At 38.9% G+C, this 144,179-nt stretch overlaps 1 protein-coding gene across 1 annotated transcript; it reads left to right on the top strand.

The window, feature by feature from the left end:
* The first annotated feature begins 68,454 nt into the window (after nucleotides 1-68,454).
* Dcx (doublecortin) lies at nucleotides 68,455-138,130 on the top strand. Its single transcript, XM_051141598.1, has 7 exons — nucleotides 68,455-68,595; nucleotides 70,188-70,573; nucleotides 76,848-77,188; nucleotides 118,672-118,774; nucleotides 119,954-120,091; nucleotides 127,674-127,768; nucleotides 135,540-138,130. Exons 2-7 carry the CDS (start codon nucleotides 70,210-70,212, stop codon nucleotides 135,594-135,596), a joined length of 1,098 nt encoding a protein of 365 aa, XP_050997555.1. The 5' UTR covers nucleotides 68,455-68,595; nucleotides 70,188-70,209; the 3' UTR covers nucleotides 135,597-138,130.
* The last annotated feature ends 6,049 nt before the right edge of the window (nucleotides 138,131-144,179 follow it).

Here is a 144,179-nt window from a genome sequence, read left to right as displayed (position 1 = left end):
GTTTCTACATCATGAGAATAGTTTGTTCAGTCCTGTTTGTTGGTTTGTTTTGTTTTGCCCAGAGGATTAAGAGGTGATTTTCTGACTGTACAAGACAGTTCAGTTTTCCTCAAGGTCATTCTTAAAAGGCAATTCTTAGTGGTATTAGCCTCACATGATATGTTATGCTCTACAGGGAGTGACATCTGTCTGTTACTATTACCAGAGACAGACAAATTTGATGTGGTAAAACATCTTAGAAATGTACTAAACTTGTAAAGTCTCAACAAAACTTAAATTTTTGGGGGGTCTTATTCCTGTCGAATGGTATTTTCCATATACAACTTCCCTTAAAAAGTAGTTTTCTGCATGGTGGTGATGGGGCATGCCTTTAATCCCAGCATTTAGGAGGCAGAGGCAGGCCTTTTTGAGTTTGAGGCCAGCCTTGTCTACAGAGCAAGTTCCAGGACAGCCAAAGCTACACATGAAAACCCTGTCTCAAAAACAAACAAACAAACAAACAAACAAACAACAAAAACAACAACAAAACTCACAAAAGTTTCCTATTTATTTTTTCTTTTTTATTTTTTTAATATATTTTATTAATTTATTCATATTATATCTCAATGGTTATCTCATTCATCCCTTGTATGCTCCCGTTCCTCCCTCCCTCCCATTTTCCCCTTACTCCCCTCCCCTATGACAGTGACTGAGGGGGCCCTCCTCCCCCTGTATATGCTCATAGGGTATCAAGTCTCTTCTTGGTAGCCTGCTATTCTTCCTCTGAGTGCCACCAGGTCTCCCAATCAAGGGGGTGTGGTCAAATATGGGGCACCAGAGTTTGTGTGAAAGTCAGTCCCACTCTCTACTTAACTGTGGAGAATGTCCAGTCCAGGGGTCCTGCTCAAACTATGGCACCAGCCAAGGACAATATTTATTTTCTTTTATTAAAGTAATCTCCCTCTTTCCTTATCTCTATAAAGACACCTGCTCCAGCTGAGACAGGACCTTCTCTTTCTAGGAGATCTTTCTACAATATTCATCTCCTGGGTATACCCCCAGAGGCAGATGGGCCACAGTATCTTTTCACTACATGATAGATGATCTCTTATACAGCAGTCACATGGGTCCTTCTATCTAACCCTTAGCATCACCTCATCTGGGGATCACCAACAAAGCCAGCATGGTCTCTAACAGCCTAAAACCGTCATAGTTCATAACAGCCCAAAGCCTGTTTCAATTATTCTTGTGGTCATTGTTTCCAGGTTTCTGTATGTAAGCCTTGTGGTTCAATGGACATGGGTCACAGTGCATTTTGAGATATTAGGAATGTGACAGCTCAATCTCATCCATTCTGATGGGTCTTCCCACTTGGCTCCCACAGTTGCTCTTACTTATCTAGTGGCCATGATACGACCTGCTTTTAACTAGCTTTATGGGCCTAGAGTAATAGCTAGCTTCTCCTAACTTGGTTTTTCAACCACAAAGAAGTATGGATGATCTAGATCAGTTTCATATCGCACAATGATTATAACAACAAATAATGTCTCAAAATACCCACATATAAGTCAAATTTGTTACTTAAAAAAACAGCATAGAAAGAAAAAAAAAATGAATGTAAAGGTCCATTATATTCTGCAAATGGCATTCCTTGCCACTGCTCTTTAAATTGCGAGTCTACCTTTTTTATATAACAATGCCCTCTGCTGTTCTCTGGTATAATCTACTTCAGACCAAACAGTACTTGGTGTGTGTCTATTCTGTCCAGGTTCAGTACTAGGGTTGGAATGACATTTGGAGATTACCTATTCTCATTTTAATGACGAATCAGAAAAGTGTGTGCATAGTAAGAAAGTACTGAAATAGGTCACACCACAAGCAGACCTCAGACTGCTTGAATACGAGGTTGATCTTTAGTCAGAATGCCAGTACAGAATGAAAATATACTTGAGGGGCTGCATGCCTGTAATCAATGAACTTAGGAGGACAGAAGAGGAGAATCATGAATCCCTGAGAAATCTGGACTGTGTAGCAAATTTCAGGCTAGCCTTGTTTACATAAAGAGGCCTTCTCTCAACAAAACCGTTAAGCCAAATAAAACCTACTTTTGAGTTTGGTTTAAGTGTCTAAACAAACTTGATTATTTGTTTTTTTAAAAAAGTTATTTATTTATTTATTATGTATTTACAGTGCTCTGCCTGCAAGTACACCTTCAGGTCAGAGGAGGGCATCAGATCACACTATAGATGGTTGTGTGGCACCATGTGGTTGCTGGGAATTGAACTCAGGACCTCTGGAGGAGCAGTCAGTGCCTTTAACCTCTGAGCCATCTCTCCAGTCCCCAAACTTGATTATTTAGACTGACACTTGTTCTCTCTGCTACCCAGTCACCAACACAGAAATCCAAAGTCACCTTTTACTTTCTACTTTCCCAAAAAAATAAATTTTGCTGTGTGTGCTCAATCAATCTCATCTTCTAAGCATTTTATCCAATTTTCCCATTGTGAATGTCCTCATTTGAGCCTTCTTTTTTTTTTTTCTTTCAAGACAGGGTCTTCCTGTGTAGCCTTGGCTGTCCTAGACTTGCTTTGTAGACCAGGCTGGCCTCGAACTCACAGCGGTCTGCCTGCCTCTGCCTTCTGAGTGTTGGGATTAAATGCATGGGCCACTACCGCCCAGCTGAGCATTCATCATTTTTAGCCTGTGAAATTTCAGTAGTTTTCTAAATGTTTCAGCATGTTCTGGGTTCATTCAATCTTCTGCCTTCCATCAAAAAATTCTCACCCCAATGAAAAAAATCAGAAAATCCTCACCATATCAAACAAAGTAAGTCTAGCATTGCATGGGTTTCCCTCAAACATGGAACCTAAAATAATCCTAAAAACAAAGGAAGGGTGTTTAACAAATAGGAAGGGAGGAGGGTCATTCTCCTTTAGAAGGAAAAAGTGCAGGTGGTTCAAAACTGTCAAAGGTCTTATAAACATGTATGAAATTATCATAATGAAATACTATAACTGTATTCTGTAATTAAGACACACAAATAAAAATGCACTTCAAAAATCCTTACAATATTTCAGGTAGCATAGTAGAGATCAACATTTAAAAGATGTGTTCTCAAGGGCATCAACGTCCAGTGGAAAGAAATAAGTATGAAAATATAGGGCAGGCTGGTATTAAATGTCTATAATCCCAGACTGCAGAAGCATGGGCAGAAAGATAGTGCATTTGAGGCCAACTATAAAACAAGATACTATCTGAAATAAACAGACAAATGAATGAATGAATGAAAAAATCTGGTTCTGCCTTCTTCTGTTCTTCTGTTCTTTCTTTCTTTTTAGATTCTATATATCAGAGAAAACATGTGATAGTTGTTTTTCTGAGTCAACAAAGTTTTAATAGTATTCCCAAACCAGTAAGCGTTAGTTGGGACTATTCAAGCAATTTTGAAATATACTTTAAGACACGTCCTTCAATCTGAAGAAGGCTTGGTTACAACTGCTGTCATGATTTCAGATTGGAGAACCCAGCAATTGAGGCTATCAAACAGTGCTTGGAGTATAACTTATTGGATAATAATAAATCTGTTGATTCTTTAAGTTTCTGGGATGAACAATAGAATTTACTTGTACTTTCACCTTTCTAGGCAGAAATTTGCTGGGATAATAGAGTGATGGTAATGAAGACAATGAAACAGTAATGTGTTGGATAGTTTTGTATCCATCTTAGCAGGAGGTAGGATATTTTAAAGAGAGACACTTGTACTCTTCCTTTGGGCAGGAGACCATTAAAACAATGGTACCCAGGGAATTGGGATTTCAATCTCATTCTAGGAGGGAAAAAGCAAAAGCCTATTGCCAGTCAAAGGAGAAACTTGCCTTGCATGAAGAGATCTCATACATTATTCTGACAATAGGCTTGCAGAATAGACTGGAGTCCAGGCAATGGTGGTTCCATGATGGGGAACAGATGACCACATATTGACCAGTATTGCTTAATTATGCACACCTCTTGCCCTCCATTGAGAAACCCAAATCTCAGTTCAGGATTCTGAAAATGGGGGATAGGATTTCTATCACAGAACTTTTTTATTAGTTGCTCTTTCTAACGTGGTCATATTTGAACACATTTCCCCCTTCCTCTTCACTGATCCACATGTCAAAGCCTATGTCCTTAGGGCTGTGAGGCAGCAGGCTTTGATCATAACAGGTTTCATTCTCATAGGTAACTACAAAAGGATATGCTAATCACATGTGTGAAGGAGGATGTGGTCAACGATCTCTGCAACAGAGTGTGGAGAATAAGAAACGACTTTGGGGCAGAAGCTCTCTCTGACCCTGTTGCCTGCCTTTGGATCCCTTTTCCTTAACTGTGCTGCTTTGTCTAGCCTCAATAGAAGAAGATGTGCCTAGTTCCACCTCAACTTGATATGCCAAGGCAGGCTGATATCCATGGGAGACCTCACCTTCTCTGAGGAGAAAAAGGGGAATCTGGGAAGGAGAGGGGAGAGGGAGGGGAAGCTATGATCTGGATGTAAACTTACTTATTTACTTACTTAATTAATGAAATATAAAACAAAAATAAGAGAAGATTTTACCCTTAAACTGTGTCTTAAAATGTGAATAATAGTCCATACTCAGATACATTGCATCTGTTTAAGCATTTCTCACTTGACCGACATTCATGTTGCTGTTTCCACTTTGGGACTATTATGAATAATGCTGTTGTGAACATTTATACACTCAGTGTTTGAGAACACATCTTTTCATTTCTCTTTGGTACATAGGAGGGAAATTCCTGGCTCACACGGAGACTCCATGTAGTATTTCTGAGGAACGGCCAAACTATTTTCCAAAGAGACTGAATCATTTTACATTTCAGCCAGCAATGTGTAAAGGGTAAGGTTTCTCCATGCTCTTGTGAAGGTTTATTATTTTCCACTATAAATCTATTTGTTGGACTAGGGAGATCCTAGGGAACTGAAGTGATTTTTCCCTGTGACTTTTATTTGCATCTTCCTGACAATTAGTGCTGTGAACAGATTTCATTTGACTTACATTGTGTATCTTTAGAGAAGTGCTTTTGTTTGTTGTGTATTCGAGACGAGGTTTCTCTGTGTAGCCTTGGCTGTCCTGGACTCGCTTTGTAGACCAGGCTGGCCTCGAACTCACAGAGATCTGCCTACCTCTGCCTCCCAGAATGCTGGGATTATAGGTGTGCACCACTGCACCCAGAAACTGCTTTTATTTTTAAAATAAAATAAAACTTTGACTACTTAAATTTAATTACTCTTTGTTTTCTAATTTGATTTATCCTTGTACATGCATATATTGTATTTTGACAATGGTCACCCTCATTACCTTTTCTTGTTGCCCTTCTTTGGTTGAATTTTCTTTATAACTAGTTTTCCTTCTACTTTGGTGTTATTGTTGATATGCTACGTTTAGAGTTGTGTCCATGTGTCATTTCCCAGAGCAGAAGGATTATTTGTTTCTGATTGTTGAGTTTTTTTCAAGCTCATGACTTTGGATATATGTCCCATCACCTTCTTTTATTTCGAATCAGGTTCTCACCGTGTAGCCCAGATTGAACTTGAACTCATGATCCTCCTGTTACCACCTGTCACCATGCCGAACTGTGGCGGGGGGGTGGGGGAGTGGGAGTCCCTTTACCAAACACATGATTTTCAAACATCTTCTTGATTCTGTGGCATGTCTTTTCACTTTCATGATGATTTCCTTCAAAACCTAAAAGGTAAGTTCTATTTTAATTGAGATTGAAAGTCACACAATATAAAATTGACCTTCATTAATGGAAACATTCAGTAGGTTTTAGCATATTTAAAAATGTTGCACAATGCCAACCACTATCTAGTTCCAAAATATTTTCTTTATCCCCGAAGGAAACTCAGTGCTCATTAAATAGCTGCTCCCTCTTCTGTCCTTCCTCTAACCCCTGGTAACCAGACTTGTGTGCTGTCCCAGTGGATGGACCATTCTCAGTATTTGGAATAAATGGAACCGCTTTCTTTCAGTTTGCTTTTTTTTTTCCCGTTGCTATCATGTTTTCAAGGCACTTCCACACTGTAGCATGAACCAGTATTTCATTCTCTTGGTAGCTGAATAAATGGAAAGTGTGAGTTCTCCAACTTTATTCTTCAAGATGGTTTTTTACTACCTCAGGCTTCATGCATTTATTTCAGAAATGACATGTCCATTCCTACAAAAAGTGACAGTACAATGTTTTGTTTATAAGAATTTCATGCATGAGCACTGCACCCTCCCTCTCCTCCTCTAACCTCCCCCACATCCACTCTTTCTCAAATTCATGACTGTTTTTCCCCCCTAAGTGTTGCATAGGCTTGCACTGGGCAGTATCACAATTATAACAGCATTGGGTCTTTTGATCTTTGAAAGTAGAATTTCATTCTATTTTATTTAATCTCCCTTAATTTCTCCCAGCAATGTTTTCTAGTTTTCAATGTAAGAAATATTCCAAATATCTGATTAAATTTATTCCTATATACTTAATTATTTTTGGTTTTGTGTTTTATGTTTTACTGTTACTACTTTTGAAATAGGATTACATATAGCTGGGGCTAGGTAGCTGAGGCCAATTTTGAACTTCTGATGTTTATGCAGTTCTTGCACTGAAAATGAGACTTTGTGCATAATGAGTCACATCCCAGTCTAGGGTAGTATTGAAAATAAAATTATTGTTTTAACTTCCTTTGGGGGAGATTTCATTGCTTGTATATAGACACAAGAGTGAGTTGACTTTGCCAAACTGCCTTTCTTATCTCAGTTAGAATCATGTGGACTTATATTCATCCCTAATGTTGATGTACTATATTATTGCTATTCATTTAATGCCAATCCATCATTGCATTAATGGGATAAATTCCACTTGCTTAGTATGTAATTCTAGGTAGCATGACTTTGGATTTGGCTTGCTATTATTTTTGTTGAGAATATTTGCATTTGTATTTACATAAGATATTCATCTACAGTTTTGTTATCTATTATTATGACTTTTGTTTCAGTGTACAACTGACATCATATGACATTGGATATATTTCCTTTTCTATTCTTATCTTTCTGGAAGAACTTGAGAAAGATTGCTTTAATTCTACTTTAAAAATTCTGTAAAATACCACCAGTAAATGGTGGTCCTGGAAGTTTCTTTGTTGGAAAGTTACTTAATTGACAATTTAACCCTTTCATTAAATAAATTTCTGTGGACTTAATATTCTATTTCTTCTTGAGCCAGTTTGAGGTATTTGTAGTTGTAGGAATTTGTTCATTTTGTCTAGATTATCTTATTCACTGGTATAAAATTTTTGATAAATTTATCTTCTAAAAAGTTTTCTACTCATTTATTGCTTATATTTTTATTGTCTTTTTAAGAAGAGTTTGCCTAAACTCAAGATACTTTTCTTCTCATCTTCTTCTTCTTCTCTTCCCTCTTGCTCCTCCACCTCTTATTTTGCTTTTTGTTGTGAAATGTATATCTTTTGCTCCGACATTGATATCTACAATCTTCTTGACCCACTAAAATTTTATAACAAGTGACATAATTGTTAGGGGTCATTATTTGTCTATTGATACATATGGACATTCAATTATTCTTTTGTCATTTTTTATGATAAAATGGCTTGATGGTCACTAGTTCCCATACTTGGTGTAGAATTTTAACACCAGTGCCTGGGTGTTTCAGGGAAATTATCAATTTTATATCATTTGTCATATGTCATATGCTCACAGCAAAGCACATATCTTGTTCTCTTCTCTCATGCCATTTCTCTCAAGACTCTCCCTTCAGCTTTCCAAAATTGCTTCCTATAGTTTGGGATATCTGTATGTGGTGGCGGTGGTAAACAGGAAGAAGGGATGGATGAGACAGAAATGTGTACTTGTCAGGAATGAGGAAGAGGAAGTAGGAAAACCAAAAATGAGTTAGGAATGAACAAGAAGGACCTCTAAAGCAGCTTCAGCTTTAGAACTTTGCTGAGAACAGAGAAAGAGATGAACTTTAGGAGAGCAACAGTTGCCCATGAGCCCATTCGAGTTGAAGAAAAATCAGAGGAGCTGGCGAAGAAATCTTTCATTTCAATGTAGATAAAATTCAAAAGTACAGGCATAGGTGGGGAACAGTTTCTTCTCATGGAAACATCGCTCTCACACACTGTTGGTCTCGATGGAAGATGAAAGACACCCAGATAGACTTGTCTCAGTGTAGCAGATTATGAAAGGGTAAATTACCCTTGTCCAGATGACAGTTTATCAGGAGCTGTGACCAGCCTATGAAAGAAAACAGGATGGGGGCGGGGGGTGGGGGGTGGTGGGGGAAAGGATGCGTTCCAGTTGCATCATCCAGAGTTGACTCTAGGGGGCAGTGTTGAAGGGTTGCTGGTCCAAATCTTTTTGGTTCTGCCTTACACCCACATTTCTATGTATAGGTATCTTGAGTATGTGAGAAAATATGTATAGAAACAACAGTGAAGTGAAATATATTAAATTAATAATCATGTTTACCTTTTAGTGGAGTGTAATGAATAACTTTCCTTTTGTTAAGATACAATAACATGCCATTCATTCCCACTGTTCAGCTCTTCGTACAGATGCCACTTCGTCTTAAATCTGTGGCCTCTTCCTTAATTGACATTGATATGTATATAACATTTTATTGAGTCTTTGTGAATTTCATGCACCCTAATTTCACTCATCTCCTCATCCCTTCATATCCACTCTCTGACCTTGCAACCTCCAACCACTGCCAATAAAATAAAACAAGAACAAAACAAGACAAAACATAAACCCATCTCTTCATGGAAGCTGTAGTGTGTCACAGTGTGTCCCACAGTATAGCTTTTGCCCACATATTTTTACTTGTAAATGTTCATTGCAATGAGTCTGATTTGAGGCCTCTGGCTTCTGCTATACCATCAATACTGGATCCTCACCAGGACTCCTCTCAGATATCCTGTTGTTGTCCTGTGTCGTGGAGATCCTGCAGCTTTGGGTCTGCAGGACGGGCTCCTTCATGCACTCTAGCAGTTCATAGATGGGATAGATGTTGGGGTGGGTCAACTCAAAGCCCTGAGTCTGGGCCTGGGTGGTAGCTGAGTTGGTCAGCCTAGCAGCTCTCCTGCACCCATACCGCCAAGGTGTGCTCTTTCTTCATCACTGACCCAGCTAGCTCTCTGAATGCTGGAGGCAGCAAGGGGCAGGACCCACTCTGTTCCTTCTCACCAGGTCCAACTCTAGTGTGCTGCAGACGTTTAGTGCAGGACCCACTCTCTTGAGTGCTGCATCTGGCGAGGTCAAAGCAGGGGGCATCGATCCCTTGCCCATGCTACTGCATGGCAGATGTGGAGTGGGGCCAACTCTCCTGCATTATTACATATCTGTGTACACATAAATATATCAATACAATCCACTGTTCAGTGCTGACCACTTGATATTGGAGAGCCAATTAGGGGCCTCCTTCTTGGAAGGAAAGAGTTTGTTTTTACTCCGTATAACATTACTTTTATAAAGAAAAATAAAAATTTAGCTAAATAATAATTCTTAAGACGCCCCAAATGAATATTCTACAGTGACAAGAGTTATATAGAACTAAACGTGACAATATGAATGCATTTTAAAAGCACACTGTTGAGCAAAATGAGTGAGAGGCAGAAAGAATACATAGCAAATAAACAAATTTTACGAAGTCCAAAAGAAAGCAAAGCTAATTTATACTATTAGTGATTGAAATAATGGTAGGTTTTTCGGGGAAGGCAGGCATTAACTCTTAGAGCTGGCTTCTTTTGCTCACCATTATCTTTGCAAAATTCATTATGTGTGTGTGGAGTAAATAGTGATTGAAAAGGGCATGAGTGGCCCCCAGGACACGGCTATGATAGGTGTACTCCCTTTGTGAAATTTATTGCTCTTCTGAGTGTATTTCTTTCTATATGAATGTTATATTTCAATACAAATTTAAAATATGACAGAGCTGCATATGTTGGTGCACAGTTTTATTCAGCATTCAGAAGATAGAGACAAGTGGATCTCTGTGAGTTTAGGGCCAGCCTGATCTACATAGCAAGTTCAAGGCCATAGAGAGACCCTGTCTAGACACACACACACACACACACACACACACACACACACACACACCAATCATGATAGATAGATGATACATGTGCATGTGTATACATATACATTTATATTACTTTTCTTTGGTTTTATATGTTGTAAAAATTACGTTATTTGCTGTGTATTCTTTCTTATCTGGCTCCTTTTTCTCAACACTGTGCTTGGGAAATCCACTCCTAGGGTCACATGTAGCTGTAGATGACTCTTATCATTGTACAGTACTCACTTTGGGCCTCTTGAAAATTATTATACAATTAAATTTTATTTTCTACTATAAAAGTAATGTGTGTAATATTGTACCAAAATGAAAATGATCATTGTTGCCCTTGTCTGAGTCTTTAGTACAAAGGGAATTTTTTTTTTTGCCACAAGATGGCAGCATTAGTTGCTGTTTTAGTTTGCCTTGTATTGCTGTGATAAATATGGTGTTTCAGCAAACACTGTTTTAAGTATCGAATATTTAGCATATTGTCTCAGAAAAGAACTTAGTGGTGTTTGTAATCAGAACTCTTTAAATTTTCAAGTGAAGAAACAATAATGTCATGAAATCAGGATTTGCCTGAGAATTCCTTGCCAATTAGAAGACAACCTAGGCTGACAACTCAGGTTCCTGAGCCATCAGCTTGTCCTTTCTTACTTAAAAATACTCTTCTTTTCTGCTCCAGTCCCATCCTAGCCACTTAGAAGAGGGCATTTCCCAGTTATAAGCACTCCTCCTTAATTCTAGCAAAGAAGAATCTCAATTGGAATAGAAAATGCATAGAATTGGCCGGAACAACAAGCTGCAGGATGGTATTTCCTTATATGGGCTTTTATAAATATCACATGGCAGTTGTTCTGGAGCTGGCTTAGATTTTCTACTTCCTTTTATGTGACAGATAAACCAGATTTCATCACTCTCTCTAACATGTACTTGCTTCCCCTCCCTTTATCACTTTCTTTTTCTCATTGGTACCCCCATACACCTTACTGTCATTTTCCTCCCCCTCCTCTTCTCTGTCCCACTTCCCTTGTTTATTTATTGTTTTCCCAACAATAAGCATTTAAGCCTGTTAGTTAAAAATTGAGACTAGCACAGCATAGACTCACAAAGGAGAAAATGGAGTGTCTCAGGGAGGTGAGTGAGGGGGATCAAACAGAATTATGTTCCATCATCTCTGTTTTCTTTCTAAATGATGATGCAGGCATGTGAATCTGAGTCTCTTCAGAAGAACTACTCAGTATTTCTTGGCATCATTCACTGTCTTTAAATGACCATGGTCACTTCTGACACCTAAGAATACAGGTTTGTCAGCTTGCCTTGCAACTCCCTGACTCCAGGCTCTAGCTGCCTTTACTGTTACTCGTGGTCCTTCTTCTTGTCACCACCAAGTATAAAAGACACAAGTGCAGTTGTTTATCAGAGGGAAACCAAGACACATGGTGACCGAGAGACATGCTCTGATTGATATATGTTTCTAGGTAAAAGGGAAAACCATTGTTTCAAACCTTACAGCTGAAAATGACCCTCCCTTTTTCCTTCCTTCCTTCCATCACCTCCACCATACTGTGAGATGTAGTATGTCGTACTCACATTGGCCGTAACTCATTCAGTAGCCAAAAACAATCTAGAAGTTATGATCACCCTGCCTTCACTTCCTGAATACTGGGATTACAGGTGTACAAACCCAAGGCTCGTCATAGGTGGGACATGACCCAGGGCTTCCTTCATGCTAGGCAAACATTTTTCTAAGCCACATCAGCCAGCCTTTAAAACATATTTCCACCATGCGTTTTTATGTTAGAAAGCAAGACAAACTATAGAACATGTTCAGCGCAGACGTTTTCTTCATGTAAGTTATCATTTTGCTTATCAAAAATCATATTTCACAATGAGAGTGATGGGGGTAGTCCAGTGTTTCATTTTACAAGTGAGAGAGCAGAAACCTTGCGGGAGAAAGTAAGTCTGTAAGGGCCTTAGGTCACAGAAGTGGGACACTATATAGATCCAGCTTCTATGTGAGCTTCTATCTTCTAAATATGGGAAGAAAAATAGTCTTGCTTAATTTGAAAGTCCTGGATAGTGTAAACAGAAGGCACGAGTTACCCTGTTCATCAGTTTCTCAAAGTCCTCACCAGAACTTCTCTGACAAACTAAACGATTGAAGCAATGTTCTGAATCATTTGAGCTAAAAACCCCATTGCATAGCGATAGCCTTTAAATATATGTGCTGTGGCTATAAAGCGATGTGACCAGTTTCCACAAACCACACAAGAAAACTGGGCATGCTATTATATATTCATACTGAGTGCTCCATGAATGCTCTGAATTTTCCATGAATACAGGGGACAGGAAATCCCAAAATAACCTGCAAACTTGTTTTGAAACTAATTTCTACCTCCACCTTCAACAAATCTTTTGCAAAGGGCCAGTAAAAAGAAGCCAAATTGATGCATCCATGCTATCACATTTCTTCTTATCTCTTCTCTTGAGCCTGCTGATTTCATTGTCTATTGATGCTAATGCTAAGGGAAATTACAAAATAAAAAGACCAAAAGGAAAGGGGGATTATAAAGTGATAACAAATGAAAAATGGTCTTCTCATGGAGTAAGAGAAGCAAATAACAGACCACTGGTCACCATGACTACACAGCAAGCAGAAGACAAGTTTGTTGATTTCTCTCCTTGTTCATGGCACAACAGCTTTGCTTCTCAATGTGGTGTCCAAGCCTCAGCAGCACTGGCATGACCTTGAGTATGTGTGACAGATAAGTAGCATCCAAGGGCATCATGACACACCTTAATGAAAGAGGAAGTAACCCATAAATGCACACAAAAGAAAAGTTGAATGAGATAGCATGGTCAGTATTTGCATATGAAATGCTCCCTGAAAAAGGCTCATGGAGCCTTAAAGGTTTGGAGGCCAGCTTGTGCTGCTACTGAGAAGTGTTCCAACGTGAGGGTATTACTACAGCAATGCATTACTCCATTGATGAATTCATAACTGAATGGGTTATTAGGAAGTAAGGCCTGGTGGGAGAAAATAAATCACTGTGGGTATGTCTTTGAAAGATGTATCTTATCCATAGTCCCTGTCTGTCTCCATCTCTGCTTCTTGGCTACATGAGGTGATCAGTTTTCTTCTGGAATATCATTCCACCATATGTCTGTCTGGCTACAGCCCTAAAAGCAATGGAGTTAGCCAACAATGAAGTGAAAATTCTGAAACCATGGGCCCAAATAAATCTTGAAGAGTCATATGTTTAATTTTACTAAAGTCTAGAATTTTAAGGGATAAAGATCCTCAGAAGCCTACTAGTCTAATCACTATTTTTTAACTCATAAAAGGACTGGATCTCAGAAAGGGGGAGTGACTTGTAAAGTTTATTAAACTAGCAAGTTCAAAAAGCATGGAGAGAAACTTGGTTTTCCAACTTGTAATCTAGAGTTAAACTCAGAATACTCTATATAAGTGACACACACACACACACACACACACACACACACACACACAGGGCAGTGTGTATGCAAATGACTTTGGGATCTTTTGCAAGAATCCACTAAGGATAAGAAACATTGACTAATGAGATAGCTTCTCATTGATGTCACAAAATACCTGAAAAAGCACCTTAAGGGGAAAGAAATAACTCTATTTCCATTATCTTAGGTTATAAATGAAAACAAGGTGATAGGACTTTTCTTCCTCTGTCAGTTTGTCTCAACCTCAATCACCCTCTGCAATCTTCTGAGATGTGTGGCTATAATAGTCAACACTCTCAAGGCCTCAGAGTGAGTGCATGTGAGGCAACAAGAGAAGGCAGCTATGCTGGTGATGAAGAGGAAACAGCATCTGCAGCTACGTCTCCTGGTCACTTCTCTGGATAAGGAGAAATAAGAACAATCTCAGAAGTAGATCCTAGGCCACCTGGCACTTCTACTTTGCAAAGCCACTAGGAGGTACCAATTTTACTCCTAGTGTTTATTTTCCTCTTTCTGTTCTTCCCTTTCTAGGATCAGGTCAACTTTGCCTTACTACCTTACTGTTTGGCCATAGTCTCAGTTTTGAAAGTGAGTTGAAATGAGACAAAAGAGAGGCATTACTGGAAAACCAAGGTATGTTCTATAAGAATATATTATTGATATGGCATCTTGTGTCTCTGTCTTAAATGATATGTAGGGGGGGGTGCGAAAACCCACAAAGTGTTTGCCTACTTTCTCAACACTTCACCCCTGATTACCAAATTTATATAGGGACTCCTCTCTGTCATTAACCACTTCTCCAGTGGACACCAACTGGGTGTCTCAATCTTTAGCTCAATTATGACATTATCTACCTGAGTATAGTATCAGACTGTACAAGTTGATGTCTCAGTGTAACAAGACTACACCCTCAGGTGTCAATCACAAGTAATTTGTTATCCCCTGTACTTTGACTATTAGTTAGGGGGTTTCTACCTACATGATACAGTGGTGCAACAGTGGCACAAACACTATGGGAGTAACTATCACTAGCTTATTAGATTTAACTCCAAAGAGATGGAACCCCTGTCTGTTACTGCTCTGTTGGCCAAGAACCTGAGACCAGATTAGACATGGGCAAGGGGAAACCCCAATACTATTATTCTGCCTAAGGACCACAGCAATAAAATGACTCCTAACACTCTGCTATACTCATAGATCAGTGACTTGTTCAGCCATCATCAGAGTAGCTTCCTCTCATAGCAGATGGGAACCAACACAGAGACCAACAAGTGGACAGTGTACAGAGAGTGAGAAACTTTGGACCAGTCAGTCCTAAATAGACATAGAATGTTTTCATCAACTCCCTTCCCCTAGGGCTTAGAGAGCTCTGTGGAAGAGAAGGAAAAAAAGTTTGTTAAGATATATAGAGAGAGCTAGGTGCAGTGGCACATTCCTGCAATCCCAGTCCTGGAGAGACAAAGGCAGGCAGATCTCTGTGAGGTTGAGGCCAGCCTGCTCTACAAAGCGAGTCCAGGACAGCCAAGGATACACAGAGAAACCCTGTCTCAAAAAACCAAAAACCGAAACCCCACACAACAACAATAACAAAAACAAAAAACTCCTAGAAAACACGGTGGGGTGGAGGATGGAAGACACCAAGAAAACAGTGTATTGCAGACACATCAGGACTGATGCACATATGAATTTACAGAAACTGGCAACATGCACAGAGCATGAATATGTTCATGTCAGTCAGAATCTGAGTGCTGAAAATGGGAAGTAGGCACAATTGCCTATTCCTAACCAAGAAGCTATATCCAATTGACAACTACTTGCAATGGTAAAATCAGTTTCCTCCAATGGAGTCTGATTGCGTATATAAACCACACTTAAGGGTAGACCTCCATGCCTAGCAATAGATGATCAACACAAAACAAGCTCTGTGGTGTTTTGTGGACTTTTTTTGTCTTTTATTGCTTTAGTTGGGATTAAAAAAAATAGATTACTGCTCTCTTGGTTATTCTAATTTTGTGGGATTCTTTGTTGTTGTTCTTTTTGTTTTTCTCAAGACAGAGTTTCTCTGTGTAGCCTTGGCTGCCCTGGAACTCACTTTGTAGACCAGGTTGGCCTCAAGCCCACAGAAATCTGCCTGCCTCTGCCTCCCTCAGTGCTGGGATTACCGTGCCTGGTTCAATATTATGTTTTTAATGGATTTTGTTTCTCTCTCTCTTTATCTTTCTGTTTTCTGTGTTTTCTCACTTTTCAAAATATTATTTTTCTGGTTTGTTTGTTTTTTATATGCCTGTTTCTTTCTAGAGAGAGAATGAAAGCATAAAATTGGATGGTTGGGGATGTAGGGCTGATCTAGGAGGAGATGAAGGAGGGCTAAACCATGGTCAAAGTATACTGTAGTAATAATTACCAGAAAAAAATAAAATAGGAGGTCCTATTACTCTTTTCTCAGGTTGTTCCTAAGCTAGAAAAGTCAGTAGAATCAGGGAGGGTCAGTGAGATGCCTCAGTGGGTAAAGGCACTTGCTGCCAAGCTTTATTAACTATATGAAATCCTTAAGACCCACAAGGCACAGGGAGAAGTGTGACTTTTTCAGGTCATTCTCTGACTACTACACAGGTGCCATGGCGTGCCCATATACACACATTTACAAAGCAACACACACACACACACACACACACACGTGCGTGTGCGCGCACACACACACACACACACACACACTGAAAATTGACACTCAACGCTATTCTCTGACTTCCACATACATGAGCCTATACGCTCACAGAGAAGTGTACACATCATATACACATTAACGTACACACATATACAAAGATTAAAAATCTGGGGGCTATCAAGTCTCTTCTTGGCAACCTGCTGTCCTTCCTCTGAGTGCCACCAGGTCTCCCCCTCCAGGGGACATGGTCAAATGTGAGGCACCAGAGTACATGAGAAAGTCATATCACACTCTCCACTCAACTGTGGAGAATATTCTGACCATTGGCTAGATTTGGGAAGGGGTTTAAAGTTTACCTCCTGTATTGTCCTTGGCTGGTGTCTTAGTTTGAGCGGGACCCCTGGGCCCAACTCTGCCTATCATATCGTTCTACTTGTAGGTTTCTAGGACCCTCTGTATCCTTTTATTTTGCTATTCTCCCATGCAGGGCAGGTAATCCCCCTCAGGAACAGTCATAGGGGAGGGGAATAAGGGGAAAATGGGGGGGGGGGAGGAATGGGAGGATACAAGGGATGGGATAAACATTGAGATGTAACAAGAATAAATTAATAAAAAAATCTGGGGGCTTTAGAGATGGCTCACAGGTAAGAGGACTTGTTATTTTTGTAGAGGATGTGGGTTCAGTTTGCAGCACCCACATGACAAGTCACAATTTTTTGTAACTCTAGTCCCAGTGGATTCTATGCCTTCTTCTGACCTCTGAGGGTACTAAGCACACACACACACACACACACACACACACACACACACACACACACACACACTGCACACACACACTGCACACACACACACTGCACATATGTACTAGCAGGCATAATACTCATATACCTAAAATAAATAAATATGTAAAAATATATAAAAGAAAGGCTACAGATGAACAGCCAGGTGAAAAAGAACATAGCACAAGGCTAAGAAATGTCTCAAAACTTCTGTCTTCATTGAGTTGGTATGTCTTTGCCAACTGGGAAACTCTGAGTTTTGCCTTTGTGTATGTGTAGACTTTATTACACGGACACAATTGATTACACCATTGTCATTGATCAACTCAGCCTTCAGCTCTTCTTCCCTCTTGGGAGACTGAAAGATGAGCTTATGTTTTAATCCTCTCATCATGTGATTGGTTTCCCCTGGCAACCAGGCTCTTTCACCACCAGTCATCTTGCTAAAAGATAATTATCTCTTTGGAGATGCCAAGGACTTTTGGAGTTATATGCTAGGAGCCTGGGACATACTTTTATTATTTCAGAATTTCACATCATTAAATCTTCTAGAAATGTCTGTAAAACCTTCATGAGTTATAGTGCCAACATAATAAGCCACTGCAACCAGAGATTTTAAAGACCAGAAATTTATTTCGAGCTTTGGTGATTGATCCTTTTGTTCATATGGTGTAAACTGAGTTATTTAAGTGTACTTAGTGATGGAGAGGTTGGTATGGAGAATTCAAGATGGTATCACTGTATTCCCATGTCGGGTGCCTTTGTGGAGATGGCTATAAGTCTGGATTTACCTGAAATACTATTCTTAGAACAATTAAGCTTCTTACATGGAAATTGGCTTCCTTCACATGGATTATCTTAGAAGTCGGTAGAAGCTAGATAGCTTTTTATAACCTAACAATGGAAGTCATGAACTATACTTACTGCCATAGTATGCTGGTTGAATTAGTTACAAACTGACCTTGATAGCAGGGGAGAGAATGTAGACCTTGTTTCTGAATGCAAGGAATCATAATAAATTTAAGGCTATCTTATAAAACTTTACAGTGTCTAATAGCTATACAGTACTGTGGAAACCTTAAAACAGCTATACTGCCAAAGATCTCTCTTTCTAATCTAGCTTGGAGTCCAAAGAAAACCACAGGCTCTCAAGTTGTTGTAACCTTGGCCTACCTAATTACATGCATGCTTAGTGGCAGAAACAGCTTTGGGTTGGAGGAGGTTACACCTAGGAACCTGGTGTATAGAGCAAGGTTATTCAAGGATGCTCAGGGGATATGACAGACTGTGTTTACTCATTGATTTAGTCAGATAAACCAACCAACAAAATTGATTATATTATACCATTTATCTCATTTTGGAAGTTCACCCTAAATAATTTCACAATTATATTGCTACATTGCTATTTTTTTAAACCAAGAAATGAGGCTACATAAACATAATACACACAAACTGAGAATCCACTTTAGTTCTTTTCCTATTTTGTGAGAAAGAAACTTGTAATGTAGCATAGACTGACCTCAAACTTACCGTCCTTTAGCCTCAGTCTGTTATCACTTTTTTTGAATGTATCAAAATAAATATTTATTAACATTTACTGCTGATGTACACCTGTAATAGCAAACATGCAAAAATGGACTTAAAACCATTACCCTCAAAGTAAGCATAAACAAATATTCAGTCAGTAGTGTCACCATTAGAATAAAACTCACCACCTGTACCTGTACGCACACCTTATTTTGGCTTAAAAGGAGTTGAAGGAAGACACAGAAAAAGGTGTATTTATCATTGGCTAGATCTGGATAGGGGGTCTAGGTTTACTGCATGCATTGTTCTTGGTTGGTATAGTAATTTGAGCTGACCTGCCTGGGTCCAGATCAGTCAGCCTTAATGGTCTTCTTGTAGGTTTCTAGGACCCTCTGGATCCTTCTGTTTCCCCATTCTTCCTTACCTCTCTCACCTAGAGTCCCAGTAGGAAATCCCAGTATCTATCCCAGTCTCTGGCTAAATGAAGACTTTCAGGGTACATCTCTATTGGGCTAGTGTCCAATTATAAGTGAGTATATACCATATGTATCTTTCTGGGTCTGGGTCAACTCACTCAGGATGATCATTTCTAGTTCCATTCATTTGCCTGGAAATTGCAGGATTTCCTTGTTTTTCATAGCTGAGTAGTATTCCATAGTGTAAATGTACCACAGTTTCTTTATCTATTCTTCTACTGAGGGACATCTAGGTTGTTTCCAGGTTCTGGCTAGAACAGGGACTGACTCAGATATGAACTCTGGTACCCCCTATTTGACCACTTCCCTTTGGTGAAGATAACTGATGGCATACAAAGGAAGAGGAAGCAGGCTACCAGCAAGAGACCTGATAGGCTGTGATCATATGGTGGGGGAGGAAGTCCCCTTCTGTCACAGGCCTAGGGGAGGGGAATAAGGTGAAAGAGGGAGGGAGGGGGAATGGGTAGATACAAGTGAAGGGATAACAATTGAGATGTCATCTGAATAAATTACTTAATAATTTTTTTAAAAGCTGTGCTTAATCTCTCTCTTTCCTGCCTCCCAGCCTCCTCCTTTTGTAGCACATATACGTGGGCAGTCTTGGTTCCCCTGGTTCTACTCAGACTTCCAGGAGATGTGGGATAGTTTCTTACTGTTCTAGGTCCCTGGGATCAAAAAGGATGAAAAGAATATACCATGCAGAAAAAGGAGAGCGAAGAGAGCCAAGAGAAAACAGTCTGGTTATTAGTTTGCCTTAGGACTATATTTTCTATGCTTCACTCTAGTAGAGTGGTCTAATTGTGTGGTTCCAGAATGTCATGTATGCCAGTTTGGACTCGAATTCACTATTTATAGGAGGAAGACTGTGAACTGCGGAACCTCCTGTCTTTACCTCTTAAAGTTCTGAGGTTAGAGGCCTGTGCCACTATGCTCAGTTTATGCAGTGGTATGGATCAAACCCAGTGCTTGGTGGATAAGCACTCTATCAACTAAACCACATCCCTGGCCCCTCAATTTCATTGTTTTAAAAAATAAAACTTCTCACATGTTTACAAAACAATTTATTATGGACATTGATTAATTTTTTCGAGGAGGAGTATTTGTGTGCACCACAACATACCAGGTAGAGGCCAGAGGACAACGTTCAGAGACAGTTCTTCTGTTTCATCATCAGGATTGAATTCAGGTTGATGTACACTAGACCATGTACTCTCTAAGCAGATGAGGGACTTTGATAGTTTTTACTTCCTTACGTTCACAGTGTTCACCACTTGCTTTTCTCACTGATTACTGACTTTGTGCGAGGCATTGTGCCATACATAATTATCCTACTTAAGACCTGTAAGAACTGTATGAGCTACATGGTATTGTCTCTAATTTACAGGAGAGAAATCCAAGGCTCACTAAGGTTCAATAACTTGTAGTTTACATTGTGATCATACAGCAAAAATTAGTTTGGAACTCAGGTAATCTGACTCTTAAAGCCTCAGGTGGTAATATCTGTGTGTTTTTCATCTGAGCAAGATAGACAAGAGTAATCATAAAGTTATAAGGACAATGCATTTATCATCAGTAAAACCGTTACTTAGGGGCTATGTGCAAGCAACTGCTATAAATGGCCAATATTAATAAAACCAGATTAAGTACTTGTAGGTAGTAAGTAAATATAATGATGATAGTTAGCATTTCCAGAACTTTATAGTGTACTAAAAATAATGAATCATTTTACTTATATTGATTTATTAATTACTCACAACAACCTGGATAACAGATAGCATTATGATCACAGTTTACAACTGAGGAAAATGAGGTATACAGAACATAATTAAGACAGTCATTGTCAAATGCCAAGTAGCAGTCTCAGCAAATATTTGAATGCAAGAAGTTTAACTAGGTAATCCATGTTCATAACCATTATATGGCAAAACCTCTTTAAACTGTATCCATCTTTGGAAGCTTAAATTAAAGACAGTGTTAGTTTTTTTTTTTTTTTTTTTTTTTTTTTGAAAAGGTGAAAATTTCATAGCTTTCTGTAGATGAGCAAGTTGTTTTCATTCTGGTCAAATTTGTTAAGAATGAACAGTGATTACAATCCAGTTGTAATTTGAGTAAATAATAATAATAATAATAAAAGAAAAAAGAATAAACACCCCATCATGACCCCCCACTGCCTCAAAAAAAAAAAAGAAAAGAAAAGAAAAGAAAAGAATCCTTGGTGAATGAGGAGGCTGTGTGCTAAGCATGCAGGATAGAAATGAAAAAAAAAAAAAAACAATACTCAAAAGATCACACCATATTATTTCTTATATATATGTAGCATTTTCCCTTTCACCTTTAAAGATTACCTTTCTATACCTGATCCCTTAACCCTAGAGCTCTTAGAGTATTATAAGTTAGTGTCATAGTTGCCCTCAGCTGTCAACTTGACATTACTAAGAGTCACCTGGGAAGAGAGAACCTTGTTATGTAGCAAAACTTTTCCTGGAGAGGTTCAACACACACACACACACACACACACACACACACACACACACACACACACACACACACATCTACTCACCCGAGATAGGGAACCCACAACAGATCAAAGTACGGATACCATTAAAGTCTTACTTGGTGTTTTATTGAGTTTTATTGGTGTTACAGGAATATGGGGTGAGGGGTTACTTCTAGAAACAGAAATGACTCAAAGACAGTGGCATCACCAAGGCATGCCTCATCATGAGTGACAGCTCACAAAAGCTGGGAAGCTAGGAGCACAGTGCACAGCCTCAGGCAGCTCAACATTTTGGAGTGCCTTTCCCAAATGGCTCTGGAGCAAACTTCTTCCAGGCAGCTGACTGATTTCTGCTTCTTCCAGGCAGCTTGTTTGATCTCAAAGTCTTCTATTTAGTTTGTCTTGTCTGATAGTCTTCTATACGGCTTTATATTGTGAGTTGGAGGGGCCTAATGAATCTGGTCAGTTTCTGAGATACCCTGAAGCTAATTTTGAGTTGTTTACCTTCCTGCTGAAAAAACTTCCCTGCCAGATGCAATGTTTCAGTCTCCAAGGAAACTGTAAACACAACACATATCAACCCAAGACTTGTTGAAATCAGATGGGCCTGTGGCTATGTCTGTGAAGCATTTTCTACGTCAAGTCTGATGTAGGAGGGCTCAGCCCACTATGGGTGGTGCCATTCCTATGTAGGTGGGCCTTGGTTCTATAAGTAAGGTATCTGAGCAAAGCAGAGGAAGTGAGCCAATAAGCAGCATTCCTCCATGATAGATCAAGGTCCAGGTACCTGCCTTGAACTCCTGTCCTGGCTTCCCTTGATTATGGAATTGTATCCTGTAAACGGAATGAAATTTGCTCTTCCCAAAGTGGGTTTTAGTCACTGTTTTAACCCAGCAAGTAAGAGGAAACTAAAAGTCAGTCTTGCTTCCAACTTGAACCACTTCTCTAGAAATGATACCTCACACAGAGATGGGTGCCTGCTTTGCCAGACACTACTTACCGTGCAGCTGCCAGTAACTCTGGTCGAAAACCATTATTGCTGTAATAGCTTAGCTTTTTATCCATGTGATCCCAAGAAATGCCAATTAATTTGATTACAGTTTACATACAAACTTATAAACTAATCAATTTCAATGTTTTCTACATCTGTCACCACCCACACCTAATCTCCCCATCTCCTTCTTCTTATAAAGACGTCTGGGCAAACAGATGTCTACGCCCAGAAATTATACAACATTCATTTGTATCTCTATATGCTTTTATTTTCACTTACTTGTGTGTTGCTTCTTCTATTACTGTTAGAAATCCTAACCAACCTAACACACTTCTATTATTGTGACAGGCTTTTGATATTTCCACGTATCATCTTGGTTTCCATAATATATAGTGAATATCTTTAAAGTTCATAGTATCTTGCTATAACTCTCTTTGTTCTCTTACATCAGTGATTGATATTTTCTACTGTCCTCTCATGCTAGCTTTCCATGTAAAGTTAGACAATTTCTCAAGTCAAAATGGCTAGGTTTACCATACCTTAATTCTAAGGAGACTATCATATAAGATAAAAATATATCTGCATCATCAGAGAACGAGCCACAATATCTCTATGAAAGAATTGCTCCACAGAAAAGTATAGTATTTCTTAATACTATACAAAACAGAGCACCACCATAGACATTACAGATATCAAGGGATAGTAAGGAAATACTATGACCTCCATACATAGCAATTGGCCATTTAGAATAAATGGATCACTTTCCTGAAAAATATAAAGTACCATGGGGAGGTTATAGCCTCAAAGTACATTATAGACCTGCATGAAAATATCCCTCTGTTGTATAATGAATGCATATTGATCAAATATATCTATTAAAAATAAAATACCAAAATTGACCTAATACAAAACAGGTATTTGGGCTATCCCTGTGACTAGTAAGGAAAATAAATTAAAACATTTTTAAAAAATCCTCTAAGGACAGAATTCTATACCTCAACCAATGGAAGCTATTCAAGAATAAAAGTAATTATATTGAAAAATATAAAAACCAATAGCTTTGCTTTTTTAACTTCTATTTTTCCCTATGTAATTTAAAATGTAAAAATTAAGTAATGATTATAAGTTTATATAGAGAAATCTTACTCTTTGAACATGGCTGCTCTGATCACATCCAAAGACCTTTTAGGTCTGTGTGATCTGGCTGGAATGCAGACATGCCCTTGGTACACACCTTTAATCCCAAACACAGATGTTTGAAAATGATGTCTAATTGAGAGACAGACAAGTGACAAATTGGAGAAAGATTTGACAGAATGAGTCAGAGATAGAGTAGGGATACACCAACTTTCACAAAAAGAAAGAAGATAGAGGAAAAAGCAATTATGTGAGAGAGAGTGCACATTGTCGGGGCGGGGGCAGTTTTACTGGGAGAGTTTTACAGAAACAGGCTGAAGAGAGAACAAGCTAGACACAGGTGAAGACAGAATGCGCCAAAGAATGAGAAGGTGCTAGGAGATTAGAACAGGTTGCTGGAGTTAGTTTTAAGCCAAGCAAAGCAATTCGGACAGAGGCAGAGAAGCCAGACTGACTCATATAGCTTGGAGAGGGGTTTGAGCCACAACAGCTGAGTTGAATCAGCCAGCCAGAATTCAGAAAGAGCTAGAAAGTCTCAGAGGCTGAAAACATTCTAGGCCTAGTTCAGGAGGCTAGAAGCTTCCAGGACTTGGCCTAGGTTAGTAGATGGAGGCAGTAAGCCTTGGAGATGAGAATTAAATCAGGCGAATAAAAGTTACTTTACAATTTTATATCACGCACATGTAGAGATGCAGGTTGTATTTGTGTTATGTGTGCAGATTAGTGTAGAGTCATGTGTCTCTTTTTCTTTTCCTCTCTACCTCCCCAGGATTTTCTGAAATTATTTAAATAGTCTCCCCTCACAAAAGCAGTGACTTCAGGCCACTTCACTCCTATCTGCATTTAGATCTTCCATTTCCTCTGCAGAGGCTACCGCGTGCTTCGCAAGGATCAAAGGCATACCTTAGGGCTAGGATCTGGGACTGGATTGCAGGTTTTCACTGGCGGACAACACCAAGAGGATTTGGGACATTAGTGGTGGGGGGTACAAGAGCCTTAACTCCATCTCTCATAAAACACACAATAGCAGAACTTGGTAAATGAGAGCAAGGCTTGTGGGATTTGGTGATGTTTTTATTTTACACCCATACATTCAGCATTAAAAGAGAATCCGAAATAATCTGCATTCCTTTTCCTTTCTAGAAATGCTGATTCCTGTCTTTTAAGGAATTGGTACTCCTCTCATTCCTAAATGAGAAGGCAAATCTCTGTAGTCCATTTTAAAGACTTGCCTTTTATTATTAAAATGCTTTCACTTAGCTGTTCATACCTGCTACTGAAAGCATGTGGTATGTGTCAGGGTTTTTTTAATTAATTCATCTATTTATTTATTCTACATCTCTGTAGGAAGCTTCTCTCTTGTCTCTCCTTCCAATCCCCCTCTCTCACCTCTCCTCCTCTCCTCGGAGTCAAGCAACAGCTATTGGCTTGGATTCTTGAGAGAGTGTCATTTTTGTTTGTTTGTGTGTTTTGTAGTTTTGTAGGAGAGAATTTGATTACATTTTCTAGCATTCTGTTACAAAATTTCAAGAAAAGTTGAAATTTTTATCTTACCAATCATACTTATCACATGGATTTTGCAATTTACATTTTACTGAACTTGCTTTATCATACCCCTATGCATTTATTCAGTCCTTTGATATCTTTGTAGACATCAGTACACTTCCTTCTGACCACATTGTGATGCATGGTTGACTATGGCTCTTTTAAAATTTGACGTTAAATTGCATACACAAATGTGCAAATCTTCCATGATACTTTGACTAAGTTTGTTTTTTAGTTTAATTTTTATTGTGTGTGTGTGTGTGTGTGTGTGCACGCACGCATAAAGGCACATGTGTGGAGGTCAGAGGATAAGCTTCAGAAGATGTTTCTTTCTACCATGGATTCCAGGATGTAACTTAGGTTGTCAGGCTTGTTTAGTAAACAAATTACCTGCTGAGCTATCTTGCCAGTTCCTAATAAATTCTTTTTTGTAAATATTTGCCATACTTGGCTTCCACTATCAACTTGACACACTTGGGAAGAAGGAATTTTTGTTTTGTTTTGTTTGTTTATCTAGACAGCGTTTCTCTGTGTAGCTATGGCTGGCCAGATCAGGCTGGCCTGGAACTCACAAAGATCTGCCTTCCTCTGCTTCCCGAGTGCTGGGATTAAAGGCATGTGCCACCATGCCCTGCTGGAAGAAGGAATCTTAACTGAAGAATTGCCTACATTGCATTGGCATGAGGCATTTTTTTCTTTTATTTCTCTCTCATAATTACATCCTGACTGCAGTATTCCCTCCCTCCCCTCTTCCCAGTCCTCAGCCATGCTTCCTCTCTCCCCCAGGTCCACCCCTCCTCTATTTCCATTCAAAAAAGGGCAGGCTTCCCAGGGATATCAGCTGCACCTGGCATATCAAGATGTAATAAAACTAAGGGCAATCCCTCATATCAAGGCTGAATAACTCATTGGGAAGACAAGGGTCCCAAGAGCAAGTGAAAGAGTCAGAGACATCACCCCGCCACTCCCACTGTTAGGAGTCCCACAATGCCTAGCTACACAACCATAATATACATAATATATACAGAGAACCTAGCTCAGAGCCATATAGGGTCAATGATTGTCTATTCAGGCCCTGTGGTTTCCTATGAGCCCTGCTTAGTTGATTCTGTGGACTGTGTTCTTGTGCTGTCCCCCATCATGAGGCATTTCTTTTTCTTTCTTTCTTTCTTTCTTTCTTTCTTTCTTTCTTTCTTTCTTTCTTTCTTTCTTTCTTTTTGAGACAGGGTTTCTCTGTGTAGCTTTGGCTGTCCTGGACTCACTCTGTAGACAAGACTGGCCTCGAACTTTTCTGAGTGCTGGGATTAAAGACGTGAACCTCCACTCCTGGCTAAGAGGGATTTTCTCAATTGCTAATTGATGAAGGAGGGCCCAGCCCCCTGTGAGTGGTGCCACAGCTCAGTAGTTGGGCCTGGGCTATATAAAAGCAGTAGATAAACAGGAGCCTGGAAGAAAGCCCTTAAGCAAAAGTCCTCCTAGGTGTCCTCTTCAATTCCTGGCTCCAGGTTCCAGCTCTGACTTTCCTCAGAAATGTAAGATTAAGTAAAACCTTTCCTACTACAAGTTTGGTTTTGATCATGGTGTTCATCATAACAACACAAAGCAAACTAGGATAACATTCATTGTATATATTGGTTGGCTTTATAAAGACATTTTCATCTCTATTAACTTGAAACACCTATCTTGATCTAAAAACATCTTTAGCCCTAACCAACTAAGCTTATTGTAAGACTAAACTATCTGCTCTTTAACCCCATTAGAGACTTGAGAAGGAATAAAACTTAAATACCAGAGTGAACAGGAAGTACAGGTTAGCAGCTTCCAAAATGAAAAAATGACTGAGACAGTTTACTGCCTGAAAAGTCACCCAACACTCTTTATAATGTTTATAACTCTTTATAAGCTTAGTTTGTTAGGAGTTAAGATGTTTTTAGATCAAGATAGATGTTTTAAGTTAATAGAGATGAGCTATGATAGATACTGATTTTCATTCAGAAATTTAGACCCAACAAGATAGGAAAGATGTTTATTTCAAGTTTGTCAAATACATATAACCAAATCACTATGAATGTAACATTTATATAATTCCTGATTGTCTCATAGTTCTTCTTGCTGTATATAGTTTATTTTACTCATGTGTAATAATATAAATGTATGTGTTAAGGATAGCAGGCTACCAAGAAGAGACTTGATACCCTATGAGCATATACAGGAGGAGGAGGTCCCCCTCAGTCACAGTCATAGGGGAGGGGAGTAAGGAGAAAATGGGAGGGAGGGAAGAATGGGAGGATACAAGGGATGGGATAACCATTGAGATGTAATATGAATAAATTAATAAAATAAAATAAATTAAAAAAAGAAACATAAAAAATGGAAAAAAAAAAAAAGAAACCACCTATTTAAAAAACGACATTTTCATGCAAGTATATCACGTGCTTTGACTGTATGGAGTATTTTAGGCTGGAAAGAACGGAAAATCTACAAAAATGACAATGTCTGGCTCTTCCTGGCCCCTCTCACCCTGCATCATATACCCCTTTCTGTTCCATCAGGGTTTGACACAGCTATTCATTTCATCCGACTTCACACGAAATAGGCAGTTTTTCTTGGTTCTTTGAGTTTTCACTGCTGGAGACTCCTATGTCAGGTAAAATGTGTTAAAGGAAGTTGTGTATTTTTCTCTTGTTATTCTGACAAGGGCCCTACAGGTGTTGCCTCATCTATTGCAGCAACATCACTCATTCTGGAGTACTGAAGCTGATCTTTTAACTTATCTTTAATATTAAACCAAGTTACTACACTGATCAACACTGGGATTCTTTCTGTTACAGCGTAATATTCTATCAGGTAGAAGCAGCACATTTTGTTCATATATCACATATTGAAGTATATTTATATATTTCTGATTTTAGGAGATTACAAATATTGTTTTTTAATTTTTATTTAAGCAATTTATTCAGATTACATCTCAACTGTTATCCCCTTACTTGTATCTTCCCGTTCCCCCTCCCTCTTTCATCCTATTCCCCTCCCCTAGGTCTGTGACAGAAGAGGACCTTGTCCCCCACTATAATATCACAGCCTATCATGTCTCTTCCTGGTAGCCTGCTTACTCTCCCTCTAAGTGTCACTGGGCCTCCCCACTAAGGGGGCACCAGAGTTCATGTCCAAGTCAGTCCCTGCTCTCTACACAGTTGTGGAGAATGCACTGTCCATTGGCTAGATCTGGATAGGGGGTCTAGGTTTACTGCATGCATTAACCTTGGTTGGTACAGTAGTTTGAGCTGAACTCCCTGGGTCCAGATCTGCCAGCCTTAATGGTCTTCTTGTAGGTTTCTAGGACCCTCTGGATCCTTCTATTTCCCAATTCTTCCTTAACCCTCTCACCTAGAGTCCCAGTATGAAGTCCCAGTATCTATCCCAATCTCTGGCTAAGTGAAGACTTTCAGGGGACATCTCTGTTGGTCTAGTGTCCAATTATAAGTGAGTATATGCCATGTACAACCACTTTGGAAATCAACCTGGTGCTTTCTCAGAAAACTGTAAATAGGGATACCTCAAGACCCAGCTATTCCACTCCTTGGAATATACCCAAGTGATGCTCCACCACACAAGGACATATGCTCAACCATGTTCATAGCAGCTTTGTTTGTAATAGCCAGAATCTGGAAACAACCTATATGTCCCTCAGTCGAAGAATGGATAAAGAAACTGTGGTACCAGTTTAGATGCAGGCAGAGTCGACAGCTGCACTCTGCCAAGACAGGGTAAGCAAGTCCAAAATATTTCTGGCCCTGCGAATAAAACTGGAAGAGATATTGGGCCAGAAAGCCGAAGATGAAACTCCAATGTTATAGAGAGTGTTGGGTGACTGTTCAGGCAGTAAACCGTCCAAGCCAATTTGTACATTTTGGAAGCTGCTAACTTGCACTATTGCTTAACTCAGGAATTTTAAGTTTTATTCCTTCTCAAATCTCTGAGGGGCATTGAAGGCCAGATAGTATAGTTTTACAGTCAAGTTTAGTTGGTTACGGGATAAGATCATTTTAGATCAAGATAAAGAAGTTAAGTTATTAGAGTGGAGATAGTATAGATATTGAATTTCATTCAGAAATTTAGACACAACAAGACCGGAAAGATGTTTACTTCAAGCTGGACAAATACAAATTGCCAAACCACATGAATGTAACACTTATAGAACTCATGATTGTCACATGGTTCTCCTTGCTGTATGTAGTTTGTTTTATACATGTGTAATAAAATGAATGTATTTAAAAAGAAAACAAGAAACCGGCATATTCACACTATGGAATACTACTCAGCTATTACAAACAAGAAAATCCTGAAATTTGCAGGCAAATGGATGGAACTAGAAATGATCATCTGGGCGATTACAAATATTGTTATAAACACAGAGGGATAGCCTTTAAATAATTATAATATATTTTGGTCATTTTTACTTCCATTTCTCTCTCATTCCCTGAACTCCTCTTCCCAAAAAATCCCCACCTATTTCTTGTCTCTTTGTTTTCTTCTTCTTCTTCTTCTTCTTTTTTTTTTTTTTTGGTGACTCGCTGAGTTTAATTAAGGATGCCTATGGTAGCATGGTTATTTATTGAAGCAGGGCAAATTTAACAATGCTGGATCACTAAAGAAAATGACTCACTGTTCCTTAGCAACCAATATCTGCTCAAGAAGGAACAGAGGCACATGAAGCCCACGCTCTTATACATGACGGCATGCTGATGTGTCCAATCTTCAGCAGGTAACCACAGATTATTGTGAGTTCATGAGTGCAAAGACCATTTCATGTCCAGAAGAGAACATTTCATAGCACTTCACCTGAGGGTTTCTCCTGTATTGTTTTTCTGTATCTATCTTATTTTTAACACTTCAAGTTATTTAAATACATAGTTGCTTATGTTTATTCACATATCAAGTTCTTTTATGTGGCAAATTGGCTTTCTTAAGATGGAGGCCGTCATAGTTACCATTTTATGATATTGTCACTCCCATATTAAGAGGTACTTTTTTTTGAGACCAGGTCTCTCTATGTAGCCCTGGCTGTCCTGGAACTTGCTATGTATGTAGACCAGGCTGACCTAGAATACAGAGATCTGCCTCCTGACCAGTGCTGTCCACAACTGCAATCCCAGCACTTTGGAAGCAAAGACAGGCAAAATTCTGTGAGTTTGAGACCAGCCTGGTGTACAAAGCGAGTTCCAGGACAGACAGGGCTACACAGAGGAATCCTGTCTCAAAACAAACAAGCAAGCAAACAAACAAAGTACTTCTTTCCATATTGAAATTTGGATGCTTTATTAATCAATAGAGTGTGGTGGGAGCAGACTTTTTTGTTCAGAGATTCAGATATGGATGATAATACATTTTTTTTTTTACCTGGTTCTCTTGGCAAACTTGATCTCCAGATTTACCCAAGGAAGGGCCAATTGCAGATGCATATATTAGTCATTTTTTTCATCCTTTGGACAATGACAGAAACAACTTAAGGAAAAAGAGATTTATTTTTGCCCTTAATTGCAGAACATACAATCCATTATGGCTGGACAGGCATAAATGACTCTCTAGTGAGAGCCTATAGCTTCTTCTTATTATATCTTTGACAATCAGCAAGCAGATCTTGGGACTCTAAGTCCACAAAATGGTTAGGGTTACAAACCTAAAATGGACCATTCAAAGAAATCTACTTCTATCAGTTATACCCCATAACCCAAAACTTTCACAACTTCCCAAATGGTGCATTCATCCATCTGGGGACCAAGTTTTCAAACAAATGAGCCTATAGGAGAAATTTCACATTCAAATCACAGCAGAGCTAGGATCAGTAATCTTCATTTAACTGTCTTTGTATTATCCCAGCTTACACAGGACAGAAGCATCCAGGTGCTAGGATATTTTATACACTTGAGTCATCTCTAACACTTTATGATATTCCAGGAGAGGCCTCATGCATAAAGCAGAGACCAGTCCTACTTACGGCATACACAGGCTTTTCTGTAGAGCTAAATTTTCATTTGTCAACTCTATTGATTATGTAGACACATAAAACTAAACAGAGTTTCAACAAGTTGAGTTTAAATATAGTGTTTTTAAATTAGCAACCCAAAAACCAGCCAAGAAGCTATCTATGCAATAGCAAGGCTCTTCATAGAGCTCGCTTTAGTACAGAACACCATAATCCTAGTGCTTATGAGGCAGAGACAGGCAGATCAATAGTCCAAGGCAAGCTTGAGCCACACAGTTAAGTTCCAGCTTAGCCTGCCATAGTAATAGGTTTTTAAGAAAAAACACTGCTCCAACAAGCTTGGCAGATTGGCAGATCATTTAGGAAATAGCACAGTCCACAAAGCAGATTTATTAACATAAGTGAGTTGATGTAATGTTTCTTATGGGATTAAACAGAGGAACCTTCAAATTCATTGTGGTGAATGTCCTGTTTTTTAAAAATATATTTTATTAATTTACTCGTATTACATCTCAATTGTTATCCCATCCCTTGTATCCTCCCATTCCTCCCTCCCTCCCATTTTCCCCTTACTCCCCTCCCTTATGACTGTGACTGAGGGGGACCTCCTCCCCCTGTATATGCTCATAGGGTATCAAGGAAGAGACTTGATACCCTATGTCCTGTTTTTTTTTTTTTAAACAGTCCAATTAAGTTCAGTTTGACTATGTTGCATCTACCATGAGTAACTTCATTTTGGCCTGTTTGGATTAGTATAAGAGTCCTGTCTCCCTTAAATTTTATTTAACTGGTGGAATTACACAGCTATATGACAAGTGCGTGTTTAATTTAATCAATTTATTGTTCATTTCCTTTGAAAGTTCATTGTATATATTCAGTGTACATGCCTCTATGTACATAAAGTTATTTTCATGAAAGTATCTATTGGTGAGCAAATTCCTCCTGTTATTATTAGTTTTTTTTTTTTTTTGAGACAGGATCTTGGTGTATTCATGCTGTCATTAAACTTGTGATTCTTCTGTCTCAGTCTCCCATGTCCAGCTTTTAACTTTATAAGAAACCGAAGAACTGTTTTCCAGAGATGTACAGTATCCACTATTACACTTCCACCAGTAACGTATGAGTACTTCTTACCAGTGTATGTTTGTTATTGTTACTCAAAGTACTGGGGATCCAACCCATGGCCTCATGCACATTACACAAGTGCTATCCTCAGAGCTCCAACTGTTCTCAATCTTCAGCAGCATTTAGGATGCCCTTCCCCTCCCCTCCCCTGCCCTCCCCTGCCCTTCCCTCCCCTCCCCTCCCCCTCCCCTTCCCTCCTCTCTTCTTCTTCTTCTCCTTCTTCTTCTTCTTCTTCTTCTTCTTCTTCTTCTTCTTCTTCTTCTTCTTCTTCTTCTTCTTCTTCTCTCTCTCTCTCTCTCTCTCTCTCTCTCTCTCTCTCTTATTATTTTAGCCATTATGATAAGCATGTAGTGATATCATTGTAGTTTACATTTCCCTAATTGAAAATAAGAGTGAATACATTTCCATGTAACTAATTGCTATCCATATATGTTGTTTAAAGCACTCATTAAAGTTTATTTAGTGGTTGTATGTGTTTGTGTTACCCTTTGCCTGTGGAGGGCAGAGGACAATCTTTATGATGAGTTAGTTCTGTTGAACTTAGGTCATTGGGATGACATAGCAATTACTTTTACCCATTGAACCATCTTGCTCCCATTTTTTTTGCTCCCATGTTTTACTTTTTTAAAAAATAAAATATAATCACATCATTTCCCCCATTACCTTTTCCTTCCTCCAACTCTTCCCATGACACTTTCTATTTTTTTTCACGGCCTCTGCTTCTTTTTTTCCTTTTTTTATTTAATTAAATTGTTCAGATTACAACTCAATTGTTACTCCATCACTTGTATCCTCATGTTTCTCCCTCCCTCCCACTTTCACCCCATTCCCTTCCCCTAAGTCTGTGACCGAGGCCAACCTCTTCCCCTACTATATGGTCATAGGCTATCAAGTCTCATATTGATAGCCTTCTTATTCTTTCTTTGAGTGCCACCAGGCCTCCCCACCAAGGGGAGGTAGTCAAATATGGGGCACCAGAGTTTGTGTCAGAATCAGTCCTGGCTCTCCACATAACTGTGGAGAATGTCCTGTCCATTGGGTAGATCAGAGTAGGGGTTTGATGTTTTCTACTTGTATTGTCCTTGGTTAGTGCAATATTTGAGTAGATACCCCTGGGCCCCGATCCACCAGTCACGATGTTCTTTGTGTAGGTTTCTAGGCTCCTCTGGGTCCTTCTATTTCCCAATCTCCTATATTTCTCTGACCTATAGTCCCAGTAGGATGTCCTCACATCTATCCCAATCTCCTGGTAAGTAAATACTTTTGTGGGACATGCCTTTTGGGCTAGTGCCCAATTATAAGTGAGTATATACCATTTGAGTCTTTCTGCTTCTGGGTTAACTCACTCATTATGATCATTTATAGTTCCATCCATTTGTCCACAAATTTCTGGATTTCCTTGTTTTTAATAGCTGAGTAGTATTCCATAGTGTAAATGTATCACAAGTTTCTTTATCCATTCTTCAACTAAGGGACATATAGGTTGTTTCCAGGTTCTGGCTATTATGAATAAGGCTGCTATGAACATGGTTGAGCATATGTCCTTGTTGTATGGTGCAGCATTCTCTGAATATATTCCAAAGAGTGGAATAGCTAGGTCTTGAGGAAGCCCTATTCCCAGTTTTCTAAGAAAGCACCAGATAGATTTCCAAAGTGGTTGTACAAGTTTGCTTTCCCACCAGCAATGAAGAAGTGTTCCTCTTTCTCCACACTTTTCTTTCAAACTCCTGATCATTTCTTCCTTGTTATTGTTTTACACACACACACACACACACACACACACATACACACACATATGCATGTACGCATGCATGCACACACATACATACACACACACACAGAGAAAGAGAGGGGGGCAACCTACTGAGTCCTTTCAGTGTTGTATGTTCATGATTTTAGGTTCACCACTTAATACTGGATACTAATTAGAAACCCCTCTATGGGAGATGACTACTCCTACTCTCAGAATTCCTTGGCTGCCTATAGTTCTTTGGCTAAGAATGGAGCCCTATGAATTTTCACCCTTCCACCTTAGTATGTCTATTTCTGTTGTCTTTGTTCAGGTTTTGTTTAGGCAGACATATTTTTGAGATATCATGAGTAAAGCTTTTCTATAATTTCTAAGATATATAATCTCACAGTAGAAACCCTAGTCCCCTGTCTCTTACAGGATTCCCATGCCATCTTCTACAATGTTTTCTGAGTCTTAGGTGTAGAAGTTGTGTTATAAATGTAGCCACTATCAGTTGCTCTTTGCGTTTTGACCAGCTGTGGTTTTCTGTAATGGTCTGTGCAAAGATAAGCTTTTTTTTGGTGAGGATTGGGAGTTACACTTATCTTTGAGTAGAATGCTGAGTATTTGAATGCAGTTAGAAATTATACTGGTTTAGGAAAAGTAGATTCTCCAAGATCCATGGCCTCACAGCCTAGCTTATGAAGTTGGCAAAGTTTATTGTACCAGCATGTTTCCCCCTCATGTTTAGTGGGCCTTGAGTCTAATTAGACAGTCTTTAATTACAGCTAAGATATAAGTGCCGCTATTGCACCTTTAGGAATATCTTACCCTACTAGTCACTGTTGTGGTTCATAGGTGTCATAGATGTGTATGACTGTTGATTGCTTTCCTTCCTACATATTGCATTTCAGTACTATGAAGGCTAGGCATTGGGGATGAGACTTTTGGGTCAGTCTAAATAAAATTCTCTGAGTCCTACGTGCAAAATATGTGGAAAGAGAAGGAATAAAACCCACCAAAGACACTTGAAAAAGACACAAGGAATAATTATTTTATGTTTACCTAAAATTACATATAATAGTTATAAATGTATACATATATACATGTATATTTCATTTCTTTTTAGTCCTAAGTAATATTTCATTCTGTAAGTAAAAAAAAAAAAAAAAAAAAAAAAAGTCTATCTATTCCTCTATTGATAGACCCCTGGGATATTTCCAGTTTTAACAACTGTGAATAAATTTCTTTGAATAAGCATATATAATCTTTTTCTATATATATATTTGTCATTTATCTTGGATAAAAACCCGGTGGCTGAATTTATGTATCATAAGATAGTTATAGGTACAATATTATAAGAAAGTGTCGCACTTTTCCAAAGTATCAAGAAATAATTATGTCGTCCAAGATGCCTTAGGAATCTCTGACTCATTCATTAGAAGCGCTCTTTAGTCTGGAAACTGTGTCGGTGGCATGATGTCCACCCCCTCCTGGATCAGAATTGATTTAGGAATATATGTGGCTCTCTTAGCAGCTCTGCTCACACAGCTGTCAGCCCTGGTCAGAGGGAGGTGGGAGGTTTAATTATAATGCTTCTGACAGTTCTGAGCAGAGATCTCGGTGCCTACTGCAGCAACAGCTGAGCCCAGCCTGAAGCTGCCATGTGGAAGGCCCACCTCACAGTTATTTGACTCCTCTCATAGCAGCTTGCTTAATGGACCAAGAGTTTCCTGTTTCCACATGCTCAGCCCTGTTCAGTTGCAGGTGGCAGCCACACTCCAGCTTAAAAGGCCTTATATCCTTTCCCTCAGCTTACCCAAGTTTTAGTAGCAAGATATTCGCAATGAGACCACTGCAAAGGGAGTTCTCAGCACAACCCATATTTTAGATTTCCTTTCTTTTGAATATACATTTTCTGGTTGTCTTTGCCAAGGTCCCTCTGTGATCCATTAATGTACCCAACTTTCTTTCCTCATGGCTGATTAGAAGAGCAGGGGCCCCAGGAGAACAGGGCTTCTTGGCTCTCTCCTTCCATATATTCTCTATACTTCTTATGCCATTTGAGCTGTAATATTTTTATGCTTTAAAAAATTATTTTCAGATGAATTTTGCATCTTAGCTTGGCCTTGTATCCCAGGATGGCCTTGATCTTGTAGATAACCCCCCTTCTTCTACCTCTCGAGCGATAGGATTGCAGTTGTGCCCCACCACACCCACCCTCTTAGCTGCACCTGTTTTGTGGAAGTGAATATTTTCTACTTTGCATTATTAGCATCTGAAGTGGCTCTCTTCATATACTATTTAAAACCATAAATATAAGGATGAATTAGATGTAAAAGAATACTATAAATTTCAAGTGAAATGAAAGAAAAGCAAGGATGGGGATATATAATGAATCCAGCAATGCTATTTTTACACATTTATTATTAGTCCCACTGAGATCTAATTAACATACTATAAAATTCATCGATTTAAGTATAAAGTTCAACAATAGAGCTATACAATTATCATCACAGAACACATTTGTTTATTGTTGTTGTTGTTATTATTATTATTATTATTATTATTATTATTATTATTATCCAAAGAAGTCCAGTATCACTTAGCAGTTACTCTCCATTTTCCCGTGCACACAGCCTCTGACTACCATGAATCTATTTTCTGCCTATTCTGGATATTTCGTAAAACTGGACTCCTACAATATTGTCATCCATATTTTTCACATAATATAATGTTTTGGTCATTCATGTTAGGACATTTATCAGTACTGGATTTTCTTTGATTTGTGCATAATATTCCATTATATGATTATATCACATTTGGTTATTCATTTACTGATGGAAATTTGGATTACTTGCATTTTTGACTATTTTGAACAATGCTGTATGCATACACACACACACACACACACACACACACACACACACACATATGTTGTATATTTCCTTGGTGTATGCCTAGGAGCAAAATTGCTGGATCATATGGTAACTCTATTTTTAATTGCTTGGGGCACTATTTGCTAAACTGTTTTCCAAAGTGAATGCACTATTCTAACTACCATGGCATGAGGGCTCCAGTTTCTCTACAGTTTTGTCAATACTTGAATAAAATGTTTTTCAAATTTATTGTTTGAATATTCCATACACATCTGCCATGTCTTTTGATGAAATCTACTCCAGTATTTCTGGGACTCTCCTAAGTCTTCTCCGTTCCAAACTCATGTCTTCTTTTTTTTTTTTTATTACTCCTATTACTAATAACTCTCTGAATCAAATTAATACTAGCAATATATGCACAGGATGGGACTATCCACTGGGGGGCATGGGCAACCTACCAGTAGCCATCTACAAAAAGAAAAGTCACTCTCCTTTTCTTCAGCAGCTGTCAACTATGAACAGTCTCCTCTCCCAAAGGGTTGGCCTTCATATACCACTCTTCAATCCATGCTGAAATCTTGTCTGACTTGATCCTGTACGCAGTGGTTCTTGACCAGTGGGTTGTGACCCCCACAGGGATCACATATCAGCTAACCTGCATATCAGATATTTACATTACAGTTCATAACAGTAGCAAAGTTACAGTTATAAAGTCACAATGAAGATAATTTTATGGTTGGGGGGTCACCACACCCTGTGGAACTGTATTAAAGGGTCACAGTATTAGGAAGGTTGACAACCAGTGCTGTAAAGGTTTTATGCAGGCAACCATAATTTGTATAAGCAGTATCATGCCCAGAAGACAGCTCTCCTTCCCATTCCTGGCTCTTACGTTAAATTTACTCCTTCTTTAGTGATGGTCCCTCATCCTTGACTGGGAGGAGCTTTATAGAGATATCTTGTTTAGGTGTTCACTCATAGTCACTTTTCAGCACTTTGACAAGTTATGAAACTCTGCATTAACCACTACCCACTGCAAAAAGAAACTTCTCTGACCAAGGTCAAGAGCAGCACAGATCTACAAGATATAAACATAAATGCTAGAAGACAATTTGATAGCATAAACATTTAGTGAAACATCACCAATAGCTCTTCACTAGGACCCAGGAGCACTCCAGTCATGGGCTTTTCATCAGGGTTACAGTACCAGACATGAAATCTCTCAGGTGGAGCCTCAAATCCAAGGAAAAAGTTATTGATTGTCCCATAACCACCATATCACTATTGCACCAGTGAGCAAAACTTGCCTGGCATTTTAACAATGTAAAATGCAGGGTTTAGTACTGGATGAAATCACTGATGCCTTTTCTCTCCCAGTAAACTGCTATAGCACATTCCAGCACTGTGGACATCATCCAGTAGGGAGAGTTGACTGACTGGTAAATTGGGAAGGATTTCTCCATGCCTTGCATTCCAGGTGGTAGTATCTTCAACATTTTGGCCTTGTCATCTAGTTTTGATGTGCAAACAGGAGCAGTGTGTTATTCTGTGTTGCTTTGGATGCCCCTGATATCTCCCTGACCAGATCACTTACAGAGAGGTATACCATTCCTGGAACTGAGATTAGCAACCCATGTCTTCTGGGAGAAGTATTGTCCACACATATAGGGTAAGGAAGCTTTGTGGAAATCCACTAGTTTGTGATCTAATTAAAAATTCATAATATAAAAAAGAGTTTATCATTGGTACCCCAGCAGTACCTTTTATTATGTCTCTTTTTTGGTTCAGTCTTCCTAGTGAGTATGAAGTGGAATCACATTTTGTTTGGATTTCTCTAATGACTAGTTATAGTAAATATGTCATCATGTGCTTATTAGCCATTTGTGTATTTCATTGGAGAAATGTCTGATCAGAGTCTTTACTTATTTTACAATTTCAGATCTCTCTCTCTCTCTCTCTCTCTCTCTCTCTCTCTCTCTCTCTCTCTCTCTCTCTCTCTCTCTCTCTCTCTCTCTCGTATATGTGTATGACCGTGGAGTCCAAGAGTTGCTGTGAGGATATCTTTTTTTATGTCACACCCCATCTTATTTATTTTACTTATTTTCATGTTTATATGTGTATCAGTACTCACACCATATGCATGTAGAGATCAGATGACCGTTTGTAGGAGTAGGTTTACTCCTTCTACCATGTGGGTCCTGGATATAAAATTATGGTCATTAGGATTAACAGCAAATGACACTGTCTCACTGTCTCACTGTCTTCTACCTTATTTATTATATATTTATTTGGAGATTCTATTTTAATTACAATATGTATCACTTCTTTTTCTTTCCTTGAAATCCTTCCATATACACCTCCCCACTCTTTTTCAAACCCTCAGCCTCCCTTTTAATAAATTGTTATTGTGTGCATAGATGTATTTGTATATACATATATATTCCTATATATGTATATACATGTATTCCTAGTTGAGTCCATACAATGTTGCATGTATATATGTTTGCAGGGCTGACTGTTAGTCACTAGACCACTAATTGGTGTTCTCCTCCCTGGGAAGGGTCACCTCTCCCACTCCCAGCTTTATACATTTGCCTGCAATTCTTTGTATAGGGTTGAGACCTATGGGAACTTCCCCATCCAGTTTGGCATGGCCATTGGTTTCATCTTTGTTTCACTCAAATTTAGGTAGTCATGTGTGAGACTTGATGAGTGTAGCTTCATTCATGCCTTGGTGGTAACCAATTCCTCTATAATTGGATCCTCTTTGCAGGAGGGAGGCACTGCCTGGTACTGGAAACCTAGCTAACTACTCAGTGCTGGGGAAGCCATGGATTATGGAGGAGAATCTACAAGAACTAACTTACTCAACCAGCTGTCTTAGTCACTGTTCTATTGCTGTGAAGAGACGCCACAACCAGGGCAACTCTTATAAGAGAATTCATTTATTTGGGGCTGGCTTACAGTTTCAGAGGGTCAGTCCATGAGTGTCATAAGAGGAAGTGTGGCAGCAAGCAGATAGATGTGGGGCTGATATTAAGGCAGCAGGTAGAGAGAGAAGGAAGATAAGAGGGATGGAGAGGGTAGATGTGGGGTTGATATTAAGGCAGCAGGCAGAGAGAGAAGGAAGGAGAGGGAGAGGAGGTTGGAGAGGGAGATGAAGGAGAGGGAAAGAATGGATATGGCATGGAGTTTTGAAACCTCAAAGCCTTCTCCCAGTGACATACTTTCTCCAACAAGGCCACATCTACTCCAACACAGCCACGCCTTCTCATCCTTCTCAAGCAGTTCCACTAACTGAGAACCAAGCATTCAAACATATGAGCTTATGAGGACCATTCTCACTTAAACCACCATGCCAGCACAATCCCTAACAACAGTCTATCAACATCTGCCCTTATACCTACAGATAAGTGTAGTCTTCCTCCCTCATCAGTGAAATGTCTCTTGGAATAAATGGAGACCACTATAGGAAACTGTAACCATTAAAAATGTAGGGTTGTGGAGCACAGCCTCAATGGATCTATTCACATGACATTCTCACATTTAAGGCTGAGGGAACATTGTGGAAGAGGGAGATGGAAAGACTGTAAGAGCCAACAGATCAGGGAATATACTGTGAGAGTGTCTTCTAGCAACAACAGAAGCTACACCATAAAGTGTCATCAACATGATCTACCTTATTTTTTTTTAAACAAGAATTTCTCACTGAACCTAAAACTTGCTGTTTCAGTTAGAGTGGTTGGCTAGCAAGCCCTTAGGATCTGTCTGTTTCTGCACACACATACACCTGCCTCTGGCACTGATGTTATAGATAGGCAATCATGCTAAAGCATTTATGTGGCTCTTATGGATCTGAATTCAGAGTCCTACACTTGATCAGTAAGTACTTGTCCACTGAATCATCTCCCCTGTTCCATGGTTTTTGTTTTATACGTGCAAGTGCTTTTATCCTTTGAAGCATATCCCAGCTCATGGCTTTGTATTTTATACTTACCAGGATTCTAAATACAAGTCTTTTATCAGCTATCTAGTTTTGTCATACTTGCCTCATTCTGTATGTTATCTTTTTGGCTTCATATCACTTGTAGTACAGGTGTTTTCAATCGATGAAGTTCAAGCTGCCATTTTTTTTCATTTGCCTCATGTGCTTTTTACTCTGTGATTAAGAAAGTGTTTAAGCTGAGGTTATGAAGATTTCTCAGCCATTTTCTCACAGAATGGATAGACTCACATTTTACAACAGCTACCATTGGTTGAACACTTGCATTCTGCTTGACACTTTGATCTACAGTTTTCAGAGGAAGCAATGATAGCACCTAATCTAATGTACATGGGTGATATTCTTCAAATATTACAACAAATAGTTGAGGTAAATATTAATGTTTCCACCCTACACACAGGAGGGAAGGACTGGAGATATTGCCTGCATGGTATCAAAGTCCTGGAGTTGGGTGTTCTATTCAGGAAGTTGTCTCCTGTGCCAATGTGTTCCACGTAGACACCCAGTTAGACCAACACCATTTGTTGAAGATACTATCCTTTTTCCATTGAATGGATTTAGCTTCTTTGTCAAAAATCAAGTGACCATATGTATGTGGATTCATATCTGGGTCTTCGATTCGATTCCATGATCAACCAGCCTATAGCTGTGCCAGTACTATGCTGTTTTAATTACTGTTGCTTTATAATACAGCTTGAGATCAGGTATGGAGATTCCTCTGGAGGATCTTTTATTGTACAAGATTGTTTTAGCTATTCTGGGTTTTTTGTTTTTTCATATGAAGTTGAGAATTGAACTTTTAATGTCTTTTAAAAATTGTGTAGGTATTTTGATAGGGATTGCACTGAATCTGTAAGTTGCTTTTGGTAAAATGGCCATATTTACTATGTTAATTCTCCCGATCCATGAACAAGGGAGGAATAATTCCATCTTCTCATGTCATCTTCAAGCTCTTTCTTCAGAGTTTTGAAATTTTTTTTCAAACAAGTCCTTCACTTGCTTGGTTAGAGTAACTCCTAGATATTTTATATTGCCTGAGGCTAAAGTGAAGGGTGTAGTTTTCCTAATTTCTTCCTCTGCATGACTGTCATTTGTATATAGGAAGGCTACTGACTTTTCTGAGTTAATTTTGTATCCGCCCTATTTGCTGAAGGTGTTTATCATCTGTAGGAGTTCTTAAGGTCAACAATTAATTAATGGGACCTCATGAGGCTAAGAAGCTTTTGTAAGGCAGGAAACACTGTCAACAGGACAAAGCGACAGCCTACAGACTGGGAAAGGATCTTCACCAACCCTACATCTGACAAAGGTCTAATATCCAAAATATATAAAGAACTCAAGAAATTAAATACCACCAAACCAAATAACCCAATTGAGAAATGGGGCTCAGAACTAAACAGAGAAACCTCAGCAGAAGAATATTGAATGGCTGAGAAACACTTAAAGAAATACTCAACGGCCTTAGTCATCAGGGAAATGCAAATCAAACTGACTCTGAGATTCCATCTTACACCCATCAGAATGGCTAAGATAAAAAATTCAAGTGACACCACATGCTGGTGAGGATGTGGAGAAAGAGGAACACTCCTTCATTGCTGGTGGGAATGCAAACTCATACAGCCACTTTGGAAATCTATCTGGCACTATATCAGAAAGCTGGGAATAGGGCTTCCTCAAGACCCAGCTATTCTACTCCTTGGAATATACCCAGAAGGTGCTCCAGCACACAACAAGAAAATTTGCTCAACCATGTTCATAACAGCCTTATTCATAATAGCCAGAACCTGGAAACAACCTAAGTGTCCCTCAGTAGAAGAGTGGATAAAAAAACTGTGGTACATTTACACTGTGGAATACTACTCAGCTATTAAACACAAGGAAATTCCAAAATCTGTGGACAAATGGATTAAACTAGAAATGATCATAATGAGTGAGTTCACCCAGAAGCAGAAAGACACAAATGGTATATACTCACTTATATCTGGACACTAGCCCAAGGGGCATGTCCCATGAAAGTCTTCACTTACCAGGAAAGTGGGACAGAGGGGAGGACATCCTTTTGGGACTCTAGGTGAGAGAAGCACAGGAGAATGGGGAAATAGAAGGATCCAGAGGGTCCTAGAACCTTACCAGAAGAACATTATGATGGGCAGATCTGGGCCCAGGGGTCCTGCTCAAACTATGGTGCCAGACAAGGACAATACGTGCAGTAAGATTCGAACTCCTACCCAGATCTAGCCAATGGACAGGACATTCTTCACAGTTGAGTGAAGAGTGGGCACTGACATTTACACAAACTCTGGTGCCCCATATTGGACCACATCTCCTGGATGGGGAGGCCTGGTGGCACTCAAAGGAAGCGTAGCAGGCTACCAAGAAGAGACTTGATACCCTATGATCATTTACAGGGGGAGGAGGTCCCCCTCAGTCACAGTCACAGGGGAAGAGAGTAGGGGGAAAGCGGGAGGGAGGGAGGAATGGGAGGATACAAGGGATGGGATAACAATTGAGATGTAATGTGAATAAATTAATAAAGTATATATTAAAAAGTCCTGGAATTGTAGCAATATTCAAGCTGTAAAATAAACATGGAGGTTAAGTTGGAAAATGTGGAAAGGACTAGTTATCAAATTAAAAATCAAAATAACATTAATGCCTAACGTATTGAGAACTTTACAAGACTTATGACTCTTAATGACATCACTCAGTTCTTTGCAGAAAAAATGTATTATGGTGGCTCATACTATGAGTCTCAGAGACATTCATTACTGTCTCTCACCTTGTTAGGTCCTTCCATTTTGTCTATCTTGGGAATACCCAAGTTTTCATCTTCCTGTGATCAACAATTATTTTCGTGTGAGGCCAATCTGTCTCCCGTTTTGTGGATGTGAATTACAATTAGTTTGAGTCAATCAGTGGTTACATTCCTCATGCAAGTATAGGTTTGGGTCACTTTTGATTAAAACTGTCAGTGTATGATACATAGAGCATGTATAACTCTGTGGCTCATTTGAACAGATATTGCTAATTAATCAAGGAGAACATAGAAGTTTATGAAAACTACTGGAGTCCTTCAGTTTTTTTCTGAGGGCCAATGACTTTGAAGAGCATTACATGGTAATAAGAGTGCTAAATGCCTTGTTCTTTAGGTACAGGGAGCTCTGCCATGTGTTCCTTTTGACCTTATATATCTGGATTATATGAGTGGTCATATTTTACAACTTTACTACAACACTATAGCCTATATGTTCATTTCTTTTACTTTAAAAATTAGAGTACACATTAATAGGTTTTGTTATGACATCTTCACATGTGTACATCATATACTTTTCGCATATTTCCCCGCATTACCTTCTCAATCACCTCCCCCCTCCCTGCTGGTCTCCTTTCTCCCCACAAATTGTCCCATTCAACTTCTATGTCATCTATCTCTCTATCTCTCTATCTATGTATTTATCTATCTTCCTGTCTATCATATGTGATCTACATATAAATCTAAATTCTCTATATTAAAAGAAACATGAGGCCAGGCATGGCGGCACATGCCTTTAATTCTAGCTCCTGGGAGGCAGAGGCAGGTAGATCACTGTGAGTTCGAGGCCAGCCTGGTCTACAAAGTGAGTCCAGGACAACCAAGATAACAGAGAGACCCTGTCTCAAAAAAAAAAAAAAAAAAAAAAAAAAAAAAAAAAAAACAAAGAAAAAAAAAAAAAAGAAAGAGAAAAAAAGAAACATGATACTTGTCTCTCAGTTCAATTTTCATTTGTTTGACATGAAGGCTTCTAGTTCTACTTGTGTTTATATAAATGAAAATTTTTTTTCAGTTTGGAAAAACAATAATCCATTATGTATATTTATCACATTTTCTTTATTCATTCATCTGTTGATGGACCTCTAGATTGATGTTCTTCCTACTAAATGGAATAATTTATGGTTTACTTCTTTGAATCTCAACAAGGCCTTGACTACTGCTCCAATCGATTAAGTGAAGCAAGAGGGTGCCACATTATTTTAGAATTTAAGTATTTAAAAACAAACACACCTTCTCTAGATGAAGATATTTGAGTTCCTGAAACCACTCACCTATCTAAAATACAAGGCCTCCCAAGGGAGCTCATTAGTTATAAATCCCTTTCTAGAAGCAATGATATGTTGCCAGAGGTGTGAAGTTCCCAGAGGTGTGAAGTTCCCAGAGGTGTGAAGTTCCCAGAGGTGTGAAGAAGGCTCCACACTCAAGCAAACACAACCAACCAATCATATCTCCCACAAATTTCCTACAGGCCAATTCATGTATCCAAAGAGTTATTTCATTTGTTTCTGAATACTATTTTTCCTTTCGTTATAAAATTCATTTGTTCATTACTTCTACTTCTCCCCTTTCTCCACTAAGCTAGCTATTGCATAAATCCTAAACTGTATCCCCCCTCTGCAGTAATCTCTATGACGTGCCATGTGCATGTGCATAACTAAGCTTAATTTTTCCCTTTTTGCTCATCAGCTTTTTATTTTCAGTTTAGTTTTCAGGCCTCAAACATATAAGCAATAGAGAAATAGTTTTCCTCCCCAACACCAGCTATCACACTATGAGAAATATGAAACAAATCCAAGCAGAGACTCTACAAGAAAAAGACTCAGTATGAACAACTGAGGCCCCCAACTCACAACCAGATGTTTGCGTGAACGAACCTAGAGGAGATTTCAGCATTCTCCCTTAGGGATAAAAGTTACCAAGCAGGTATAAACCACTCACACCATGCCCTGTTCGAATTCCTAAACCCCAGAATCTATGAGAGTAATAAATTGTTGCTTTATGATTTTGAAATAATAAGGTAATTTTAAGAATTAACATGCACACAGAACTTCAAAGACATTTGTAGAGGGTAATTTTTTAATACTCCTCTATGAAGCATGACTGTTATTTAGATTTACTAACTATGAGCCTTGAACTTTACAGTCACTATTTCATTTACTTTTTGCAAATTACATCCAGGCATGCTATACTATCTATACTATGTAGCTGAGTAAACTGAAACTATCTGAGAATAACATGCTTGGGGCTAGACAGTTAAAGTGTGTATACTTTTCCCAATGCCCCATGGTTTACTTAGGAAGACTATATTTTATACGAAACAAAAGATAGCAGTCTAGGATGTGATTCCAGAAATCTGTCTCCATTTCCATTTCTTCTCCCCATCAGCTGTTATAAAGCCACCTTCACTAAATAACTGTGATTAATATGCTAATTAGCTTCTGGTTACCTCCCATGCTTTTAAGATACTTAATGTGCAATGATTTTTAATTGCTACATTTTACTTATTTGTATTATGTGTGGGGTGCCACTGTGTGAGCATGGAAGTCAGGGGCCAGTTTGTGGGAGACTGTTCTTTCTTCTACAATACAGAGCTAGAGGATGGAACAAAGTTCACAAGGTTTTGGATGTATTTCCTTTACCTACTGATTCACCTATCTCACCATGGTTCAGAATTTTTTAAATGATAATTCCTCCTATCTGGGAGTGAATCTGGCCAATGTAAAGACAGTGAGAGGAATTGCATATAAATTCCACTTGAACAAAAGCTGAAAAATGTTCTCAACCTATGTCAACAATGAATTTATGAGTGATTATGCCTTCCCAAACATTTACAAAAATGTGAGGGATATATGTGACCATGGGCTTATGCCAAATCTCAGGAAAAAAAAATCCAGGGAGCACATGCTCAACTATAGGCAGCTCCAGTTAGCAAGGCTGGTTAAAAATATCCTCAGAGGCAGAAAGGATGGGCCAGTGGGCAAAAATCTCTTGCCACATAAGCCTTGTGACCTGAGTTCAATCTCCACAATCCATGTAAAGGTGGAAAGAGAAAACTGACTTCACACAGTTGTCCTCTCATCTCTGCACTTATGCTGTGGCATGTGTACCTACCTGCACACAGCCATCAGGCGCACACAGGCACATACACAACCACAGTGAGCAACTACTTAAAAAAATGTTCTTTAAAGTAAAAATATCTGTGTATAATTCAGGAAGTGAAAAAAGAAGAACTCTATTTTTTTTTATTAATTTATTCTTGTTACATCTCAATGTTTATCCCATCCCTTGTATCCTCCCATTCCCTCCCCCATTATCCCATTATTCCCCTCCCCTATGACTGTTCCTGAGGGGGAGGAGTTTTCATCCCAACATCTATTTCTGAGCATGTTCTCTGTGCTAGGGTTTGTACTAGCACTTATGGATAAAGTGACTAAGAAAAAGGAAAGAAGTGACAGGCACTGCTTACAGAGTTGATGGCATTCTTCTCAATGAATCTTTTGGAAATGAATGAAGCTACTATCTCAAGGCCATGGGAGAGTGACAAGTCTAAACTACTGATGATGCTCCAGGACGATTATTGACCTAGTTTTATGTTTGTCTGGAAAGTATCTTTTCCCCCTTTTATTAAAAACAGCCCTCCTCCTTCACACAATATGTCCTAATTGCAGTTTCTCCTCTTTATATTTCTCCCAGTTCCTCCCCATGTCTCCTCCTATCCAGATCCACCCTTTTTCTGTCTCTCACTAGAAAACAAACAGACTTCTAAGGAGTAATAATAAAACAAAACAATAGAATAAGATAGAATAAAAACTAATATGTTGGAATAGAACAAAAGAACCAAACAGGAAAAGAGCACAAGAAAGGGCACATGAAGCAGACATAGACCCAGAGACCCACTTGTTTGCATACCTGGGAATCTCATAAAAACACTAAGCTGAAAACCATAATATACACACAAAGGACTCTCTTTTTACCTCCTCTTCAGCAATGTTCTCTGAGGCCTGAAGAGAGGGATTTGATGGAGACATCCACTTTAGGGCTGAGTGTTCCAAGCTCTCCCATTCTCTGCATAATGTCTGGCTGTGGGTCTCTATGTTTCTTCCCATGTGGTGCCTCTCTGACAATGACTGAGCAGGGCACTGATCTATGCATATAGCCGAATGTCATTAAGAGTAATTTTATTACTTTGTTCATTTATTTATCTATAGAACAGTAGTATTTGGTTTTGTGTTAGGTCCCTGGGCTATCTAGTATCAGGTTCTTGGTCACTCAAGCAGTGTTAACTATGGGTTCCATCTCATGGAATGGGCCTTAACGTTAAACCAAATATTAGTTGGTTACCCCCATAAGCCCTGTGCCATTATTTCAGTAATATTTATTGCAGGAAGGATTTATGGGTGGGTTGGTACTTAAATTTTTCCTTTAGTAGCCTGCAGAGTACCTTCCTGTACCAAAGATGCTAGGATGTAGAGTTGAAGTATTTATGTAGGTACCAGCTGGACTTCTCCATGTTCATGAGTTGTGTAGGTACAATGGGGAGAATAACCCTTAGTTGTGGCAACAGTCTGGATTATTTGGGGATTCCCATGGGACCCCGTTGGGCAACAACTCAATTAGATGTAACCCAATCCCTGGTATTGGAAACTTCATTTGGTGACATGAGATCTATCTTTTCAATGTTTCATCCACATTATTCTTTTTAAATTATAAATTAGCATTCAATTACAATATTAGAGTAACAAAGCCTGAAACAGAAATGAGATTTATAGCTGCAAATTATGAGTAATTATTGTGCAGAAGCCTCTATTGGCAGCAGTGCAAATGAAATGCTTTGCAGTTTAAATCTAGAAAATAATCTCACACATGTTTACTTAGTCTTTACCTCATATTTTCCTGAAATAATAGAATATAGTACCTATACAATAATTAGGGAAAACTAAGAAGGTTATTCATTCTTGAATAAGAAATTGCATGAGATAAACCCTATGAGCCAGAGTGCCTTATTTGGGGCATTTCCATATGTTCCACTTGGCACAGAGGTAGCTTTGATGAATGAATAATGAGAGGTAGAGATAAACTATTATAGCTACGTGTGAGACTTGAATTTGTGTAGGAAATGGGCTGCATAAGGACACCTTTGCATTGTAGCATGGCTTTTCAACAAGATCCACATTCTGTCTGACCCAGGTGACCCCATGTAAGCTCTTCAGATAGCAGACTTGCAGAATATGAATCCAGCATTAAGGCAGCGGAGGTGGATGCTAATGTTATTAAGTAGCCACAGGGGAGAGATTTCAATGAGGTACCAGGCAGAAAGAATAAGGGCTAATTCCCTCACTAGAAGTATGCCTGTGTGCAAAGAACAAAGATGCAAGATCTTACACAACAAATGATGAGAGCAGGGGGATCAATTTAGCTTCTTCTAAAGGAATATCTTAAGAAATTTTTATAAGAAGACAATATCTAGATTTTCTGAAATTTATCATTAAAAAATTTTAGCACCAGTAAAAGAGCTCACTATTTTTATCAGTAATATTATCAATAATCAAAATAAAACAGTCCATTAATAAACAAGTGAAAATTCAATAATTAATTGAGTACTCAGGTACATATCAATAGCTATTACTAGAAATACATTTTGCACTAAAGAGAATATTATTGTGCTAATAAGACACAAAGGAAATTATCAATAATGGATATTATAAAAATAAGAAGTCCAATATACACAAAGAAAAACTGGTTGCCAAGGTTTGGTATCAGATTTTAGGTATCAGGGAGAAAAGCAGACATGATAAGAAATTATCTAGCATCAAATTTAAGAAGTAAATTATATAAGCTATTAACGATACAGTGTAAAATTAAGCTGTGCAAACATCTGTACAAACAACATTTCAGGATGAGTTAAAAAAAAAAAGAAAAAGAAAAGAAAAACACATTGAAAAATAATTGCCAATTTTTCAAATTTTAATATAAATTTCAACATAAATATTTCTTTTTATTCTTTTTGCTTCTGGATTTTATTACCTATTTTAGCTACATGAATGTATGAGTATTTCTAATGCCATATATAAGTCTTAGAAAACTTAAATAGCAGGGTTTTTTTCTCATTACAGAGGCTGTATGCTGAAAGTTGCCGACTTAGCATATTCAAAGAATAAATGAGAAAAAAATGATAAAATGCCTCATGAATCCATTGATTAACAGTAAGACCTGCTACCATATTTTCTTGCAGGTTTTTAAAAATTATTTTTCTTTTTTACATATACATTTATATTATTACACATATATGCAATATACTACCTACAGCAAAAGAACCATAAATCAGGAATTATATAAATATTACATTCATAGTGTTTTGACTATTTGTATTTGGCAACATTGAAGAAAACATATTGGTAAATCTTGGTAAATCTAAAATTCTGAATGTAAATAAGTATCTATCATATCTCATCTCAATCAACTTAAAACATCTACCTATCCCTAAAAACATATTAACCCCTGAACAACTAAGCTTAATTGTAAAACTAAACTATCTGGTCTTCAACCCCATCAGAGACTTGAGAAGGAGGAATATAATTAATTACCTGAGTAAACAGGAAGTGGGATTAGCAGCTTCCAAAGTGAAAAAAATTATCTAGACAGTTTGCTGCCTGAGCAGTCACCCAAAATGCTCTGTGTGGGACAGTCTGAATTGCTGGACCAATTGGCATTGGAAGCTTTCTCTGAAGCTGTCCTGTTCTGATGGGGAACAGCAACTGAAGCATTTGGTGCTGAAACATGAAGGATGCAGGATATTAGTGTCCAGCGTGCTGAGAGGAATGAATTCTGTCAGGTCTGATCTGGCGTCAATGTCTGGTTCTTTTGTTCTGAAAACAAGCATTATACAGACCTAAAATTATAAATATATGAGGTGCGCATGATGCACTGAACAATTAAGGTTGGTTCTCTGCTCTTTCTATGAACAGAAGAAAGACATCTGAAAAACTTCATTCATGCTACACGAAGAATGGCATCTAGTAATAAATCACAGGGATTGTGTAACCAATGCATAGACATTCATGTCTCAGCCAGTCTCAGAGCTATTCCCATACAGTGGGATCAGGAATATAAATTACCTGCTTGTTCTGCAGTTTGAATTCTTCACATCCTGATTGTAGCCAACTCCCTCATTGCCTCCTGATCCCCCTTCCCGCCCTCATCCCCTCTCCCTCCTCCCCTAGAAAGGGGAGCCCTCCTCCCCTAACATCTGACCTCAGCCTTTCAAGTCTCATCTGTACTACCTGTATCCTCTTCCACCGTGGCCTGGCAAGGCTGCCCTGCCAGGAGGAAGTGATCAATGCTGGGGTGCCAGAGTCCATGTAAGAAGTAGGTCCCTACTCCCCATATTGTTGCCCACAATAGTCTAATGTTTATGTTATTGCCTCTTTAGGTGAAAAGGCTTGGACCTTCCTAATTCTCCACTTGCTGATGTCATGGACTCATTCCTTTAACGTATCTGCGTCTATATGAGTTTTGTGTACGCAAAATGGAGTTGGGATTTGATTTTACATTTACTCTGATAGTGTCTATCCTTATTGTACATAAACCATTTACATCCTAAGTGAATGTAGTTATAATCATATCTACCATATTTGTAACTGTCCACCCATTGTCCTCAAATTTATGATTATTTTGCATCAGTTTTCCAAGTACTAAAATTATAGGTATGTCTCACTACACCCAGATTCTGGGCTTGTTTATTTATTCTTACTTAAAATTTATTCATTTAGTATTGTTGTGCATGTCCACAATGCAGGGTGTCATTGTAGAAGTCAGAGGACAATTTTGTGGAGAATGTTCTCTTCATTCATCTTTATGTGGCTTCTGGGCATCAAACTCTGGTGGCTAGGTTTATACAGAAAACATCTTTACAACTCCTGGCTTCCAATATTCCAAACATCTCATTTTCTTCTTCCTAGTTATCTAACAATTAGCTTACTGTTATGTTTGAGTCTCTGTACCACTTTAAATCAACAGTTTTAGGATATTGCTCTACTTGTTCCCACATCTAGTGTTGCTAATGTCAGAAGGATTCTTTTTTTTTTAAGATTTACTTATTTATTAAGTATACACAGTATTTTGTCTGCAAGTGCACCTGCATGCTAGAAGAGAGCACCAGATCTCATTATAGATGGCTGGGAATTGAACTCAGGACCTCTGAAAGAGCAGTCAGTGCTCTTATCCACTGAGCCATTTCTCTAGCGTGTCAGAAGGATTCTTATTCCATTGTTGGTGGTGTTTGTTTTTTTCTCTCTGAAGTTCTGTACTATTTTCATATAGTCTTGACAGTCTAAAGTTCCACTGAGGTGTGCGTATTTTTGTCTTTCTTTTTCTTGGAAAATAACAATTGTTGAATAAAGAAGAGAAATAAATAACCTGACTTTAATTTATGGAGTGTGTGTATGTATGTGTGTGTGTGTATCTGTGTATGTGTGTTTGTGTGTGTGTATCTGTGTTCAATCTAGCCTTTACAACCTAGCTAAAAGACAATTAACTATGATTCTGGCATTAAAAACAGCAAAGAAGTAAATATTGCCCATTAAGAATTCAAAGACACTGGAAGCTTTGCTCTGTTGAAACAAGGAAGCAAATGAATGAAGAAGACACAGGATTCAGGAAGAAGGGATCCAATAAGGAAGAACTATGAAGGGGTGTACCAGGACAAGGGCTGTTTATCGGGTCTGTAGATTATATACTTGGAGTCTTTGGGAGAATGCTGTTAGGTTTGGGAAATATGCATATTGACTTGAGAAAAGAAGCATGATTTTTTAATACATGCACATGAGGATGATTTTTTTAAAATAAAAAAACCAGACACTTGCTAACTACAATAAAAACAATTTAATAAATTAAGAAATGTTTATGTACTATGTTAATGGTAAATATATACTAGAATAATTGGACATGTCTGAGTCTAAAGAGTAATACTTTGAGCAAACAGTATGCTACTTATATAAATAAAATTTATTTATATTTTAAAAGCTATATATACCCATATGTTTGATTTAACATATTTAAATAAAAATAGAAATAAAGTACCAATATTCCATTCAGTGGTGGAAATGTTGCTATAAATTCACTGTAATTTTTACATAATTTTATTGTCATATTAATTACATATACTGTGTTCATTATATTTTCACATATGTATATAATGCACTTTGATCATATTCATTCCCAGTATCTTCTCTGCTCTTCCTCTCACTATTGTAGATCTACTTGTTCTGCACAATTAGATCTTCTTTTTGTGTGTGTATCCCATGAGTTTTATTAAGATTGGTTAATAGGAGCATGGCCAAGGGCTTCTATATAGGCACATAGGCAATTTATTAATGGCTACATCACTGAAGAAAATGTTTCCCCCTCCCCTAACAACCAGTAACTGTCTGTAGATCTTTAAAAAGGGATAAGATCTAATGAACTCCTCTTTATTAGCATCTGTAGGAAGGCATTGGGCCCTCCCCCTCAACTTTTGGTTACCTATATAAATCCTCAAGCAGCAGTTGAGTCCCACCTCCTAGTATCTGTTAACTGGCTATAGCTCTTCAGGGAACTGTGGGGCTTCATGAGCCTCTATCCCCTTCCTCCCAGCATTTCTTAACTGCCCATAAATCCTCAGGGAAAGAAGGGCCTCCTGAATTATATTAGCTTACAACTGAGGACATCTTCCATCCCCATGGGAAAGACAAGGCAATAAGAGCTTGGAGCAGCTGGTCACATCACACCTATAGTCAAGAAACAAAGAGAAACGAATGTATGCTCCTGCCTGATTCCCTTCCTCTGTTCAATCAACCCAGTATCCTAACCAGAGAGTGGTGTCACCCAAAATGGGAGGATCTTTCCAAGTCAGCTAGTGTGATGAAGGTAATCCTCACAGGCATGCCCATACAGGCCCATCTCCTAGGTGAGTCTTAGTTCTTTTAAGTTGATGACACTGGCCTGTAAATGTCTTATATATGGTATGGAAAACTCAGTTTAGTAAATCTTTCATATAGGCTTGGTAAAGGTCTTATAAAATGTGAGAATTTTTGTATTATTATAATACATGTATGGAAAATCAGAAGACCAATAACAGCTAAAATAATTTTGAAAGTTAAAATGAAAACGATCAGTCACTTGATTTCCAGACAGTGAACAGACACTGTAATCAAAACTGTATGATAGTGGTGAAGGCATATGCTAACAGAATAGAGAAACCAGAAATAAACCTACACCAAAACACATGAGTTGACACATAGCAATTATATTTATTTATTGGATATGGTATATTATTTAATCCATACATAATGCATATTGATCTAATCTGGATATTAGCATTTCTACTGCCTCAAAGATTTATCAATTTTATGGGGAGCTGGTTACCATAACATTGCCTTTTAGTTATTTAAAAGTTTATATGAACTTGTTGAGCCTGTAAGATGTCTCTGCAAGTAAAATAGTAAAAATGCTGCCAAACAAGACTAGCTGAGTTCAATTCCTGCAATTCACTTAGTAGAAGAAAAGAAGCACCTCCTCTGACCTCCAGATGCTTTCGCGCGCGCGTGCGCGCGCGCACACACACACACACACACACACACACACACACACACACACGAAAAGGAGCAAGCCACACAAATTAACAGTGAGGAGGAAGAAGGGAGTAAAGAGATTATACAAAATGTCAAGGAAACAAATGAGATGACAGGGAGAAGTTCTTGGTCATTTATTAATAATAACCTTGAAAGAAAACATGCTAACTTGAAAAAAAAACTAGGGCCAGGATGCTCTTGTATTATCAAAACTATAATCTGAATAACCCTTTTTTCTTTATCTTACTTGAATGTGTTTTTTTAAAAAAAAATCATCAAATATATTCTGCTTATGAGAAACATACTGCACTGGTAAGAATATTCAGGCTAAAAGTGAAGGGATGGAAAAAGATATTTCATACAAATGGAAAACAAAAGTAAGTAGGAACACTTGCCAAAGTAAGTATCAAGTACTCGTATCAGATAAAATAGACTTTAAGCCATATGCTGTAAAAAGAGAAAATATATGACAAAAGCAGCGATTCAGCAAGAGGACATTACAAGCATAAATATATCATGTCCAAACCAGACCACCCAAGCACATAACACAAATACTGTAAGAGCCAAGAGAGATAGATTCTAGTACAATAACAGCTCAAGACTTCTACTCTGCAATTCAATAATGGGCAGATTATCTAGCTAAAAAGAAAAGAAAAGAAAAGAAAACAGAGTTAAATTATACTATAGGCCAAGTGGATTGAACGCACATGTATTGAACATTTTTCACAAGAACTATAAAGTGAACCCTACTAATCAGCACAAGAAATACTTGTTTGGTTTATATCTTTGAAAAGTCATAGGCTGGGCCAAAAGAGAACTCTCACGAATTTCAAAATATCCTAATTGTCTTAGGCGTTGTTCTATTGCTATGAAGAGACACCATGAAACAGTAGCTGAAAGCTTTACATCCTCATTCACAGGCAGCAAGCAGGCAGGGAGCGGGGAGAGAAATGGTGAGGAGAGAGAGACAGAGAAACATAGAGAGAGGGAGAGAGAGAGAGACAGAGACAGAGAGACAAAGACAGACAGAGAGACAGAGAGAGGGAGAAAGTCTGGCTTGGTCTTTTGAAACCTCAAATCCCACCCCCTCCCCAGTGATATATATCCTTCAAAAAGGCCACATCTACTCCAATGAGACCACACCTGCTAATTCTTTCCAAGCAGTTCTACTAACTGGAGGCCAAGCACTCAAACACACAAACCTATGGGGACCCTCGTCCTTCAAACCATCACACTAATCGTGTTCCGTATCTTCCTTGATTACAAGATAGAAAACAGAATATCAATTACAAAAGGAACTTTAGAAATTGAACAAGTATAAGGAAACAACATATTGTGGAATGACCCATGGGGTGGTAAGAAATTAAAAGGGAAATACGAGAAATTCTTGACAAATGAAAGTGTTAGTACAACCTACCAAACCTTATATATGACTCGAATCTGTTCTCCAGGGCCTGTGGAAGTCAGGCCATCAGTGTGGGGAGAACATGAAGAGGTGGAACTTTAGAAAGTGACGCTTGCTACAGGGTGATTAGGTCATTGGATATGCTATCCTCAGGAAAGGTTAGCATTAGTCATGGAATTAATTTATTCTCATGGAAGTGGGTTATAAAAAGAGCAAGTTGGGCTCTTGAATCCCTCTCACACTTGTGTGTTGTCATGTAACCGCTTTCCCTTCTGCACTTACTTTAAGATGCCATCCACCAGGCTGTGCTTTATAAAGCTGGATGCCTCACTAGGGCCAAGATGCTCTTGTATTATCAAAACTATATTCTGAATATCCCTTTTTTTCTTTATACATATCAAGGGTCAGGTATCTTATTAATAACAAAGTGGACTAATGTAGTTTGAAATATAGCAAAAGCAGTACCAAAGAAGGAAATTAATATTAATAAATTTCTACATAAAACTAGATTGCAAAAATAATATAGCAATAACTTAAGGGCCCAAATTTAGCAGAAGAAATGAAGTAACAAAAGAAAGCAAATTTAAATAGAATTGAACCTAAAAATACAAAATGCCAGCAAAACAGCAAGTTGTTTGTTTGCAACGATGTGCAAACTTAAGAAATTCTTGGTTAGATTAAGAAAACAAGAGAAAAACCTCAAGTAAATAGAACAGAAGCTGAACAAGGAGATGGAAAACAAGTACTACAAAATTACAAAAGATGACTATGAGCAAATATTTTCCAGTGAATGGAAAATATAGAAGAAAGAATAAACCCCTGAATACATTTATCCCACAAAGATTGAATCATGAAGAAATAGAAACTCTGACCCATAACAAATAACAAAACTGAATCACTAATAAAAAGTTTCCCAAGAAAGAAAAGCCCAATATTGAATGTCTTCACAACTGTGAGAGAAAAATCACTACCAATTCTCTTTTATTTTGAACTAATAAAAGTAAATTCTTCTGAGTTTATTCTAGATGGCCAGCATTATTCAATTACTAAAACCAGAGAAAGAGACACACACCGCCACACATGCACGCACACGGACACATGGGTATATGATAAGGTAGGGATTACAGAACTTATTGGACACAGATATAAAATACTTCAACAAAATACTAGCAAACCAAATCCAGTTGTACATATGAAATATTTCGTGGCATGAGAATGGAAGGGTGGTCCAGCACGTATGAATCAATAAGCACAATACATCACATCAACATAAAGAAAAACACAAACCACAAGATCATCTCAACAGGTATAGGAAAGCATTTAATAAGATCAATACTTCTTTGTGATTTAAAAACCTCACAAATTAAGTATAGAAAGACCTCACCCACAGTCAGTATCATACTGGAGGAGAAAAACCAAACTATTTTATCTAAGATCTAGAAAGAGAGAAGATGTCTTCTGTAACTTGTATTTAACATTGTATGGGAAGTCCTAGCCATCTGAGCCATAGCAATTATGCAGGAGAAAGAAATAAAAGGTATTCCAATTATAAGGGAAGAAGCTAAACGTGTCCTCTGTTTTCAGATGCCATAACATTTGCATAGAAAAACCTAATGCTACAAACAATAGAAATAAATGATAAACAAGCAGAGCAGAGCTTCAGAATATAAGATCAGCACAACGACTTTATATTAATACTTTGTGGAGGAATAAGTGAGAAACAGTCCCATTCGTCACAACTTCAAAGACACCTGGGGAAATATTAACTAAAGTGGTAAATGATCACTACAATTTGAAAAGTATAAAATATTTTTCTTTAGAAGAGAAGGTGTAAAGGGCTAAGAAGTACAGATGTGCCTTGTTATATCCTGCTTCCTGTCACTGCTCTTAGCAGATATTGCAATGTTTACGAGTTGAAGTTTCATGACTACTTTGCACTGAAAAATCTGTCAATGTCATTGTCCAACAGCACTTGCTTCCTTTTGTGTCTTTGGGTCACATTTCAGTGATAATCCTAATTTTTCAAAGAATTTTTTTGTTATATCTTTTATGGTGATCTGTGACTGGGAAATGTTGCTGTTTATATTTCAAATGTTCTGGAAGACCCACAAAACTGTGCCTGTCTAAGAGAGTGATGTTAACTGATGAACATTGACTGTGTTCGTATTGTCCCATCGACTACCTGTTCACATACCATTCTGCCTTTCCTCTGGCCTTCCTATTCTCAAAGATATTGACCCTAGGTCAATTATCACACAATGTAATTATCATACAATGGCCTCTAAGTGCTCAAGCAAAAAAAGATACTTCTATATAAGTCAGTTCCTTTACTAACATTTTCATTTGGTAAATTTAGAACCACTAAGTACTAATGAGTGTGTTGTGTGTGTAGTCAATTTTTATAATTGGGTCAATGTATGTATGCGTTTCATATAATTTTCTCTGTACCACAGCCTGTGTTGCTATGGTAACTTTGACCACCTACTCCTTTGTTGAGTCACAAAGCCTAAGTGGCAAGCTGACCTGAAGCAGGTGGGCCTGGTCAGTACTGTGCCTCCTTCAGTGGGGTGCAGACTGATGAACCTGCCAAGAAAGTTATGGTAGCTAGATTCATCATTGATGTACTTCTGAACTAATAGGTAAGAGCTTATTGATTAAGGGATAAAGAAACGTGTTGTATGAACAAAACGGGCCACTGATAATCCGTACAAATAATGAAATCTTGTTGTTTGTACTAACAGTGAGATGGGACCAGAAGAGATTAGGTTAAATGAAATATTTCAGGGACAGAAGGATATATATTGCATGGTGTTATTGATGTGTAAAAATTAGAATTTCATTTCCCAGAAGAATAGAGTACCACAAGCTCAGAGGTGTGTGTGTGTGTGTGTGTGTGCCCCCGCACGCACGCGCGTGTGCTGGGGGTTGTGGAGGCAGATGGGAATAGAGAGATGCTAGCTAATGGATTCAAGTGTATTTGGATATTTGTTCTACAGCACTATGATAGTTAAAGTTGACAAAATTAATTACATACTTTTAAAAAAGAAGTAGAATTTTGAATGTCTCCTACACAAAGCAGTAATAAATGTTTAAGGTTGTGAATATGCCATTTACCCTGACCTGATGTCCCCTTCCCTCCAAGCCTCTCTCAGTCTTACCCCCTACAACCTACTTATTTGCCATCCTGTCTCTCTCTTCCCTTTTGCTCTCCCCACCCCCTTCCGCTGCCACCTCCTATTCTCCCCTCCTCCTCTTCCACTCTTCCTTTCTTTATTCTCCTCTTGCCCTCCCTTCACTTCTGCCCCTCCATCCCGTCTACCCTACTTTCCTCCCCTCCCTTTTCCTCTCTACTAACTTCTCACCACACCTCCTCCTTACCTTCTCCCTTCCCCTTCTTCATCTTGCCTTCCCCCTTCTCCCTCATCTTCTCCATTCCTCCCCTTCCCTTCCCTTTTACTCTCTTCTTTTCCTTCCAACATCTCCCCTCTCCCATTTTCATACCTTCTTTCCTTCCCTCCCCTTTCCTCTTCTTCCCTCTTCCTCTTACTTTCCCCCTTTCCCCTCAGCTCCTCTTACTTTCTCTCTTCTTTCCATTCCCTCCTCCACTTTCTTTCTTTCCCTTCTATATTTCCTGCACACCTCTCTTCCCTTCTCTTCATCTTCTGCTCCCTTCACTCTCCCCTCTTCCCCTCTCCCTCCCATTCTTCCCTCTCTACCTCTTCTCCCCCCTCTTCCCCTCTTCTCCCTTATTCTATTCCCTCCTCTCTTTCTCTTCTCCCTTCTTCCTAAACTTCTTTTCTTCCCTTCCTTCCCTCCACTTCCACTCCCCTTCTTTCTTCTTTGCATTCTTACTTTCTCCTCCTGTGCTCCTCTTTCCACTGCCTTACCCTCCTTTCATTCTCTTTCTTTCATCATCTCCTCCTCCCATATCCCCTCCCCTCTTCCTTTTCCCTCCACTTCCTTTGCTACTCACTTCATGCCCTCATCCCATCCTCCCTTTCCCTCTTCCTCGTTCCTACACTCTTCCCTTTCTTTCCCACTGCTCTCTCCCTCTTTTCCCTCCTCCCATCCCTCCTTTCCTCTCTCTTCCCCTTCCTCCTCTCTTCCCTTTCTTCCCTCTTCCCCCTCTCTTCCTCCTCTCCTCCTTCCTCCCCTCCATCCTCTTCCTCCTCTTCTCTCTCCTCCCCTCAGTCCTCTTGCCCCTCCTCTTTTCCCTCTTCCCCTACCTTCTTCCTTTCCTCCTCTTCTCTCTCTTCCCCTCCCTCCTCTCTTCCCTCCACCCTTTCCCCTTGCCCTGCCTCCTCCCCTTCTTCCTCCCTTCCTTTTCCTTCCTCCCCTCCCTCTTTTCCCCCTCTACTATCTCCTTTATTTCCTCCTCCCCTTCTCCTCCCTCCCTCCTCTCTCCTCTCCTCCCCTTCATCCTTCGCTCCATCCCCCTCCATCCTCTCTTTTCTCTTCTCCTCTTTTCTCCCCTCCCTCCTTTCTTCCCTCCTCTCCTCTCTTCCCTGTTCCCTTTCTTCCTCTCCCTTCTTCCTCCTCCTCTCTTTCCTCTTCCCTTTCCTCTTTTCCTCTTTTTCTTCTTTCTCTCTCCCTTTCCCTCCTCCCCATTCCCCTTTTCACTCTTCAGTTACTCTCCTTCCTATTGCCATGTCTCTACTTGTCTTCACTCCCTTCTCTGTTACTCCCCTCCTTCTTTCTCCTCCTCCTCCTCTTGTCCCCTCCTTCCCTAACCTCCTCTACTACTATTAACCTCCACTCCTCTCCTTCCTCCCACTATCTTCATTCCTGCGTCTCCTTTCCTTCCCCCTATTGGTACTTGCAATCATCTGTACCACAGCCTGGGTTGCTATAGATACCACTGCTTTGTTGAGTTATAAGGCCTAGTGGAAAAGACTTGAACTAGCCAGGTCCTGTTATACTGTAGCTGCTGTGAAGGTATACAGATCAAGGTCTCCTGGAAGACATTATGATAGAGATCCAGAGCTTCTGAAATAGGAGGGTAAGAGTGTGTTGGTGAGAGAAGGGTATACTTAGGGTGTAGAGTGACCATAAATGAATAAAATTAAGTTATTTGACATTTCTAGCTGCTGAGATAAAGGCTCTAAGTGTATATCACGTTCTAGGAATTGTGTTTATTTCTTGTAGCAACATTTGAATATATACTTGACAAACAGTGCTGAGATCTCAGCCTTGTTATAAGTCTGGAGACATTAGGCTAGTGAAAGAGGAAATGAAGAGAACTAACATCTATTTATACAACATCTGCTTTGATAAACTTATTACCTTGTGTTTTATCAAGGTAAAACCAACTTCATCAGATATGAGAAGGGGCTGAATCGACTAGAAAGAACAGCTCAGGTCACCCAGTTTTGTCCAAATACATACAAGTGTCCTCACTTTAATTCATGCAGTCTCACCAATACCTCAGTGGAAAAGTGTTCTCATTCTTACAAAAAGAGGAAAAAAAGCTTACATACTAAAATAGTAGTAGGGTTTTATGTGAATATTTGGGTAGAAAGCTAAGTACTGTATGAATGAATACAGTCTAAGTAATAGTGGATCATAATTTTAGGTTGACAAAACGGTATGTGTCTGCTTACCATCTAACTTCCTAATATTGACATGAGTTTTTATTTCCCTTTTATTTTTTTATTCTTTAAAATTAGCCAACAAAGGATCAAGTTTTGTTGTTATTATTGTTGTTTGTTTTTTGTTTTGTTTTTTGTTTTTGTTTTGTTTTTTGCAATGGACATCTTTAATTGTAAACCTGACATAACCAAATCTGGGAAGATTTTTACATAAGAGTGGCTTGCGGGCATGTCTGTGGGCAATTGTTTTTTTTTTTGTTTGTTTGTTTGTTTGGTTGGTTGGTTGGTTGGTTTTTCGAGACAGGGTTTCTCTGTGTAGCCTTGGCTGTCCTAGACTCGCTTTGTAGACCAGGCTGGCCTCGAACTCACAGCGATCTGCCTGCCTCTGCCTCCCGAGTGCTGGGATTAAAGGCGTGCGCCACCACCGCCCGGCTTTTTACTTTTTTGGGGGGGGCGCAATTGTTTTAAGTAAATTAATTGATACTAACTTAAACTCCAGCCAAGTATATTCAGTACTACTCATTAGGCAGGGTTCCTGAACCATAGAAGTACTGAAAAATCAAGCATACAAGCAAGTGGGCATGTCTACATTCTGTATGTTTCTTTATCTCAGGGTGTTTGATCAGAGTAACAGATATGAAATAAGTATAGTTTCCAAACCTCAACTACTAAACTACTACCTAAGTTACAAAATATCTTCCCATGTATTTTTGCTTCTCTCTTTTTTTAATTTTATTTTTAATATATTTTATTAATTTATTCATATTACATCTCAATTGTTATCCCATCCTTTGTATCCACCCATTTCTCTATCCCTCCCATTTCCCCCTTATTCCCCTCCCCTATGACTGTGACTGAGGGGTACCTCCTCCCCCTGTATATGCTCATAGGCTATCAAGTCTCTTCTTGGTAGCCTGCTATCCTTCCTCTGAGTGCCACCAGGCCTCCCCATCCAGGGGACATGCTCAAATATGGGGCACCAGAGTTCATGTGAAAGTCATACCCCACTCTCCACTCAACTGTGGAGAATGTCCTGTCCATTGGGCAGATCTGGGTAGGGGTTTGAAGTTTACTGGACATATTGTCCTTGGCTGGTGCCATGGTTTGAGCAGGACCCCTGGGCTCAGATCTATCCATCATAATGTTCTTCTTGTAGGTTTCTAGGACCCTCTGGATCCTTCTATTTCCCCATTCTCCCATGCTTCTCTCACCTAGAGTCCCAGTAGGATGTCCTCCCCTCTGTCCCACTTTCCCGCTGAGTGAAGACTTTCATGGGACCTGCCCCTTGGGCTAGTGCCCAATTATAAGTGAGTATATACCATTTGAGTCTTTCTGCTTCTGGGTGAACTCACTCATTATGATCATTTCTAGTTCAATCCATTTGTCCACAAATTTCGGGAATTCCTTGTTTTTAATAGCTGAGTAGTATTCCAAGTGTAAACGTACCACAATTTCTTTATCCATTCTTCTACTGAGGGACACTTAAGCTGTTTCCATGTTCTGGCTATTATGAATAAGGCTGCTATGAACATGGCTGAGCAAATGTTCTTGTTGTGTGCTGGAGCATCTTCTGGGTATATTCCAAGGAGTGGAATAGCTGGGTCTTGCGGAAGCCCTATTCCCAGTTTTCTGATATAGCGCCAGATAGATTTCCAAAGTGGCTGTACTAGTTTGCATTCCCACCAGCAATGAAGGAGTGTTCCCCTTTCTCCACATCCTCGCCAGCATGTGGTGTTGCTTGAATTTTTGATCTTAACCATTCTGATGGGTGTAAAATGGAATCTCAGAGTTGTTTTGATTTGCATTTCCCTGATGACTAAGGAAGTTGAGCATTTCTTTAAGTGTTTCTCAGCCATTCAATATTCCTCTGTTGAGAATAATCTGTCTAATTCTGAGCCCTATTTCTCAATTGGGTTATTTGGTTTGGTGGTGTTTAAATTCTTGAGTTCTTTGTATATTTTGGATATTAGACAAGTAGATCATAGACCTCGACATAAAACCAGAGACACTAAATCAGTTAGAAGAAAAAGTGGGGAAGAGCCTGGAACACATTGGCACAGGAGACAACTTCCTGAACAGAACACCAACAGCCCAGGCCTTAAGGTCAACAATTAATAAATAGGAACTCATGAGGTTGAGAAGCTTCTGTAAGGCAGGAGACACTGTCAGCAGAACAAAGCCACAGCCTACAGACTGGGGAAAAATCTTCACCAACCCTACATCTGACAAGGATCAGGGTTTCTTAAGAAATTTCCATAAACATCCTCCCTGTTTTTGGTTGACAACCCCCCCCCCCCCCCCCCCGAGCCTCTCATGGCCATCTTCCTGCTTCATTACTCCCTTCTACTGCTTCCACTCCTGGTATTCATTTCCCCTCTCCTTTCCTTAAAACCCATGTTCCTTACGGGCTCCTTTGTAGTTTCATGACCACCACACAAACACATGCACATGCACAGGTGCGCATGCGCATGAACGCGCGCGCACGCGTACACACACAGACGCACACACACAGACACACACACTATAAGCTATGAGTTACATATGAGAGAAAACAAATACCTTTGTCTCTCTCTCTGCTTAGGACACCTCACTCAGTATAATATTTTCAGTTTATCTACTTTCTTATAAATCTCATTTCACCTTTTAACCTATAGATTTCTAGAGTTGTGTATATGCATTGCATTTTCATTAAGTCATTGGTTGATAGACATCTAAACTGATTCCACTTCTTTGCTTTGTGAAAAGGGCAGCAATAAAATAGAGGTGCAAAATCTCTATAGTATAGTATAGTTTCTTTTGGATATATTCCCAGGAGTGGAATCGATTAGACATATAGTAGTTTGATTTTGTGTGTGTGTGTGTGTGTGTGTGTGTGTGTGTGTGTGTGTGTGTGTGTGTGTGTGTTTTTTCAGGCATAGATGAATCAAGTTCTATAGCATCTACATCAGATTATACTGCCAACATCAGTATATAGGATTCCCCTATCCCTACATTCTCATGAGCATTTGCCTGTTTTCTTGGTGATAATTATTCTAACAGAAGTTCTGATGAAATCTTACAGTAGTTTTTAAAATATATTTTATTAATTTATTCATATTATATCTCAGTGGTTATCCCATCCCTTGTATCCTCCCATTCCTCCCTCCCTCCCATTTTCCCCTTACTCCCCTCCCCTATGACTGTGACTGAGGGGGACCTTCTCCCCCTGTGTATGCTCATAGGGTATCAAGTCTCTTCTTGGTAGCCTGCTATCCTTCCTCTGAGTGCCACCAGGCCTCCCCATCCAGGGGACATGCTCAAATATGGGGCACCATTCATGTGAAAGTCAGACCCTACTCTCCACTCAACTGTGGAGAATGCCCTGTCCATTGGAGTTCGAAGTTTACTGCACGTATTGTCCTTGGCTGGTGCCATGGTTTGAGCAGGACCCCTGGGCTCAGATCTACTATCCATCATAATGTTCTTCTTGTAGGTTTCTAGGACCCTCTGGATCCTTCTATTTCCCCATTCTCCCATGCTTCTCTCACCTAGAGTCCTCCCCTCTGTCCCACTTTCCTGCTGAGTGAAGACTTTCATGGGACATGCCCCTTGGGCTAGTGCCCAATTATAAGTGAGTATATACCATTTGAGTCTTTCTGCTTCTGGGTGAACTCACTCATTATGATCATTTCTAGTTCAATCCATTTGTCCACAAATTTCGGGAATTCCTTGTTTTTAATAGCTGAGTAGTATTCCAAGTGTAAATGTACCACAATTTCTTTATCCATTTTTCTACTGAGGGACACTTAAGCTGTTTCCATGCTCTGGCTATTATGAATAAGGCTGCTATGAACATGGCTGAGCAAATGTTCTTGTTGTGTGCTGGAGCATCTTCTGGGTATATTCCAAGGAGTGGAATAGCTGGGTCTTGCGGAAGCCCTATTCCCAGTTTTCTGATATAGCACCAGACAGATTTCCAAAGTGGCTGTACTAGTTTGCATTCCCACCAGCAATGAAGGAGTGTTCCCCTTTCTCCACATCCTCGCCAGCATGTGGTGTTGCTTGAATTTTTTATCTTAGCCATTCTGATGGGTGTAAAATGGAATCTCAGAGTTGTTTCAATTTGCATTTCTTTGATGACTAAGGAGGTTGAGCATTTCTTTTAGTGTTTCTCAGCCATTTTATATTCCTCTGTTGAGAATTCTCTGTTTAGTTCTGAGCCCCATTTTTCAATTGGGCTATTTGGTTTGGTGGTGTTTAATTTCTTGAGTTCTTTATATAGTTTGGATATTAAGATCTTTTCCTAGTCTGTAGGCTGTCACTTTGTTTTGTTGACAGTGTCTCCTGCCTTACAGAAGCTTCTCAGCCTCGTGAGGTCATATATATTAATTGGTATCTCATATTGGAAAAAAAATCAGATTAGTATACTAACTGTTGGTATTTGGGTTGCTTTCAGTTATTTCACTATTTGAAAGAATATTTTAATGGATATAGTTGTAGCTATTCCTTCAACACGTGTGTGAAAGGTTTCTTGGACAGTTGCTCAGTCTGTCATTGCTACTATCACAAAATATAACAGAATGAGTAATTTGGAAATCACAGAAATTCCTTTTTATGGTTCTAATGAGAAGGGAATACAAGATATAGATACCTATGGACTTAGTAGATGGATTAAAAAAATACTGTGTAGCTCCCTTCAATATATTTTGTAAGAGCACTCATTTCAGTTAGGAGTGGTGGTTGATACCTCTAATTTCAGCATTTGGGAGACTGAGGCAGGAAAATCATAGTCTTGTGGCTAGCTCAGATTATTATAGTGAGTTTCAGGTCAGCCAGGGCTAAAGAACAAAATCTTATCTCAAAAAAGTGAAAAGGTAGAGACTTAATTTCATTCAAGTGGAGAATACTCAAGACCCTATCACTTCATCAAAGGACTCACATCTTAATGTTTTTACCTAAGGCTACCACCTAAAAATTAGTAGAATCAGAATTTGAAGCCAGGTAGTCTGGGTCCAAAGCCCTTATTCTCACCATTACACTTTCATATTCTAAGTTCCTATTGATGCTCGTATCTGTTTGGTTCCCAAGATCTGTTTTCCAAACAAATGCTATAACTATACAATGGTCATTTCCCCATAGTTTTATAACAAATCTTGGTAGGCTAAATCATGATTTAGAATCAATCTCTCTCAGTTTAAGCTATTCTTCAAGCTTTGTATTCCTTCATGACAATTTTAACATCTTTTTTGGATTTCAGAACAATTCTTTTATTGGACTTTTCTTGAAATTGATATTCGTATGGCATATCTTTGTTTCTTACTGTGAGCATAATGTGAGTCCTTTTCTCACAGCAAACATTAACTTCCAAAAACTCCTATCCTCCCCCCCCCCCCGATAATGGTATGTTGAGGTCCTGATCTTATATTGGTCTTGCTCAGTTAACAACAGCTACTCTGAGTTCATGAGTGCCATGTCTGGAAAAAGAAACCTCTTTATCTTACTCCAGCTTTAACATTCTTTCATCATCCATCCCGCTCCCCGCCCATGCTTCAATAATGTATCTGAACCTTAGAGGGAATGATAAAATGTCCCATTTTTGGCTAAGCACTCAACAGTCACTTATTCTCAGCACATAGGCCAGTTATGAATTTCTGTGTCAACTGTTGACACTGCAAACAGGAATTTCTTTGACTATGACTAAACAGCCCTAATCTTCAATTAATCTTTAATCTCTTAGATGGAAATACAAACACTTGGAAGGCAGTTTGACACCATGTCCATTGAACAAAACAATAAAATAATAGCCTATAACTTCCACAGACATAATAGGCTTTTGACCAGTTTTAAAGAAGCAGATAATTCCATTCTATGGACTAAACCTCAATCTCCATCCCTTAAAACCCATTTCTCTTCTTATTGTCTCAGTGAAGTTTTATGACTTCTACACACACACACACACACACACACACACACACACACACACACACAGAGTTAGAGTCACATGTGAGACCATACAAATCCTTTTGCCTCTCTCAGTCTAGGATACCTGACTCAGTATAACATTTACAGTTACACACAATTTCTTGCAAATCTCATAATTTCACCTTTTACCTATGTATGATTAAAATTGTGCATATATCTTGTATTTTCATTACCCATTCATCTGTTCATGGATGTCTGGTCTGTTTCCGTTTTCTGGCTTTTATGAACAGAGCAGCAATAAACACGGATATGCAAGTGTCTCTATGGTAGGGTTTAGTCTCCTTTGGGTATATGCCCAGGAGTGGGTAGGTGAAATATTAACCAATACTTTACATCAGCCTAACATGTTTTGGAGAGATACAGGGCTTGGTGTCAACTTTTAATAATCAGGAAGCAAAACAGAATCCAAAATTATAGCATGTTAGAGGCCAGCCTGGGCTACATGGTGAGTTCCAGGTCAACAATGACTACAATGCCGGACCCTGTCTCAATAAAACAACTGAACAAACACTGGGAGGCGTGCCACTTTTCAAGTCTGGCCTTCTTGATTTCTGCAACTATTTTCCTTTGTATTGTCCATTTCCTATCCCTGCTAACTTCACTTAGAAAACAGTGTTGGAGGGACGAGCTCAAATGTTAAAGAATTTACAGATTTTATTTTCTTTGAAGAATGTGAAAGGAAGACAGCCATAATTTCTAAGAAACTTGTTTTGGTTTGCTGAGTCCAGCCGTTAGGCAGATTAGGCCAAGGTTTTAGCCAAGTAAAATTGCCAATTTTCTAAGAGAAAGGGCTAGCACATTGCTCATTAAAGCTTTCTGAGCTTGCCTGTGCAATCTTTTTTTTTTTTTTTTCCTACCCTGCAATTTCCTGTGGGTTATAAATGAAACCTTTCTAGCTGTTAATGCAGGCTGTGAATCGAAGAAAAAAAGCATGTAATTAATCATAGGAGGTTGGGGGGTGTTTGCTAAGCTTGAGTTACAGGGGAGAAGCTGGACAAGGCACTAGGACCTAGAAGGCAGCTATCCACCCTGGCAGGAATTTCTTGCTTGGAGCTCAGACAACAAAGGCATAGAGAGATTGGTTTTCTTTCTCTCAGCATCTCCACCCAACCAGCAGAAAACCGGTGAGTGGAGCTTTCGAGTGATTTTCAAGCAGAATGTAACAGATGTCAAACGGGGAAAGCACAGGCACACAGCTCTTTTTCTCTTGTGTGTCTCTCTTTCTTCTTCTCTTTTATTTGCCTTATTCTATAGGAATTTGATCCTCTAAGATTCTACCTGGGATTTTCCTTTGGAAAAGTGAGTTTGTTCTTTTGTTTTCACTAGGATGTTAATTCAGAATAATAGCATTTCTGATTCTAAAGCATAGCTTTATTTGCTCAGCTTGCCTGAGGGAAATGCTTGTCGCTTGTCTTGAGGAGGTGGGGTCTTACTACTGCAGGTTGTCTGACAGAGACAATGCTGAGCTCAGCATAGGTCATGGTGACACTGGGGGAAAAAAGGGGGAACTGAGCTTGGCAAATACACCAGCTACCAGTTCCCCCTTTATCTCCTGTCTTCCTGGGTCCTTGCAAATCTTTATGTGGCAGTATGTAGCAGCTGAGCCCTCTTGCTTTGTGAGTCTTTTTCCCCCATCTGTGAGATGAATGTTAATAGTTTGGTTTCTTGGATGTCACATTACCTTTGTAAGCGGTCAGGGCTTCGGTTGTGCTATTTGGTTGCATGTTTTTATTGTTTTGGGGTTTTTTTCTTCTGCTGGGGAGGGGTTCAACTGATGGGGGTGTGTGAAATTGAAGCTTGACAAATGACTTTTTTTTTTTTTTGGCCTCCCTGAATGCATTTAGGCAATAGACAAATTTGGAGTGAATTGTCTGCTGTAAGGGCAAAATTTCCTTCCGTTGGGGGAGAACCCCAGAACAATGAAAGGTGTACTTGCTTGTAAAGGTCCCATACGTTATTCAGGGATGCATGTGGGAATCTTTCCACAATTAAATTATTTCATTAAGAGGTGTCACTGCATTGGTGGTGGTGGGGGTGGGGTGGGGAATGAAACACCTGAAAGGAGAAAAAGGATTCTGTGACCAAACAGAAAACAAGAGAAAAACCTAGCTAATGAATAGCTTGCTAAATAACTGATTTTCCGACATCCCCACCCCTTTTAGACCCCAGCTTATTTCTTATGGATGCTGTATAGCAGCACCAGCTTGATGGGGAGAGGGTTTGATGAATAGCACAAAGACACTGGGTATTCCCTGGAGGCTGTCCCTTTAAAAGAGAATCCTAGTTTATTCTGGGGGAGGGGATACACATATTAGAGTAGGAAAAAAGGATTTGGAATAAAATTAACACACCCCTCTTCGCAGTCATTGTACTAAGATGCAAAGACTGCTTCCTAAGCTGGAGATGGTAACCTTGGCTAGTTCCCTGTTTTGTCAGGCTATGGGTTCATTTACAGCTGTTAGTCATGTGGCCATGTGTGAAGTAGCAGATGCCAGTTTTAATGTATTTTGCCCCAAGTTACAATTTGATAGGAGCCACTGTCAATAAGTTCCAGGTTTTTAAGCTATTTCAACAATCCCTTTCAAATTTGGAACAGTGCCAAAAGTGCCACCCCCTTTTTTTTTATCTCTTGCTCCTTTCCCCCTCCCCACCATCCAGTCCTCAGCCTAGTGCCCAGCCCCCTCCTTCTTCTCTATTAAGATCAATATTCCTGCAGGTCAGGGACAAGCAGCAGATGGGTCACAGGCTTTTTTTCAACCAGTTCTTTTCACAGGCAGCAGATTACAGCTCTGGATCTGGCTAATATTTTAATTCTTTTTTTTTTCTCTCTCTCTCTTACCCTTCCTTATTCTTTGCCTCTCCTTTTCCCCACCCCTTTCTCTAACAATCAGGTTGCTGTGGTTCCACAAGAATATGGAACTCGATTTTGGACATTTTGATGAAAGAGACAAAACAGCTAGAAACATGAGAGGGTCACGAATGAATGGGCTACCAAGCCCTACTCATAGTGCCCACTGTAGTTTCTATAGAACCAGAACCTTGCAGGCACTAAGTAATGAGAAGAAAGCCAAGAAGGTACGTTTTTACCGCAATGGGGACAGGTACTTCAAGGGGATTGTGTACGCTGTCTCTTCTGACCGTTTCCGTAGTTTTGACGCATTGCTGGCTGACCTGACCCGATCCTTGTCCGACAACATCAATCTGCCTCAGGGAGTGCGCTATATCTACACCATTGACGGATCCAGGAAGATTGGAAGCATGGATGAACTAGAAGAAGGTAATTCAAGTAGTGGGTGGTGGCTCCTGGAGAGAAAGGGCATCCTTGCTTAGAGTTACATTTTTAGTCTACCTTGAAAGAAACTAGGCTATTTGTTTGCCAAAATATCAGGTTGACTCATGCTCAGGCTTCTTATTCCAAAGTCACCAACAGGACCCTTAATTCTTCATGGGGTTCCAGACTCCACTGAGGTTGAAATAGAGATGGGTTTGCTAAAGCTAAATGCGCCTATCTGCCTGGGTATACAAAGGAAAATCTCAATTGTGGCATTCACTCCAAACCTTGTTTATAGTTAACTCTGTTGGAATACCATGTAGGCCATGAAATCACTAGGGAAAGGAAGACTGGTTGGTTTAACAGATACGAAATTGTGCCCACATTCCCTATGAACTACTGAGAAATCATTTGGGAATTACCATTCATTAGGAATTCGTGCCCCAATGCAGGACTTCTTGGGTATGTTCACAGAGGATTAGACTTTTAGGTAAGTGGTTGCTGGTCAGCTGTTGCTTTTAAAAAGCTCGCTTCAGGGTGTGTCCATGAGGCTGAGATCATTGGGAGAAATATGAAAGAAAGCTGTAGGTCTGTCTGGTATTTAAGGAACACCATTTCTATTAGAGTAGGGATGAGTCAATCTACCCACATCTTTTCAGATCCTCTCTGGATTTTGGAATTGCAACTGATTTTTTGAGTTGATTGCTGAAAACCTTGACAACCTGTATATCCATGGGACAATAGAAAAAACCCCAGACCCTTTTTTTATGGATATTTAGAAAATAGATCAAACTGTAAAGATAGCCTCAGGGAATAGTGATAATGAAAATGTTCTTCCAGCATCTCTTATGTTATTCAGAGCTCCTTCCCTCCCTCCTTCCCTCCCTCCCTCCCTCCCTCCCCCCTCCTCACTGCCTGCAATCTCTGAGCAAAGGTGAATTCAGTGCAAACAGACCTCTAGGGAATCCAGATTATAAGTAGCCAGCAAGGAAAGAGAAAGAGCACATTTGGTGACCTAGTAGGAGTACCGCAGCTTGGAGGTTTCCTATGTTCCTAGACAAAGGACCATGAAAGGTTCCTTTATGCAAGGTCTTATTTTCCTCATGTAGTTGTGGTTTTCAAAGTATCTATGAAAGGTGCTTTGGGCAAGCAACTAAGAAGAGACAATGTCCACATAGTGCCTCTATCTGAGTCTCAGGATTCGAACTGAAGAGTTTTCCTCATAGCTGGCCTTGAAAATCCGTGTGGAGAAGGCCTAGATGATTTGATTATATACGGAGTGGATAGGCAAACATTAATCCTAGCCTTATCAGATCATTAAAGGGTTAATCATTTTAGTGCATATCTTAAAATAAAAGGAGGCCAGCTGGGGTCAACTCCAAACCTTGATGGCTCAGTTGAGGGAGCTGTCCAACAAAGTGGTCAATAATATGGTATGTGTCTTCAGCTGCCGTAGAATACAGATTTTACAGCATCTTAGTTGAGGGATTTCTCTGCAATATCTTTCACAAACAAAGCACACTGACTCTCCCAGTTTGCCTTAATTCCCATCACCTGTGAACATCTGAAGCCCACAATACATGATAGGTCAGAATTCTGAACCAATTGGCATAGTTTTCTGTGTTGAGAGTGAAAATGTTATATTTACTAACTGTTTTTCATATATTTCTCTCATTTTTTCAAACTTACCCCCATCCATGTGTATATGTGTGTCTGTATATGTGTGTATTGAGAAAAAGATGATGATAAACCATCTCAATTTAATCTGCATAGGTGATCAGTGTGGATTTTAAAAACAGATCTGAGCTTTATTCTCATCTGTGTTCTTTTATTTCCTGCTAAATTGGACCTATCTACCATTTCCTGGGGCAATGGTCTTTTCTGATATGTTCCTGAACAGTACAGAATATGGACGGGGATCAATTAAATGTACCCACATTGTCTTCTACAAGCCCAAGTGACTGTGGGTGCCAATGCTTTTTCAGTTGTATGTTGAGAAAAACCAGAGGTATTCCTGGGAGAGCATTGATAATGTGATAATTTTCCCCTCTGTCATAGAGCTAAGTGGGAAAGGGCACTGGGGCAAGAAACATAAAGAAAGGATTTTCTTCTATCTCATTTTGTTAGTTGGAACTACTTATCTAGGAACAGGGTCAGAAATCCCTTTATTTTGTTTACTTCCAGAAGATAAAAAATTATTAATGCACAGCTTCCTTTTAATCTCAAAATTGAGGATGTTAGGAAAGATTCCTGGTGAATAATCAGTTCACAGGATTACAGGAGCAGATTACAATGGGAAATAAAATATTAGGAATAAGATTTGTTTCAAATTACCATCTGTTAGCATCTAGCCTATAGAAACTTGAGGAAATTAGAAAAAAAACCAAGCTTCAGTTTTTTTGAGTCTATGAAATGAAAACAATTATATTGAGAATTAATAATATGAAGTGCTTTCTCGAACACATCTCAGGTCAACTGAGGCTGGACTTCCAAGTTTAGGGCCTCTACATTTATTTTTACAGTCTGTATTGATACTTTTTTGAGTATTAACACCTGGAGAGTATTAGATGAAGTAATTTTGATGAGTCCCTCCCATTAGCAACTGTGATGCAGAGAGTTCTTAGCTGTAGGAACCCTCATTTCTGTCCCCTTTCCCTTTGTAGATCTCAGAGGAACGAATCATACAACCCACTATGTTTCCAAATGATCAGAATAGTAAATACTTAGCCTAAAATTAGATAAAGTAAAAAGAAACTGCTAATCACTCCAGCCTTATGGCACTGATGGCACTCCTTTTGTCTGGTGACTCTAGTCAACTGTCTGCTGCTAGATTAGGACGGCATCAAGGGAAACATTTTGAATCGAAATCTCATTTTTCATGTCAGCCTTTCCACAGCTTCTTGCATGCACCAAGGGTCTTGGCAAAACCACAGAGGATGTGGCCCTCATTAACTGTATCCCCAGCTGGTCAATGAAGGAGATCCATTGGTGGGATTTCCTTTTGTCTTGCCTTTTCCTTTATCTTTCATTAGAGCACCACTCTCCATTTTCTTCATATTTAATCATTCCCTCACCTTCATGTTTATGAACACTCATCAATTTAAGGAGCATATTTGTGACTAGCCAGCTTTTGTGTATTAAGACAATTTTAAGCACTATTAATTGTCCAGAACATTGGAAGAATACTTAAACATTGGACAAACTTGTATAATCTGAGCTATATAGTGACACTGTGTTATCCTTTACTATTGCTCACTTGTTCCAATGAGATGAAACCATCTTTTCACTGACTTATTCTCTAATCACTAAAACAAGTGCATCATCCATACCAGTGGTCTTAAAATACTCTGGAGTGATGCATTGATGGGTATGATAATACAACGTTAATATTTTAATGTAATAATGCAATAAAGTATCATTCAATGTTTTCTTTCTTGAGTTAGGAATCCCCAGAAAAGAAGAGAAAGCCCAGGAAAAAGTGTTTCTTCATTAAGAGATTATAAATGTAAACAATTCTTTGAAAAAATGGGGCCTTCTTAAAGGTGAAAAGGGATACAGATTGGATCATTTTGAACCTAATGGCTTCTCTTTCTGCCATTTTAGTTGTGTTTCCACCATTTCATTTCTCTCACCCCTCATCCCAAAGCAGGTTTATTCCAGCAAATTGTCACCTTGCCTGGCTGAGAAACAGCTTTCTTTCTAGGTTCCCAGAGGGTGGAAAATAGCCTTTGGTGGCTGTGACAGGGTGGAGACTCAGCCGTGGAAAGCGGCAATATGCCTCACCAAGCCCAAAGTGCTAGGTAACTGCTTGGCTAGAAAGCACCAGGCTCTGAAAATAGACATGGGAAATGTTTGCAACATCAGAACAAGGAAACCTTATGTACTCCTCACCCTATATCCTCTCTCTCTCTCAGCTTTTACTTCTTCCCCTTTCTCTTTACAGTTTTCCCCTAGTTATCTGTTCCTTCAGATGAGGGGCTTAAAGATAATAATGAAAACTTAGGAAGTGCTTAGTATGCCCCAGCCTTTGTGCTCAGCACTTCATCACTGGACTTGTGCCCCACAGTGACCCTATAAGGTAGGGCTTATTATTAACACCCCTACTTTGCAGACTAGTGACTGCTGCCAAGGAAGTCAGGTAATTTGCCAAAGGTCGTGAAACTAGAAAGTGTTAGGGATAGCAATCTGACTGACATCATACCAGCTGTTCTTTTTCCACTGCTATGTATTCAGGCCAAGAGTAGAGAGAGGAGTGATTAAAATGTACCTTCAGAAGGTACTCAACATAGATTTGGCTGAGGGCTGAGCCCTGTGGAAAGTTCTCGGGTGTCATATGATACTCTAATTATTTGCCATCGTATTCATTTTCATCTGGGGGTAGTTAATGATACTTGTACTTCAGAGGCTTAGAGGTTTAAGAGGGGGCAGTAAAAAAAGGTCCAGAGCCCTAATAGAGCTACACAGCTGACTCTTCCGAAGAGCCTGTGGATGAGTGAAATCATAAATAAATATAAGCCCTGAATGTTTCTACTCCACCAGTTGTCTGACAGAGTTGAAAGTGTATGGCAAATTATGAAAAACATCTTGGGGAGATGTCCATGAATGTGATAAAGTGCAGAAGCAAGAGGCCATTTCTAGTGTGGGGGGCTTGGCTAGGAATAGACCCCTTCATTTGAGTCAGGATCTCTTTTAGCTTGTGTTCCCAACATCTGGACATGTGTGCACCAAGTAGGGGCAGGGCCAATGCTTTCCTATGATCCATCTCTTGGGTTGTCTATTGCATCAGACCATTATGAGATTAAGCTGTCTTGTGTGCTACCCTCCCACTACACAAACATACTTGTCCCCTCAAAGCTATCCTGGAGATTCCCACTGAATCTTAGCACTGACTGAGAAATTGCCAATTCAAATGACTTAAAGGATTTGGTACAATCAATATTTGCAAAGAGAATGAGTTGCCAGTTTGTTGTTTCTGGATGTCTCTGTGTAGTTATCCTGCTGAGACCAAAGGCAGCAGATGAGCCATGAGACTTTGATTATGTTTAATTTTTCTCTCATTGGCTAGGGATTATACATTTGTCTATGTACTTAGTTTTATCACTGGTGACCGAAAGCTTGATCAAATCGCTGATTTTTGCAGCTCAACCTCTGGATGAACTTCTGTATACCTTGAGGCTAATGTGCTTTACTCAGCAAATTCAGCTCGTGCTCCCTCCCTCCACCCTTCTCTCTCTAATATACTTCTCCCTCAGGCTGAGCATAACTCTCTTCCAAGTTTCTTCAGTTTCTACTACTAGGCATCTAATGTCCTCCTTTTGCCTCTGGCCGCTCTATTTCTTCCACCATATTAGTCATTTCCCCCAGCCCACAGTAAATGTAAAACTTATATTAGACCTTTTCAATTCAATCAGGCTGCAGAATGCAGCCATCTCCCACTCATTAATGGGGGCAGCTGAAAGCAATTGATGGCAGTGGCGCCAAATACACAGATGTAGTGTGCAATATTTAGGAGAATGGAGAAAATGTAAAGAAGGTAGTCGAAAAAGCAACCTATTTTCCAATGCTTTGAGTGTGTGTGTATGTATGTGTGTGTATGTTATTAAGATACTTTCTTCATTTAGATGAGATACACAGTAGATAACACAATTATACATACATTTAGACATTCAACTTATGAGCACACACTCAAACACATACCCATAACCTTTCAATTCTACCAATAGCTCAATAGTCTGTGCAAAGAATGGGTTGTTTTTTGATCAAGTGTCTACTGAATGCCTGTTATGAAAGGGCTTTTTCGTTGTGTTATTTTTGTTCACCTCATTTTGAAATAAAAATAAAGTAAAAATAAATTAACTTTCCCTTGGTTCATACTATAACAGAAAAATGAGACAATGAGTGCAAACATAGCACAGGAACATTAGGAAATGGAGACAAGTTGAACATGTTCAAGTTTACATTCCAATAGCATCATATTGATTGTGGGAATGCCACTTATTGAATCATGCATAGAAGCGTTTTTTAATAACCCTTAGATTTACACAGTTCTTCAGCTAGCTCTGCCATTGTATTGAAGAATGTTTAGGTGCTTTTTTTTGAATTTGAATGAGTCAAGTTGTCAGAGGACTCATTCAGGAACTGAATGTAAGGTTGGTTATTATCTCAACCCTTCATCAAAAACCTTATTTCAGTATGAGTATACTATTTCCTGTAGTAGGTTGATCTGCATCTGCACATCTACTACTGAACTAATCTCCTAACCATTTACTTCTTTCCCTAGGGGAGAGCTATGTCTGTTCTTCAGACAACTTCTTTAAAAAGGTTGAGTACACCAAGAACGTCAATCCCAATTGGTCAGTCAACGTAAAGACATCTGCCAACATGAAAGCCCCTCAGTCCCTGGCTAGTAGCAACAGTGCTCAGGCCAGAGAGAACAAGGACTTTGTTCGCCCCAAACTTGTGACCATCATCCGCAGTGGGGTGAAGCCTCGGAAAGCAGTGCGTGTGCTTCTTAACAAGAAAACAGCTCACTCTTTCGAGCAGGTCCTCACTGACATCACAGAAGCGATCAAGCTGGAAACCGGAGTCGTCAAAAAACTTTATACCCTCGATGGAAAGCAGGTCAGTGTCCATACGTCTTTCATTTTCCCAACTGATAGTCATCTTATACCTAAGCCATTACTCATGGTTGAGGGTCTTTCCCTCTATAGCCCTTCATCCTTAACTATTTAACTCATTTGGAAAGATCTGAAGGACAAAGGAATAAACCAGAAGTTGGTTGCTTTGGAATTCATTCTACTTTTGATTGATCAGGCATAGTGGTCAGTTAGCCCTCAAGTTCTTTACTTGCTAAGAAAAAAATTATTTTAAAACTAAATTTTACAAATTGATATGAATTTATATGCATTATGATGCAACCTTTATTATTCAATCCATAAGACTAAAGATGTGGTTTGTCCCCCTCATTTTTAAAGGATACTCCCAAGTTGTTGCTGTTTTACTTCCATTTGGATGAAAGGAAGTTAAAGTGACCTTAATATTTATATAAAAGAAGGCAAACAAGGGGAAAGCACTGATACTTCTGGTTCATTGTCTTTGCCTTACACTATATATATATATCCCTTTTCCATGTGACATAGCTGTTTTAATTTGGTTCCATGGATGGTTTGTGTGAGAAAAGAACTATTTCAGGATTCTAAAATTAGCCCAAGAAAGATGCTACCATCTGTTCCACTCCAAATCAGGTTCTTCATGTCATTGGTTACACTACTGAAGTGCCACCTATATTAGTATCTGGGAAGGAATGCAGCCAGGCGTCTCCATAGAACAGATGAACCATTCTCTTGAGCATAGAGATGTGTAAATATGTAACAAAAATGTTCCAAGGGAGTTGGAACACTGGCTGGTTCTACTGGCTCAAAAGATCATTTTGGTCACCCATCTACAAGACAAGTGCGGATTTTTTTCAGTCCATAATCCTACCTCTTAAAGTATCTTTGAACTGAACTGTAGATTTCTGTACATCAAAATGACTGATGGGTGTTTAAAAACAGAAGTATGCCTATATTGCAGCCTATATTGCAGGCTGCAGGATTTCAAGTTTCATGAAAGGTTACTGATATGCTATGCACTTGGCAATTTTGATAAATCTGTCTTCTTTCTACTTATATTTCTTCTGTCTTAAGGGACTAGACAGAGAGTGGCAGAGCAGCACACCTATTGTCCTATTTTCCACTCAAGCATGGTCACATAAATCACATGCATCACATCACAGACACATAGCACAAACATTCACACACACACACACACACACACACACACATGCACACACACCATACAAACATTCATACATACAAAACCTACATCCCACAACCATTCACACAGAACACCATAATAATCACACAAATATTACAAGGATTCCCTCACACCACAAGTATTCACATATGCACAAGCCACACTCACAAGTATTCACACATATCACAAGCACACACACACACACACACACACACATACACACTATTAAAAACAAAGCTTAGCCCTTCACATTGGCAGCCAGTTCATAATTAAATAAATTTATTGGTAGTCACATACCTCTTAATAAGCATTAGTGCTCTTACTCTACCTCTACTATTCTTAGTATGGGTTTCCAGTGCTGTGTGAAAATGAATCATTCCTTGGCATTTTTGATTGTTCCTGATAATATGTAAAAGGTAATGTACAACTCTTAAGTAAGCAACCATCTGTCCAATGATGAGTAGATTTTCACCTCTGCAGGCCAGTTCTTTAGGGAAGATGCAACAAAATACCAGGGTATGACAATAGTATGTAAGTACAGAAACATGAGTGAGGCACAATGGACAGTAATAGAGTCAGAAATCAGTCAAATCAATCAAAAGATTAGGAGAGGTATTCTAATCTCCCATAGTGACAAATAACTTTCTGACATCCATCAACTGGAAAGAAGCCTAGACAGGAATTCAAAGACTCAAATTCTAGCTTTTCACTTTTCACTATGTGGCATGGAGCCAATCATGTCACTTTTCTGGGCCTCAGGTTTTGTTTTTTGGCTTGTTTTGTTTTTTCGAAACAGTATCTCTCTATGTAGTCCTGGAGGTTAAACTGGACTTGAGCCTCACAGGGATCCTCCTGCCCCTGCCTCCTGAGTGTTGCGATTAAAGGTGAGCACCCCCTTAGTGGATCTGCTGTTCTGTAAGATGGTCTCTAGATGATATTCGCACTGATCTTACACTAACCTCCTTCTTGCTATCTGAAATGGCATGATAAAAGGCAATTTTCAAACTTGTAATTTTTATTTGTCTTCACTAAGGAGTAGAAAGAAGATTTACAGACAAAAGCAAGGGAACAGGCAGACTATTAGACTGGTGGTAGTGCTGCAGAGGCATGGTGCTGGGCAAGCATGATCAATATACGTGGGTGGTTAGTGTCTGAGACAGCGTCACTATTTTTTTATTTTTGAAAACACTTATGGGTGTTCTTCTTTGTTGTACAAGAGATGTGTTTCACAACGACATTTTTGTGCCTGTATATCTTTGCAGTTTGACCACCTTCACCACCACCACACCACCTTACTACCTTTCCCTTTCCTTTTCATGAATATCTGATTTTTCCAGTACCAATTGTTGAGAAGAAAAAGCAGAATTGGTATGTCTATCTGCATTAAGGAGGTTAGCTTGCAGTCTTCTCTTTGTTGCATCTTTATGTGGTTTTGCCATAAAGGCAATATTAGCTTTATGAAAAGAGCCGTCTCATTCCTTCCTTTTCTAATGAACGTCATGGTTTCTGAAACATTGTTGTTCTTTCTTTAAAGGTCTAGTGGACCAAGGTCTGGGTCTGACATTTTTTATTTGTTTATTTTTAACTTTGGAGATTTTTAATTGTTGTTTCAATCTTGTTGCTTGTTATAGATATGTTTAAAAATGGTAGGTTATATGTAGGCAGAAAAACACTTTTGTTAGTTTTTTAAGGTATAACCTAATTATTTTCTAGATTTCATTGTTATGATAGTTCTGTGTTGACTGTGATTTTATTAATTTGGTTTTTTCTCCTTTTTTGTTACTTTGCCTGAGGGTTTGTCCAGTTCCTTTGCTTCACCGACTTAGTGTTTTCATATTTCTATCTCATTAATTTCTGCCCTGATATTATTTCCTCTTTGATTAATGAAATGTCAACTAATTAGTAATCTTAATAAAACCATAAAAATGTTTTGTCACGTAACACCAAATGATGACATCTGTCCACACTGGTAATTCGAAAAAAGGAAATTATGCAAAGGTAAGCATCACTGACGTGGTCATTCTTAGAATTTTTTTATCATTGGTGAAGTAGAAAGAAGAGAGCTCAGTGGTAACTCGAAGGTAACTGGGCAGAAATAGCCACAATTGTGTGAGACTGTAAGACACCGGGTTTCCTGGCAACACCTTATGCTGTGGGTTCATCAAAACTTATCTGTCCACTGTTCTATAGTTCCTCTTCCTGTTCTTCTGGTATATGTAGTTGGTTGCTGAAACACCATTCCTATATACCTCGTGCCCTATATTCACTTTAACATGAAAAGCTAGCCCTTAGTCCAGCTGTAGTTTTGATCTATATTATCAATTAATGCCCTACCGCTGCATGTATCAGACTCTTCTTTGGTCTTATTTTTTCAAGCCCTTGATTTCAGCACACTGATTTAGTCAGTAAGTCTCTAACAATTTAACTTTTAACAAAAGATCAGCACTGACCAATTTAGATGACATTTTAAAATTGTTATATGCAATATTAGTTAGAGTGTTCTATAGTCAAATAAAGTAGCATTGCATAGTATATTATTTTATTATATAAAGATTCAAAGAAAATCTTTAAAGAGACCTACTTGATTTTGTTTAGGCCAGTATTCTTCAAACTACTTTGAACAATAATGCCTAAAAATAGGTGACAATATGGTAGAATGCATATGGGGAATCACTGATCTCTGTGCTAGGTATTTATATTTGCATTTTAATTGGAATATCATGAAAAGAAGAACCTTAGGCCCAGAGAAATAATTACATGGAAAGGAAACAGCACGAGTGCATTTTGGCAGGGTTTAAAATCTAGAGCAAGAAGGCTTTCTTAGCTAGAACACTGATAATCACAGAGGTAAAAGCTACCGTCCCAACCAGGCGTAGCGGTGCATGCTTGTAACCCCAGTACTCTGGGAGGCAGAAGCAGGTGGATCTCTGTGAGTTTGAGGACAGCCTGGTCTTCAAAGCAAACCCAGGACAGCCAGGGCTACAACAGAGAAACCCTGTCTTGAAAAACCAAAACAAACAAACAAACAAACAAACAAAAAACCAAAAAACCAAAAACAAAACAAAACAAAAGGAAAGAAAAGAAAAAACCAGAAAAACCATCCATAGACCAGAAAAAGCTTGAGAGCACTCATCCTTGACACAGCATCTAGAAGCATAAAGAGAGACTAAACAAAGGGGATAGTTTTTCCAGATGATATCTTGAAAGCCCTCTAAAGTCAAAAGACATTAAGAGAATCCTTTGGTCCTGGGCCTCAAAGTTGGGCTTCTCTAGGCACAGTGGTAAAGAGGTAGTAATGCCAATTGCTAGGTTTTGAACTTCCACATTAGATTTAGTTCTATACAGACCCCCTTCTATAAGCCCATGTGCAGCTTGTGAGGAAGTCAAATAGGCTTAATAGTGATAACTTCCATAGGTGGTGCTATTTAACTAGACTGCAGTTCCCTTGCCCCCAGTCCAGATTTCTCCAGGTGGCAACAGTTTGGGAAACTGTACAAGTCTGAACCATTTGCCCAGCAAGGTAACAATTTTTTTACAAGGCTTAGGGCCAGAGACCAGTACCCTGTGAAGTCAGTCTGTGTCTATATGTCCTTAAAAAAAAAAACAAAAAAAAAACCAGATTTATTATGTATAAAATGCTCTGCCTGCATGTATGCCTTCCTGCCAGAAGAGGGCAAGATCTCATCATAGATGGTTGTGAGCCACCATGTGGTTGCTGGAACTTGAACTCAGGACTTCTGGAATAGCAGCCAGTGCTCTTAACCTCTGAGCCATCTCCCCAGCCATCTCACCAGCCTGCCCTGTTTCTTTTAAATGTTGGCTGCCTCATCCAATGATCTCAAATGTAAATATTTGTAGGTCTAGACAGTTTTGATCTTATTCGCCTAAGTCATTCCAGCCTTGCTTGATGAGCTAAAATATCTGCCTTCACAGTTTATGTACTATCGCAGTTGATAGGTGAGCTTCCTCTCACTTTCCCAAGGTTTCCCATACTAGATAAGCACTCTACCAACTAAGCTGTAGCCTCAGTCTTCATCTGTTTCTAATCTGAAAAGAAATCAGATATATAAAAATATCATGAACCCCAGGCACCATGCTGTTCCTAATGGATAATTAGCTCCAGGCTAGGTGATGCCTAGATTCATATTGTGATCTCACTTGCACTATGTAGCGAGTGAGAATTCTGACCTGAAAAATCAATAAAAAATAGTGGTAGCTTCTTGGATCTACCAATTGGTAAGTAAGAATTAGCAAGAAAGACTGTTCTCTTTCTCCAGTTCTAACATATTTTACCCAGTGTACAAATCATGGTAAGATGTCATTGCTAGTAGGCATTTTCTATGGCTTGTTTGACTCAAGGTAGGGAATAGAGATCTGTTTCCTCAGCATCTTCCACAAAAGGCTTCTGGGACTGATGGATGGCACTATCCATTTCCAGGCTAGAATTGCTTCTGTCATTTAGGCTGCAGTTCTGGACAAGACATCTCTGAAGGTGGGAGTGAAAGTTGATTAGCAATAAGACGATTATAGCAGCTTATCCAGAGAGAAGTGGATGGGTTATTATATTTTTTTCTCATGTCTGTATTTAGTGGCAATTAATGTGCTTTAATCTCAACTCCAACCATAAATTTCCTGAGCAGCAGCCACCCAGCCTTGTATGAGATTCTGAATGCTACATGGCTGTTATGTTGTCTAAAGAGTTTTTTGGCTTTATTTATTTACCAATAAACCCCATCTGGAAGCTGGTGGAAATTGAGGTTGGGGATGAACTAATATGGGAAATAAGAATTTAAATGGGATTCTCTGATGGGAATTTGCTTTACATAGCCATACTTGATTTAAATTTTTCCTTAATCAGGACTCTAAAGGAAATTGCTATAATCTAGCAGGAAAAAAAAAAGTCACACACCCACCTTCAACCAGCTTAGCAGCCCTGGCTCTGGTTCAGTTCAATGAGTAGTATCGACTTAGGCTATTCTACAGGGACCTTGTTGGAGACCTTGAGGTCAGACAGCAATCACCCCCTCCCTTCTTGTAGAGCAAAAAATCCGTTTAAATCAATAGGCTCCTATTCCCCCAGCTGAATGTGGCTTTTAGGAATGACAGCATCTGTTCCATATTGCCCTTGCCCTTGTCAAACCCCAGCATGAAATAGAACAGAATGATACGGAGTAGCTGGGTTTGTGTATGTAATACATACAGCATAAGTGTAAAGGATATGGGCCCTGGAAGTCTTCATATAAAAGGTTGAGCTAGTGGGAATATAAAACGAGAGTAATTATACTGAATATAATTAGAAATAATTAAGGTTGAGCAGAATTTGCAGTCTCTAAGAAATGTCTCTTTGGAATATATAGAAGGACTTGACTTTTTCATTATTCAAAATACAGTATATTAGAGGTCATTGGATGCTAGATTTTAAAAGAAAGTGATAGAAAATATGTGATCGAGACCATGCATCACTGCAAAATCAAAATTTTTATTGTTACATTATTGTATGTATTTATGGTGTAAAACATTTTGCCATGTGTGTACATTGTGCAGTGATCAAAACATTTTGATATGTGTACATTGTACAGTGATCAAATTGTGGGTGATGAGTGTTCCTATCAACCGAAGCAGTTTGGATTCGCTTTGTGCTGAGTATACTCAAAGTCCTCATGTAGCACTTTGGAAGTAGTTACAATGCACTATTGTTAGCTACAGAGCCACAGAACTTAATCTTCCTCTCCAACATGTTTATTACATTAACTGTGTTAATCAGAGTTCTATAGAGGAGCAGACTCCATAGGCTACATTGATATGCAGACATTTTATTTTATAGAATTGGATCATGTGGTTAGGGAGACTAATAAGGTTGAAATGAGTAGAGCAAGCTGGCAGGCTAGAGATCCAGAGAAGAATTTTCAGCTTGGAGTCTAAAGCCACAGATAGTGCCTGACAGATAACATGGGCCAGCACTTAAAGTTCAGTATGAAATAGCAAAAAGGGCTCTAGAGAAGGGACCCAGAGATGCTTGTTCTGCAACCAAAGAGCTGGACTAAATGTAAACCAATCTACTGCCACTCACTTCACCTTCATCTGTTTCTGTCTATAAAATAGACTCCCCAAACTTCCTTCCACAATGGAATAATTCTACACATTCAATTCCCTGTACACTTAAAGTTCTGTGATTCCAAACCTCAGCTTTGGAAGAATAGCAAAGAGTCCAGCTGAATGTACCTCCTGGCAATGTCTAGAGGTAACGACATGCTCATAACAGTTCTGACAATCAATCAATTTTAATTATCTTTAACTAAGGAATAAGCAAAATGCCTCATTTTCCCAATTTGTTCATGTCGTTCTCAGTAGTAGACTTCATTAATGAGAACTGCCTCTGACAGTTCTTCATGACTGCTGAGCACAGCATTTTTTTACTCTATAAAGGCAGCAGAAGGAAGAATACTCAGAATTGAGGTGTTCTCCGGGAGAAAATGGCAGGGCTAAAGCAGAGTGGTTAGTGTTTTAGGTTTACCTACAAACTGCTATTGGGAACATTGGCATTGCCCTTGCTCATGAATGTTTTCTCAGAACCTTGAGCACTGTCTAGAAGCTGGCATATGTCTAATGTGTACTGCATGTTGAATGGATGAATGAAAGAGCTGAGGGCAAATTGTGAGTAGTATGTACTGAGGGGACTGTCAGGACCACAAAGAACAATAATAGATCATAGAACTTCAGAGATAAAAATGACCTTAGATATAAAAATATTCATAAAAGTAATTTGAGTAGCATGAAATTCATATGTAAGGGATCAGCATAGCAACAGAATCAGAAAATATTAATTAGCAAGTAGTTCTAAGTCACTAAATGGAATAAAAACTGTGGACAAAGTCTTAATTTTCTTCCCATTTTCCTGGTCCCCCTGACTTAGCAATAAATGCTCTCTTTCAGTTGCCAGAATATGGACTATTGGATTAGAGTCCCAGTAAATAAAGATGGCATATATTGCCCAGGAAAAAATAAGATGACACAGATCCATAGTAGAGGATGTTATTTAGTCCATTTTTAGCATATTTTAGTCTAATTATCTATCTGGAGCATAATCATGCTTGCAAGCAGAGTGAGGCTCAGAAATTTTAGCCTAGTATGAGACATTGTTTCCTGGGGGAGAGGAGACTTCCCTTGCTCCAGGTTCATGCCATCTTGCACTGAGCTTGTAGGTACCATACTGCAGAGCTTCGGAAGCCAGTGTAATTACTACTAAAGATGCTTCCTGATTTCCAACTGTTCTGTATTTAATTAAATCCACTCTTTGTAGCTCAGACTTCTGTTTCAGAGTGACAATTGTAGAGTTAGTGGATTTTCTGGTTTCCTTAGTTTCATGTTGCTGTGCCATATTTGTCACTATCTGAGAGATCATTTTTGTTGTGCGATTCCTTAGGGGCAAAATGACACCATGTAAAATACAAAAACTTGATGTATGCTTATCTCATTTGTGAAGTTTCTTGATTCGCAAGCCTTCTTTTTGTATCAATTATACTGAGAGTATCAGAGAGCTTCTCATACCCTTGTTAGGTTATTTCCATTTATTCTGGGTCTGTCTTCCCAGCTTATCTACCATTCTTCCTGATCTTTGGTTTTCCATCTGTAAAATGCGGAGAGGAAATAGTATACACCAATTTAACAAACATTTATTCTGCCTGGCATTTTGCTATGTGCTGGGAATATATTAAGATGTGTGAGCTGCAATCTCATTTTCTGACTTTGAGGAAGCCACTGCTACCCCACTGAATGCAGAAGAGTACTCGAGATCTTATATAAGATTATGTATGTAAAAATGATCTGTGCTATGTAAAGCATTTTGCAAATGTCATGATTTGGATTAATTAAGCTTGTTCCCATTTCTGACATTGGATCCAGTGGTTCTCTGTAGGACTTGAGCTTTGGCAAACACTCCATTGATAACAGCTGGAAGAAGGAGATTGAGTCGTGGTAACAGGTTTTCTGCTCATCTTATATACTTCATACTTTTATTCCCTATCGATTGTCACAGCAACTCAAGTGGCATTGAGTAAATATAATCCTTTCCATTTGCCAGATGCACAGTTTGATATTTCATGACATGACTTCACCCAGTATCACAGAGCTGATCCATAGCAGGGCCAGAACTAGAATTCATATCTCTTGACCCCCTAGGTCAGTGTTCTTTCACCATAACAATCTTACTGGAGGAGCAAACTCCAGCTCCAAAGTTCACCCCGTGCTAATTAGGTTTCTGCAAACACAGATGTGAAACAAGCTGTAATCTTTTGGAAACATCTTAAACCTGTCCAGCTTTTCTTCGTCTCCTTGAGTTAATGCACACAGCAGCTGTCAGAGAGGCAGGGCTAAATTCTTCTGTTTTGAATTTCTATGTATCAGAAACCTTATCAACCACTGGCAGGCAGTTGGATTACATGTACATTTCAATAATCAAAGGCTTGCATTTGAGGGTTGCATTAGGAAATCAGAATAATATTCTTGCATCTCCCAAAGCCCTTTAGAGTAGATTAGAAATAAGAACCTCTATCTTTCAGAACAGGCTGAAACTGGAGGCCTCCTGTGTTCTCTTGGATTTCCTTGTTTGACACATAGCCTAATTTTCAGAGCAAATAGGTGCTGAAGAATTTCAACTTTGGACAACCACAGACACTAGGACTTATGGCTTATTACAGATATTTCCCATTTGAAAGTAAGCACTACAGAATGACATATTCTTCTTGAATATACATAATATATTTTTTCCAAAAAGAGAATTTCTTTGTTAAAAATAAGTTCTGGATAGGGCCATCTTCAGAAAATAGACACAACGACTAGCTATCTGCTTGGAGCTAGAGGCCAATGCTGCATTACTTCATGCCAGTCTCTTTATTCCCTCCTACGAAACCATGACATCTAAACTAGTACACAAGGTAATTTTCTATCACGCTAAATTCCACTTAAAGTTCCTCCAGAAGATACATGTGTTTCCAAGGTTTCCTATGCAATGAACCATTCACTGGCACTATCATTTGACATTATACACGCTGTTCAAATCTTTGTGTTACATTTTGGGTTGTCCAAGTATACTGACCCAGGAACAAATGCTACATAAATATTTAGAGCATAATAACTTCAGATACAATAAACATAGCACAAAAAATATTAGGACATCAAATAGGCTCAGTCAAACTTACTGAGAATATAGGAAAGAGGGCTTATTTTCCAAGCACAGAACTAACAATGTTTTCAAGAATATCTTTTCCATAAAATCTTTATTTTCACAGTGCTATGTGCATGTTTTTAAATCCAACACTTACACGGTTAGTTGAAGGCAATATGATAATGAGTTTGAGGCTACCTGAGCTATATAGTAAAACCAAGGCAAGCCTGGGGTAATTCAAACCTAAAGTAAAGCAAGCCAATATAAAAAAAAGATAAAAACCCAAACCCCAAAACAAAACAAAACAAAAAAACCAAAAAACTCTTTTCAGGAACAAAGCGTAGGGCTTCTAGGGGAAACACCACTGACGCTGAGTGAGAAAGCCAGAGTTTACATTGCAATTCAACTGTTACGCTGCTGTTCAACCGATTAGGCAGCCATTTAGTCTCTTAGAATGTGAGTTTCCACATCAATGGTAAGAGGTAAATAAGCTAGCATTAATGAAATTATATAGTTAATTTTCAAAAAAGATAAAATCATAACTCATATGTAGAGATAAAAATTATATTTTACCTGACAATGAGAAAACTAGAGAGGTGTTATAAAAAGCTCCAAAGTGAATCTACAGTACTGTTAAGGTGATAATCTTCCCAAAATTGGTCTATCGATTCAATGATTCATTTCAAAATACTAGCTGGTTTTATTTATAAAAATTGATAAGCTATATTTATGGTTGTGAGCCTAGCCTTTACCGGCTGAACCTGGGCCCAGGGATCCCGCTCAAACTAAGGCACCAGCCAAGGACAATACAGGTGGTAAACTTTAAACCCCTACCCAGATCTAGCCAATGGTCAGAACATTCTCCACAGTTGAGTGGAGAGTGGGATATGACTTTCTCACGTACTCTGGTGCCTCACATTTGACCATGTCCCGTGGAGGGGGAGACCTGGTGGCACTCAGAGGAAGGACAGCAGGTTTCCAAGAAGAGACTTGATACCCTATGAGCATATACAGGGGGAGGAGGTCCCCCTCAGAAACAGTCATAGGGGAGGGGAATAATGGGAAAATGGGAGGGAGGGAAGAATGGGAGGATACAAGGGATGGGATAACCATTGAGCTGTAACAAGAATAAATTAATTAAAATTTTTTTAAAAAATTGATAAGCTAATCTTAAAATTTAAAATAGAGGAACAAAGCAGGACACAGCCTGGGTATATTAGGAAATGGGATATTTTGGAGTTAACTTGTGACGTGAAGAATATTGTTTGATTGTATTCAGAAAATCTGTGTTAAGAAAAATCCTAAGCCAATATTTTGTATTGTTGCACCGAGGCCACATACATCAGGAAGCACATGGGAATCTTACTGAAAATGTTAGGTAAAAATGAACTCTAGGGCCAGGTGTGGTATCCCACATCTTTAATCCCAGCACTTAAGAAGCAGAAGCAGGCAGAGGCAGGCAGATCTCTATGAGTTCAAGGCTAGCTTGTTTTATGTAGAATGTCTTAGGCCACCACTCAAACATAGTGAGACCCTGTCTCAAAAAAAAAAAAAAATGGATTTATCCCAGGCCTGCTAAGTCACATTTGAGTGCTGCATTCTTGCATGACTTTTTCTGGAACCCTGACTAGGGGTGATGAAGAAATGAAGAAATGGCAGACACACAGTACAGAAAAGTTGGGGTCGGGTGGTCTGGGCTCTGAGATAGAGAAGCCACAGCACCCTGGAAGCTCAGTGCGCTTATGATGAACAGAGATGCAAGGTTATTGTATGCGGATAAATGAGGAGGGAGAGTTATTATATACAGCTGTAGACAGGGTTAGCAAATCTCAGTAGGAGCAGGTTCTGTAAGGGAACACTCATAAATATCATGGGGGAGAGGAGAGCAGAGGAGAGGACAGGAGAGGGGAGAGGAGGGGAGGCAAGGACAGAAGAGGGGAGAGGAGGTTAGAAGAGGGGAGGGGAGGGGAAAGGAGGGGAGGGGAAAGGAGGGGAGGGGAAAGGAGGGGAGGGGAGGACAGGAGAGGGGAGGGGAAAGGAGAAAAGAGGAGAAGGAAAGAGAGGAGGGCGAGGGGAGGAGAGGAGAAGGAAGGGGAGGTGAGGAGAGGGAAGGGAGAGAAGAAGAAGGGAGGGGAGGGGAAGAGAGGAGAAGGGAAGGGAGAGAAGAGGAGATAGAAGTGTCTAATCATCAAATATGGAAGATGAACATCATTGTTATAAAAGAAAAGCCATGTGCACCACACAGAGTATTTGACATTATTGGGAAACATCTTCACTCTCACACACCTTCCTGTAACCCTCTCATTTTCACACCTAGGGGTGATTGCTAGAGCAGGTGGAGGTGACAGAAAGCTGAGCCCAAGCAGTCTGGTTTGGCATTGATTCACAACAGGAAGGGCCTTCAATTCCTGCTTATCTTGCACTCTAGCATAGTATTAGACTCTAAGACAAAGCTCAGATTGATGCAAGCCCCACCCCACCCTTTTTCTCCTGGCTTCCTTTCCATAAGTCATGCTTTCAGTGTTTGGAGTCTGGCAGCTGCGAGGCCTGGTTGCTAGGAAACAATTTCTCAGCACAAAGAACCCTCAGCTGGGAAGGTCAGGGCTGTCAGTATGAAACAGCTGTACAGAATTTTTATTTGTCTTCCTCTTGTTTTGGTTAATCACAGGGCATGAAACCAGAATCAAACTTTTCATAGAAATAAAAACTGCTGGAGAGTACCAGTTCAGCTGCTGCTGCTTTGGTTCTTTTTTTTTTTTTTTTTTTTTTTTTTACCCCCTTTTCTTTTTGCTGATCTTCAAATTACCGCCTTTGTCCTCTGCCTCAAAACAGCCCCAACAAGCTGATCAGGCCAGAAGTGAAGGCTACAGGGGAGAGTTCAGGTGTTCTTTAACCTTTGCCTGCCTGCCCAAGGCAGCAAAAGCACAGCTGAACTGTGAGCTAAGTTGACGCCCTTTTTTTAAACCAACCATTTCTTTAGGATTTGAGCTGGATGCCCTTAGATTTTTAGATTCAAGCTGTGTGTGTGGTGATTTACGCTTATAAATGTTAGGTCTTATAAGGAAGAGGCAAAGACATTATGAAGTTGGAGGCAGGTCTGTGCTACATAGCAAGTTCCTGTCTTAAAAATTAACTTTATGTAAACAAGGAGGCATTCAAGTTAAACAGCATCTTGTGTTTGACTTGATACATATGTCAGCCCTAACCTGGATGAAGTAAATTTGGTATGAAGGTTGCATGGACTTGATACAAAGATAATAAGAGTTAAGAAAGGGATGGTTCTAGGGATGTTTTGACTAGTATGGTGGGAGTAGAGGTAAAAGGTTGTAGCGGTAGTGTAATGGTAGATTGCTTACAGGGCCTGTGAGTTCATTATCTAGTACTGCTGAAAATTGTAGGCTGAAGCCAGAGGGAGATTTTTAAATATAGAGCCACATAAAGAAAAGGCAGCATCTATTTTTAGTTATTCATCGTGTACTAGTCGAGTGATTAACTTAAATGTTGTACAATGTGAGCAGCATGAGATTACAAACCAGGAAGCATGAATTATAGGACTGCGTGCATGGAGGCAATGAGTTGAGTGATCTTGGGTAAATCATTGGTCTTTTAGGAGTCAGTTGCCTTTCCTAATCCATGAAAGATTTGAAAGGGTGCTTTCTCAGATGTGTTTCCCCTTCAACCAGCAGTGTGAGCAAAGCCGGGGATTCGTTAGAAATGGGGAACATTGGTGTAAGCGTCTGACCTTCAGAATGAGAAACTGGGTGCTAAACCACATTATCTATTTTCCACAACCATCTTGGTGGTTTGAGACAAACACATTTGAGAACCACTGTGTGAGAGGACTGTGGAGGAGCACTTAAGCTCTTGCCTTCATTGGCTCAAACTCCAGTGTTTGGTGGGTTATTTTTAAATGTCTTTGTCTTATTCCCATTCTCAGGAATTTGTTCTAAATTAGTGTGCAGGGTAGGCTTTATGTCACAGCACAGAAATTTCCATTATATTTATAGCTTCTTTTGTCCTTGTAGCTTCTCTTATTTTCAGATATCTCCTGTTCTTCTTATGCAGTTTTGGCAAGGTCTTCTAAGACCTGTTCTGCCAGAAGGCCAGTGTGAAGGTTTCTGTAAGGATCAGCAAGGCCTCTGACTGCTATGTGTGTGTTTCATATTGTTGCTGGACAAAAGATGGTGCTGAATGAGGATGACGTTGTATAGGACAAATTGGCTAAGGACACATCTCAGCTTAAGTTCATTTGACCAATGAACTTAACCAATTTTTAAGACAGGATGACCAATGAACTTCATTTCTGTTTGTGTTTTCTTTTAAAACCTAATGTTTTCCAAAAGCACTTTCTGTCCTCAATCTTGATTCTTCCTGCAATGTGGTATAAAAATATCCCTCCACTGTGTTTATAAGTAGCTTATTACTAAAGGAAGGGAAGATGATTCAAAAGAGGCAACTCATGAAGCTAATGACTGCCTGCTTACCATGGTAGCTGGCACCCAGTGTGTTGTCCATGGTGCTGAATGTAATTGTTTATGTCTTAAAACACAGCAATCGCTGTGAGAAATATAGATAGGCAAAGGAAGAGATGCTGGATTGCCCTAATAGTCTGTCCCTTTCCTGTTTCATTTCCCAATGGAGACAACCTAATGAATTTGGCAATCAAATCATGCCACTTAGCCAAGATGATCAGAGTAATTATGCCTTTTATAGAATGTTGCCTTCATTCTGAGCTTTTCTATTGGAGGAGCAGGCAAACAGTACTCATAGCTTGAGTAGCTCTATTTTATTCTAACAAAGAATATTTGATGTAAAGTGTGTATTTACTTAAGAACAAAGAATTATCTTCCAAGTACCTCACTGTCAGTGTGAATGAATATGAAAGGAGAGTTGCAAAAGAAAGCCATCAAAAGCACAAGACTAGATGCTCACAAATTGCCTTATCAACCACACAAGCATGCTACAGTACCTTAAGTACTAGGACCTGGCTCTTTTTTTACTTATCTTGGGATTTTTAACATATTTAATCTAACTTTCCTATCTACTATGAAAAGGACAAACTAGGGAAACCCATACCTATTCTTGGCTTGAGTATGGCAGAAAAAGGTAGAAGGAATCTAGTACCAAATTGGTTTAGAGTGTTATATTTAGGCATGTATTGTGACCCTAAATAAGTTACTAAGTCTTTTAGAACCTCAGTGTTACAATCTGTAAATTAGGCGCAGTGGTACTGACTATTATATATTTAGTGGTTCCTACATTCAAGCAATGATTCTTAATTCACAAGACACTTATGATAATTATATACCACTGCTGTAAATTACCTAGTGGCATAGCAGATATGCAAAAAATGAAGTTCATCAATCTTATTGGCAAATACTTTACTTCTAAGGAGACCTGAATTCATCCGGGCCATGCATGGTGAATCAGGATTTTTTTTTCATGGCCAGGGGATGATTCTGCCCAATGTTAGTTCTTAGCATGTCTAGCAAATATGACCCACAAACACATAATTATTCCTGAAGAAAAGAGTAATACAACTAATCCTTGGATCAGCAAGCATCATTTTTCTGTACTAATAACATTGAATGAAGACCAGAACCATTCCTAAAATATGTGCTGTTACAGCTTGAAAAACAAAACATACAGGTGAAATGTCATAATAAAAGTCTAAGCCATTAATTTTTGATAATTATTTACATAAATATCTTTTACCTCTCCTGTAGAATTACAAACCTGGGAAGGGGTTTCTTGTGACTTAATCTTGATCCCTGTTTTATCCAGTTTTATATTTAGATGGACTGATCAATTCTTCTGCTAGAAGGGTAATTATAGAAAGGGCAGTTTTACTGTGTTTTGACCACAAGTCCAGTAGCTGGAAATATAAAAGTCATGACAGAGATTCTGCATAGGGATATTAACTCCATGAATTCTGTGATAATGAAATATTGACTTCCCCTAAGAGAACTACATTTCATTGCATTGGGTTATTGCCATTCCTCTATTGAAACACATCCTTTGATTGCTGACTATCATAATCCCAGGCACTTAGTTAGCTAAGATGTCATCTATTTCCTTTCGTGGATAGAAGGATATGCAATAATCCTTTGCACTATTGAAAGAAGCCTGAAAGTCCAGAGGAGCCACTGAGCTAGAAAATGTGGAGCTCCTATTTATTCTTGTCCCACTTCTTTCTGCTTGCTTACAGAAATGAGACTCCAAAGCTTTGAAATTGATTTACGAACCCATTGGTAGGTGGCTGTTGGTAATAAAAGAAGTTCCGGTCTTTTTCCAGTTGTAACCATGTTTCCATGTTCAGCTCTAGAGTTTTCTAGCAGATATTCATCTACTACCCTTCCCAGAGCAGGTCCTTCTCTTCTCCATGCAAACTGAATAACATCATTCAGGCTATGAGGGCAGACTGATAGGCTGAATGAGCTATTCGGGGACACTGATAAGACGCTTCCGTGGGATGCTGCCTTTCTTAGCAAGAAATGGCCCCCGATGTGCATAAACAGCCACCTCAGACAGAGTATGAATAATTGTCCGACTTAATGGGATATTCATTAAGCAGACTGATAGCATAATGTAGTTTGCGTGAGTCCCAGCCCTGCCCATTCTCTAGTTCTGTGGAGATGTTAATCACACTGCTCCTGGCAAGTCTGTCAGTGCTGAAGCTGATGATGTAACCAATTTTGCAGCAGGCCCTTTGTCTGAGTGACTGCAGCACAGCTGCAGAACAGAACACCAGGGAGCTGAATGTGTTAAAGGGGAAAGATGCTTTTTCCACTTCTTCCTTCCAGTATGGTGTTGTCACTGAGTGCTTTGTGTGTCAGGCAGCACAACCCTGTCCATGTATGTATCAGTGGACAGTCTTATTGCAGTGTTTCTCAAAGTGATGATTCCAAGGGCATTATTGGGAACACAATAGCTCTCAAAGCTCATGCTAGGATTTGGACCGGCAACATTTATATGAATACATCAGTATAAAATACAAGACACATATAATAAACGTGATGATGGGAAGGCCATTATTGGGAACACAATAGCTCTCAAAGCTCTCAAAGCTCATGCCAGTATTTGGACCAGCAACATTGGATTGTTGAGGTTTCTAGGCTTTTGTGTGGGTGTTGGTTACAACCATCTTGTTTTCATTTAGATGCTTCACCTGAACAGATTATGTACATAGCAGGTAAATTTATAAGCATACATGAGTATAAAATACAAGGTGCATATAATAAGTATAAAGTATTTTCATATCATTTTTGTCATGCAGAGGGAAGAAAGTATGATGGTTAACTGTGGGAATGTGGCTCTTAGAGTCATACCACTTTCGAGTTGTGTTTTAGGCCTTCCAGTTGTTAGTAGTTGATTTGGGAAACTACTCATTCTGAATCTTTTCCCCTATGCTATGGAAATCATAACAGTAGGAATGTGCAGATGAAATAAGACTTGTCATTACCTTGATGTTTAACAAATTGTAATTCTCTCATAAGCACCATCCTTCTTACCAATTGATTTACTTATTTGAATGAAGTCTCTCAGTTGTCTTTCTGGGCTAGGTACTATCGTTATTTTTACTTCTTGGGGGAAGAAATTGGGGAGTATGCACATGTGATCTTGCCTGAGACCTCTCACAGATATTGTTGAATGAGCTGGATTTGGCTTCAGGATTGCAAATGACAGAGCTGTTAACTTAAGAGAAACCTCCGTTATTGAGTGCTAGGAAATTTAAATATGAATTTCCCAAAATGGGTTTTCTTCCATAGCTATGAATTAGAGTCACTTTGAAAAACTTAGCCCAGAACGCTGGTTGTCTCTTAGGGAAAGAGGTGAATGCTTACTGTAAGAAGAGTGAAGGAATTTGCTGTCTTGATAAGGATTTTATATTATATCTTTATGCATTTGTCAAAACTCATCAAATGATGCACTCATAATTTTTGTATTTCACTGTGTGTAAAAGTCATGTAGCAAAGTGAACTCCAAACAAATATTGCAGAAGTTTTGAAGGATGATGTGTACTTGCTAGAGTAATATGTTTTATTGTATCAAAAATAAAACACATTGGGGCTGGAGAGATGGCTCAGTGGTTAAGAGCGACGCCTGCTCTTCCAGAGGCCCTGAGTTCAATTCCCAGCAACCATATGGTGGCTCATAACCATCTAATGTAATCTGATACCCTCTTCTGCAGATAAAGCACTCATATGCAATAAATAAAATAAATAAATCTTAAAAAAAAATAAGACACATTGATAAAGGTGTAAATAAAACAAATATACCAAATGTTAATTGTAGAAATAAGTGAGACAGATTTTATTATATGTTAAAAAGTCTTATAAAGCATTCAAAGAAGAAACTAGAATCACCTTGAATTAGTGTTGCTTTTTATTTTGTTTTATTTTAATATTATTGATATTATTGCCTGGAGATCCCTCCAAATTTAAGAGTATGGCACACTTATAAGATTCCCAGAGTTTTTTGTTTTGTTTTTGTTTTGTTTTTACTATTGTTGAAGTTCCCAGGTAACTCTAACACATACTGAAAGTTGAAAACAACTTCCAAGGTAAGTGCTGTTTTGCTGTGTTACCTTTACAACAAATTGCAGGCGTTCAAAGTACACCTGGGCTCCTAACAGGGAAGTGGGAGAAAGGGCCCTGACAGACCTAATAGCTTTGTGACTCCGATTTGTAATATGCATACAGCTGCTCCATCCATACCCTAAAGGATTGTTCAGCCTGAACTGTTAGTAGAGCCAAAATTGAGGAACATTGCTACAGAGCCATATCTCACAGACTGAAAAGTGCGTAACACCCACATGGAAATTAAATAATTAAATTAAATTAAAACATGTATTTAATTCAGGAAATGTGAGGTGAGGTATGAGAGTTTGTCTCTTTCTGACAAGTCACTAAGTGATGGCCATGTTGTCAATGTACAGATCTATACATTGAAGATCCAGGACCTATAGCTATCTTCTTTATATTTGTAACAAACAGCCTATTTGAAATCCTACTTCTTCCTTGGATATATTCTAAGACTGACAACTATGAAGAAGCAAGGGGGTAATTAAATGGAAGAATATAGATTAATGGTGGGATCTTTGATGTCTGAAACCAAAGGCTAATATCACTGAGAGTTTGAGGAATTGAGCCTAAATAAATAGATATTTGGTTCTGGGGTATGTTTTATGGAGCTATAACAACATTTTAAAGCAGAATTTTTCACAGAGTCTAGATGTGCCCAGATTGGATTGATGTATGCAGTCTTGTGTAATTTCATATCCCCGTTTCCCTGTACAATGCCTGGCTCAGAATAGATGCCTAAAACATTCCTGTTGAAACCATTACAAAGAGGATGCCACAAGAGTAAACACTGGCCCTCAGGAAAGCAAGTTATGGGTGTGGGTTACCAAGAAAAGCATGCAAGTCAGCAATTCCCCCACTTGAAACCATAACTGTGAGATGGATCCATTCTTGGGAATGCACATTTTCCCTTAACCCTTGGATGTGAGTAGGAACAATTAAAATAGTTACGTGTTTTGTTTTGTTTTGTTTTTGTCTCCCATGTTGTAAGTTAGAGAAATACACAGCACGGTGAGTTCAGCAGGGGGAATACTTTGCCTGTTCTCTTTCTTTTGGGAGTAGGACATAAACCTCAGACTCTGGGAGAAGGAGGTGGGTTGCTGAAGAGAGGTATAACCCAGCAGTGCTGGCTTCTTTTCCTTGATTTCTGTGCCTTTTGACCCCATACCTTTGCCTCTTGGAACAGTGTGCTAATAGATATGATTTGTTGTGCAGCAGCTGGAGGAACATCTTTGTTTCTCTTTAATCATGCCGTAGGCCTGTCATGGTACCCAAAAAATAACTTCTTTGAGATTATCTCCCTGGATAATGTGGGTTTTCTAATGGTTTGTACTAAAATAGATGGGTTTGAGGCTGCAGTTTTGTCTTCATGGTAGAGCACACATTAGCGTGCATGAGACTATGTGTTTAATACCTGGCAATTGAATTAGCTCATTAATTAAATATATAAATTACCATGGAAAGAGAAAGTTAATTGATTGTCTTCTTTGGCATCAAAAGAATAAAAAGAAAGGGACAAGAGATATTTTTGGAGCCATAAGCTCATGCTGAAATTGATCGTTGTGACAGTTACCCAAATCTATGAGCACATCAGAACTGAATTGTACACTTTGAGGGAACTGCACAGTAAATGAAATATATTCTGTAAAGATGTTATATATGTATGTGTGGATTAAACTATGTGATTCAGAGTAGTTGAATGGATAACTGAAGGAAATCTGGAGTTCCACATGGTAGTCGAGAAGAGATGATTTTACAATCAGGAGGGTAAACACTGATACAATACTTAATTTTTCAACTTTCCATAAACCCACTTCTATTCTAGTTGAAAATAATCCCAACTGTTACCAAATTATTCAATTTCATTTGCTTAGAAAAATATCTAGGAAATACTTGAATACAGTGAACAAAGCAAGCCAGATATCCTACAAAAGACAGCATCATTAATAAAGGATGAGATTAGACACTCAGGCTTCTGCAAGCTCTTGAAATGGATCAGGCCACTTAAATCACTATCATTTTCTACAAAGAGCTACAGTATCTGAATTGCCTTTTGTCTCTTTAGTCTCATGTCCAAAGACTTCAAAGCCAGGGTGAGACCCTCTTTCTCTCCACACATAGCATCCCATGAAGCCACTGCAACTTGGCATAAGCATGGCACAATGGGAGCACAGAAAACAGGTTCGATTCACTAAAGTATTTAAAATATAAAGAGGGAAGAATCTAGGACCTCAACACTTCTATTTTTAATTCTGAGCCAATGCTAGTTGGCTATAGAGGAAGCATGTTTTCAACCATGGTAGAAGGTAGTTCCTCCCTCCATTTTGTAATTTGTAATGCCTTGGAAATGAAATAGTAGCATGTTTAGCTACCATCAGCATTTGTATCTTGTGATGAATAAGGCCTCTATGGAGTAAGTTAGGATGGCTTGCGTAAAGACATGTCACTAAGGGGGAAGTAGGTAGAAAAATAAGACATCAGGGGACTAAGAGAATAAGGATTGTGGTTGCTTTTGCTCTAGGCTTTTCTTGTGTGCATGGCTAGTGAATTCTGGATATAAAAATACACCTTGAGACAGGGCTTTCACAGAGACCCACAGTTACAACTTGACCGCCAAAGGATCACTGGGCATACCATTATATAGTACAATATCCAAATTTTGTCGCTTCTTTAGATTTTCCCTAAACATGCAAGACAAAGGGAAACTACAGAAGACAAAGGGAATGGACATGTGGCTGAGTTCTTACATATTGTGCCTCACAGCAAATCATTATCTCCACTGAATGCCAGCTGGAAATAGTCCAGCACTTGGCCAGTGACTAACCCTATGTACAAAAACGTCCTCATTTTCAAGAAACTATTGTGGAAGCTTCACTGCCTGAACTTATCTCGCTTTTCAGAGGAGCATGGGTTATTTACAAGGCATAATGATATCCTCCAACACCCCCTTTTCTGCTAGGAAGAGATTTTTATCAACTCTTTAGATTTCACACCAGGGTCAGGCTCACTTGGCTCAATTTCATTATGTCTGTAGACTTCAAATAACCAGGGAACATCTTGTCAAGAAAGGCCAGATGGGCAGACAGGGAAGCAATCCAGCCCCTGAGGAAATTAAGTGTTCAACCTGTCCCTGCTTCCCCACGGTACTGGTACATGAGCCAGGCAGCTAGATAGACAGACGTGTAGACAGACATTCACACTACCTCAGACCTGGGGAATCCAGGCAGGGGCACACTGGGGGAGTTTGGGGAGCTAGAAATTCAAATTCCCATGTTGTAAGCTCACACAATGAAATCTGATAACTACCCTCCCTGTGCTCTGGAAATGAACTCAGGCCCTCTCCTTGAACTGGGAGTCTGAGGCCCAGAACCAGGCAGTACAATTCTCCATCTCTACACCTTCCGGGAGTGTGAGAGGCAAAGTCAAATGTTGGAGAGGCAGGGAGGTATGCATGGTCTATGTCAGTATTCAAAATAAGGGGGTATTGTCACTACTTTTTCAGTTTATGTTTCTGAGCAATTTCCCTAGATATTAGGTGATAAATAGACTTTGGAGTATAAAATTCCAGAGCCACATTTGCATCCCTTACACCTTGAGTAGTGTTGGGACTGTGGTGGTGTTAAAAATTCTCTTAAAAAATGGGTCTCACGTCTGGCAGTAAGCTCCCCAGCTGTATTGGATTTCTTGATTACTAGCCTTACTCTTTGACCCACGATCTGAACATTAGTCCACAGATGTCAGGGGAAGAAGCTTGGGGCTTACTGCTTAATTGCTTTGGTAGTGAGGAGCCAGAGTACACTACTAGATTATGAAATCCCAAACCAGCTCATTTAAAGGAGGTACTGTCAGGAAGCATTTGTCAAATTTAGGCTGAACATATATAGGTAAGGATCTCTCAGGCAAGTGACAGATACCATATTGGCATTATGTTTGAAAACATGGGCTAGATTGTGAAGATTAATACCATGACATTATACTAATTCTACTCTGAATCAGTAATTCTTGGCCAGGAGTTATTTTGTTCAACTAATGAAATATAACAATGCCCTAAGAAATTATTGGTTATCTTGACTGTGGGTGCACTACTGGCATGTAATAGATAGAGGCCTGGAATGCTAGTCAACATCCTATAGAAGTGTGGACAGCTGCCCACAGCACAAAATTAGCTGACTCAAAATGTCAGTAGTGCTATGGCTGAGAAGCCTTGCAATAAGCAAAAATGCAAGATCCAAATTATAGGTAACAATTATTAACAATTACACAAGAGAAAATAAGACTAGAAAAATAAAGTGCCAAACTAACATTAGTGGATATGTCTAGATGGCAGAATTCTGCATCCTTTTCACTTTTTCTCTGGCTTACACAGTTTCTATTATAACTAGGGAGCCTTTAAATTGAACAACAGACACATGTGAATGTACGTCCTGTTTATTAAGTGGTACATGTAAGATAGAAGTTTTTTCCCACTTGTGTCCCTTTCCCAGAGATACCAGAATTTATGATTTTGGCCTCTAAGAACTTAATCCATATGTTTACACATACATTATGTGCAGCTATATAAGAAATATGTAGATTTTTCCCCCCAATTTTTAACAGCTGCATTGTACGTGCCTCCTTGAACGTACTTGCAAAGGCATCTTAAAGTGGGTATTGGGGATGTGAACTTGCTGGGCTATAAAAAAGGCATATGTACATTTTTGTTAGCTAATTGCCTTCCGAATCACCCCATAAATTCAATTTTCTGACATCCTCATCAACACTAGGCGCTTATCTACCTTGTATACAATTTGCCAATCAGATAGATAAAAATAACATTTTGTTTTAGTTTGCATCTTTCTTGTCACTTAACTGAGATACTCTTCATGTATTTATTGAACCTGTCTGTCCTATGAATAATATTACTCACATTTGTTTTTTTTGTTTTGCTTACATTTGTATTATAATCCCTTGCTTAATCTTTATGAGCTAGCAGGAACAGGTTTGCAAAGAAAACACCAAAGTCAGCTTACCCAGGTAGATCCTGAGTCTGTCTCAAACCAAAGTGACTCTTTTGCCATTACTAAGGGCCCCAAACAAAGCAGCTATATTATGAACCAAAATATCTAGGCCTGTCCCCGCCACTTTTGCCTGCTTCTCTGGACTGAGTCTTTGCTGGGCCAGCATTTTAACAAAGAGCAGCCAGCAGTTACTGCCAGTCAGATTCGCTCCAGCCACATACACATGCGTTATGTGGTAAAGCATAAAAGAGCATGTGAGGCAGCGTGTGAACTGGATGCTGTCTGTGGCCCGTGCAAATGGCAATTAGGACCATTAAAGTTCAGTTAATCTTCATTAAGAACATCTGTTGTCTAGCGAGCATGAGAAAACGAAATATGGGATTGGGCGATCATGACCTCTACAAATAGTTTTATTTCTGGTTTTTCACCATGTTAGGCATTAAACTGAAAGAGATGAAGCCGTAAAATATATAATGTATAATGTATAATAATATATAATAAGTAGTGGCCAAAGACTAAAACTAGATGGAACACTTGTTTAGGATGCTAAGATGAGCCAGGTGTAAATTCCTGAAATCCCGACACTTGAGAGGGAGAGGCAGGTATATCAGCAATACAGAACCACCTTTGGCTACATAATAAATATTAGAAACCCTAACTCTACATAGATAGATAGATAGATAGATAGATAGATAGATAGATAGATAGATAGATATTGTTGTTTTTTTTAAACTAGATAGCTTGTAGGTTTTGTCTCTGAGTGGGAAAGCTCCAAGGAATCAACCAAAATTTGTCTTTCAGATTGAGTATGTCTGAATTGGGCCATATAAAATCTAACTTTTATGGTCACATCCATCCCTTTGGTTTACTTTGTCAATGCCTTTGGAGCTATGTTGTCTGCCACAGAACTCTGGATTTGAGGCTTTTCAGAGCTCTCTAAACTTGCTAGCTATCTACTCTCCCCTTTCCATATCTGCTTCCATTCCTCTTTTTGCCTGTGTTTTGTTGTGGAGATCAGAGAGCTATCCACACTAGGTCCAGAAGAAATGCTGGAGAAGGGCAGGGCTTCCTGCATTTTAGCTGGAGCACACACAGGTTAGACTTTCCCTAACTATCCACTCCTGTGATGATACTCTGCCTTTCTAATTGAGAAAAGCTTCTTTTGGGAGGTAGATGAGTAGGTAAATGATTCTCTTGTTATATGTGCCCAAAACCTTACTTTCATGACTTTACTGGTTTTAACTTTACATTGATTTGATCAATGTAACTTTTGAGTCACATGTCAGTTTTCACTATCAGTCTGTCAACATGGTGGGAACAGGGACCACATCTTTTTTGTTCCCCATCACTTATCACAAATGTCTGTCACATGCTAACAGCTAATTATTGGTGAATAAATAATTTAAGTAAATGTTTGTGGCCCTGAGGGTCTATGAACAGAGAAAAGCTAGGTACTCTGGCAGGGGAATGGTGGAAATGCACTTGTGAGGAGCAAATTGTCTCACCATTTCTCTACTCTCATCACAAAGAACACATCTCATTCCATGACTCCACAATTCAGATTTGAATTCTGCTGTCCTCAGGCATAGTCGTCGCTCAACTCTGATAGTAGTACAACATTACCCAGACAGTTTGGGAATGGCTGAAGGTGAAGGCTTCCTTTGACAGTTTACTATGTCCCTTTTATTTCAAATCCACTCTCTTCTCTAGGCCAGGCATCCATTAGCAGGCACAAATCCATCTTGTCCCTTGGAGCTTAAGGAAACTAGACAAGTGAGTCATAAAGATGGAATGGTAGGGAAAGGGAATGACTTGGGGAATACAATTCTATTACATTTGAAACTCAGACATACTAGTACCTTTATCGGGTCAGAATTGTCCTGAGAATGTGCCAGGGCATCACTCCTCTGACCCTGAAAGAAAGTGACATGGAAGATGAAGTGGAGGAAGGGCTCTGCAGAGAACCTAGAAATGGAAGAAAGTTAGTGGTCTCAGGGAACTTGACTAAAGCTGAAGTGAGGACGCTTGCTAAACTCTTCCCATCATCCCTTTTTGCGTATTTCTCTACCCTTGATTTCCACCCACAACACAGTTCTTCTACTGATTTCTTAGTCATTTTCCTGAATTCTTGCAAGGCTTTATTGTTAACAACAATAATAACAGCAGAAATGGGATTCTTTCACACGTGGCTCAAGTTCTGATACACAGGAACAAGAGCCAAAACCTCGAATGCTTTAACCATATCACCTCAACAGTTGCCACTAATCAGAATAATGCTTATTCCCAGAGCCAGCAATTTCCAGTGAGACCATGCTAATCTCATAAACTCGGGCACTGGATAAAGCAGTTGGCTTCAGTATTACTAATTTCATTTTCATGCTTATGTTTGCCATCACTCACTGAGGGACAAGAACAAGTCAGCTATGATAAGGGCAGATTCTGCCTTAGCATTGTGCATTGCAGCAATAAATTTTTACCATAAATGAAATGCATCAATGATTTAGAGCCATTACAGAGGAAACACAATGCTACAAATGAGCCTGTGATGGAAGATAACTTGGTTATTTGCTTTGTTGGGTCTTTGGATTGGTTTATTTTTCACAGTTTGCAAGGGGACAGTTCCCCACAGGCCTGAATATTGGATTTATAATATCAGTTTAGGAGCTTAATGTAGTTGATAAAAATCAAACTTCAAATGTACTGAGAGTATATTCTAGAAGCATAAAACATATTAGGGCATAAGAGTAAATTTTGGGGGTCATCTAGTCTCACCTCCCATGTAAAACAAAAACTTCATAAAGTGTGACCATTTCTAAGGACAGGAACCTATTGTTCTTTATTATGTTTTAAACACACACAGTATTATCAAGTTTGGTAAACTAATTTACACATAGACATAGAGGTATATCTTCTTAAATAGGGTCATGTCACCCATCATTCTGTGATCTACTTATGTTGACTTATAATCTATTCTGAAAATTTTCCCTCCAGTAGTTCTAGACCACCTTTAAAGAGCTCAAAAGAACAATGCAAATCCTCTTTTACAGGATCATTCTTCAGATATTTGGATATACTTATAATGGTTACTTTCTAAGCCCTATCTTGCAACCTTAAATATATGGTATGAATACCCACATTATTTTCCATATTAGTCATCTTTCCCTAAGCACACTCAATTTTTTGAATATCCCAACACATAGTGTCTGATTAGAAGAAAATTCAGGTATTTTCCAACCTTTGGGAATATATAGAAATTAATTTTAATAACTTTATTAATTTTCACAAGTCCAAGATTTCAATGTTACATTAAAATGCTTCAAACTATTATCTAATGCAATGTACTTTAAAAATGATATCTTAGCCAGAATCTCAGTTCTTAAACTGATTAAGAGTAGGATTTCCCTCATTGAAATGAAAAGAGGATGAGAAATGACAGAATCTTTATTTCAGCTTCCTTCATGTCCCACAAAGTAGCCTAACAGGAATCTTAAGGATCTGGATAACATAGCTTGAAAACCACTAATGGAGTTCAACTTCTTCAGGGTATGCCTCAGAGATGCAAAATGACATACCTAGGGCATACTGCTGCTTGCTAGAATAGATGGAACTGAAGTTTGGTTTCCTTCCTCCCATTTCAGAGTCCTTTTCACTATTAACCTCTTATTTTTATGATTCTTATTAGCCTGAAGATAAGTTGGCTTCCAAGGGCTTCCGTTAATAATCATTTTAGTTTATCTTATGGAACTGTATTTTGAAAATATAAGTGTGGATATTTATATTTATTAAATGTATTCAAGAATCTAAAGAGACAGGTAGCATCTTTTACTTTGCTCTGCCTGCCCTGCCCTTGTAAAACTTTCTAAGTCTTGATTTTCCTTTCATCTAACATCAGTAACTTGGGTGGGTTTTATTTTTCTGGCAAGATTGTTCAAGTACAATTAATTCACTGTACTAAAATTCCTTGCTTTGCCAATAAATATATAACTGAGACATCATTTCTGAAACCCAGGTTTCATATTTCATAGCATTTTTCCTTTACCTGGGGAACCCTCCTCAGCCATTGAAGCTTGGTTCCAATGTCACTTTCTTTGTGAAGCATATATAAGCTCCCAATCTCAAAATAGAGCACACAGGATGCATTTCTATTCTAGTACCCAAGAATAATGCCTAACAATATTTCCTCTACTACGTTTTAATTTCCTTAAATATCTTCTCCATTCATTGTATTCCCAGGCCCTGAGCTGATGAACCAAGTGGACTGTTCAGAAAAACTGTGACATAGGGTTGGAACTTAGTGGCAAAGATTGAACTTAGGGCCCAGTATTTTGGTAGAGCATAGTCGGTAGCGTATTTCTCAACAGACTTTTCCTCCACAACTAGATGTCATTTTATCAATAGAAAAGTTTGCTGTGTGCCTTTCCTCAGTCTTTGTATCCACCAACAATAATTTCTAATGAGTGCTGAAAAGTTATACTCTAATAATAAATTTCTGTCCTTTTTGGGTATTAGATTTAAGTTAATTATTGATTTATATTTTCTAAGATATATGTCTTCCTTTTTGCAAAAATTAGGAAAATATTTTCTTGTCTTTAGCCTCCTGGCTTCTCTTCCATTTTCCAAGAACTTTCCAGGTGGTGGTGACTCATTTGGAGAAAATGGCCTCTTTCACTTGGACCTTTCAACAGCATTGTTTGTAATGGTCAACGGCCATGACTAGGAGAGCTGTTTCTTGGAAAAAGTGTATTTGAATTGGGCAAATCAGAGGCTGAAAGTTAGGATGGCCAATAAATGTGTTATTGACAGAGGCCTGGCTTAAAAAGAGAGCCAAGTCTAGGAAGGCAGTTTTCTCTGAACCATGTCCCAACAAACATTTCGGATGGCCCTTCTGTCTTTCTTCCCTTCCCCCTTTATTTTGGCTCTATGTTCTCCTTACTGCTGTGCTGTGACTCCTCTGAGCTGAGCTTAGATGGCTACAGCCTCAGCACCAAAGTGACCAGAAAAATGTACAGCTGCCTCTGAGTTTCCAATCAGGTCCTCGGTCAGGAGCTGTTCATGACTGAGATAGTAAGCAAACCAGGAAATGATTTCAAGAAAATAACAAAGTATATTAATAATCAATATACTTTAGAATATATATATATATATATATATATATATATATATATATATATATATATATATATATTTGAAAAAGAGGAGGCATCCCTTACATAGATAATAGACAAAATACCTCAAAGCAGCAATTCATTGCAACTTTAAATATAATATAACATTTTTTGGGGAACCTACTATATATCGTGTCCTGTATTAGATATTAGGATATAGAGACATGGTATTAAACATGTTGCAATTATTAAAATATTTTCTATCTTTAGTAAAAGAATGACTATTTTTAAAGCATTTTCTTTAACAACATTTGAAACCAAAATACAAATGAATTTTTTTAAAGGTTAGCCTCCAGTGACTGGAAAAGGAAATTCATCCAAACACTGTTGCAACTATGTGTTAGTCAAATGACCCTCGATCTACTGTAAATGTGAAGAAATCAAATTTGAAAAGCCTACAGTTTGTCTCCTGACCTAATGCTATGGGTGTCTCTGCAGCAATGCAATAGGCCTGATTCTTACTGAGACTGAGAAATCAGATCATTCACAGTCAGTGTAGCTAAGGTTCGTTTCCCTTCAGCATAGATCTCACTACTTACTTGGGGGTAAGTCCTGCAGTGAAAAGCTGCCTGTGGTCCTCTAAGGGGTTGGTTTGCTGCTGCAAGCCTGGAAGCTGGACTCCTGATCTCAGCAGCCCATTCAAAGGGGCAAATGTACACAACACCCCTTTGCTCAAAGTGGAAAGGTTTGAGTTGAGCGCCTTCCAGGTGATCAGACTGGTGGCCATTTTATGAAGTCTATTTCTGTCTTGTACACATCCCTCAATTTGCATTCCTGCTGAAACTTGCCACTGGGTCGGCTTCTCTGTGTGGGAGGTAGCATGGATTTAGAGGGCGGAAAAGAAAGGCCCTTTTGTGAAGGGGGCGGGCAGGAAGAAGACAGAACTTTCACTTAGCATCACTCTTAGGTGTCATATGGCCTCTTTGAAGGTTGTTGGGGAAACTCTTTTAGTATGGACATTAGCCATTGTCCCTCAAGCATTTGACATTCCCCCCTGAATTTAAATGAAATTGACTCATTAGATTGAGAGAGTGTGAAGATGATGTAACAGAAGTGGAAACAGTTCTAAAGATGGTTTATATGCAAAGGGTGAGGAACAAGCAGTGCTCTTCAAAATCTTCTACCAGATTTTAGGGGATGAAAGATGTTTGCTATAATAATTTTATTACATCAGGCTCAGGTGTGGTCCTCTCTGTGGGTCTGCCTCCTGTCCGGGGATCTGAGATTACCTAGAGAGGATGACCACTGAACATTCCAGCATGAATGAACTTATCAGAGTTCTTCAACCAAGTAACCATTTCCTAACTACAAGTCCTTGGCCATTGTCAATGCACTGGGCTCAGGCACCCCCTTTTGGTGGGGATGAATTTAATTGTGTAAGTATGCAATCTAAAACGGCTCAAAAAGCAACTGCTTTGAGTAAAAACTTGGAATAGCCAAGCAATTTGGATGATTGTATAAACAATGTCCAAAGTTTAATTTTTTGGGAGATTAAATGTAGGTTGTACTCAAGAAGAGAATTAAGTTGTAAAAAAGAGCAAGTCAAAAGAGAACATTCTACCAGAAGAAGGGACATCTGGAGGACAAGAACCATTTCTTTGTTCTTTCTTAATAAGTACCATAGTGAGTGAAACATCATGGGCACTAAGTGAACAAATTTAGAATAAAATGTTGACTACAGGATTAATTCTTAAGTATGTTGGAAGTATGTTAGTAATTCAAAGAGATCCTTATCCATAGATATTTCATAAAATAGTAGTTTTAAAAAGTACTACTAAGTAGAGAAGCCAAGTGCTTCATAGGGACAAAGAGAAATAAAATAGATAGCTCCTGCTCATGAGTTATCTCATTTCATTCCTCACTCCCTCCCCTTCCCTCCTTCCTCTGAAAAATAGCCTGACTTCAGATGCTTCACTTGATCACTGTGATTCCATTCAGGTGTTTTTCCAAGTAGCTATAATTTGTCATAAAATACTGATAATTTTCAAGGTATAGACAGAGTTAAGATCTCTTTATGTTCCCTTCTGAAAGACAAAAAATTAAAAAAAAATCATAGGCAATCAAAGTGCATTTACATCACTCACCACATAAAGAATCTGTGATGTTTCACTTAAGGAACGTGTCCCCGATCACACGGCAGGATGTGACTGAGCTGCCTGTGTTTCACAATTCTGGAAGAGAGGTTTGTGAGGGAAACAGGAGTTACTTCTCGTACATTCATGATAATTCTTTTGGGAGCTGTTGAAGGCACTTCATCATTCCACTTTCCAGGCACATGAGGCTGACACATGAAGTACAGCCAAACTAGACATTGTCCCAATATATACTCCCAACTTTCTTCAACTGGGAAACAGTTGCTTATCTTGCCCTAAAGTTCTATTACATAGGACAGCACTCTTTCTGTGTTTATGGTCAACAGACATTAAAGTCTTTTGAAATGTGCTGTTTCAGGATGTCTCCTCAACTCCTCTGTCTGTCTTGTACCAGTGATAGTTCATTAACTTGTTTCTTTCCTAGAACAGGCACCTTATTCACAGAGATTTGAGAGGAAGCAATTACCAACCCCAGGCCCTATTGTTCTCTCAGATTAGAATGAGTAAAGCAGGATTGCAGTGAAACCGTGAACCTCAGAAGGATACCTAGACTAGAAGAGTTTCCAGAACCAGACTGAGGCAGGTGGAGTCATGAACCAGCAAAGCAGTTGGAAACTAGGAAATAAGCTTTTATGAGGTTTGAAGTAAGGCCAAGGGTCAAAAAGTACATAGCAACCAACAACCGGAACAACTGTAGGGAGATGCCCTGTGAAGTGTGGTGCATGCACATCTTTCACAGACTAAATGCCAGACAGCAGCCACCCTGAGTTATTACAACCAAAATGTTCTCCAACTGTTGCACAACGTCACTTTTCTAGAAGCCTTAAAATTTGAAAGATTATTGCTCTTGAGGCTTTTAGAATCACCATTTTCAAAATCATTCTCTAAGCAGCAGTCATGGAATAATAAGCACAGGTACCTAACGTTTCACTCTTTCTAAATGTTCTTTCACATTGACTCATCATTTCCATTAAAGTTAATGGAACTGCCAGAAATTCCTCATATGCCATCTAAGTCCAAACTCAAGTCATACTCCTGGTTTTCAGTTTTGAACACTATATGGTTTACATCTGAACTGAAGGCAATTGTGAACACCCATTTGCCCAGTTACCAAAAGGTAACTGCACTCTAAAACATATGATACTCTCTGCTCTTGTTGCTTAGCTGCCATTTCTTCATTTCCCTTTCTTTCCCTGCTTTCATTCAACCATATCCCTTATAGTGAAAGTAAATAATGGTTGGAATGGCATATGTACAGGCCAGAGAAGAAAAAGTGGGAGAGAAACTTTGGCCAGAGCAGTTTAACTGACTACATGGGCCATGGCTGAAAAAAAGAAAGGAAGGAATTATCATATTCTGAAACACAGAAGAGGTGAGAATAGCATGTGCAAAACAACATTAATATTGCTGAAATGCTACTCACGCCTCTTCTCTGTTTCACGGTACAACAATTCCTTCCTCTTTTCTACAATAGTACACGCATGCTCCAAGCTATCCCTTCCAGGCACACTATACTGTCCCATATTCTTCACTGCTATATGGCCTTGGAAGCTGAACCTAATAAGTAGGCTCCCTTTTTGACTACAGTGGTGCTTGGAAAAAATGAGCATAAACCAGGAGGAGAAAAATGAGTGAAATTAGACTGTGTGTTCCCTGGCACCACGTCTGAGAGTTCACTAGCTATCGCTACTAAAGGTCACGACCCCTGACAGTGAATCCTCCTCATATAACTGTCATTCTCTGTTCTCTGAGTTCTGGCAGCTGCCCCTTTTTCTTTAGGCCTAAAGAAGGTAATGGGCTCTACCATAGGTGTCCCTGTGATAACACAGTATCTCCCCTGATTTCTCTGTATTCTTCTTCCATTTCTGTAATATGCTCTTTTGCTAAACTGTACTTAGTGTATCCACTCTCTGTTTCATATGTTTTTGGAAACTCTGAAATTCCTATCAAACTTTTTGATTTGTTTCTTCCTGATGTTTTAGGGCAGGGAAAGTAAATTACTAAGCTGCAAAGGAGAAGATAATATGTACAGAAATATAGCAGATTTATGGTCATTGTTCTGCTGTCTGGTCACAATAAAAAAAAAAAAAGCTCCTAAGAGAAATCTCAGAACATTTATGATAGCGCCTGTATACCCTTTACCAAATGAACAATCAAGCTTTTTGTCCTGTTTGTAATCAGCCATGAGAAACGTAGAGAGGCCATGACTCTTTTGCCTACTTACTCCTGCAAAGTCAGTCTCCCCCAGCAAGCCGGGAGGCAGTGGCTTGAGGCACATTCAGGTCTCTGCTTTGCTGTAAATCAGTTTGCACTCCTTTGCTTCCCTTGGACTTAGTTTGCAGAGAATGAGTTTATATCCTTTTGCTTCCCTTGGAATAGAGTCTCAGGAAGCCTGGGAAGGGGGGTACAGTTAAGCCTCTGGGATTCCACAACAGCTGCCAGCGTTCTGGCTAGAGTGTATCTACTCATTAACTGTGTCCAACCTGGAATGTTTCATGCTGTCAGAGCTAGAAGCGTCCTCGGGAAACCAACTAGTACAGAGACTCAGAATCTCTTGATGGGCTTCAGGGAAATTCTTTACAACCAGCCTCCACATCACATCCCCAGTTATATTGAAACTTATTTTGATAGTTATCTAGGCATATTTTTTTTTCTGGAGAGAAGACAGCTTTTGTCAAATTCTCCAAAGGACTTACGACACAAAGAAAACTTAAATCTTGAAAGATCAGCATCATTACTTTACAACAGACAAAGCTAGGTCCAGAGAGAAAGCAGTGGGCCAGTAGCCAATTTTAATTTTCAATATAGGTAGACAGACACTTTCTATAAAAAGCATAGATTTTCCCCCCTTTCTATTAGATTCTAAAACTTTGCCTTTACCATGCTGTGAACGTAACAGGCAACAAATAACAGTTGTACGCAATAGATAACTGCAATAGGTCCTATAAATGCACTCTCTCTGAATTCACCTTACTAAACAGAACCTGGAATTGTGTGGGGCCCAGGGCCAATCTTGGAGTTTAATGGTGCCAAAGGATCAGGCAGGGTTTTTCCACCCCAGTTCTCTCTGATGAATGGAGTTCTGTCTCTTCCTTGTTTCTCTGAGCCAACTTGTCCCCAGGGCCCCATGGAAGGGCAGGTGTCAGTTCTGAGCATGGCCTCAAGCACTTCTACTCCAGCACCTCTGCAGCTGCTCTCATGCCCCAGAGCTCTCCAGTGGGAGCTGATAAAGACTGCTGGGAAAACAGCAAAACTAAGGAAAAGAGACCTGTCAGTACTGACGGGCTACCATGGCTTCCAAGAGGCAGTCATGACCTAAGATCATGTGGTTAAATCACCCGATAAAATACAGTAGAATGTCTTCTTCCTGTTTCCTCTTTGTGCTTGTCTTTCTTAAAGCAGTCCTCTCCCAAGTCTCTTACTGTATTTTCCTAGCAAGGACTCTTCTCTCCAGTGGAGAAAGGGCCTTTGCTGCATGCCTTGGGCACTCTGTGCATCAGACTGGAATAAGTGTCAGCTGTGTCACTAGCTAGAAATGTGACCTGTAAAAATCACTTAAACTTGATGGCCCTTCTTTTTGCTTTATTTATTTAAAAGGAAGCTAATGAACTAAGTGAGGTAGTGGAAGTGCAAGCACTTGGCAAATGTAAACCAGCAGCAGCTACATAGAGAAACTGCGACCTTTCACCATGCAAAGACAATTACTGTGAAGAGTGGACAAAGGATTAGTTTGAGTGCCAATATCTTGACTGAATTCTGACATCCCAGATTTCAGTCTTGAGGGTGTTCAACAATGGGGTAAACAGAGTCATGGTTGGCTGTTAGACTAAGACCAGTGGAAAGATCAATTGACCTTAAACACAATGTATTCCCTCATTTTCCTACAATATTTTACTACCTGAGCACCCATGAAAATGTTTTCTACTTTAGTGTCAAAGGATCAGACTGAGATGGTTCAGTATTATTTGTCATAAGAATAAATCTGCAACAGAAGGGTTAAGAATTTCTGGAGAATGATACAAATAGTGCGAAGGGAGTATCAATTCCCTCCTCCACAGTCAGCCATCAAGATCGTTTTCTAAAGCCATGGGATGGGTCACAAACTAAAACCTACCACCATCAGGAGGTAAAACAAGGGACAGAAGAGACTAGATAGACAGTGTTCTCAAGATGTAGTTGAAAGAGGGAGAAAGGGAAACAACCCATGGAAAGCTTAAGGTGCTTTAAAAAAAAGTCTTTAGTTGAGAAAAGGATTGCATTGTTTTTAAGCAAGTGGTTGGAAAACTGACCCAGAAATTGATTTTTAAAAATCCAAATCTTTGTGTTATATAACTTTCTCCAAAACTAGGCCCTCCCTGGAATCCAAATGATTTAGTTCAATCACATATAAACGCACAATAAAATATACTAAGCACGCAAAGAAAGAAATCACCAAATGAGAGAATTAAGGGAAACACTATTTAGACTTCAAGTGGTTTGAACATTCGAACTATCAAAGACACAGGAGAAATGACTTGGTTATGAATTGGTTAAAGAAATAAAGATACTATCAACTAAGAAGCATTCTAGAAGCTGGGAAGGGAAAGTGTTCAGGGAAGCCTTATTCACCTTCTGACCATTAGATGTGTTTAGATGAGTCCAGAAGGTGGACCTGGATCTGACAACATGCAAGTTGATGATCTTGACAAGAGCAGCCTTGCTGGAACCAGGTGTAGATCAAATCCTGATTGCATTGGGTTGGGAGAAGAATGAGGTGGGGAAAAGAATATAACATAGATAAATCCAGAAAGGGTTTCAATTTACTTTTTATTATATTCAGTCATGAAGCAAAATGCTGTATTCTATTATATTATTTTCATGTGTGTATTTAATATTCTTTGGCCCTATGATTGTCTTTTGTTCCCTTTTCAACCTCCTTTACTGAGCACTTTCCTTTTCCTAAAGAGTCTCCCTCCTAGAAAGGTTTCAAAAGCAGAAAAAAAAAAAAAAAAAAATGTAGAAATACAAGTATCATTGTTTTTATTTCCTCAAAGGCTTTAGGGAAGGCAGATATTGAATAAAAAGATTTGTGCCAAAAAAGGCACTGCAGAATTAAGGAGCTGTTTGCTCTGGCCAAAAAAAAAAAAAAAAAAAAAAAAAAAAAAAAAAAGTGTCGTTATGAAAAACCCACAAGCAAAACTTCAAGATAACTTAAAGAAAAAAAAAGTTTGATAAGAAAACAACCAGGGTCACCTAGAAACACTGCACAGCTTAAGAAAGCCAAGAAAACCGGGGTCACCTAGAAACGTTGCACAGTTTAAGAAGCCAAGTCGGTGTCAAGCCCTGACTGGAGGCAGTCCAGAGCTGGCAGGCAGGAAACGTTCCAGAATGAGAGTGGCAGGAACTTCTAGAAAGCCTCCATGGTAATGTTTACTGAATCTTTCATTAACTCACTTTGCAAAGCTTGCCAGCCACACTCTATGGCCAGGGCACATTGTTGGCAAGACTGGGAAATCAATGTGGTTTGTCTGCTTTGCCACAAGGGTTCCCTCATCCTCACCACTGGGACCAGCCCTCCCCATAGACATTCTTTGCCCTTCCCTGAACCCTGAATTCTACCAGGAGGCGATTAATTGGATGTTTTGTCTGTGTAGCAGGTTAGCATATGGATTTAGGCAATTGTGCTGTGTAGCATTTGGGGAGGGGGTAAAATTGTTTGCTATAGTCAGTAAGATGTAGCTCTGTTTCTCCAAGGCTGTTAAGAAAATGGCATACTCCAGCCTCTTGTCCTATGTTCACACAGTTACCTCTACCTAGGCCACCTCATGTTTCCATTAACCTATATCCGGTCTGTGCTTCCAGATTCAGTTTTTGAGTTTTCTTCTGTGTCAAGTCTTCCTTAGTTCTCTGCAAAAACAAATTTTTATTGACATACATGCATTTATGGGTTTCATAAACATGTTTTATTCATTCTAGCTTATTGTGTACTTTGACCATCTTTGTCTTCACTATCCCCTGACTAGTCCCATTCTTTGTCCCTGGTAGTCTCACGTTTTCATGTCATGTATATAAATGATTGTGGGAGGCCACAGTGATCTTTAGTTTTGTTACTTCCTTTGTCTTCTGTGTCTCTTCTTGTTCTTTCTGCCACCCCCCCTACAGCAGTGCTAACAACAGCCTGTGTTGTATTCTAATTATTTGTATAGTTCACACATGCTTATTACACTGTCAACTGTGAAGGCAGGAGCCTTTTATTGTTCATCTCTGTAGTTCTCACATAGTTCCTTTGCCATAGAAAGTGTTTAATGATCAATATGCGAGAGATGAGCTTTCACTAAAAAAATCATACATGCCAAAATGAGTCTCATAGATTAATAAATATTCCTGAAGAACATTTCTTTTTGAGGAATTAGGTAAGTGAATTATAGAATATAGTAGCAGCAGGCACATGCAAGAATAACCATTATCTTTAATATGTGGATGCAGAATCTAATCAACCTTAAATCAAGTCACAGAGTGGATTTTCCATTTACAGCTAATAAACTCAAACTGCTTCCACACAGTGATTTGTTGCCTTCATTTATCCACATGTCCTTCGGCATCTGAGACACTGAACAATCCAAATAATTTGTTGCTCATGCTAATGTACAACCATGCTGGCATCCCTCTCCCTACACCTGCTTTTTTTTTTTTTTTTTAAAGCAAGAGCTTTGAGGTAATGAGTCAATGTTAATGCTAGTTAATTTTATTGATTTTGTGGTGGCAGTTGATTATAAAGATAGATGTCGTGCTTATGTGTTCTCTCCTCTGCCTTAAATACTCAAGTATGACTCATACTTGAGCTGATGTCAGCAAGACCTTTATTCTTTGAGGATGTAGTGATACCACCCTGAGTATTCTCTTACTAAATGTGTTGTCATTTTACTTTAAAAATGATTGCCTCAGACAGCTAATTAGAAAATTATGCATCTGAAGATTTGAAGTGGGAGGCAAGGTGGACTTTGTGTCACGGTAAAAATTTTAAAAGCAGGCATCAATGACTTCATTTGAGATTTGTTTCTTATACTCGTTATTATCCGTTTCTTTCCTTTTCTTTTATTATTTCCTTCTTTCTCTTCTTTTTTGGTTTTCCTTTTGTTTGTTTGCTTTGTTTTGTTTTGAGACAGAGTTTCTCTGTGAAGCCTTGGCTGTTGTGGACTTGCTTTGTAGACCAGGCTGGCCTCGAACTCAGAGATCTGACTGCCTCTGCCTCCCTGAGTGTGCACCACCACACTTGGCCTTTCTCTTCTTCTTAAAATTTGTCCCTCTCTTTGTCCCTCTCTTTCACCACATACTCACTCTTTACGGATGGATATGATTTTTCTTGTCCATACATTAAAAATATGGTTAACAAAACTTGATTTTTTTTAACAACACAACAATCTAATGTGTATTGGACATTGAATGAGACTAGAGTCCCCTGTCTAGAGTTTTAAGGAGTCACATTCTCTCAAGCGATCCAATTGTTTTGTTTTGAATTGAAGCAGGGTAGTGAGTGCTGGTCCCAACCGTGTATCCTTGGGAAGCTTTAATACCTTGTGTCTGTGGATCCTCTTTTTAATATGGAAAACGTTCGATTTTCTCATCATATAATAAAGATGGGGGCTGCTGTGCCTCAACACCAAAAGTATTTGTAAAAGCTGGGTATACACACACACAAAATGTGTTTGTCTACATTTTGAAGCCAGTAAAATAGGGTGCAGGATCACACAAGAAACCTAATGCTGAACAGCTGGATTGCAACATGAATGTGTTTGAAGCCAGAACACCATTGTGAGTATGTCAAAAGCATAGGGAACATTGCCTTTCTTATAAGTTCCCCAAAGGGAGGGCTATCCAAAAGCTTTTTGCTAAGCCCAAGAGGAGGGGGAGGGACTTGGGCTTGGCAGAGAATGGGTAGTTGTAACAGCAAGTACTCTTGAAATCTGTACTGCTTTGTTATCCAAGACTAAAATCTCATGGCATGTGACTGAGCGGAAAAAAATCATCCATTAAATATTACATTTGAACAATTGCGATATCCCTGTGAAAACAATGACTCTGTAGACATTTCTCCTTTCTTAAGTTTGTGCTTTAGTTGCTTTTCAAAGTCTCTGAATGTTAATGTCTGTTCCCATCCACAACTGATGTTTTCTTTCTATTTTTCTTTTATATCCATTAAAATTCTTGGAATGTTTTGCTGTCCTCTCTTCTTTGTATGCAGTCTAAACAGAAATGGCCTAAGCTAAATTCTTTAGTAGGCCATAAACTCTTAATCGGGATCCACAAGGAAATAGAGAGGGAGGGATGAGCCTGACCTGTGGTCCCAGTGGGATGGTCTAGGTAACTATCCATGAAAGCACAGTCAAGGCTCAAAAGAAAGTGCTAGTTCCCAGAGACAACCAGGGAAGTTCATGGGTAAAGTATTGCCCGCTCATGAATAAAAATGAAGGCAGCTAGTCAGGTCAAGGGCGGCATCAATCAAGAAAACAAAGCAGACCCATTTGGTGTATAAAAGTTAAAAGCTTTAGACTGTATTGATTCAGTGTCGAAGACATTGGCAGGTGGTCTAGAGTAGATCTGTAAGCATCTAACTGACCTCTTTTATTGGAACCAATTCCCAGACCACATGAAGAATGCCCCTTGAACTAACTTTGTCAGCCAGGGACTGGGTCACTTGGATATGATTGTTAATCAATAGCTTCCGTGACAGTTCTAGGTCCTCTAGTCCTTGAAACTAAGTTGAAATGCGTTCTTTTTCAATGTGTATCATACCATCAGACTGTGAGCTCTGGGATGTGTTATCTGTGAGTCTTATTCTTTTGTCCCTCAGTTTCTGTGATATATGTAAGTGTCCATATTACTGCGTGGTTAAAGGCACATTGGATAGATCTGTTCACTTAGATTTATCACTTTTTACCTGGGTAATTTACTTATAAATTCTCACTCTTGGGTTTCTCATCTCTAAAATAGTGAATAAAATAGTGTTTTTTAAGCTTAAAATGAGATGACAGATTGGGAAGTACTCAGGCCAATCTAGGTCTTATCTCAAGAGTAAGAATTCAATCAGTTGTAGCTCTGATAGTCATTGCAAAGGGACATGGGTGTATTTGATGAGGATGAGGCAGAAAACTTGGGAAAAGCTTAATAAGAGTGACCCTGGCAGTTTTCCAACTGTCCCTTCCTTCCTGTAGCATCTTGCAGATGATTGGGAGACTCAAACAGTAAGAGATAATCTTTAAATCTCTCTCTCTCTCTCTCTTTGTGTAAGGCTTGCAATCATCTTGGCTGGGGAAACAAAGATTGAATAGATCTTGGGTGGGGGATAATGTTATTTATATAAACATTTTTTCAAGTGTAGTATACTGCTTTCTGCACATAGCAAGCTGTTGTTAGATTGTGAGGCCTGTGCCTTTGGAAAACCATCGCTGGCAGCTTGAATGAGATTCTTAGAACAATTAGAGGCTTTGAACACTTACAAGCCATGGTTTTGACTCCATGGATCCTACTGGGGTTTGCCTGATGTGCTGGGATGATTATCAGATATAATTAGGAAAGCTGACAAGTGAGGAGCTTCAGGGATAAGGATACTTTCCCAGGGACCTTCATTTCTCTGCTCAGAAGGGATCTGGAAGACTGTCTCCACTGTTAAAAAAAAAAAGTAGCAATGTGTACCACACACAGAGGCAAGAAAAGTCCATGGAACATAACTTTAGGGTACTCGTGTGTTGCCATTGATAGGTTTAAAGTGGTCAATATAGATTTCCTCTGTTAGCTTTTCAGTGTGGAATAAAACTCTTGTGCATTATTGCACTAGGTATCTGTATCCAGTATCCAGTATCTGTAATTTAAAAAATTGATAATAGTCTACTTTTAGAACATATGAATATAAAGAGAGGATTTTCCAACTTTGGGTCTGCTACAAGGTCTGTACATCAGAAGCTGCAGACAATCTTTCTCACCTCCTTGGCATAGACCTAAATTTGCCTGGACCATGAGTGTTTTGGGACATATGCTTGCTGACTTTCCTTTAGAGGGAACCATTCCATTTGAGCATCATCTCAGTCTTAGTCTTGATTATGTGGAGACAATGTGACAATACATAAAACATAGAAAGGTAATGATGCTTTTATGCTTACTAGCCAGGGATCATAGTGCAGACTATGACGGTGGTTAGTATTTTAACAAAAAGAGATGCCTGAGAGTTAGTGATGATGACTTAGATGTGAAGTTACATCCCTTGTCAACATGACATGAAATTATTGTTATAAGGACTTCAAGTACTAATCCAGTAGTCCTGCTTTCTCCTATAGGTCACCTGTCTGCATGATTTCTTTGGTGATGATGATGTGTTCATTGCTTGCGGTCCTGAAAAATTCCGCTATGCTCAAGATGATTTTTCTTTGGATGAGAATGGTAAGTATGATCACTGGGCTTTGTTTTGCTTTTGTTCTTCTCATTTCTATTCCTTCGGACTTTCATGAGCTTGTGTGGCCTGGAGAATATTCAAAAATGGTACCTCATGGGCTGATATTGTTAGTATTCCTCTTTGGTATCTGTGTGCATGACACACTAAGCGTAAGGTCAACTGGATCTCCCAAAAGTGAAGCCTTCATACTACATGAACCTTACCATTTACCCCAAATAACGAGCACATTTATTGGACCATATACTATATCAGCTGCACCATCAAGAAAGAACTTTTGGAGTAAGAACTGCACACATATTGTACATGCACATGGTTTTCCTAGTCATTTTCCTTTAGCTTTTGGTATATGGTGATGGTTTCAGTTTTAGAAAGTTTTTTTTCCATACTATTCTTAGTGTCAAACCCAATTTCTACTTCTGTGCATGCTACCCCATTCTCTCTGCCATGATTCAGGAGGAAAATTTGAACAAACTAAAAAGAGTCTCACTAACAGACATCCCACAAACAACTCAAGGCATTTTTACAGCTTTTCTTTTAGAAAAGGTAAATAAATGGCTGTGAGATAGTTAACCAGACTCAAGCCCTATCCGATTTTTCATTCCTTATGCCTCTGCAGCTCTTGATGGTGATCACTAAAGTTCATCAACCAAAATATTCAGTGAAACAAACAAAAATGAGCTATCCACTCAATTCAGTTTCCTAAAAAGTTCAGTTGGCCAAAAATTTGTCCTCTATCACGTTGTTTGATTCTACTTTTCACATCATAAAACAAAAGTAAGAATCTATGGCTAGTGAGCTGGAAAAATGGCTCAGTAGTCAAGTTCACTTACTGCTCTTGCTCTTAGGCTTTATTTCCAGAACCCACACACTGGTTCATGACTGTGCATAAATCCAGTTCCAGGGGAATCTAGTACCACCTTCTGATTTCTACGGGCACTTGTCACATACACAGCACGCATGTGCGCGCACACACACACACACACACACACACACACACACACACACACACACATACACACGGGCACACACAGATACATACAAAAATGAAGGACACCTTGTAGTCCTGAGCCACTTAAGTGCTTTGGCCTGGGGGATATTCCTGTTTTGAGATTCTGGTAGGGGGCTTCTCCCTTCTCCTAAGCTGCCTGTTTCCTTTTGCTTCTCAGAATGCAGGGTCATGAAGAGTACTCCATCTGCAACAGCTGGCCCAAAAGCTTCCCCAACCCCTCAAAAGACATCGGCCAAAAGCCCAGGCCCAATGCGTCGTACCAAATCTCCAGCCGATTCAGGTAACGACCAAGACGGTGAGTGTTCTTCTCCTATGTTGACTTCATTTATAGAGGCTGATGCCCTCTGCATGAGACAAATGATTTCTTTCATGGTCACCGGTGTCCCCATGAGCATGAATTATACCATTTCAGAAACATAAAACTTTTGTTTGTAGACAAATATATATGTTCCTCAGGAGCTGTCCACTTTGTTTTGTGACGCAGGGTTCTCACTGGAATTGGGGGCTTGCTGATTGAGCTAGAATGCCCAGCATGCACCAGGAATCATTCTATCTATGTCACTCCAGTGCTAATATTACAGGTGCATGCACCACATGCTGGCTTTTAAATATGTAACTCTCTCTTTAGCTTTTGGGTCAAGGGACACAAAACAGTAAGATTCTAGGAAAGAAGTATAATCAGTGGACTGTCCTTTGTTAAACCCAAGCAGCCTTTTCTCATTGTTCTGATCTTCCTGACAGACTAATGCTGTTTAATAAAATTTAATAATCATAGTGCAAGCTTTGCATATTATATACTTTTTGAAAGCTGTATTATTAATTACACAAAATATTGGGTTTCTTGTGACATCATCAGATATTGTTTAATTTAAATATTTAGTTGTCACATTTAAAAGTTAAAAGAAAATGAATTTAATATAAATTTTATTTACTAATCCATTCAAAGGTAACTATTTCAGCACATGATTAGTATAAGAAAGTAGTGATGATTTACTCTATTAAGCCACATAAGAATGTCTTTCTTTAGCTGAGAGAGGTTAGACTCAGGTAGCCATTCTTCACATGAATTAAACATTTCCATCATTTCTGTTGTCCATCATAATAGCAGTATGAATTAGGTTACAAACGAGTAATTATCTAGGTTGTTTTTTTTTAACATTGAGAACCTGAGGTGCAGTTCACATTCTGATGGTCTCCCCAGTGTCACACAATTATTGAGTATCCAAGGACCAGAACCAGGACTCCTTACCCCTTAGAAGGCTTTCTGTGTACTGTTCTATGCACAAGAGGCAGGGTGTGGGATTCCCAGTGTGTTGAAGAAAGGTGTCTTGTGGAAGGTCCTTGCTTCTCAATGTCCTTCACCCTGGCTTCACCTCCAGGCCAGGGATGTGGGTCGGCCAAGAAATGTGGGGGTGCTTTCTGGGTCATTACCTCGTGCTGAGTTGAATACAATGACACAGGTAAGTTGATGTTGGTGCCTCTGTAGCTAATGGTCTGCTGTGAACAGATTCTATTAGTTCCCCTAAAGTCACTTTAAGATGAACTGAAATCCTTGGCAGAGATACAAGAAGTTGAGAACTCCACACACACACACCAAGATTTCTCCTCCTTGAGGAAAACTCGTTTATATTATATTTCAAGATTGACTATGGATATATTTCAGGTGTAGGCACTTGTCTAATGTAAGTGAAATGCTAGGTTCCACCCACAAATATTGCAAGGTTGGGTAAATGTGTTTTCCAACAGGGAAGACTCTTCTCCATTTTATTTAAAGGATCACAACTGTATAATTTCCAAGATATAGATATAGGTTTAAAAATTCACATTTCGTCTTGTAAACCTACAGCATCTCACAATCTATGTTTGAATTTAGCTTGAGAAATAGCTCAATGAACAAATTCCAGAAGAACTGTTTCTGGGCTCTCAGTTCTTGTTTTCTTGATGGATTAGTCTGGGAAGAGGAACAAAAGCATTTTTATTTAGCAGAAACAATTAACCAAAGCAGTCCAGACACAGCACCTAAGGGCACATTGGAATGGATGTGTGACAACCATAGGTCTGTCTCTTGGCTTTGTTATGAAGTAAGTCTTAGCTACCTTGGCTCCTCTTGGATAGGCTTCCAGAGAAAGTCTCTGTGCAAGTACAGAGGAAACAGGGAATATTTAGACTAGAACAAAAGAAAGCCTAGAGCATCTCGATATGAGAAAACGTGGAACTGACTGACATATGAGTTGAGATCTCCCTGTGTAAGGCATTAAGAAGATAACAATCACAAGGCTGAGAGTAAATCATACAAGCATCACAGTAGGAGATAACAGGGAAATTGTGAAATAGAGACTGTGATCAAATTCTGAAGCCTTCCTCCATAAAGAAGAGGAAGAGCTACCTACTTTAAACTAGGCCAATCTTCCCGAATCTCCATCTCTGTGGTTAAAGAGATGTTAATAACCAGAAGAATCATGTGAGATAACATATGAAATGTTTCAAAAATAACCATAGAAAAAATAATAATGGGGGAGCTAGAGTTTTTGGATTTGGGGGGAGGTAGGCTGAGATTACGTTTGGCGAGTCCTTTAGAATAAACACCCTATCAAAACAAACAGGCTTGATTTTTGAGTGTGTCTCAATATTGATATTACAATGGGGTGATCAGGTCAGGATGAAGTGAATGAGCATTAAAGTCAGCTTGGTAGCCAATTGTCATGGGTTGGAAGCAAGACACATGCTGAGAGCCTTCTTTTTTTTTTTTTGTGGGCCATCTGGCCAAGTGAACTTGAATTAAGAATGTATACTACAACTTGTATTACTCTCTACCTAGACATCTCTTTAACCACTTAGACACATCTTCGTCTTTGGGGATGTATGCATCCTCCAGACAAGGGAGCATACAACTTGGAGAGTCAGGATCAACTCTACCTGGCTGGTGACACTGTTAACCCTTTTTTTTGACTACCCATACTTGAAAGTGGACTCTTTTTCTGTTCCTTGAAAACTAGGACTCTAGGCCACTCATTTTATTGTAATATATTTAAATCCCTGTAAGTCCAGGTAGGTCAGCCTACTAACCTCACCAGCCATCCTGTTTGGGCATGCCCTGCTCCATTTAGACAGGAAACACTGACAGGGCCAAGGAATTAAACACGAGAGCAGGAGTGAGGACAGGCATAGCCACCACCACACCACCCCTCGCCAAAAAAAAAAAAAAAAAAAAATCCTGTGAGACAAGACCATGCGAAGTTGAGCTTGGCAATTGTGCCACACAGCTGATGACTGCCAACTAAGGGAATTGGCAGACAGAACACAGATACCATCTTCTCAGAGAGTTCTGTGACATGAGAGCAGTTATGCCATGCTGTCCCTCTTTCAATGTTCTATTGTTTCGTGACATTGTGTATGTGCCCAGCTGGTTTGTTTTATTTAAAGGAAGCTCTTGCTAACCACTTTCTAATTCGAACCAGATCAGATGCCTTCGTGAAGATGAGTCCCAGGTCTAGTGACTGCTCTTACTTTCTTCTTGCCCTCCACCCACCATTTTCCTGATTTCCCCTAGTTCCCGTGAGAAAATTGTCAGAGGAAGATCTAGGAGTACTTGTTTTAAAAAGGAAAGGTATATGTCACAAAAGCTGAAAACAAAGAGAGAAGAGTATCCATGCACTTTGGAGTCACAAATCCCTACACCCAAATCCTGCCTCGGTTCCTCTACCTGGATTAAACCTGGGGAAGGAGTTGCAGCTCATCATAGATGCTCAGTAAATGAATAATCTTATTTTTAGTTTTTTAAATATCGATAAGGTGGCCAAAGAGATTGGAATGAGTTTAATACTCCTCACTGCAATGGGGTAAAAGGAACTGCATTAAAAGAAAAGAAAGGAGATTTGGTCTGTAGATAAAGCTGAGAATAGTGAGACAGTTTTTGTGATTCTCAGGTAGAACAGGAGTGACAAGAGTCAGTGAGGGAAATGAGTCCTTTCCAAGATGCTCCCCAATTACTAGAGAGCTAAGGATTACAAAGAGAGGTAAGGGAAAAGGAAGCCTGTCAGTCAGTGGCACCACTTCCATTCACTCCCAAGGTGGAATGTAACATGGTGCTCTTTCTTTAACAGAGGTCTCAAAGTTCCTAATGATGTGACCCAGTAATACAGTTACTCATGTTGTGCTGACCCCAACTGTAAAATTATTTCATTGCTACTTCACAACTGTCATTTTGCTACTGTTATGAATCACAATGTAAACAGCTGATATCTGCAGGGCTTATAATGTGTGACCCCCAGAGGGGTTGTGGCCCACAGGTGGAGAACTAACTACTGCTTTATAAGAATTTGCCAGTCTAAAAACCTACACAGGGTTCACCAGTCACTATTTACACCACACCTTGCTTCTTTTATTTGATATTTACAAAGATTTGCTCTGGAATCCATACTAAATTGTATTACTTCAAAGTTTTTCTCCCATAGGCTGAATGTAAAATGTGTGTATAAATACATTTTGATCTAGGGTGCAAGTGCAGGGGTTCCTTCAATTTGCCAGCTCATGTCTACAGGTTTCTCCATCTCTCCATTATCATCTTCAGATTTCATCCCTTCAGCAACCTCTGAGAAAGTATGAGAGAATGTCTTCCTTTCTTCCGCAACATAGTACAGGACAACAAAATTATGAAAAACTAGTGTCCAAGCTTGGAGAAGGTCAATGAGAAAGTAAAGACCTTTATTTACAGACAACTTAATATTGATCCAGTATGCTAGGGACATAAAATATAAGCATTTAAACATATGCAGAAGATGTAGAAACGTGAATATATGGAAAGGATATTTCTACCTCTGAAGTCATTTGGTTGAAAAGAGTTTCTGAGGGTACAGAGAAAATGATCTGGAAGTTGAAGCAGAGCCCCCAAAACTCAAATCTGTAGCTGGTTGATGAAAACTGATGCATGCACATACTTATGGCTGGCAACATTCCATCTTCGGGCACGGCCACTGAGCTCATTTTCAGATAAGCATGCAAAGAAATGAGGACAATTTTCATATTGGATCTAGAGGAGTCGCCTCTTGTAGTTAGAATGTCTCATATCTTGAGTAGGAACATTATTTTTTCGGGGGAGGGACTCTGCTGTGTCTGTTTACATAGGTCTCTATGATTGCTCCTTATTCTGGAAGCTTTTGCCACGTTTTGCTGGGAAAGCCCTTGGGCACTGCAGCTAGTCCATTAACTCCTTTAACTATTAACTCCTTTATTTCCTTCCTACTGAGAGTAAATGATTGTTCTGCCTCAGTGAGGCACCTCAGCCTCTTGCCTTGCTTTAGATGACAGACAAGTAAAGAGTATTGTGCTCATTTATTCTGTAAGCCATGCCCCCCAAATAAATAATATTACCTGTGCTTGCTGTACATTTTGATGCACAGTGCTTAAGTACAAGACTTTGCTCTCTGGTAATTTAATTACAGAATAAACGAGCACAATACTCTTTACTTGTCTGTCATCTAAAGCCCTATCTACCCAAGGGTCCGTCTTTCCTTCCACATTACCTTAGTTGGAGTGATCAACACAAATTGGCTACAGCTATATCTTTGAAGTTATGTCTGCTTCTACTCTGAATTCATCGCATGCCATCCTTGTCTTAGTTCAGAGGCTGGAGTAAGTTTTAAATCTAAATCTAAATCTGGCCCCATACATTTCAGTTTAAAATGCTCTGGAGACTTTCCTTAGGCAATCAAACCCAAACTTTTATTGTATAAACTGAAAAATAAACCCTAGAACTACTGAGTTCCTTTCCCAAGTCTTAAATTGCTGAAAAAGCCCCGAGGCACTGCTAAATTGCCCAGGTTGTCCTTAAATTTGCAAATCTTCCTGCTTCAGACTATCAAGTGTTGGGATTATAGGCCTATCCCACTATCCCAGCTCCACCCTAAATGCCTTACTGGGTCACACAAGAGACCCACCAAAATCTGGGTCATATATTTAGTCTTCTCCTATGCTGTTTGAATGTCCCCCTGCCACCATCCCCTCAAAGCTTTGTGAGCTATTTGCACTTTGGAAACACATTGTATCCTCTCACACCTTGTCTGGTGCAATTCTAATGCCTAGAATACTTTTCCCCCCTCCTCTTTGCTTAGCTAGTTTCAATTTATTTTCTTAAATGTAGCTTTATTGATATGAATTAATTAAAAACACACAGTAGGTTTTAGTTAGCTACAGAGTTTGCCATAGTCATCATGATTTAATGCCAGAATAATTGTGACTCCAAAACAAAGCTCCCAACCATTAGCAAAAAACATTCCACTTCCATCCACCTCTTTCAATCCCTGGACACTTGCCTGTCCAGATTGTTTTCAAAATACTCAGTGTTGCTTCTTATTTACTTCCAAGTCCCCTTATTTCATATTCTGTCTTTTGGGCTCTAAGAATAGCCCGTGAAGGCCTTTATCCTCATACTTACTTTACCTAATCCTTTCTTTCCTCTCCCCAGGAAGCTATGCATTTATTTCTCAACCCCAATATCTAATCTTTGCCTGGCTCATGGCTAGTGCTCCATAGCTATTGCTAATGGTATGAATGACAGGGCAGATGCCCAAGTGGTCATTTTTCAGCTCATTTGAACATGAATAATCTCAGCAATCACCACAATGGAGCAACTTCTGTGCTTCTGTTTCTTCCCTTGATGGGTGTGTTTTTGAAAGTAGGGAAACACTATTGTAAGTGGTGGAGAGGAGGTATATCCTCAGGGAATATTCATGATACAGAACTTTAAACCATATCTGTGGAACTAACACAATATTCTTACACTACCTTTTACTTAAATGTTTACTATCCTTCTGCCTCACTCAACTATATACCTCGAAGACACTCTGTTTTGGTAGCATACTTCAGAATGTCTTTCTAGTAATATAGGTTCTATGATTAAAACATATTTCAGCGTAAGAAAGCAGAACATCTCATGAGTAACCACTTAGTTATCCCATTTTGTTATAACACCTTTCTTCTTTCATATTAAAAGTGCTCCTTATCAAGGGGACAGAAAACAGTTTGAAATTGCTATGGAGTTAGCAAGATGTTCAAAACTCAGTTGTCACATTTCTATTCTGTTCTCGGCTGAACACAGGTTGGGCTTGTACCGTGATGCTGTTCACAATTATCTAGAATAGATTTCTGTTTCTCTATGCCTTTTTGCTCTGTTCTTGGTTCTAACCTCATTATCTTTCTTGCCTCCATGCCAGATCTTCCACTATCCCTCTTCACTCTTCTGTGACATTTTTTCCCATTGGAGCTCTTCTTTAAAATTTACTTTCTGCTTCTCCAATGGATTTCATTCTCCTTTCTGATAAGTCTATTTTCTGTTTCCTTCTGTTGTTTTCACCCTGGACATGGTAGTAAGGGAAGAGGAGGTGGGAAAGAAAGGGTAGAGATTGGTAGTCGGTATGTTCTATACCAACCTCATTCAATTGACTCCAGCGGGGATACGTCCTAGCCAAAGTAGCCATATTTCTTACCCTTAATATAAGGCACATATATTCTCTGTATCTTATCTTAGCTACAATATTAAGGTAAAATAATACTTTCTCAAGCTGCCTCCCACAGATGTGAGGATCAAACCTGGTAAGTAATATGAAAAAGTTTTGAAAAGAAACAGATCCCTGTTACTGAGAAGCACTGGGTAGGGTGAGGATTATGGATGGCTTCCACTGTGTGGGACCACATTAACCAAGGGTGGAAGTTTTTAGGACATTTGAAGAATGTCTTTCTTTTCGTTTGGTTTGATTCCATCAAATCATTTGGTTGATTTTGTACTTTGTTTGAATGGTCTTAGTGTCTTAGGAGAAGAGAACCTACTCTTTTATATGCTGTTGGTTTTTATTCTGTCTTTTTCTCTTGCCTTGGGTTAGCAAATGGCACTTCCAGCAGTCAGCTTTCAACACCCAAGTCGAAGCAGTCTCCCATCTCTACACCAACAAGCCCGGGAAGTCTGCGGAAGCACAAGGTATTATGTCTCTTATACCTTACTAAACCCCTTTGCACTTAGAGTTTCTTAAAAGGCTGGGTGGAGGTGTGAGCAACCATTGTACTTCAACAATACTGGGAAGCCAGCAGTCCCTCTATTGACTCCATTAAATTGAAGTCCCAAGAATCCCAGCAGGGAACAAACCTTGAATCAGTTGAATTGATTTCCCTAGCCCTTGTTTTTAAATTTTTCAGTTCAATTTTAGCATTTTCCCCAAAGTAGTACCAAGATTTTCTTTCTGAAGCAACGATAGAAATCAAACCATTGGCTCACCAATTCCATCATATAGTAAAGGGGATGCTAAGGGCAACTTATGTCACTGGGTTCCAGTCAATGGATGTACTGTAAATATAGCAGTTAAAAGTTTCACTGAGTTGGGCCTGGAGAAATGTCTTAATAGTATAAGAACACATACTGCTCTTCAAGAGGATCTAGGTACAGTTCCCAAAACCCACACCATCTAGCTCATAAACACCTATTAATTCTAGTTCTGGGGAATCTTCTGCCCTCTTCTATTCTGCACAAGTACTGTACACGTGTGATGCACATACTTATGCTGAGACACAAACATTACAAATTTTTAAAAGTTGCAATGGGTTACTTTCTTTAGATTTGCTGGACATCAATGAATAATTGGACCTTAGTTTCACTGTGTGTATTCTTCTTAACTAGGGAGATTGTTGGTCAGTGAATACATAAAGGAAGCTCATTTTGCCAGTAGCATTGGGAAACATTTTGACCCCTTAGCTAGCTCAAAGAAATACATCATTAAATCATGGCAGAATAGGAGCTGGAGATGTAGTTCCATGATTATTTGCCTGCTATACCCAAAACTTTATATTTAATAAATACTGTAAAAATTTCCCTAGGATCAATTTCCAAAAATATTTCTTCTCAGAAATATCTTCTATGTAGAGAATATGGCATGTTCACTGTTTTAAATCTCTTATACCTCAGATCATAAGGGGTTCTTTTTTCCTCTGATTATCACACTGGAGAGCAAGTTCCACTAGAGCTTTTTGTCTACTGGCCCAAAGGTCTTGATGTGACATGCAAACTGGCAAAGTCTCACCAGTATGTTCAATTCCATCATACAGTCACCAGAACAGAAGATTTTTAGATTGAAATATTGTATAGGACTACTCCAGTAATACTATGAAGTTCTACATAGACAAGGAAATTGAAACCAATCCAGTTAGCTAAATGACTTACTAGGGCAACAAAATTAGCAATGGACCTAGAATGCAAGTCATGTTAGAGTCAGTTAACACTAGTTTGTGTTTTTTAATGTGGAAGTGGGAAGCTCATGAGGCCTCAACCTTAGACAAAGAACTACAGGCAACTAAGGAATGCCAAGAGCAGGAGAACCAGTCTTCCCTGGGGAAGAGCACACCAACTGGTTATCCAATACCAAGTGGTCATCCCTGAAAACACACAGACAAGTAACATTATATAGACTGAGCATGTTGCTATTTATGTATTTGGAAACACACACACACACACACACACATGCACACACACACACACACACAGAGCTCTTTTTTTTACCTCTATGTGTAATAACATCCTGCTATTAGCCTTAACTTGGTCACAGAATGAATATTTGGACCATAGAAATGAGCAAATGAATCAAGATTATCATTTTCCCCACAGAAAGTCAATTGCTAAATACTTAACAGCAGGGCTGGAGAGAGACTCAGTGGGAGAGGCACTTGTCAGGAAGCCTGACAACTTCACTGCAATCCCTAGAAATCTACCCAAGGTTGACCTCTGACTTCCATATGTGTGCTGTAGTGTAGGAAAGTATAAACACACACACACACACACACACACACACACACACACACACACACACACACAATTTGATGTAACTTTAAAAACATTTCCGATACATCATTATCTTTCTTTACAGCACTCCTTTAGTTTCCTGGTTAATTTGGCCTTTCCCTTCCCTGTTATTGATGATGCCTGCTCTTTTCCTGTAATCACCCCTTTTATTTCTGGTATTGATGAACTCAGCTGTCTCTGTTATCTTTTTTACCCGGAGGTTGTGAGAGGTGTGACAATCACTTTACACTTTTGGTTATCTGTTAAGTACCAAAGTTTGTGAATATAGATATTTCAAATGGAAACGACCCATCTCTGATGATGCAGCTTCCATGAAGATCCTTCTAGACGTCATTGCTTCTTAATGTCCTTTCACTCTATGATTTTCTGCGACAACCTTTCTTTCTGGGAAGTGTGCTCTATGCCAGCACTTTCCCTTGAACTTTCCCAGGGTGCCAGGACTGCTTGGGCATTTTCTCTGCACACACATTTCATTCAGCCTCTCCCTGGCATGTACACCCAGTTCATTTAGGTTGAGAACCAGTTCTGTGTAAATCATTCAGGTGAGTTTTGGTATTATCAAATTGGTTTCTCATAGTTGGATTTGTAGACACTTGTAGCTTGTTTATTTTTTACTGTATTGTATAAACACTTTCTGTCACTGAAGAACTAGACAAAGATCATGAGTTGCAGCATTGCCAGAGCTGGACTCTTCTCTTTGTGGAGTTCTCAGTGTATTGTGTTCTTTATTTTTTTTCTTTATTTTTTAATTTATTCAAATTTAATTTTTTATTAATTTATTCAGATTACATCTCAGTTGTTATCCCTTCATTTATATCCTCCCATTCCTCCCTCCCTCCCTCTTTCACCCTATTCTGCTACCCTAGGTCTGTGACAGAAAGGGAACTCCTCCCCCACCACATGGTCAAAGCCTACCAAGTCTTATCCTGGTAGGTGTATTGTATTGTTAAGGTTAATTTGTACGACAGAAAAACATAATAAGTTATATCATACTTTTCTAGTCAAGCTGTTAAATAAAATATATACTTAGATTTTGGCATAATATACTATTTAAAACACTTTTTATCACTTCAAACTTGCAGAGGATTTGTAGTAATACTCTATTATTTCCATTTTGCCCCTAGTTGTATATGGATATAAACCTTTATTTTTAACTGTTTTTCTGAGGCATTTGAGATTAAGTTGCAAATATAATGCTCTATAATACCGAAACATCCAATGTATGCTTCCTAAGAACAAAGAAGTTTATAACCATCGCACAATTTTCAACAGCATGAGATTTAATCAACAAAGATTGTTATAGTCTGTGTTCAAATTTTATCAATTACCTTGGTGACATTCTTTTTCTGGTCAAGGATTTAATATAGGATCAAGCCTTCCATTCATCAGACAGTAGGGTTTTTTTTTTTTTTTTTTTTTTTTTTGCATTTTTTTTTTTTTTTTTAAATCTGGAAGGGTTCCTGAAATTTTATCTTTCAGGACAGTACATTCTAGAAATGAAGCTGTGTATCCCTTTTTGTGTATCCTACCAGGAAGCAATGGCTTCACAGTTACATGGCCAGAAATGGTGACTGAGTTTACTTTTTGCAATAAGCTAAACGATGGTTGTAACCTTGGCTCAGTCCTTCCAGGTCTGAGCTTTGCATCGTCCCTTCACCCTGCTTGCTACCTGAGCCTCAGGACCAACAGTGTCCCTAGGCAGTGTGCAGAGCAGATCTCATCTGAACTTCTATCCAAGTGGACCTGAAAGGTGTGAGTCATAGTGGAGACAGGAAGCAGGTGGCTGAGGCAATCACTTTCCTTCTGTGGGACTGGAAACAATCTTGAAGTCCTAGCATCCCCTTGGTGACTTTTGATGGCTGTCCTGGGGCTCTAAGCTGTAATCAGATGTTTGGCTTCTCTTAGGCAGCTCATGGAGAATCCTCTAATGCAGCTGCAATGGGGTTAGCCAAAGTCCGCATACTCAAGTGCTGCAATATGGACACACAGTACATCTTAAGGTCGTTAATGAGAACAACATTTCATTTTGTATTGCTATACTGCTTTAACCTTTCACAAGCCACATTCTTGCTTATCCTTGCAATATCCTTGTCAAAGAGAAAGGACAAGTTAGCCTTCCCACTTTACAGAGGAGGGCAAATGTTACAGAGAGTAATGACAGACTCAGTATGGTTTGACAAATATTTATTGAAGACTGCTTTTGGAGATAATACCCTGTTAAAGATGTTTTAAAATATAAAAACATAGGGAAGCTCTTTGATTTAATTAAAATCATTTTCAGTTCAGTTTAGTGATTTCGCCAATAGTTATAAACTTGAAGAATTTTCTGCAAAATGGAAATGAAAGGAAAATATACCTGATGTAGTACCTGAACATATCTCCATAACATCATTTAAATACACACTTTTTTTCTACTTGCATATTTCTTTTGCCCTTCTAGCAGTGGTCAAAAAGACGGTTTGATGAATAAAGTCAGGTCCTGACCCTAAAATCACAGGCATAATTAACTCGAATATAAATGGCTTTGGATAATATAAGCAAGAGTACAAAACAGGGTGGGAAGGACATTTGATGGGGACCCAAGGAAGGTGGGAGCTGGCAAAGACTTCACAGATGTGCTACTTACCTTGGGTCTTGAATAAGCTTTGAAAAGGCTGGTGAGGCAAACAGATGTGCAAACCATAAAACATCAGTAAGAGCAGGGTTTGTTTGAAAAAACTAGCAGGCCCTAACTAGAAGCCAGGTTTCTCCAATGTCCTTCTTGAATTCTTTTGGACTATAAGCTTCTTGGACCAAAGACCAACTTTTGTTTTCTCTAATGCAATAGTATTGCCAGCACAGCTGTATTTGTTACAAACATTTTGTTCTGTAGGGCTCCAAGGGACTAAGCAAATGAATTTCAGGTGCAAATTATTTGTATTGTTAAGCAATATGTGTGTTTCTGTATTTCTACCTATCAATCAACAAAAATGGAATGTTGAGGTAATTACATTTTCTGAACATTGTTCTTCCCTTACAAAACCCCTCAGGCTTTAAATATGAAATGAATTGATAGAAACATAAAAGCAGTTCATACCTAACTTTATTCCTACAGATTCTTTCCATAGCCCAAATCTTAACTCTAAGTCACAGCAATTACAAGAAGAGTTCCCACAATTCTACCCTTAGACCTCTTCTCATTTCTTACGAGATAAAGTCTTCAATAATCTGATGTGATTATCTCTGCCAAACAAGCAAATAATTAGATTTATATTAACATTTTAAAATAACTCAAGATAAATTTAGTTAAAAACAATCAACAATGAAATTATACACCAGACAATACGCATTTACCTCAAAACTAAGAATTGAATACTGAGCAAAGGAGACAAGACATAAAAGAGCTAGACCCCGATATAATTCTTCTTTACTAGAAACTACTTTAAATATTAGTAGATTAAGTGTTTAAATCAAAAGCGGTGATTAGCAGAATAGTTTTTTTTTTTTTTTGATGTCACGACTCATCTTTATGCTGTCCAAAACAGAAGCAATATAGACAGAAAGACATAAATGTGTTGAGAGTAAAATCATAGGGGAAAAATCTATTAAGAAAATGGGAAGATAGAGGTAAAAAGATACAAATTAGCAGATAAATTAGATGAACAAATAGATCTAACATACTAAAGCTATGGTGGATATATAAACATTAGGAAAAAGTGAACTTAAAGGAAGTTTGTTACTGGGGAAAAATACAAAATATTGATGGTGAAAGGGTTAATTCTTCCAGAAAAAATAGATTTATAAATATCTGTGTGCCCCTTAAGAACATTGTACCAGTATACATGTAACTGAAACTAAGATGGGTAATTCAACTGTATTAACTGAAAAAATCCAATACCCCAAATTGAAAAATGAGTATTATCATGAGATAGAAGACCAATAAGTAAGCCCTTTTAAGGCCTTGCTATGGACTACAAAATATTTAACTGTCCTAGTCCTAAAATTTTATGAACTATGAGCCCAGTTCTGCATTTTGTTTTCCCCAGTTGCATAAAAAGACAAGAAATGAGATGGATACTGAAATTTAGTGAACTGTCTGGGTGTTTCTCAGGAAGTACATAAAGACTTTGAGTAATATAAAGGCCACTTGGAGACTTTTACCCCACTGAAGCACTGGGCCTCAACATTCATCTCTATATTCAATTGTTTAATTCCTATCTTAATACAATTTAAATTAATACTAACTTCATTTAAATTCTGTCTAAAATTTTTGCTACAGGGTAGCCCTATTTCTTTTCTCCTCTTTTGGCTTCTTAGAAACATACAAATTGTGTCTTTATACACAAAATGACCATCAACACATTTTTGTAATTACCAGATCATACAGTTGTCTTTTGAAATAAACCAGACACAGAAAGAGAACTATTATATGATCTCATTTGTGTGTGGATTTTTTTTTGAAAAAAAAAAAAAAATTCAAATAACTAGAGATGGAGAACAGAACAGAAGATACCAGAGGGACTAGAGGGGTGGAGGAAATGGGGCATGTATATCACAGATACATAACAGAAAAACTGTATGAACATATCAGACAAGCCATGTGAACCAATATACAAATCTAATCTACAAAGGGACTGAATTTAATAAAACTATTAGGAAGGAAGTAGATTTAATTGCCCTTCTTGTACAAGAAAAGAACTGTGAATCCATAGATATTATTTACTTTTCTATAGTAACTATTTTATTATCTGTATATCCCATAGCCTCATGTAATAAACCTAAAATATATAAAATAAAAATATAAGCATATTTTCAATCAACATGAAAGAAAACATTTACAAAAGCTAGTGTATGTAGTCTCTAAAACGTATTTACAACTTTACCCTACTGATTTTTTATTAATGTAAATCTGAATTATTACTATAGTTCCTTGAGAGACCTCTCTTTAGTATTTGTATTAGGACAAATATGCCAGTGGGAAAACTATTCGAAAGGATTTGAGTTCTTTAAATGTTTCCAGTAAGCCTTTGTTGTTAATTGGCTCTGTGAATGTTGGGTCATGATTTCAATAGTCTATCGGGCAGTTAACAACTGTAGCCTACCCTTTATTGCTGCTTTTACAGAGCCCTAAAGTCATCTGAGGCTGAAAGATTAGGAGCATCTCAGGTTTTCACTGAGCATATACTAAGTCATCAACATGTAGCTAGACACTTAGAGTCCCTAGTATATATATTTAGAGAGTTTCAAAGCTCACCATGGACAGATAATTTTACAGTTTTCCTTATATTGTTTTTACACATTTTATTTTCCCAAGTTTTATCCATGTACACACAGACGCACTTTATGGAAAGCTTTATTTTTATTTTTATTCTTTTTTAGAGACAAGGTATCACGATATAGCTCTGGCTATCCTGGCACCTACTGTACAGACCAGGCTGGCCTCAAACCCACAAATATCTGCCTACCTTTGACTCCCAAGTGCTGGGGTTAAAGGTGTGTTCTACCACACTGAGCATTACTAAAAAGATGAATACCTCCTGAAAGTGCTAATTGCAACAAGTGCTCTATGGATCAAATCAAATAAAGGAGAACTCTGTGAGAAGGCTCCCACACAGGTCAATGTGACAATTCTTTGGAAATAAGACATTAGGGGTTCTTCAAATGCAACTGCATTACTCAGTGCCTTCTAAGTTGCAGTTTTGTGGATATTGGAGGTTGCTGGTTTTCAAAGATACTGTGGAGGGAAAATGGAAACAGGGCAAGCCAAGACACCAAAACTCTTAGTAGTTTTTATTTAAACTCAGTTGTCTTTCTTAAATAAATACTTCTTATTTTGTTATAAGTATTTGATTCATTTCAAACCATTTCAAAGCTCACGGTACCTAGTAAAGGAGAGTTAACTTTGTCTCTTCTTTTCTTACAGGACCTGTATCTGCCACTGTCGCTGGATGATTCCGATTCACTTGGAGATTCCATGTGAAAGGTGATAGGCCATATTAAAGCCTATCATTAAAGCAAAATGCTTCCTTTCAAGTGACCAACAAGGCTATTGGTGCTTAAACATTTTTGTTGTTATTGTTCTTGTTGTTATGTTTCAAAGCACTCTGTAGTATGTAGGGTTTATTTTCATGTGACTTCTCTTCTGGGCCACTAATTCACAATTACCAATTCTGAGAGATCGATTGATAACCATCCTTTTGAGTGATTTTCCAGAACTGCAAAATGTGCTAGTTTATGACCTCTCTACTGAATGCTTAGGGGCCTTTGTATTTCCCCCACTCAATTTGTTCAGATACTAGTCTTTCTTCTGTGGAAGGCTGTTTACATACATATCACTTGTGTGTGGGAAAGCATTCATATGCAGATCAAAAAGTGAAAAACCCAAGTGTCCCTTGCCTCTGTATCTTCAGAATGCTGGAGGATCTCAGGAGAGTGGCAAGTCAGATCCTTGGCCTTACTCATTGCTCTTAATTGAGCCCCCAGTGTATTGTCTAGCATTAATCCTGGCTGTTGACAGGGAGAAACACCAGCTAGTTATAATGTGACACCATGTGCTTAGGGCTATGGTATAGGGCTAGCTGAAAGAGATGAGGCAGAATTGGGGGCAAAAACTGCCCAAGTTTCAGTAGGATGTATATAAAGCACAGTGGATTCCTGCTTAATCCCTGTATTGGGGAAAATTGGAGTCAATAAATAATCAATGAGTTTGGGGTACATGATGTCACATATATGATTCCTCCAGGAGGTTTTCTAACATACAAAGTTAGTACATGAATGGTATGGTATCCATCTAGCTCTGTTCTATTGAATGCCTTGTAAACAACCAACACTACAAACACTGTGAGAATTTGTTTTCAAGTCTGATACCTTTTGGTCGCTTTTTATAGCAAGAAACCATATCCTTTTTATAAAAACTCAAGTCTGTATTTCAGGAGCAAAACTCTTCAGGCTCCTTTTTTATAAGCTGGTGATTTTTTTCCTTTGTCTAAAAAACACAAGTAGAAAATTTAGCAAAAAAAATACAGAAGAATACTGTAGTTTAGAAATCATGCTCTCACTGCCAAACAGAAAGCTCCAGGAGAAAACACAATGACTAGAGGCCACTTCAATAGAATCAGTCTTTTGATACCTTTTTAACAGTTACACTTAACAGTAATAATTTCAATGTGGACCAGACATTCTAATTATATTTTAAATGAAATGTTATGGCATATTTTAAGTAACTCTTTTTTATCTATAATATTTCATACTTAAGATGCAGAGACCTTTCACTTGTCTTTAACATTAGAAAGGATTTCTCTTTATTAAGGATTGATCACTTGAAATAACTCTCAGTCTTTGAGGTACAGGTTTGTAACACTGTTTTTTTGTCTGTAGTCATAGCCCATAATAGCCAAGACAGCTAAATTTAGGTGAAAGCCATGCATGCCAATTCTGTGTTTGATTTTAATAGATAGGAAGATTTCCTTTATTTCTTTGTAATTGTTCAGATAATTTGAAAGATGCTGCATTCAAAGCCAAGATGTTGTTTGGCTGCTGAATGACATGCAGTTGTCCCTTCATTCTAAGTAGAATGAGTATGGGGATCATGTGTGTGTGTGTGTGTGTGTGTGTGTGTGTGTGTGTGTGTGTGTGTGTGTGTGTGTCTAGGCTGCTTCATAATTAGGAAATACTGCAGGATAGCTCAACATGAATTGATGGCAACTTGGTGGCATTGCTGATGTTCAGGGGGAAGGAGGATGGAAGGGATAACTAGAGCCCCCTTGATAATTTTCAGATGTCCTTAATTACCAGATTACAAGAATCATTTTCTTTTTTGGTTCAGGAGAAGTGGGATGAGGAGAGTTCTGGCTTCTGGTTAAACTGGTCATCGAAGAAGCAAAATGATGAGGTTTTGCTCTTGTCCCCCATTTATTTGTATATCCACATGAAATGATTAAGAAGCCCATTTTACTCAGCTCCTATTCCTTTCTAGAAGCTCAGTAATTTCTTAGTGCCTCCAAGAACATTTGAGTTAAGTATGGAAAATTGGTTTTTTGAGATGGATAGAAATTGTGGTGGGAGGTCTATTTTTAACCCCTGGCCAGGGCCTCCAACACATTCTAAGTGGGTCTTTCAACACATTCCATGTAGCTCTCAGTATTCATTTAAGATGAAACATGGAAATCCCATTGAAAGAGTAGGGGGAAAGAAAATTTAAAGTTCCCCATGACCAGGCTTCTTGGTAGTTCTTTGAGTGTTCCCATACTTGTAGCATATATAGCACTAGAAAATACTAGGGGCATATCTTTTTTAGAATGTTCTTGCAACAGACACTTGCCCGCTGTCTTTCTTGAAATGAACTACAGGTAAACGTTTAACAAATACTTTTTATTTATATACAGGCATATATGAAAGGAAACGGTTTTTTGTTTGTTTTTGTTTTTGTTTTAACTGCTGGTTCATGTGACAGGGCTTGGTATAGTTGAAAACTCCAATAATTTCCATTGAAATTGGCTCATATTCAAGTATTATTTTTTTACACAATTGAGTTCCTACTCATTCTCATTTTTACCTAATCCAGTTTTACCACTTTAGTCCCATTGAGTTAGGTATGCATGGTCAGCAAGGATTTGCCACTGCTTCCCATAACGTCTCTCTCTCTCTCTCTCTCTCTCTCTCTCTCTCTCTCTCTCTCTCTCTCACACACACACACACACACACACACACACACACACACACACACACACACACACACAGAGTCCATGTTGCTTGTTCCTACCTCCTGACTTTTCTTCCCCACTGAAATAGAAATAGGGGCAAAAAAAAAGGGAAATGTATATATGGGGGCTGGGTTGAACAACTAACTTCATAAATAGTGCTAACTAGAATTAAAGAGAAAAGCTTCTTTTCTCATAACTGTTTTGGAAAGGATAGCCATTAGCATGACTTCTTTGTGTCCTTATGAACTTTAGTATTAGCCTAGTCAGAAGCATAACATTTTCTAGCTGGAAGGAAGCTTAAGATCACATCATCTGCTCCAAATTCTTCATTTTCTTAAGGCCAGGAAACAGACAAAGAAGTAAAGTGATTTTCCCCCAAGGTCACACAGCTGCCCACTGGCAGTGCTGGCATTAGAACCTACACCTCTTGGCTCTTATGCCATGGTCTCTTCTAACTAGCCAGTATTGTCTTCTGTGAGGCTCCTGAAAATTCTTTCCCAGGGTCATGTTGCATCCTGGATCCATATGCTATTTTGTTGATCTCAGCAAGAAATCCACTTAGCAACATGTGCTGCAGATGGCTCCAAAGAGAAGGAGGCATTGAGGTATTGAGCACCAGAGGCCCACCTTGATAGATCTTCTGAATAGCCCCCCCGAACTGCTCTAAGTAGAATAGGAGATGCCTACTTTCCCTCTTATCAGCTTCCTTCAATGTCATCTCACACTGGTGGTTCCTCCCAGGACAAGGGGGAGTGGTTGCTTGTTTCCAGAGCAGAGAAAATAAGAAATGAAGAATAGCTTTGTTTATCCTGGGTTGCTCAGATGACTCTTTTATCATGTAAAAAACTAGTCAGGCTACCAGGTAGTGAGCTAAGCAAGAGAAATATAATCAAGTCTTAAGTTTCTTCTCAATCTCAATGTCCCCATAGTCATGCTGCCTGATGCAAACAATTTTCAGGTATAAGCAAGTGGTTTTGTCACTAAATTGTGCCCTGGATGATATTAAATATTTATATTTGTACCAAAATAGCACACAGTGACTTTACATACTATATCCTATCCCTTTGTGTAGCTTCTTTCTGTGGCTTCCCATGACAGAAATTAGGGCAACATAATCTGTACGTGTGGGTTTCTTTGCAGCAAGGCTCTCCGGAAACTAACGAATATTAATTGAATTCTAATCACCCTCTTACTGGGTTTACCCAAGATCAGGAACTTCTCTATCCTTTCTTCTCCTCTCTAGCTGAGAGTGACCAAGGAATCCTAAAGTGGGCATGTGGCCTCTCTATTCTAGATACTTCTTAGAATCATCCAGCCTAAGTTTAAGTCAAGTAACTCGATTGATTTCTATAAAAATGTGTCTCTATGCCCAGTCTCTTCAATATTCTAGGGAGAGGTTCCCCTATTTCCTCTCATATTTGATTCCAAATGGACTTCACTTTTAGAAAATGGAGAAGTAAATAGGCCCCATCTCCTTGGGATAGGAGAAGTAGCATGTCCATGTGTCCCGAATGAGCTTCTGCAGTGGTGAGATGACACTGCCTCAGGAACAACTGTGCCAAGAGACCTCTCTCCCAGAAGCCCCATATGACAACATAGATTTCCCAACTTACTTCATGGTGGTCTAGTTTGTTATGGACATAAGAGGCATTAGATATTTCTCTTTTCTTTCTTTCTTTCTTTTTAAAATGGTGATTGGAGTCTACTCTTGGGTTCATGGGGCCACTTGGACACATATCTAGGCCTTAGTTATATATTGCCTTTACTATATTAAGAAGTTTAGCTTCTAGGCTCAAACTGGTTTTCTAAGTAGGTCATGGATGTTCTGAAGTGCATTTGGGAAGCAAGAATAGTTCACTGACTTTTTTGTGTTTTCTTTTTGGTTAGAGAGCCATCTTCCCTGGGTTGAAAATAGGGTTTCCTTAGCCATCACACTAAAGGCCTCTTTCTTTCCGTGTAGCCTCTTTGTGTTGAATTGCACGCCCCCTCTTTAAGGACTGACCAAGCTGCTGTGAGATTGGCTATGATTGGCAAAGTGTGAAGTGTTTCTTACATTTACTGGTGTCAAAATCCTCTGAAATTAGAAGCGATTTTTTACCCCTAGCTGCCGTACATGGGCTAGGGGAGTAGAGACTTCTCATTGGAAAGTAAGGTACTTTCCTACTTGGCTTAGAAGGGCAGGTGAGTTGAAAAAGGTCAACAAGAGAGCAAAGAAGTCAGGGAAAAATCTTGTAAACTAAAGCAAAGACCCGAAGGCTTCGGAATTTCTCATTTCTGGGCAAAAACTCAAGGAAATAAATGGCTTTTTGTCATTCTACTTTCCATTTTCTTTATAGATGCCTATATTTGTTCTCAGTTTAAACTCTGTTATCAAGTGCTCATGCCATAGGAAAACCATGCATTCTTTGACTTCTGGAGTCCTTTGCTTCTTCCCACCTCTTCATAGCCTATAAGCTTTGCCTTGGGATTGAAAAGAAATTATTTTCAATCTCAATTCCTGGTCCTACTGCTGTTCAGTCACAAGTCGGTTGATAGAAATCAACCTGATTCTGGCCCCTTCTTTTTCTGTTTTAGTCTCAGCAGATCTTTTCTAGCATCATCCTTTACAGCTCCTAGATGTTAGGTCTTTACCTTCTAAGCAAGCATTGTACAGAACGCTTTGTGCTTTTTTGGTTTTAGTCTGCCATTTTGTACAACAGTGCAAGTGTGCTCTTATAAATAACCAGCTAAACAGGAAAAAAATTCTACCCATCCATTCAAAGTGGCAAAATATTCTTAGTTGATTTTGTGTGATTTGCTCGCTGCAATACAATATCATAGGAGACCACAGATTATTGCTCCTGTCATTTGGTTGGGCTGAGTGGGGGAGAACAGGAACAATTTGCTTAAAACTTTTACCACTCCTCATTAAGCTCTCTGTTATAGCATTGTGATCTATGTGTGCTGCCTGTTGAACTGCTTAAGCTAAACTGGTAGGCAATTGAAGTTAACTTAAGTTAAAAGAGTATTTAACAAATCCAGGCTAGAGAAGAAAAATATTTAGTTGAAATGTATTTGTTCTTCTGATACTAGATTTACCTAACCATTTTTCATTTAACACCAATTGTTCATAATCCAGCACTGCCTGTCCACGTATAAAAAATTATCAGGCTTCTAATTAAGTCAACAGAGTGCACAACCCCTGGGAATGTCAGTGTCACTGCTTGGAAATACCAGATGCATTGTCTAATTTTCTAGTGACTTTTCTTTCTAAGTTCTCTTAAAGGGGTTGAGAAAGTTAGAGGTTATGCTAAAATATATCCAATGTTCGGTGGTGTATTATATTGCAGCATTAAGTCAACAACCCCTTATAAATTATCCACAGCTAGTGCATGGTTAGAGACTGGGTTTTGCATTTTTCATGTGCAGTAAATTATTTAAAATGTTTTTGGTCACCTTTTTTTTGTGCCATTAAACTTGTACAGAAAATGCTTTTATGGCCATTTTCAAAGGGAGAAAGTTTAAGATGGAAACAGCCCACCCTTTCTGCCCTATAGCTGTAGTTAGGATTGAGTAAACTGTAGCAAAACAGCTGTAATTGGTGGTTGTAGTGTTAGAGTTCTTAGCTTGTTAGTGACTACCTTTGGAGAGTAAATGCATGGTCTTGTACATCACCTTTCTTAAATAACTCATTTTAACCTCTGAAAAGAATATATTATTCTATGTGGCCCTCTTCCCTCCCTCGGCTGCCTGCTCCCCAGTATCTTACAATTAACTGTAAATAACTGATTTAGGGGCCAAGAATTCCTGCCAAGTAAAGTCAGCAAAGAGCAAATAAACCAAAAAAGGGGGATGAAAATTTTACAGTTTCTCAGAATTTATTAACCATTTCTCAAGAAATGGCATGTTGATCAAAGGCAACTCTCTTTTACATAAAAATCAGAGGCAAATTAGGAATGTCTTTGGCTGCCGGATTACATTACAGAATTGGATAATTCTTAGAATCACACAAAACAACGATGTCCTTGATCCCTGCATTGTGAGGCATTTGGAGACATCAGAAGCCTGGTGACCAATAGTTATGTGCGGGTGGGGAGGGGGCGGGAAGGAAAGCAAAACTGAGACAGACCTGAAACACATGTTCAGGGGTTTCAACTACCCCTTAGTCAGCAAAAGCAAGGATATAGGTTTAGGTGCGTTGATGTCTGTTTCCCAGGCAATGCTTAGCACACTCTTAGACTGTGAGTGATGCAGTCTAAGGCAGTGTTTCAAGAAGACAGTCTTTTTGGTTTACTGTCATCTCTTGGACTGTTATGTTTGGCAAGGCCAATGTAAGCTGGTTGGAGCAGGCTCTTTATATTTCCTGTGACCTTTAACCTCCCCCACCATAATTTGATGAGGGTTCTTTGGTTTGAGGACTTCAAGGTTGTCTAGAGAAGTTCCCCCGTGTGTGTGAGGTGTTGTGAACTGTGAACACTGTGCATCTTCAGTGTTCAATACTGGGCAGCCAAAGAGCTGCTCTTGCAATCTTTTTTGGCTCTCAAGCTCTGTTCTCCATCGAATTCTCATTTCTGTGTATATTTGCAAGATGTGTGTAATGTCATTTTCCAAAAATAAAATTTGATTTCAATATTTCTGGCTGACATTCTCTTTTTTCAATCATTGAACCAATGATCATATAACCACAAAATGTCCAAGCTGGCAGGAAAGTTAGACATTAGATTGTTCAACCCCTCAATTTTATAGATGAGGAAGCTGAGAATCAATGTATGATGGAAATACCATAATTAACAGCACAGCATGTCTGCAGCATATAAGATCTTGGATCTCTCTCTATAGTTGAGTAGGAATCAAATCTTCTTTTGTTCATAAAATATTTTGGCTAAGGTAAGTCTGTGTCACCAAATAAGAGGCAATTTCTGTTGCTGTGCTTTCTGAAGGAGTAGAATAAGCTTTTCAAAATTCTTGAAAATATCTTTATGTTTATGATAATATCTTTAGGAGGTTTCTGGCGCAGCCACTCAGGGAGAAGGGACACATAGATGTTGAACTCATTAATGATTGAAACTGTTTTTTGTTTGTTTGTTTTTTCAAAAATTGGGCAGGGAAGTAAATAGGTATTTTTTCAATATCCTAATCAAGCAAAATTTAAGGCAACTAATTCTCCAAGGGTTTCAAGTCAAATCTATCTTTTTCTTTTAAATCCCAGTCTGTGGCAAACACTGGTTTAGCTTAAAATGAAAAAGAAATAGAGAAATGGATATGGGCTAAGTTTTAGAAATCAGGTATTTGATATTTGAAGGGAGTTTTTCCTGTGAGCACCCAATTTCCTCCCTCTTTCCCCTCATCTTTCATCATCTTGGCCACACATTGAGGAACAACCAGCACCACCTAAGAAGCTTGTGGGTAATGTTCAGCCTCAGGGTCCTCGCTCCAGACACGGCATCAGGAACTCTGAGAGCAGGACCTGGGGATTATGGGTGAACTAGTACTACAAGAGGGCTCTGAAGCCCTCCCTCACTTGGCAACTCCATGAATTGGTGAATTCCATTTCTTCTTACTTAAGACTTAGCTAGAATGAATGATGCCATGAGCTATTTGGGTTCAGTGTTTGCATCTCTACCTAAAAATCAGACCGAAGAGACTTTTTTCATAGGATTTCTATAATTGTAGGATTTTTTTTTTCTTTTCTCTTTTCTTTCTTTTTTTGGAGAGAACTGTGGTTTTTACAACTCAACACAAAACTTAACTAAATAAAGAAGAAGGGTTTTTCCCCGCTATTGCAAGGGGCCAAGACGGGGACTTGAGATGAAGAGCAGAGATGTGGTGATTAGAGACTGTGGATAGAAAAATGTCAGAAATTGGTGGGCCAATTGGAATAG

Source organism: Acomys russatus, chromosome X (genome assembly GCF_903995435.1).
Source record: "Acomys russatus chromosome X, mAcoRus1.1, whole genome shotgun sequence".
In the NCBI taxonomy this organism is placed as follows: Eukaryota; Metazoa; Chordata; class Mammalia; order Rodentia; family Muridae; genus Acomys; species Acomys russatus.
Note: the sequence above shows the minus strand (reverse complement) of the source record. Positions and strands in the feature narration are given on the sequence as shown.

Coding starts and splice junctions, on each gene's coding strand:
- Dcx (XM_051141598.1), top strand. CDS start 70,210: ATGGAACTCGATTTTGGACATTTTGATGAAAGAGACAAAACAGCTAGA. Junction 70,574..76,847: donor CATGGATGAACTAGAAGAAG/GTAATTCAAGTA, acceptor TTCTTTCCCTAG/GGGAGAGCTATGTCTGTTCT. Junction 77,189..118,671: donor ATACCCTCGATGGAAAGCAG/GTCAGTGTCCAT, acceptor TTTCTCCTATAG/GTCACCTGTCTGCATGATTT.